Source organism: Symsagittifera roscoffensis, chromosome 7 (genome assembly GCF_963678635.1).
Source record: "Symsagittifera roscoffensis chromosome 7, txSymRosc1.1, whole genome shotgun sequence".
Classification (NCBI taxonomy): domain Eukaryota; kingdom Metazoa; phylum Xenacoelomorpha; order Acoela; family Convolutidae; genus Symsagittifera; species Symsagittifera roscoffensis.
In genome coordinates this window covers 29888496-30029757 of record NC_087068.1, presented here as the reverse complement: position 1 = coordinate 30029757, position 141262 = coordinate 29888496, and the positions used below count along the sequence as shown (strand labels likewise).

Here is a 141262-nt window from a genome sequence, read left to right as displayed (position 1 = left end):
GTCTCAAGGCGCTCACCGTACCCCTTGTGCTATACTCACCTGTATTAAGATGGTTATATTACCAATTTGAATCAGTTTGACGGAATTTATATCCATTCTTGTCAAAATCCGATATTTTCCCCACGTCCGTAGAGATTACCTTTTGACTTCTTTAACAAACTATGCATTTGCTTTTCGGCTTCTCCCCCATAAATCATAAAATCAATTTTATGCTGTAATTAGTAGTTTTACAAGGCTCGCTATGAGAACCAAATATGGTGAGATTTTGATACGGTAAACTTGCCAAATTTTGTCTCATTCGGACTGCACAAGTGAAAGATTTCTATTGGGCCCCCAGCAAATTCTAAGGCTTTTTTTCGGGTCTTTCCCATAATAGTCCCACCCCCCCCCCCCCCCCCCTCATTGAATTATAGACCCGCAAAATATAATTTCGTTTCATCTGTTTCGAGGACTGTAATTTGTTTATTTTACTAGGGTGGGCGGTATAATCCCCCTCCCACCTGCGAATTCTTACGTAAGTGAAAAGAGTCAATCTTAGCCTGCCCGGTAACAGTCAAATCCTGGACAAGTTTAGCTATAGATTTTGTGAATCAGCTGTGGGGGCAAAATTGTCACAGCTGAGGATAGAAAAAAACCAGTTTCGCTTACTTGATGTTATCGAATGTGATGAGTGATGGTTCGTTGAACTTCCTCTGACAGAGTGAGAGTATGTTTTGCATGGTGGGATTTAGAACATACAGGTGCCTCTTCAAGTGTTCCTTTGCTTCATTCATCCGCCCACGCACGTCTTTCATCGATTCACTAGCACATAAAAAATATTTAATCTAACACTGAGTAAAAAAGCATCTTTTTGCGGTGCAACGAGTGGTCGTAAAAGTTTGAGTACTAAGACCAAGTCTATCAGAACAGCCTCCGGTTGCTAAATTTTATACTTTGGGGACAAAAAAAATCAAAAAATGCTGGACAAAGGGCTCTTTTTCTTTTCCCCCACCACCACGCACTACATCTAGTTTATGTGCTTTTACAAGGTTAGGTATGAATATCAATAACGTTTGTCGAAGTTGTAAAACTGAAATTTTTTAGGTTGGGAAGAATATTTTTAGGTTCTTTAGTCAGTTCCAATTAGCACAGGGGTTTCACCTCTTTTCCACCACCTCGGAGAAACGCGGAGAAACTTTGCATGTAAAAAAATTTGAGAGTTTCTCATTATAGCGCTTCCCCCAAGTCTAGAAAAAAATTCAAAATGCAGTTATATATTATCAGGTATTTTTCCTTCCCCCTCACCATATCGCATGAATATCGCATGAGTGGTTTTTCCCACCCCAGCTTTAAAAAGCTACCTTAACATGTCATAATGCAATGAAACTTTACATAAGGAACAAAATGAATTTTGAACAAATTTGTTATCGTAGTTTTCATCGGAACATTACCCGTTCAGCCATAATTACACGTTCAACAATTACAAGGCCAAATTGTGCATTTTGTGATTTTAAGTGGATTCCGCAACAGGCCAAAATCTGTTCTGTCGCGTAATCCGCATTATTGTTACTTTTCTTCGATCTTCTGTGCTGTTTTGGATTCCACAAAGAAATAGATAAAACACTGTGCTGCTCAAAATAAGCCCAAAAATAGGCGAAACTGCGGAATCCGCAGTAGTATTGCCGACTAATGAGCCGGCAAATTTTACGTTACAGGAAATTTTGTAGGTGCAACACACTTACATTTTTAAACATGTTTAAGGATTTCCCGGGCTGACAAACTGACAAAATCAAATTAAATTTTTTTTTACAGTTATTATACTGTACGAAAATCGATTTACGATAGACATTTAGGTACGTAAATCGGTTTAGAATGGTTGAAAAGTATCTCTAGGGTAGAAAAAAAACAAATTTTTTTCCTAAAAAATCGATTTAATTAGTGTACATGGCTTTTGCAAGGCAGTGAAATCCATCAGAATCTCAACAAAATAAATCTAATGTAACTATTTTTTGTTTTGAAACTGGAACAATTTTTGGTACTCAAGAAAAACTCAATCGGAACTACAGAGAGCAAGAGCCCCTCGAAGAGAGTTTTTACCGGAAACTATTTTGATGAACAGAACTCTTTTGAGTTGTTCAATTCGACGGGCTCCCGCAGTATGAAGGGTAAACTTTTTTTCAAACCTCATTTTTTTCATCACTGATCTAGGTGCAATTATGTTAGACAATTGACGTATAATTGAAAAACTTTTTTAAGAACACTACATTTTTGGTTCAGAAAGATTATACAATAGTTATACTCAGAATTTCTATCAGTTCAAATCTCAAAACGAAAATCAATTGAAAGTTATACCATTTTACTACCATTTTACTACCATTTTATTTTTTAAAAACCGACAAAATCTGAGTTTAAATTGTATATATTATTAGAAAATGAGTATCCAAAACATGGACAAAATTGATTTGAATCGATTTAAATCAATTCTGTTTCTACTCAAAAGGAATTTGAAAAAGAAAGAAGAGAAAAATAATAAAAATTGATATAAATCGATTAAAAGTTTATTGAAATGAAATTTTAAGCTACAGATTTGTATCAAACTAATTTAACTTTTAACTCGACGTAACACAATTTTCTAAGTCTTTGCTACATTATCTGTATAAAATCGATTGCAATCCGTTTCTTGCCAGTACGGGTTGTCTCTGGATTCCAGGAACATACAGACACTAAATTGTGCGCTTACCCAGTGCACAGTTTGTTCTCGTAGTGAACTATCAGCATCGAAAAGCCGGGGAAAATGGATGAGCGGCCATAAAATGCATGTCATAATTTGTAACAATCGGACAATAGGAGCAATTCCTTCATATCAAAAATTTGCTAGTAGGAGAAAGGAAAAAGAGTCATTTTTAGCACGAACCTTAAATTTGCAATCATTAAAATTCAATTGATACTTATTCCAAGCTTGCCAACCATAAGCCGTGAATTCAAACCGGAAACTACCCGACACGTGATTCTATGGACAATAATCAATTATGATAGATTATCAAGGTCTGCCTCCATGAAACTCTAAGATTATCGATACAAACACTGGAATCAACAAATTGAGTTTTAAATTTGGCTTACGAATATTCTTGTTTTTTTTTTAGAATTTTTATCTCATTATTTTTTGATTTGGATTATGGCCGTCCATCGCCCACTTACCGCACACATATGCCTACCTCCAACTACTTCCTCAAATTACCACCCCTCCCATTATTACACCTTTCACTTTTACCCCACCCCCATCATGCCACCTATTCCATTTACCCCTTCCCCAACCCCCAAACCTCCAACACTGGGTTGGGTAAGCTTGAGAGTTCGGGGTGGTGGGGTGGTATTTGAGTGGGGGAAGTAAGTAAGTTCGGGGATGATAAGGTGGGGGAGATGGGGGGTCAAAAATTGGGGTATTTCATACGGAAGGACGTCGAAAGTCGAAAGTGGTAGATATCGTTTTATAAAAAAAAGTTGAATAGATATGAGCAAGTTTAAAAATCCAGTAGGTTTGTTTAGCTAGCGGCATCAACTAGATGACCATTTTTGTCTCTCCAACTTCCGTGCATTTGAAAAATCACTTGTCAGTGATTTCGGATGATTAAAAATACTATTCAAAAGAACTTTGGGCAATAATGAACAAGATTATGATTTTTGGCACTGTTGTACTTGGGCACCCCAATATAAACAGCCTTCCTGTGTAAATTATCATTTCAATTAAAAATAAGTCCAGTTTAATCCTGTTAAATTCAGTTTTCAAAAACAAAGATCCGAAAACTTAATTCATGACTAAAGAAAATGGATGTAGAGTGAGTGTTTTTTGTGAAAACTTTCGAATGCTATCCAATAATCCACTACGCCACGCTTAATGGGAACGGCCTGAGTATTCAACATTGAGAACATGTTTTTTCATGCTTCACATCGTAACATCGCGTATTTAGTAACGAAAACACGAACGGAAAACTTTAAAAACAAAAATCAGAAAGAGACGTAAGCAAGTAATTTTTTAAGCCTTCAAGACGTCAACCATTAGTTTTTGTTCGGTTGATTTGATCGATTCTTTGAACTCAAGTTAAATGGGTTAACAAACAATTCTAATCATACCTTTATGTACAACTAGCTACATACCCGCATCCAGTTCCAAGCGTTAATAATCGATTATATTACGATTTTAGTACCAGTCTTACTAAAATTGCGAAACAATCGATTTTAATCAATTAATAATCAATTATAATCTCTCTTTTAAAAATCCAAATATAATTAATTATAATCCATTATAATCGATTATAATCGATTATTTATTCGTCTATTTTTCGACACAATTATAATCGATTATAATTGATTATAATCCATTTTTTTATTCAAATTTCTATTTCATTAGTTTTGCACAAAAATCCATTATAATCGATTATAATCGATTATAATCCCTTTTGTTTGTCCATTTTTGTCTTCGAAGTTGCATCTAAATTGTTTATATTTTATGCTTTTTGTGGACGTTGGTCCCAAAGAAAAATGAGAAAAATATTTTTAAAGTTTTCCAAGTAATTCAAATTTATAAGTTTTTTTTTCATTTCTTCCCCAATAGAGTTGTTTTGCGATGCATATTTTAAGCTTTTTTGAACACCAAAACATCAGCAAATTGATTTAGTTTCATGATTGATTCGGAAAATTTATTTTTCATCTACCGTGAGAACCTTTCCACTCATATGAAAGGATCTCTCTGAAACTTTTGTTTCGTGGTAAAACTTTGTGTTCAGATGAACCAAAGTGTTCAAGAGATCTCTCTTTTAGAGATTTTCTTATTGACACAAAAATAATAATATTCCATAGGATATAATTCAAAAAAAGAAAAATTTTGGCAAATTAAGAGATTGTAATCGATTATAATCGATTATAATTGATTTTTAGTAAGAACTATAATCAATTATAATCAATTATAATCGATTATAAAAGATTATAGTCTCTTGGAAAATATCACGATTATAATCAATTATAAATCCCTTAAGGACCTAATTTTGGTAATTATAATCGATTATAATTGTCAAAAAATCATCATAATAATCCGTTATAATCGATTATTTACGCCTAAACTTGGATGCGGGTAGCCATTTGAGGCTCAGTACTCAATTTCATTTAAGAACACTAGATTTTTTTTTCCTTTTATTTTTTTCTATTGCGTCGTTTTCTGAAGCGTAATGACACACGATGGAGTTTTAATTGAAACTTGTTCGGAATATTTGGGTCTAATTAGTCGGAATATATACATTGTGTCGGAATGTTAACGAAGCGATGTTACAAAAAGCTTCAAGCAAAAAACATTAAAATACATCTACTAGTTATAGGAGTAACTGATGGTTGGCTAAAATGCTAACAACTAGGTAGGAAAGCGCTACTAGTTCGAAGCACAGGCTCGTTGAAAAAACACTTTCCCCCTTTTGGATTTTTTCTGTAGTTTTTTTGTTTTATGTTGGCAGAAGGCGTAAAGTAATGAATTAAAAAGTGGAAAACAATTTAGCTCACATTCATTCGCTTACTCCATAGTGATAAAATTAGAACAAACTTGTTTAAAATCAGAATTTAAATGAAGGGGAAAAGAAAGTTTTCACTGAGTAACAAATCACAAAAAATGAAAAATTAAAATTTATTTATTAATTTTTTGGCATTCTTTTTTAGGAAGTTAGGCGCAACTGAAAAACCACATAAGCATGCGGATACTAGCACTACTTGTATTAATATGTACAGGCAGAAAAATCACAAAAATAGACATCTAAAAATAGTACAAAGAGGGACCGTTTTTGTCGGCAGCGGGTCGAATTCCTGAAATGATAGAAGGCGTCCAGTCCCTCCCGCCCTCAACTCCCCCCTAAATCCGCCCCTGCGACCATTTGAAAAATGGGGAGGAACTTTGTATTCGGATGTGTTTTAGTTTTTTTTTCTTTTTGTTTTCCTGGCAAAATCAGGTACCACAAATACTCATCTGAAGGGGTCGAGTGATATATCAATTTAAGGCCATTTTAATCGTGATTCAAACGATTTTGAAAAATTTTAAAATTTTTTTCACAGAGTTGTGAAAAACCGGTTTGAAATTTTTATTTTTTGGTCTAATTTCGAACTAATATCGTGTGAGCGTGTGGGCTTACAATAGCTTATCTAAGCTTACTTTAAGCCATGAAACCTTAGTTGTGCTAAAAAAAGTAATTTTGGAGTTTTGAGCGCAAATATGTAAATAAATATTAAAAATTCCAAAAATATCTGCAAAAAATTTTGAAAGATTTTCAAAAAATTTTAAAATTTTTTTTACAATTCTTTTTCCTTTTTCTAGTCAATTTTTTTCAAATGGCATCTTTACTATGATTGTCAAATATGCCTAAATTTTCTTTTGTTGTTCAGATCTTTTTATCACGCCATGCGAAAAAAAACGACACAAATTTGAAAAATAAATGTTTTAAAAATTTTCTAAGACTGTGGTCGGAACATTGACTCTTTTACCGTTCCCCCAGCAGCAGATGTGGCAAATTGTTCTTAGAATCTTTTCAACGACAACTGGAATTAGAAACGCTAGAAAAAGTTGCATAGACTTTTCAAAACTGAAAAAAATCATAAGGTGAAACTGGAAATTAGCCTGGTTAAATCGGTCACACGCCAGTTTTCAACAACTAGACCACTTGTACACTTGAACAGTATGAAAAAATTTTTCAGAGCAAACGGTAGAAAAGCCAGCATTTCCTACGTCTAAAAAAATGTATAAAATTTTTTTTAAAGTGTTTTTCAGAAAATGCTATGGTTCTTTTAACATGGAGTTTCATTGTTATCTTTATTCATGAAACAAACGTATAGTTGCGTTTCCTTTTTTCAACAGTTGGTGGTCCTCTTAACTGTAATTTTTTCCCTTGATATATATATTATCCAGTTCGAAAATTTTGCCAGTAATAGGAAGTTCGATATTTCAAAAACAGTTAGCACGAGATAGCAGCCATTTACAGATATTTTTTGGAACATGTACTCGGCTAGATCCTAAATACTATCTGTACTTATGGATTGTGATCAATTGCGTTAATTTTCTGAAAGTTTTTTTGCAAGCTCAGATAAATAAGGACAAGGAAACCGTAGGAAAACCTTCATTGAAAACTAAATTATTAATGCTAGTTATGCAGTTTCTATCGATGAAAAAAAATGATGGACTTTTCATGGCAAACCATGGACTTTTCATACATAGTCATACAAAATTGTTTTACTTATCTGTCAGCAAACAAAAACAAAATGTGTAAGATTTACTCACTCGTCATCGTATCTGAAGATAGTGCTGGCGTCCCACACCAGCCTGAAAATAAATACTCGCAGTAGTTAATTAAGTGTTTGCTCTTAAATATGAAGGAGTAAGTGAACCTTACCCTTGCAGCTCGTGCTTTGCTTGCAGGCATGTTGGCTCCCTCAAAATTGTCGAAACTGAAAAAAAAAGCCTTAAATTGAAACTTGAAATTTTTTCAAAAACATAAATAGAAAAAATTTTTCGATGAATCTTATGATAACTCGGTATTCCTTTTCAAAGTGAGGCAAAGCGAACCATTGGTTTTCTTCATGCTTTCTTCATACTGCACAGTGACTTCATCAAACAGACGTTTGATCAAAAATTTATGCTCCTTTTTTGTCCAGTATTTCCTATTTATTTTCTTCTGAATCGCATCCAGAACATGAGGCTGAATCGGAACTATCGGTGCTTCATTCACAAACATTCGTAGCCGTTCGAATGTCATGATTTTTTTTCGGTTGTGGCTGACCATTGTCGAGGGTAACTCCGGTTCGGGTTCTGTCGGAGGTTCCGAGTCGGCTTGCTGGTTAGTCTTGTCGAATGCACCGAGAGCGCGACGGAAAATGAGTTTCTTCATTAATTCTGTTTCCTCTTTGGAGCGTCTGAAAAAAAAGTAAAATTTTGGGTCAATTTTTTGTCTGTCAGCTATTATTTTTTTAGTAACAATCAGTGGCGGATCTAGGATTTTCTTGAGAGGAGGGGGGGGGGGGGGGGGGCGGATTTTCAAAATTTTTATGAAAATTTGTCGATTTTTTTTAGGTCGACCAAATTGATTTCCCGAGCACTCCCAAAGTACTAAAAAATTCCTGTTTTGGCCAACAATTTTTACGCCGCAGGCAGTTTTTTTAAAAAAAAAACGCCAAAAAGGCGTTTTTGTGTTTTTTTTTTAGAAAATTTTTACCAAAAAATCGCGTTTTTTCGGCGCGCGATCTCCCTTAAAATTAGGATATATTGGCGCCAAAGGCGCCTTTAGAAAAATGTTAGGGTCCGTCAGCCGAAAATGGATGTCTCAAATTAGTTCAAAGGGGGCACCCATTGGGTCAGCAGGAGGTCGCATTCCTGAGGGGGAGGGGGAGGGCGTCCGTTTCTCGCCCTCCCCCTAAATCCGTCCCTGGTAATAAAAATGCTAGTGCTGGTGCTCGAGAAGTTTTGTTCCTATTTGACTGTGCATTCTAGCTTAGACCCAAGAAAACATTCCCCAATTATCATCTTGAAAAGAATGGTAACTTCTAGAATTGATTGAACAGGGTTTTCGTAGATTATTGGGAGATCTCAAAAAATTAACTTTGTCGATCTTAGTAAGTCCCTGTCCCTGATTTTATAAGTGACTATAATGAAAATTTTTTTCAATTTTAGTTGACATCATGAGTAACAGAACGGAAGTTTTTTTGATCAAATTTCCTGAAACATTTTTTTGTTCCCTAATGAAGTATTACAAAACTTGAACTCAATGATTATAAAAATGCTTACGTCCGAACTCCCTAATCGATCTCTGCCAGATATCAGATTTTTTTAGATAAGCAATGCAAACCTAGATTTCAACAACTTAGTCTGTTTTTCCGTCAAAGGAGCCCCCTTTGTATCAACTGCATCCCATGACTGCCCCACAGACCCAATCGAGGGCAGTTTGGAGAAGGGGGAAGGCCAACTGGAGGTCAAGTTAGTGGGAGATGCATTCCTCTGACGTCTTTTGCTGTTGTGCTTGTCGTGACCGTGTTTGTCCAGGTCAAATTCGACACCTCGTTTTCGTCTTTGAAGGGACACTTTGGGAACCTACGAACAAATTAATGCACCTCGGAATAATTCTAGTGATTAAGACTCAATGGCCAATAAACATGGTTCTTTGTAACCGGCAGAACCGGCTCAATTTTTCGGATAAAGTCCTACCCTCTGTTGGCAAGCTCGCAACATGTTTTCGCGACTGCAGCGGTGATCATAAGGCGAGTTGTCTTTTAATGCGAGTTGTCTTTTGTTGCGAGTTATCGCATTACACGTTAATAGCGCTTTAAGTTAGATTAGAAGAGTATATTATTCGGAAACAAAACTATAACACAGAGAAAAACGTCGCATACACAAACCCGATGCAGCAGATCACTGAAAAAAAAACGAGATAAAGAGCTGCATTTTTTCAAGTGTCATCCAGCGTCAAAATTGAAAACCGCAAATAACAAAATAAAATAAATAATCCAACAGCCCCAATTTGATAAACACAGTCGGACCTTTTTTGCTTTGCGAACATCAAACCAGGAACGGGTTCAGAAAGGGTATTTCTGGCACTTTTTTTTCAAAAAAAATGCCTGCTGCTCAACTATTGCATAAAATACATTCTTTTACAGTTTCGTGAGAGCTCCAAACTCATCTGAAGCGTTAATTAAGCGGTGAACTCACCAAGTGATACATAGTGTTTTCATGACTGAAATCCGTTTGACTCTGAGCTCCCGAGTTCGATCCCCGGTATCTCCTATTGTAATTCTCAAAATTGAATTTCCTTCCCTCACTCGCCTCTGTAAAATTTACCCCCAATGACTTTCTCGTGGATATTGTAGTCGTGTTTCCCTGAAGCGACTCGGAGTTTAAGTCGTGGGTGTTCGTAAATTTGTCTTGAGATCTATCCATTGTTTATTCACATGGTTGGAATTGTACAAAAAGGTATGGTACAATTCACTTCAAATTGTGCTGAAATTCCGAAACGTTTTTTAAAAAGAATTAAAGAGCGTTACTTGGTTGGTTTATTCCAACTAATAATGTCATAAAAATCAGTAATTGTAGAAATAACAATTAACTTGATAGTGGGCTATAAAATGCCTCGTTGATTTTGAATCCTTCGCGCCTATTCTCTGCTTCTTTTTGTTTTTTGAGCATCTGTCACATCAAAACACTCTGACATGTGTTTCATGGAATGGATAGAAGATTTAGCGTTAATGATAAGGGCACCTAGTCCATATGATAAACAAATGATACGAACAAAAAAGTGAAAATAAAGTTTTTAAAAAAAGTTAAAATAAAGTTGATCAAATTATCACCAATCTCAAGGTCTTATACCATGCAGAATGCTCTACGCAAAAATCGATGGGTAAGAGAGTACTGAAAATGAAACCAGCTTTTTTACCATACCTGTGATTTTTGAAAATGCCCAATTGTCTTGAAACATGGCATTTGTGGTAAACATATAATTTAAAGCACAATTAGTCTTCAAACAAAAAGCTTTCAAATTTCTTCATGAGCAAAATCCGTTTTTTGTTGCTTGAACGCGTAGGGTTGAAAACCAAGAAACCTAAAGATAAAAGATACTAGTATTTCCTGCCAAAACAGAAATGAGCATTTAAATGAAATGTCCGAAGTCGCAAAATGAAATGAACTGCTGGAATGAAATTAACACATTCCTTTTAAAACAAAAGCTATAAGTAGAACCTACGAGTGATCATACAAAAAAATCAAAGAAAAAACTGCAAAATGACAACGTTAAGCTGCAGATCTCTGTGAGTATCTGCAATTTAACATACAGAGATCTGCAATTATTAGGAAAAGAACCTGAAAAACCACCTGGCTATCCATAAGCCTAGAGTAAAAGGCCTAAAATGAAAGTGAGGTCACTCACCAACTAAAAAGGTTTCTAGAAAAACATAACTTGTTAATAGCACTAAATCATAGAGACTGAGCTGCATCGTGTAATAATTATTTGAGCAAAATCACCTTGAGTTCAAGGCAGTGGAATTAGATAACTAGGATATTGGACCTTCAGATTTATAAGTACACTTTCACTGGGGTTTCGTCGATTATTATCAATTATATTGCATTTTTATAGTCTGTCTCTTTGAAATTCAAAAACAACCGATTATAAATTGAATCAAAATCGATTATAATGATATAATTTTTCACTGCAAAAAAAAACAACCTTAAGCAGAAATAATCGATTATTTTCACCATTTTTCAAACGTCTCCTAAGAAATATAATTCATTTCAATCAGGGGCGGATCTAGGATTTTCTCGAGGGGGGCGAATTTTCAAAAAAAAATCTAAACTTTTGTCGACCCTTTTTTAGGCCAAACAAATTGATTTTTCGAGCTGCCCAAAAGCACTAAAAAGACCCTGTTTTGGCCAGCAAGCAAAATTTTAAAAATCAGGCCAAAATAGCCTTTTTAGGCGCTTTTTTAAAATCGCGTTGACAAGTATTTAAACATGTTTCAAAATATAAGTGGATTACACAAACAAAAATTTGTAGAATTTCCGCGTACAAATAATTGTAACGTAAGCTTTGTAGTCATATTCATTTTGTTGCAGAATCCGCAACGAGCGAATATAGTTGTTCCGCATTCCGCAAATGTAAGTGGATTCCGCAAATGCAAGTGGGTTCCGCAAATTTATGCGGATTCCTCTCACAGTTTGCGGACTCCGCTCACAGTTTGCGGATTTCACATACAGTTGTGGATTCCATGACAACTTGAGTTTACTAAACATATCTATTATGATTTGTTTATGGTTTCACAAACTGTTCCGGATTCCGCAAATTTTGTTGCAAGTTTTACGAATTTTGTTGCGGGTTCCGCAAAGTTGCCTTTTTTGGCGAAATTTTGAGCAATACAGTGTTTTAGCTGTTTGTCCGTGGAATTCAAAACAGCAAAGATCAAAGAAAAAAGCAAGGTTGCGAAATCCGCAACAATTCTTTTTTTTGCTTGTTTTTAGAAATTCGAACAAATGCACAGTTCGGCCCCGTAATGGGTATGCACCGTTATCTCTACGCAAAATAGTCCGCATATTTTATGATTTCGGTTTTGATTACACTATTACGATTGCTTTTGTCACTAAGTCAAACTTTCAGATGTCAGAAAATGCAGTTCTAAATCGCGGTGTCAAAACAAAAAATTCCCGAGATGAAACAACATAGGAAACGTTCTCGAAAATGAAAAAATCCAAATTATTTTTCCTATTTAAAACCTAATACACCAGACTTAAATTTCTAAGCAAGTTTCCAAATGACTTCCACTTTGATGAAAAAGAAGATGATTTTGATTTTTTCATAGTTAATTTGACGTTTGCATTAAACAAAGTAAAGTTGTACCAATACATGTTTATGGAACAGATCTGTTTTAATAAGTTTTAGCGAAAAATTGGGCATAAAAATGAAGATTATTGCTGTCTTACATACTACAAAGGAAGAAATAAAACTTTCTGAAAATATCTCAAAAAAAAATTTTTTTCAATGAAAGGTTAAATTTATTATATATCCCTACACAAAACCTTATTTCATCAAAATATCCCAACAACAATGGTTTTTCAATCACTCTAACAAAGACTTAAAAAATTCAAAATTTTTTCTGATAAATTTGGAAATAACGTACAAAAAATAGTATCAAAGTTTTTCCTAATAATTAAAAAATTGAATAAATGCCTTTTTAATAATCCGTTTCTCTTAAAATAAATTCAAAACAATTTTCGATTGATTAGAATAAACAGAAAATTTTAACATTCAATTCAAAAAAGTGAACATTTAGAAGAAAAAATTAACATGATTAGTCTAGAAAAAAATGAAGGTCAAGTTTTTTTTATTTGACCTAATCATGTTATCACTTGTAGGAAAGTGACTTAAGATTTCCTGCAGGGGTATTTGTGTATAGTTTTTGTACCAAAAACAGCTTCAGGAGCAAAAGACTTTTTACTGTAAAAGAAAAGATACTATGATTTACACATGAAAGATGGAGTAACTTCTCAGAACTAAAGGTTCTTCTGAAAGAAAAGGTTGACATTGAAACTTTATTTGATGAGAAAATTAAATTTGACTGGCTATGAGCCTACACTTTTTTGGAAAGATCCACTCTGATTGGTAAATCTGTAAATTTGACTGGTAGTTACTACTAAATCTGAGCTAAAAAGTCCTTTCTTTCTGTTCAGCTACCGTCAACTACTACTAACCACAGTAAATTTATGCTACTTAACATGTCTAGCTAGGCAATATTGTGTTCCTTATCTAAGTCGTTAAATAAATTATTAAAAATTGTGGATTTTTTTCCCAAGTGTATCAGAAACCAAGTGCGAGAAAAAAACTCCGGTCTTTTTCTACTCAGTCGGATAGACCTCCTAAACCATGTCTTGGCATAAGGACAGAACAAAGAAGAAGCACTTCAACGAAAATTAAATGATGCAACTACCAATCACTGGGAAGCACTTTGCGTCAATGCAGATGATGGGAGAAGTAACTGGCCATGTTGGAATGAACTATCCCGATATTCCATTTCCAAACAGTTATGCCCAACCAGCCGACGCCACCCTATTTTTTTGAGATGAAATGGGATTGGTTATAAAATCCATCACGTCTGAGAAGGTTGATGAGTTTCTAGATACTGTCACGCGAGTGAAGGAACAACCTAAAGAATCCTCTGCAGTGGTGTCTAGAAACCTTATTCTGCTCGACAAATCTGCGATTGAAACTTTTGAAAAAAAAATTCGGGTGATTTATTTTTAAATGGCCGAAACTAAAATTATTTTGCTCAGACAGAAATCTAAATTTCGCACTAATTTTAGAAAAAGTGGCGCTCATTTCGCAAATTTAAACAAAATGGCAAAAATTTTAATTTGTAAAAAAAAACATAACAGTGTTTTGCATTTCATCAAAAAACTGAATAATCTAGAGCAATTGGTTGAAAACATTAAACTAATTTTTGGAAATTGTTCAACACAAGTAAAAAACCCCCAGTAAAAAACCACCCAGTAAAAAACCAAATAAAAGCTTATTTGTAAGAAGGTCTTGAGATGAAGGCGGGAACAGGCGCCAAAAAGTGTTCAAAACTTTTTCAAATAATTGTCTCCGTCTTAAAATTTTGTCAAAAATAAGATCCTTACACCGTGTCAGGGGCTACGTTTAGCCAATCCATTACAAAAAGTCGATGGAATTGTCAATACTTAAAAGCACATTTTTTTCCGATCATGCAATTTTTCTATCCTGAGGGTCTATAAAATACTCGGAATGCGAGGCGAGGTGCATACAAAATTTTCAGCGATTAATTTTTGGCGTGGATCTAAATGAAGTTTTTGACTATTGGAACAAAAAATTTTGGTTATCCAGGAACAAAAGAAAACTTTATCGGGAACGACATTGAGTTTTGGCTTTTTAGGATCGAACTGTTTTTCGGCTATCTGGGTATTCGGCTCAGTAACTCGCCCACTTGTAATTGTTGTAAGCTTTATAAAGCTTGATTTTAATTTGATGATTTGGACTGTAAGTAGGTTAGTATAGAGGCGTGAAAGCAAACCCCGGATAGCTGAAAAATACATTTGATCCCGAAGAGCCAAAACATATACTCGTTCCCGGATAGCCGAAAATGTTTTTTGTTTTCGATAGCCAAAATAATAGTTTTGATCCACGTCAAATAACTAATTGTTGAAAATTCGAATTATGTTCATATAGAACATACTATAGCCCCTCGCCTCCCATCTCGACGATTTTATAGACCCTCATTATAGAAAAAAAATGACTGGGATAAGATTGCTTCGAAACATTGAAAATTCAATTGACCTTTTTGATTAGATCGTCGAAACTTAGCTATCCCGAAGCGCTGTAACTAATTTTTATACCTTGCGACAGATATATTCTACATGTGCACAGATATTTTCTATATCGCTGACATGAAATTCAAAACTAATAAAAAAGCTGAAGTGTCGTTTATAGTCATTAGTTCTTGTCTGAGTGCCAAAAATTAGTTTCAATGCCGACTATTCTGTTGATCTTGACAACTTATTAGCAAATTATGAAAAAAGATTTCAACTTATTTTTGCAGGTGCACCTGAAATAGTGATTGCGTCAATGATATTCGCTTCAGTTGACCTGTCGGGTAAAGTCATTTCTTATCCAACTCATGTGAACTTGAACTTATCATGGATTGACAACCAAATCGAAACAGCGTAATTTCGTGTAATCGAAAGTTGAATCCAGACTTTGATTCAAAATAATTTATAGTTATGGATATTGGCATGCGTTATTCTCCTCTATTTTTTCAAAATCTTGAGCAAAAAAAAACCTTTGAATTTTTTTAAAACGCAGCCGTTATGTGTCAAGCTTTTTCAAGCTTTGATTCAAATTGTAAAAAAATTCTTTCTTAATCATTTTTTAAAATTTTTACGAGAATCATTTAGTGACAGCAAGTTTTTGTGTGTCAGTACATATTTCAATTTGATCCTTGGCAAACTTTCAGTTCCATATAATACTAATTGTATCATATTTTATCTTTTTTTTTGCAATTGGGTGCAAAACTCAAAACTTGGGTGAACTTCTCTACACTGTGCAAAAACACCTATCATTTCAAGGTTAACTCAATAATGGCTTCATAGCATTGTTCGTCATAAACTACAACAAATCATGGCATCAGAGATGAATGATATTACTGAAAACAATACTTTTGCGTAAGAAAATCAAACAGCTTGACTACAACCTCAACAGCAATCTGCATGTACCCAAAATTTTAAGTCGGCATAATTCAAATGAAAATTGAAAATTCCTGTTTCAAGGCATGAAATTAATTTTTTGAAAATTTTAAACTGTAACATTGATAACCATGGTTTTGTACATAGAGATCATGCTGATTATTTGAAAAAAAAAACACAACAAGGATTTAATCAACCTGTTTTCTTTTGAACTGAACCTTAAATAATTTTTAAAAATTCAAACTGTTAGCAGGATACAAAAATTGATCAGGTACGGAAACGCTTTTTTGTACAAAAATGAAAGTAGTTTCAATTTTTCAAGGAAATCCAAAAAAGATCGTTTTTTCTCAAGGTTATTCAATTTTTTGAGATGCTCAAAAGTGTTCAATTTTTATACAAATGCCAAATGAGCAACAATTTCTCTGAAATGAGCTCAAGATTTAAAAGGTTATCTGAATAAAACATTTCAAGCTGAGGAGATTTTAAAAACATCACACGACAATTATTGACAAAATTTTTTTTATCAAAGAGCTGTTGAGCAGCAGATTTCTGCTTGACACCACTGCAGAAGATTTTCTAGGTTGTTCACTCGCTCGCGTGAGAGTATCTAGAAACTCATCAACCTTGACACACGTGATGGGGTTTTTAACCATTCCTATTTCTTTTCAAGGAAAAAGGATGACGTCGGCTGATTGGGGACAGAAGTTAAAAATGGAATATCGGGATAGTTCATTTCAATGTGACCAGTTACTTCTCCCATCATCTGCATTGATCCAAAGTGGTACCCACTGACTGGTAGCTGCATCATTTAATGCTCGTTGAAGTGCCTTTTCTTTAATTCTTCCTTATGTCAGTAGGAGAAACCAGAGTTCGATACATTAGGGAAAAAGCTCTATAAATTTTGAGAGGTTGTCAGTCTAAAAAGTGAACACAACAATGCGTAGCTAGAGGTGTAAATTTACAAAAACTTACTGTGATCAGGGGCGGATCTAGGATTTTCTCGAGGGGGGGGGCGGATTTTCGAAAAATTTCCAAAATTTTGACGACCTTTTTTTTTTTTTAGGTCGACCAAATTGATTGAAAATTTTTTTGAAAAAACAGTCAAAAAAGCCGTTTTTGGGCACTTTTTGAAAAAATTTGACCAAAAAATTGCGTTTTTTTGGCGCGCGCTCCCCCTCAAAGTTAGTATATATTGGCGCCCAAGGCGCCATTAAAAAAATTTTAGGGTCGGTCCGCCAAAAATGGATTTCTGAAAAAGTATCAAAGGGGGGACCCTTTGGGTCGGCAGGGGGTCGAATCCCTGAGGAGGGGGGAGCGTCCCCAAACGCCCCCCCACCCCAAATTCGCCCTTGACTGTGATTAAGAGTAGCTGACGGTAGCTGAATAGAAAAAAAAACAAGATTTTTAGCTAAAATTACTGGACTTTTCTTCTACAGTAAAAAAGTTTTCGTTCTTTAAGTTGTGTTTTGTATTGAAGCTTGAACAAAATAACCCTTTGAGAAACTTTTCGTCAATTTTAATTTGGTGAACACCTAATTAAGTCAAATCGAAAATTTAATGATCGATTTTTTTTCTATTATCATTTTTTATTCTTTTTTTTCTTGTGAAAATCCATTTTTGAAAATTGAATGTTCAATGTTTTTAATTTGAATGCTTTTAAAGAAAAACCGATGGCAAAAAAGGCATTTATTCAAGTTTTTAAGTTTTAGGAAAAACTTGTAACGAAAGCGCTTAGTTGAAAATCTTTTTGATACTAACTTAGAGAAAAAGGTGCGTAGCCACAAAGCAGCATTCCTCGATAGCGCAAGAAAACTGATTTTTTAAGAAAGTTTTAAATAACAGAACAACATTTGTCAATAAAGGAAAATTTTTCACAACATTTTGACTACTTCGTTCGAATGATTAAATTTTTTTAATGATTTTTTTTAAGTTTAATCATTAGCAAAAGTTTTTTTTCGGCTATGCGAGAACAAAAAAAATAGCCTAACCTGTACACAGCCAAAAAAGAGGAAAAGAAATCATGAGCCTTGCGAAGGATGCTGGGAGCAGGCGCTGAAAACTTGTTTCGAACATCGACTTTTTGCCATTTCTTAAAAATTTTTACCACTGTCGCAGAAAGTTTTGTTGAAAGTAAGATCTTGACACCTTTTCGGAATACTTCAGGCTTAATCGATCCAATTAAAAAAGTCGATGGTGTGTCCGTTTTTTTAGAAAAAATCCCCCACCACATAATATAATTTTTTTTTTCTGAGTGTCTACAATTTAATTCTGGTGGGGCAATAATGGGAAACGGCCTTTTATTTTTAATTGATAAAATAATAAAACATTTGGCGGTTAAGTTTTGACGTGGAGCAAATCCAATTTTTTGGAAAAAAATTTTTTGGCTATCCGGGAGCGAAATAATTCTTCGGCTATCCGGGAGGGAATTCATTTTTCGTCTATCCGGTAACAAATTTATTTTTCGAATATCAAGGAATGACTTTACTTTTTGGCTATCCAGGTTTTCGGCTCCGTGACACGCTGCTGTGATAACTTAGGTAGAAGAGGTGAAAACTTCTGAAATAAAACTTCTTTTTTCTTATAAAAAAAGCAGGAACCAAATTTGAAGTGTGTTTCACTGATATGCTACTCTGGCAAAACAAACTGTGCCACAAAAAGCGCGCGATAACGCTCAGTAAACTGTTGATACAATTTACTGTTTATCTGATAAAGTTTAATGCAACCCTGAAATAGTTTTGAATAATTTCTTTACTAAAAGCATACAACGGGGAAATTGTCTTTGAACAACATAACTACAAAGCTAGATTCTCATTTGATTGCACCACTAAATGTTCAAAGTCCAAATTAGAAATTAATGAAAAGTATTCAAATACCACTGGTATACTTAATATTAACTCAATTAAAATTAAAAATTAAATTAACTGAAATTAAAAGACTAAAATTGAATGAATTAATAAAAAACAGTTTTTTTCTGAAGAGAATTAAAAAGAGGAGTGAAGTCTAATGGACTTCGAATAGACACAAAAATAACTGATATCTAAAAAAAAGGTCAAATAAAAATAAATAAAATTTAAATCGCGATTTTCCTCATTGCAGGAAAAACGTATATCCGATCTATGAAAGGTAACCAAATCACATACTTACTCCGTTCTCCATTCATGCCACGGGCATCAAAGTTTCAAACAAAAAGAACGAACTTACACTAAAACCACGGAATTTACAAGAGATATACACATTTATAAGGATCAAAATATACACGGCTACATACAATTCAATGCAGATATTTACAAGGTCAAAAAAAGGAATGCAAAATTGGGGTTATGTATAAATAAAATAGAAAAAACATTGGTTGTAACTAATCAAGTAATGTCTAATTCAATAAAATTGCAACTATACCCAACGGGTGATCTATCAAAAAAAAATCAGAGAATTGTGATGTATCAAAAAAAAGCAAATTAAATTAAGTACCAAAAGAAGATCCAAAAAAATGAATGGTTTGTGGGTGTACAGAGTTTGATCAGGTTGCGTTAAAATTTTTGTGAAATAATCGGCCTCATTTCTCGTTTCTATGTCGATGACCGAAGATATGTCGCTATCGTCAGTTGGGATTTGTTGGATCCGAAGCTCTGTAGTAAATGACCCTGCCACGACTAAGTGTGCGTCCATCGACAATAATGGGGTTGTGCAGTATTCAGTGGTCTCGTCCACTAATGTTGGATTGGCTCCAACGTGAGCCAGAGAGGTCAGTATTGCTGAGGGGGTGTCATTTTCGAACAAGCTATGTTCGGCGTTCCTGGGGGTCTTGAGCGAGACACTGTTGAGATTGGAGAGATTTCTCCTATTCTTCCAACAAGTCAACTGTCATCATTGATGACTTTTTGTCCACGAACTTCCTTGCTCTTAGGAGGGCCAGGTTTTCGTCTGGGTCTGGAGTAGCTGCCCAAAGGTAAGACCGGAGTTGATTCTACAGTTTTTTCCAGTGAACTGCCGATGAAAATCGGGCTCTCGCTCCTGCCCATCGAAGGAGTGATATGAGTGCCAGTGGATGTGTGGTCGTCGGTGACTGGTAGTCTTGAAGAATCAGTAGAACTTTCTTAAATGAAAGATTTGGAATTCGACTGGTCTAAATCTGATGAAGCATCAGTTTCAAAAAAAAAAAATCTTTGGATGTGGGGACTTAAATTTTCTAGAAGACGACGGTTCTGAGATACTGGAGTCTAATCTCTTAGACGGTGAGTTTTTCTTCCTCTTTCCTGCTAAATGACCAATTTTAGATGAAGTATTCATTTTGCTCATGATTTTTTGGAGCACTAGTTTTTTTTTTCTGAAGGCATGGTCGGATTCTCCGAAGATATGACTGGTTTCGAGGTTTATCGTGTTTCTAGTTACCTAAAACCTTCCCATTAGGTTAAAAATTTCCCAATTTTTTGTTTCCCGACTGTATAAACAGCTTCAATTTGACCATTTCATTGTGAATGTTTTATCGGTCTTTGTTATCTTAGTGTCAAGTTGTCTTAATATCTTTTTATCTTATGTACTTAGCACTTCTGATCAGAGATCAAAACCAAGACCGAAAAAAAAAACAATTCTCTGACATTCAAGACACAGTTTGCAAAAAAAAATTCAATTAGTGGCATCAGCTTAGCAGTAGAATTTAGCAGAATTGGCATCGTTTGGCTCATAAAGCAGAATATTTTATAGAACAACAGGTAGAGCAGAATGTTAATCATCCGGCAGAATACATTCAATTTTCTAAGAAACTCTTTTAAAATCATGATATGACACTAATCGTATAATTTCCATTTTGGTAAATTCTTTATCGTAGAGATTTTATTTAATTTTTAGTACATACCGAGTTGCATCGAAGTTTTTCATTTGTGGCATTGGTATCCGGTTGGCAATGGACATCAGTGTGAACAAGATAGCCGATTCTTATATCATTTCGTGCATGTAAATTTCCTTATGAAATATTTTTAGAAGATATATTTTTTCTAATTTTAACGAGAGAAAATTGAAAAAGATCAGTCAGTATTACTAGCCTTGTTTGAAGTTTTTCTGCGCCTCGTTTTAATTAAACTTTGAAAGATACTGGCTGACATAGATGCTAAAATAGTTTTGTCGACTTGGAGTTTCAATGTCCTCTAATCACAAATCAAAAATCACTCTAATACACAAAAAAATTTCCTAATAGGGAGAATAGTAAAATTTATTCCGCTTTTTTCTTCATTTTGAAAATTAGGGCAGCTTGAGAAAGTTCTGGGACAGTCATGGGACTTTAAAATGATGCTTCATAAAATTCTCCAACGGTAGTTATAAATTACATAACCTACTGAGAAATAAAAACTGCTTATTTTCGATTTGTGAAGAATGAAAGGAACTCAGAATCACCAGCTCTCCCCCATTATTTCATTGGGGTTTCTTCTAACTTCTTATAGAAGTTTTATTTTAATTCGATCGAATAGTTCACTTCTAAGGGTTAAAGATTCTTCTAAAAGAAAACGGCAATTGTAATTGCAACTTCGTTTTGGATCGGACCGAAAGCAAAAAGCAGTTCAAGCCTTGTCCTAGGTCTTGTTATGAACCCATTGGAATAGGAAAAAATTACCCAAATTTGGCTGAGATGTTTCAAATTCCGCGAACGAATAGTGTTCTTTTACCACGAAGGATGGCAAAGAACGAATATGAAACACTTATTCGACTGTTGAATTTGAGTATGGCGGTCTTCGAGCAAAACGCCATCGATTACACGAAAAGCGCTGGTGGACTTGTAGGAGCTTAAGTAATGCACGATTTGTTACCTTGGGACGAAGATATGGATATTATGGTTCATAACAACAGTAAACATAAACTCATTGAACTCTTTAAAGACGACCGAAATAATGGGATCCAAGGTTATTACATGCAAAAAACTTACAGAAAAACGCTGAAATTCTACTTTAATTATTCCAAAAGCGCTGGAAAAAGACCGTGAAAACGGTCATTTTTAGACGTTAAAACATTCGTTGACGAAGGTGAGCAAACTAAGCTGGCACACAGACCAGATTGTAATGTTTCCTGGTCTCGGGACTCCCATTTCCCACTCACCGACGACCATTTGGACCACTCTGGATCGAGGTACCACGCGATCCCATAAAGTACCTGAAAGCACATTATCAAAAACATTTTACATGCCTTTCTCATTTTTGGAACCATAGAGAGGCAACTGGGCAGAAGGTTTCGTAAGCAGACTGTGAACTGTTAAAGACACACTACCCGTTTGTAGAGAGAACTCCTCGCGCGAACATAACAAAAGAAACTGTAGTCTTAAACGGAACTGCTTCATACAGGGTCTATATTGATGAACCGTTCAGTAAAAATCAATTCAAATGTGGGTGGTTGTGATCCTAATAAAATTGTTTAAAATTGTTTAAAAACTGTAAAGATTTTTTTTATTAAAGCAATTGCAGATTCTATAGCAGATTCAGCCAGTTTGCCGGTCATTGTCTGCGCGACCGAGCGATCTTTTTCTGCTATGAAACTTCTCAAAATATACTTGAGATCAACCATGCGGGAAGACCGGCTATCGTCGCTGGCTCTTTTGTATAGCCATAAAAAAGAAACTCTTGACGTAGATGAAATCATCAAACGAATCGGCTTCTAAAACCGACGCTTACAATTTCTATAAATTGTTGTTTGCAATACATTTTCAAAAATCATGACTTGATATTTTCTGTCACGAGTTTGTGTAGCTATATTTTGTTGAACGAAATTTTAGCTTGAACTTGTTTTCGTTTCTTTAAAATTGAAACCCCCACCCCCCTCCCCTCGAAAAATTTCTGCACACTCCACTGAACAGATTTTTTGCAACGAGTAGAAAAAATGAAGATATTCACGGGAAATGCTAGCTTTTTGATTTAGAATTCGTTTTTGCAACAAATCTCTGGTGCTAATTTAAGTTCAAAACAGCTCAAAAAGAACCAAAAAACATTTATAAAAAAAATAAATACACTATATACATTAGATGATTACGAGCTATTTATGAGAAAAACGGACAAAAACCAAGTCTGAAGCGTCCCTCTATCAAACTAGGTCTAGATGACTGCACGGGATGACTGCACGGCAAGCAGCCATTGGACAGGAGCAGCAGCTTTGTGGAATTTGCAAGATAAAACTACCTACCTCGCTTCAAGGTTTCACTACGCGAGACTTACGTGTTCTCGCAACCAATCAATGAAATTTCTTCACTTTTCTTAACTTTTCTTCACCGATTCATGATACAGAATTAAAATTGCGATGGGTTTTATAGTTTATTATAAAGAAAATCAAACGTATATGACGCAACCTAAGCATATTCGAAGTTTCTATCCAGAAACCTGATTTTTTCAGTTTTTACTAGACATAGTTTTAGATACAGTACCATCTCGGGTGAGAATTGCCTTATAGATGGTGCTCTAATTCGATGGCTTTTTGCTGACAAGTCATTCCGTGCAGTCATCTAGACCTGATATGACAGACGGACGCAACAGATTTCGTCAACTTTTCAGTTTTTTGATTTTCTAATTTTTTCTTTTGCGATTCGTGGAATAATATGTATAATCAGGACTGTAAGATAAGTTTTCTTTCCTTTTTGTGTTTTTATTAGTTTTTTGTAGAATTTTTTTGTTAGTTTTTTGAATAAAAAAAGTTGCTTTCTTAATTTTACTCTTGGAAAAAACATTTGATTGCTTAGACGAGTCATTTTTGTGCAGTTCATGAGGCCGGCTTTCGTGGAAATGCTCAAGGTGTTCTTTAAAAGCGTGTCAGTCCTTTTTGAGTCTACTTTTGGGGGTACTAAACGTGTCTCATCCTCAAAATTCTCAACCTTTCCTTTCCGTTTCGTTTTGTTTTATTCCATTGATGTAAAATTTATGTCATTTTTAGTTTCCCTAGTTTTCTAGTTTGATTAATTATGGTTTATCTGTAAAAATTGAAGATATAAATGCGAAAGACATCAATTAAGCAGGTAAAAATAGAAATGTGAACAAAAATTCCAGTGGTATCTAAGAAGCTGAGTTGTTCCTTATTATCTCTATTCAATCAGATTACCTTTTTGATACATTTGGACAGAAAACTATTAGAACAGCTGCCAGAATTGTTCTGAGAAAACCGAGGTTGTACCCCAGAGAGCAGATTCAGATGAGCACACATCTGAATCTGTTTGCCACACTATCTTGTTTTGGCCAGATATATTCGTGCAGATACTAAGTCTAATACTGGTCTGTGAGCAAATTTTTATTTTCGTGCCTTAATAGATCTATAGAAATACTGGTAAGGTGTGTATTACTTGTAAGAGTGCTGGGAGATCAATTGTTTTCTATTTAATTCAACATTGGTCTACTTGCCCCTAGATGTTTACAGAAGGCATCCTGAGATAAGTTATGGAGTATGATTGGTATGTGATCAAAACCAAAAGCAAGAAGCACAAATATAATGAAACTCGGAACAGGTTGCCAAAAAAATGTAGAAAAATTATCTGTTCTGACGCAGCAAGTTAATAATGGTAACACTGAAGAGCCAAATATCTTTCTCTGCGATGACAATTAGTTGTAATAAGGGATGCGGAAAAAACTAAAACTAAAATGTTAATCAAAATGTTTGTACCACCTAATGAGCTCAGGAATCTTTAAATGTATAAAATTCAAACGAAAACATTGCTCAAAGAGTGAACAGCCAGATAAAAAATAGTTTATAACAAGACTTTTCGTATATCAGAGCAAAGCCTTAAAGGTACCGACTGCCTTTTAAGCCACATCGAATCTGAGGGAGAAAAATATTGAAAAACTTTAAGTTTTGGACAATATGAAAGATCAAGTGTAAAAATTTGAAGATTACAAAATTAATACAACCAATTAGCTAGCCTCAATTCAATTTGGAACGATTTTCTTGTGCGGGATAATTCGTCACGCATAAATAATTTGCTTTACGTTTTCATCTTTATGACAAAAAATCTACAAAGCGCGCAAGAATTAACTCTGAGCATGGCCAGATTGCCAACTTTCCAACTCCCAAAAATTTGCAAAAATGATCGAAGGAAACAATATCTTTTTATGATTGACTTCAGGTTGTAGATATCTTCAATGCGGTTTTTTAATCTTTGTTCCGACTCTCGAAGAAAACGAAAGAATTTTTTTGTTAGCTCCTAAAACAAAAAAGTAAAATCAACTGATGAATTGAAAATTGAAAATAATTCGCTTTACGTTTTCATCTTTATGACAAAAAATCTACAAAGCGCGCAAGAATTAACTCTGAGCATGGCCAGATTGCCAACTTTCCAACTCCCAAAAATTTGCAAAAATGATCGAAGGAAACAATATCTTTTTATGATTGACTTCAGGTTGTAGATATCTTCAATGCGGTTTTTTAATCTTTGTTCCGACTCTCGAAGAAAACGGAATATTTATTCTCGGTGTGGTTTTTTTTATTCAGTCAGCTTTCGTCGATCGAAATAATAATTTTCAACAAAAACTTTTTATGCCCCATTGAAGATATTGTTTTCCTAAATTAAAATTTAAAAAGATTTTACTCCGATAATTTTTTGTTAAGTTTTGGGGGCTTGAATTTTGCCAAATTGGCTATGCTCTGGTTTTAATTATGCGCGCTTTGAAGAGATTCATCATAATGCTGAGAACGTAACGCGAATTAATTATGCATGGCAAATTATACCGCAGAACAAAATCGATCCAAATTGAATTGCCGCGAGCTAATTGGTCGTAATACTTCCGTACGACTCAAAACTTTACACTTTGATATTGGCCAAAAAAATATAGTTTTTTAGCATTTTTTCCCAAAAGCTATGCGATATGAATTAAAGTACAGTCGGAACATTCAGGGCTTTGCCCTGGTATACGAGCAGTCTTGTTTGTGTTTAAAACTATTATTTCGATCGCAGAAAACTGACCTAGTGAGAAAAGCACACGAAGCATAAATATTCCGTTTTCTTTGAAAGTCGGAACAATCATTGAGACAAGGCTATCCAGCCTGTTTGAGCATAGTCCGTTTCTCTTATTTCCCCTCATTCCAAACTGAGTTATTTTATTAGCGAAGCTCTTTTTCCGCTGCTCAGGTTCATATGAGCGACTGATGTCGTAAAAAGTTGGCTTGCTCCTAAAACAAAAAAGTAAAATCAACTGATGAATTGAAAATTGAAAATCAGCCCTTGAAAATTGTTTTATATCAGTATAATTCCATGATGGTTCAAATTTTTTATTAATTTTTTAACCAACGCGACTAATTTTTGACCGCCGCGACTAATTTTTCGACCGCCGAGACTAATTGTTTGAACATACCGCGACTAATTTTTTGACCGCCGCGACTTATTTTTCGACCATGCCGCGACTAATTTTTGGCCACCGCGACTTATTTTCCGACCATCGCGACCTAGATACGGTAATTCCAGAATTTTTCCGCGAATTAAAACCCTGACTAGACAATGGATTTCTGGTCGCGGAATCAACCTTTCCACGACCGACAAAGTCGGAAAATTAGTCGCAAAGCTCGACCCGGGCACATTTGTCAACAAAATTTCAAGCTCTACATTGTATAAACTGGTTGAAAAATCATTGCTAGTTGCAAGGTTAATCACTTTGGGCAATAGAGAGAGGGAACTAAGTACTGAACTTGAGCTAGGCAATCTGTTCTGCTCTAATTTTTGTAACTATTTGAACAAACTACCACGTCCTATTCAAGCTCTTTTGATTCCACTAAAACTTTTTGATTGGGTTTTAATTGGTTTTCAATATTACTATCTATAATATTTTAGTCTTAGTAAAACTACCAAAATGAAACTTTTACACCTGCGCGGTTTCCTAACATTAAATCCGCTGTTGAAACTTAAACTTAAAAGTAAAATTGTTTTTCCAGTTTCGCTTCCAAAACTTGTTCTTCCAATTATTGAAAATTTTAAGTGCTCTTCCAAGATGGGATTCTTACGATTAAGTTTTGTAAATTAGAAATAAATTCTGATCAACCGTACAATCCCAAAATTGAATTAGGTGGAAGAATATAGATTTTTATAAGACAAACTTGAGTATAGTCTAGATGCGCTGAAAATTAACCATATTGGCAAAAAAATTAATTATAACATTAAATTGTGTAATTAACAGCACACAAATAATTTTTAATTGCGCGTTTGTATCAAATGAATATTTTATACACCAATTTTATTAGCTCGTTTGTATGAAATGCAGATTCTATACATAAAATTTTTTCATAACTAGTACATTCTTAGGCAGGGCATTCTACGGTAGATCACTTAGGGAGGGGGAGGATATTGTACGGTTGATCCATAAATTCTTTCTTTCTTGAAAAGGATTTTACTGTTGTTATCGGAGAGCTTGGAGAACTCTTCTTGAAAAATGAACTCAAAATGGTATTTAAGTAAAACGTGGCTAAATAGAACAAGGCTGCTCAAGGCAACGCACTGAATGTTAAGAATTACCCTTAACTAGTCTCAAATAGTTTTTTCAAAACTTTTCGATGTAAACGGCAATATTTGTACTGCCATTATTAGGGCAAATGCTAACAATACGAGTAGAATTAAAGTAATCAATTGTAGTTGGCCTTCGATTATCAGTGCGGATAATTTTCCACGGATAAACAATTAGTGTATTGAAATTATCAAGCATTAAAAGAGCAGCTACGCCACCAGCAATAAATCCATTGCAAGCTTACTCGATTGGCAATCACAAGAATTACGGATCGACACCCCCCATATGCAGTCAACGTTCTTTGTTAAAACGCTCTAGATACTTAAACAAGACCGCTAGTATCATTGGAAAGCCTTCAATGTTCCGACCTCCCGTTAAATGGTCTCGAAATGTTGTTGGTAAATGAAAAATTGAAAAACTACAAATTTTGTTTGATACTATCAGAGTGTTAGAATTTGATTTTTTATGGAATTAAAGAGACCAATTAGCCTGCCTCAATTCAATTTGAAACAATTATGAAAGAGGATAATTTGCCACGCATAAATAATTTGCGAATTGAAACAAACTATCAATGTGTGATTCCAGCAGCAAAGCCACACCTCAGCCAAATGCAAGCATTTTTGCGTGGCAACCAGAACAAATTCGGATCGATAATACGCAGTCAACTTTTCTAAAATTGGTCAGAATCAAAAAAACTACACCGCCGGTTATATATAGTACTCACTTTTTTCGAAAGTCGGAACAAAAAAACTTACCACAAGTATATATGGTCCTCACTTTCTTTCGCAAATCGGAACAAAAGTGAGCATGGCGCACAAGAAAAGGGAAAATGAGTAGTTATTGTTCACGAAATGTTACAATCATCGTTACCTTCAGGATATTCTGGCTGGTCATAACCGACAGCAAATCATCGACTGCGGTTTGCGATACTCGTTCTGTAGCTTCTGCCTCAGGTGTGACTATGATCAACACCTGAATGTCCTCATGAACTGCTTTTTTCAGGAGTAATCGGTTTCACTCGACGAGTTACTGGAACGAAAACTCCAGAGCCTGTAGCTATTCTGTGTAATAAATCCGGACCTGTCTTATCTATCGCTTTGCGCTTACGCTGTTTTCCGCACAAGTTTTTTTGCAATCCAAATCCTTCCACCGTGGTCCCCTGTGCATCAGTAATTAAAGGTACACCTTGTATGGTTCACGATGTATGTTTCACAATTTTTCTCAATTTTTCCAGAACATCTAAAAAGTGTCTCGAAACTTCTTCTTCTAAGGCCTGGATATCAGCCTGGAGATAGTCTGCCCCTAGAGGAAACGACACATTCCTCGATCAAACTACGTATCTGTGGCGTTTCGTTTCTGTGGACTTGGATTTTTCTTCGGGCTCATTGAAGTTTAGCGCGGTCTCCGATATGCACTCCTCCCCTGAATCGCCTAACTGTCCGCAATTTCGATGGTCCTGGGGCCGCTTGCGGCAATTCATTTTGTTCATCTTTTGAGATTTCTTTTATCGTTATCAGATTCACTGATTCATTTCTGAGGATATTGCACTCATAAAAAAACCGACCGCCCACGAACTTTGGCGACCTGCGTTCACTGAGAGGCATTGTGTTATGTCGCAAAGTTGTCTTTGCCGTTCCCGCTAGCTGGTTACTTTCTTGCAGTTCTTCAGAAATAGTCCTCGGTGGAGAATTTTTACTCCATTTTAAATGCCTCGGGTGTGGTTGAAAGCTCGTCCTCCTCCTTTCGAGAATTATGTCCCTCATGCAGATCCATATCCTTTGAGCCTTTCTGGCACGGCGTTTCTTTGTTTTCGTCCGCCTCTTCTGCTGATGTTAACACCACTGGTTTGCTATGTATATTCTGAGATCCGATAGCACTCTTGACCTCACTGTCATCCTCTAGCTTAAGTAGGGCATCTTTCAACCGATTTTAGGGTTCAAGTTAATCTTTTCCTCTGACCTCGCCGGCTGTGCATTTGGTGATATTGGTCTCTTTGTCATTGCATACCCGGTCCGGACAATTACTGGGCTCTCTGTCAGCATCAATCCATCCGATGACCTTGCAACGCAGCTTCCTTGCGAGCGTCTATGGCCGCCACTTTTAAAAATCACATTTCCCGATGCCAATGTAACCGTTTATTTTGTTTTGTTTACAACTTTTCCTTAAACAAAGCATGGGCATGGTTCTGATTTTAAGCGACCCTAATTTTGGCAAAGTGTAAGGTAAATTTTTTACGCGCTCAAAACTGGTACTCTGAAGTTTTACGACTAATCCTTCTTCTGGTTTGATTTGGGCAACTTTGTGGCCTTTAACCAGTGGATGCTCTATCCTTTCATAAGTCACCATCGTTGTTTCACTGTCAGGCAGTGTGTAATCATGCATGACTCGTGCAGACAGCACCGCCTTGTTTTCATTTATCTAGCATGTAAACTTTTTCTAGGACGCGTTGTTAGATGACGCATTTCTGGTATCCGTATGCCAAGCTGTTTTTAGTTTTCTTCCGAAAAGTGCCTCAAACGGTGAACATCCCATTGATTGGTGTTTGGTGTGTTGTTGACCGTATGTTGAACATGACTTTTTGAACCAGTTTTTAATGCAGGCTTCGTTTTTGCTTTGAGTACGCCATTAAACGTATTCTAATAGTGCGAATACATTTCTCTCTAATACTCCTGTAGCACAATGATTTCTCACTAGTGCGCACTTTAGTAGGATATTGATCCTTCTTCCAAACTCGCCGATGGATTTTGTTGTCAAGCCAGGCCTTTGGTCAGTCCTAATTGCCCTGGGTGTAGCATGTAGAGCAATATAGTTTTTTTAAGAAATCTTTAATCACGCAGGCGGTCTTTCGCGTCGTGATTTGAATTGACAAAATTTTTGAAAATCAATCTACGCACACCCGATTTTTTTTTGCGCCCGATGCCACTGACAACGGCCCAAGAAAACCAAACTGCATTTTTTAATTTGATTTCTCCAGTCTCTATAGTTTTGTAGCGTCAACTTCAACAAGTGGTTTCAAATTTTACAGGTTGTCTTGCATTCCTTGCTACTCGCTGCACTCAGTTGAATCTGACGGTTCATATGCGGCCACCAAAACGAATAGATTGCCACGTCCTTAATCGTGAATAACCCCGAGTGACCCTTGTGTAGTCGGCACTCGCAAATGTGTGGCATCACAATTCGGTCTTGAAGACGTGTATTTGTTAGGTAAAAAGTAATGCCCAAAGTAAGGGTCTAAGTTTCTTATGCGATCGGAAATTTTATCTTGTATCGCTTCAAGAACCAAAATTAAATTTTCGCCCGTTTTTGAACTGATAGCAAAAAAATGCGTGAGTAAGTTCCGGGCAATCGAACGAATGTTTGGGATCATTTTTGTTGGGACTACTAATGAATCAGCCGTACGTCAATTTACCAGTCCCTTGTTTCAATGTCAGCTGGCAGAAGATTGAAGGACCAATGGCTAGCGAATGTAAATTTTCCAGAACTCGGGTTCAATGACAGCGTTAGCTGACGGTTTTATTAACCAGTCACATTATTAATTTCGCAATAACTAACGTATTTTCTAGTTCTGATATTTTTGGAGCCACCCTTACCTGCCTAGATAAATTTCAATCAATCCCATGTTTTTCCACTGATGTGTTCTATCTCATAATCAAAAAGCAGCAATCGGTCTACCCGCCGTACTAGACGTGTTTGTTTTTGGGTTCTCTTACTCCGATAAATATGACAAGAGAGTTTTATGACCTGTTAGGATCGTTAGGGATCGATAAAAAATCTAGCGGTTTAAGGTTGTTTTTTAGTTCTGCCTTGTTCAAAATCTAGATGAATGAGAAATTGGTTACCAGCCGTCGGTATCGAAACATTCAAGCGACGCCTGTACGCTTTGTTTCGATGCATCGCTCTTCAATCTATTTTGTTTGCTCACATCAAAATGCCAATTCTGAACAAAATCACCCACCATTGACTTCATTTTAGCAAACTCTGAATCATGATTAGTGTAAATCGAATGAGCAGACTCAATATGTGATCTAAAATTCGTCAAACATGCAGAATATTTCATCTTCACCGTTGAATCAATTTTCCTTTCGGCAGGTACCGTGACCTTATTCGAAAGCTGATATCCATCCAATATATTTCTTTTGCAAAGTATGTACATTTGATTAGTTCGGCAGCCGCGTTATTTTCCTCCAACACTTTCAATACATTACGAAATTGACGCCAGTGGCGTTGTTCGAGCCATCTTGTTGCTATCAGAATTACGTCTAAGTAGATGAGCACCCCTGTTCTAACATAGCGTCAATCACCCAATGTAATTCATTGGGCATGTCTCCATTGACCGCTGGCAGCTGATAATACCTAAACGCTGAAAATAACGCAGGGTTTTGCAAGGAGACAATTGCGAAAACAGATATTTTGTGTTTATCTTCGAAAACTAGATCAGATATAATGCTTTTCTGCATCTGATACCGACTCCGGTATATCTGTTTCTTCATCAATTTTGAAATTAATGCTAATTTTATCGACCCGTCTCGTTTTTAGGTCAAAACCGTAGGCAGGATAAAACAAACTTCCGTACTTTTTTCAAGTTTAACTTAGTGTCCTAATTTCAACAATCTTTTGACGGTTTCCCCTATATTTCGTAGAATATAACAGGAACTCGCTTACCTCTTTTTTGAATCGTACGTAAAAGTTCATGAAAGTTTGTCCTATTTTCACAAATTTGGAGCATCCCTTTCAATTCAAACTATATTTTGAAGTCTTTTAAAATACGCTTTATGCAATTACGTCGTACGAACGTATACTGATTTTACAGATCGCTTTTGTTTCCATATGGTTCATTCACTGCTCTCGATACTCGATTCTGTCTCATTTCAATGCCCGTCGATGACAAATTTTTACTTTCAATAATACCTCTCTGCCCACATTCGGTAGAAAAACTCAGCGCCTTTGGCGATCCAGATTTCGGATTCATGATCTACAGATATATATCCGAGCATCTTGATAGTTTCATCTGCTGCGCTGTAAAAGATGTTAAAAATCTCATACGGTACTGATCGTACTGCCGAGAATTTATCTTGTATCTTCAAGTAATAAAAATTATCCTGCAATTTGAATGAAATTGCATGCGCAGTCTGTTTGGAAAGCAGTTCGCCATCGGTTCTTACCCATCCGGAATTCCAGCACTTTCCGGTTTTTATTTTTTGCTTTGTCCCACGCGGTACTTAAAGCAAAAACCACGAATTCTGTTTCTTCTTCCTCCTCTCTGATCTTCCGAATAACATTCGTCTCATATCTGTTAAATTCTTAAGAACACTGTGCTTGATTTTCTCTCGCTTTCTTGCATTGTGTGGCAAAGTTATGGCAATTGTCTGGTCTTTGTCCCTTAATATCAATCAGCGGCTCTCTGTTGGTGTAGCCTTTTTAGTGGCTGACGCCCGGATTAAATCTTTTCCGACCAAATTCGGGAATGCTGCTGCTCACCCGTTTTTAGTTCATTTCAACTTTTCCTCTGAACACTGCAAACTGAAGCACCTCTGCTGGGCTTAACGTCTCCATACTTAATTGCTTACAAATTTCCTTATTCAATTCAATGAAAAAATATATCTCCCTGATTATCGATTCTTCTTTTGTCATAGAGCCGCTTTCCCGTGTGATATCACTCAACGCGCCAAAAAATGTGCCATAACCTCAATATGTCGTTGTTGTCTTCAAAAAATGTGAACTCTTGGATAGTAACGTTTGGTTTTTGCTTAAAAAGCATCCACTGTTAGCTTCCACAATTCTACGAAATTTATGTCCACGTCTTTCTTAGAGGGTACTTCTGATAGAATTACCTCCGGCGCTGTTTTCCCACCAATAAAAATATTTTTGGTTTGAGCTTCAAACGATTCTCGTCTGCTTAAAACGGGTGCTCAATTTGAATAAAAGTTCTTTTTCTTCTTTCCGACAGATCTCTTCTTCTCTTCACATTTTGTTCACTGTGTTGTTTCGACCTATTATTTCGCTCCTGGCCGTCGCATCCACAATTTCAACAGTTTCTTTCAAAGTAGGGTATCTGTGCTCTGGTTGCTAAAAGATCCTCGATGTCTATTTCTTCCTTAGCGATAACTACTAATTAAAATTTCTGCGTTACCAGGGTACCTGAGGCTCTTGTAAGGGGAGAAGCCATCCCAAAATACGTCCAGACGGCGGTAGTTCGATTCCGTTTGTGACTGCGCCATTTAAAAGTAACCTCAAGACTGACAATTACGTTGACCTTGTTAGTAATCATTTTTATGTATTACACAATCATGTAAAAATATGTCTTGGTTCAATAACAGTATCCTCTACAGTTTTGACATTGTTGTTTACAAAAAGCCAGCACCACACTATTTTTTTGTTATTGAAGTACAGCTTTCATTTTTTATACCAGAAGCGACAATGAAAAAATAAACCGACATGATTACTCATAGATTATTTCCAAATTCATCCAAATCAAATGTAGTTTTCATCATTTTTATGATTTGAAATTGACAAGAATAAACAGACATTTGAATCAATATATTACCGCGAAAATTTTTTTTACAAATTTCTAGCCATACAACATATTCATATTGACAGCATTTACTTTTTTGAAGTTTTCGAAGCAACATTTTTTTGCTCAGTTTTCCGACCATTTGAAAAATGTGGAGGAACTTTGTATTCTGGTGTGGTTTATTTTGATTTTTTTTTTTGCTTTCCACGCAAAATCAGGAACCACAAATTATTATTGGAACGGGTCGAGTGCTATAGCAAATTGAAGCACTTTCAGTCGTGATTCGAACGAAATTTTAAAAATTTATAAACAGTTTCGCAGTCTCAAGAAAAAACCGGTTTAAAGTTTTGATTTTTAGAGCAGGCTTACAACAGCCTAAGTATGCTTTATTGAAGCCCTAAAATTTTTGTTTTTAGCAAATAAAATCATTTTTCGGAGTTTTTAGTTTTTTTTTGAAATTTTATGAAATTTTTTCTTCCTTTTTTGAATCTTTTAGTCATTTTTCTACAAAAATTTCCGTCCATTTTGCCTATATATTAATATGATTTTTGAGTATGCCTCAGATCTTTTTATCAAACCACGGTAACCGGCTATCTTTGTTATTGATTCATATATGTTTTCTTTTCGGATTGGTTTTCATTGCCATGATGAGTTAGGACCGATGTGGTTAACTCATAGAGTAATTTCGGATAGGGTACACCGTCTGCTCGTCACGCTATCTTATTTTCGGCCGGATAGATTCGTGCAACTTCTTAGTCTAATACCGATCCTAATCTTACTCTTATACTATCTAGTCTCAGGGTGTTTAACTAGTCTCTGCTAGGCTCAATAGATCTAGGGTATACTGGTTTATTGCGGCTGCTGAAGTCTTCTTGGAGAGTCAACTAATTTCTAAGTTAAATTCAAATCTCTCTGGTGCTGAAATTACAAGTAATTTCAGCACTTACAAATAAGTGGGTTGTTAGTTAGATGGATCATGATTGGTTAATATTAAATACTTTACAGTGGTAAAATATCTAATTTATCCAATCATAAAATGTAGTGTGGATCAGGTTCCAATGAGGTTGAATCAACTAAGTTTGCATTGTTGAATTTTGAGGCTTAAAAAATTGTCATCATCCTAATTAAATTAATTTTTTGGCTATTTGACTTGAATATATCAAAAAAAATCTTACCGTAGTGATTAGACTGATTTACTGCGACATTTATTTTCAATGCACATTTTTTTGATCATTTAAGCCGTGGTTCATAAGTTTTATCAGCAAAAAAGTCTTGTTCCTTCATCATTTTGCAGCTGAAGGTTGTTTTGATTGCGTTTTTCAATTTTGCAGCTGAAGGAAAAGAAGTCTTGATTAGGTTTTTCAACGCAAAATTAGATAACACGCCAAAACGTCTATCGAAGCTAACTGATATATCACCTCAAAGCATTTGTAGTTCTGATTTGTGTCGAGGAAAAACAGAGCGCTTTCACTTACAAAAGCCGCTTGACTCAATATAAGGTCACTCAATCTTTGTTGTAATTGATAGCAAAACATTCTTGCGGAAGCTTTCAAATTTTAAGTTAGTTTCCAGAGGTACTTTGAACCCCATTATACCAATAAAAGTCAACAGCAAAAACTTCACCACTTAAAAATTTATCAATTTAGAGCAAATCATATCAAGACAGCGCATGTTTTCACATAAATTTTCGGCCAAATTTATCATTTTATCTGTTTTTTGCGAAAAAAAATAACACAAAAAATTGCCTGGCTCCAAAGTTTTTCCCATTTCAATCAAATTAAAAACAGAAAAAGTGAAGCGCAAACTCAAATTTACCTCACACATTTTTCTTGCTTATTTTACTCGATCTGAAGTTCTCAGAGAAAACGCCTTCACTTTATGCTAAGTGTATCTCAGCCCTAAAAGTTAATCTAATCTATTTGTTCAAAATACCAGAACAATGTGCTAGTCTTAAGCTAGTTTGAATTTTGTTCCAGAGATTATTCTCATACGACTTAGTTTTTTTACTACATTCCCGCTTTAATTGTGGTGGCCTTATTATGGCTGGTATTCTGAGTTGACTCCTGCTAAAAAGCTGTCTTCGGGCAAGGATAGTTTTTGGACATCAACGGCGCTTCTCGGCTTGTGTTTATTTGTTGTTGCGCATGGACCGGCAGTATGGACTTTCAAAATGGCTGACAAATTTTACCTTATCAATGGCTTCTACGTGGCTTTTAACTGAAGTTTAATACAATTACGTTGTTTTTTTACTCGACTCATTTCAAAAATTCAATTAGCTTATCCTGGAAGGTAGCAAGCAAGTAACTATTGGAAGGGCTAAGAAACTGGATTTCGTTTGCAGAATAGTATTTTCGATTTCATATTTCCATTTTGTGGTTCTTAATTGAGCTATGAGAATTCGTGATTTTGATCAGCAGAGGAGCAAAAACTCAAATGTCATTATTGTTTTCAAACGTCATGTATGCAGCTAAAAGAATAACAAGGCATACTAGAATAGTAAAAAATGATCTAATCTGTGACAGTATTATAAACTGCGACTGAAAACCAACATATTTGTAGCTAAAAAACGATTAATTTAAGAGAGACTGAACGAGTTTCGAAAACATGAACCAAAAAGAGGCGAAGCACAGCATCGCACCACTTGCGATTTAACACAAACATAGAAAAAAAAAGAAGTAAAAAAAGTTTGATGTTGAAAACAACTAGGTGAACCAAAGTTTTCATATGTCTCGATAAAAAACAACTAGGGGCCCAGCTAAAGCTGGATGGAGTACGTGGTTGTGTTAAAATCGATTGATTTTGCTTTACGGAAAAGGCAGGAAAACTGTGGTTTCGAAAATTGGACTTTGCCCAAAACTTTAGTTGTTTCTCCACTGAATTAAGTGAGCAGATTGAAAACTTTTGAGAAATCGCCGCTTCTGTAGAAAAAATCTCGCAGCCGGTTCTTTCGACTGAAACAGTCAAAAGTTCAACAACTTGACTTTTGCAAAATCAATAAGAAACTTTCTACAAAAACAAGGCCGTGACTGCTTGAGCAAAGAAAACTCTGAAGCCTGTGTTTCTCGATTGAACACCTAACCTACAAAATGGCACGGTAGTTTCCGAGAAAAGTCAAAAAAAAAATCCATGAAACGATCACTAAATCAAAAGTTTGTGTTTTCTCAGAACCAGAACAAATTATTGAGAACATTTGGGCGTAGCTACTTTTGCAGAAAAGCTTCATACAGCAAGATAGTTCGATTAAACCAGTAATTTCAAATTTGGGATATTAGTTTTTATGAAAAACCAAAAAAATCGAAACAGTCAAAAAATCAAAAAATTGACTTTTCTGATAATCATCTTTGGTGCAAAAACTTTGAGCGTAGCCGGTTTTGCAGAAAAAAAAAATTAAAAAACAAGTTGTTTCGACTAAACCCAAAATTTCAGGTTTGGGATGGTAGATTTCGGGAAAATTTCAAAATTTTTCAAAAAACGTTCAAATAATTTACAAAGTTGACTTTTGCGAGGGCCATATCTTTGTATGAAAAACATTACGAGTAGTCGCATGTGCAAGAGAGCTTCTCAAAAACTGTTTTTGGAATTTTACCAAAAATTTCACATTTGAGCGGGTAGTTTTCAAGTTAAAAAGAATCAAAAAAGGTCAAAAATCGAATACTCCGTAACTCCGATGGCAAAAACTTTTTGCTTAAAATAATGGGGCGTAGCCGTTTATTCAGAGAAAGTTCCCACAACCCGTTCTATCCCTTGAACCCAAAATCTCATTTTTTGGTATATTTTTACCAAAAAATTATATGTCATTTTGTGGGTGATTTTTCTCCCACAAACTTTAACGAAATTAAAAACAGACTAGAGGGTTATGCAGGCACGCAGGGGATTAAAAATGTTTCCATTGGAATCTTTTCATGAAATCATTGGAGTAGTGTTTGAGAAAACAAAAACTTTTGCAGTTTTTAAAGAATTTTCGAAATCCCATACATTTTCATGATATCTGTTTTCTTCAAAAAGGAATAATAGTTTCACATGCTTAGCAAGACATTTGAGTTTTTTAAGTAGCACTCGAATAAAATTACGAAGCGGAAACAAAACTGACAATCTTTGGCCAGGTACCACTTGAGCCAAAAAAAACAATTGATTTTTTTAAAAATTTTTAACGATGTTTAGTCTTCCTAATTTTAAAAATCCGTGATTCGAGAAAAATTTGTGATACGACACTTAAACCGACAAAATATAAGTAGACAAACAAAAGACCAATAAATCAATTTTTTACCGGTTTTTTTTTTCATGTTCATACATACTGAGAAAAGTAAGGTCCTGTTGGATTTCGGACCCCAATTTCTAAGCTGCATGCAAACAAGTTACCTCCAGGCTTAGCAGAGAAGCATTTGGAATTTTTTAGGGTTCAATAATAAAGTGAGGTCAACTTCTTTGCTGAGAAAATTTGTTGACGGGAAAAAACCGATTACGTTACCGATTACAGGACACCTGCTCTCTCATGTTAAGATAAAAAATCTAGTTTGCGAGCAGGCTGCAATTCACTTTGTTTGTTTTATGCGATTGGAGCTAAACGGGTTGCAGTTAGCATGTCTGCCTATTAGCATGTAATAATTTCTTTCATTGGGTGTTTAAAACTTGGCTAAATCCATATTGATAAAAATTGTAATTTTGAGTGTTTTGAACTTGAAATAAAGAGACTTCAGTCTATGTTCTTTTACATGGGCATGCTAATCGACAAACACGAAGATAGGCCGGTCTCCGTGCTAAGCGTCCACGTCCATTGCTTCGGCATTTTTAGTGACACTTACTAAGTCACTAAATCGTTTCTTAACGCTCTTAAAAGTTTTGTTTAGATCGTATGTGTGAAATGGCTCAAATATAATTTGAAACCAACTTTCGAAGGAGCTGACCTACTATTTGAGCTAGAGATGTTTTTCGAAAAAAAAGTTGACTGTTTTATCACCCCTTTTGACGTTATTTTTATACGGAGGCGAAAAGATACAACACAAACATAGAAGAAGCTTAAATCAAAACAAAAATTTAGTTGTTGAGAAAAACTACCTGAACCAAAATGTTCGTTATGTCTCAATAAAAACAATTAGGGGCCCAGCTAAAGCTGGAGGTAAGTATTTGTGTTTGATATCGAATAAATTTGCTATGCTGATGCGGCACGAAAAGTGTGATTTCAAAAATTAGACATTGCGTAAAACCTTAGTTGTTTCTCCTCTATAAATAAGTGATAGTGTATAAAATTTTTAGACAATCAATTTTCACAAAGAGATAACATCTATCTTATCAAAAATACAGGATTCGCCGCTTCTGCGGAATCAATAACGGCAATCGCTTCATTTGAACTTTTCTTCTCAGATTTGATTGTGTAGTTAAAAAAAATACAAAAATTTTCTAAAAAACGGTTAAAAGTTGTAAAAAACGGTCAAAGACTTTCCAAAATTTCGAGACATTCAAAAACTATTTAGAAAAACGGTCAAAAAACTTAAAAATTTTTTTTCCAAAAGCCAAAAAATTTGGTGTCAAAAACATTTGGGCGTAGTCGCACAAACAACCGAGCTTCCAACAACCCGTTCTGAGAATTGAACCCAAAATCTCAAATATGGCATGGTAGTTGTCGAGAACACTCAAAAAGTTTTTAAAAACTGTTTAAAAATAAAAAAACTCGTCGGGCGATAACTTTTAGCGTAAAAACTGAGTGTCTGCTAAGGCAGAGGAGTTTTCCGCTCCCCTATATCTCTATTGAACCCACAATATCAGATTTGAGAGGTTAGTTTTCGAGAAAAATCGAAAATATTCACATAACGATCGAAAATCAAATTTAACTATTCCGAGAGCTATTATTTTGTTTAAAAAATAGGCGTAGCCACTGATGCAGGAGAGCTTTTCAAAATAGTTCTCATCAAAACCAAAAATTCATACTTGACCGGGTTAGTTTTCAAGAAAACGGAAAAAAAATCAAAATATTCCACCAGACTTTTTCGAAGGCCGTAGACAGAATGGTCAAGTAGAAAAAGACTTATGAGGAGTATGCAGGCACACAGGGGAGTGGGTCTTTCAATTGATACTCTTTTTTTTAAAATTAGAGGAAGTTTGAGAAGCACATAACAAGTTTTTGCAAAATGTGAAACAAAAATTTCCGAAAACGAAAAAAAACATGAAATTTCAAAACAGTTTGGCAAACATACAATCAAATTGAATAGTGCAGAGGGGTTGTATGGTAAATATACAACCAACTTGAGAAGTTCGGAGGGTAGTGTTAAAATTGTGTTTCCTTTAAAATGACCTGAAACTAGGTCATTAAGCCGATGAAAAATTGGCCGAAATAATTTGGGCGGACAAATTATAGCGAAACAAAAAAAAACAAAGGAAATACGAGGTCAAGGTAAGTAAAAACCAGGATAATTATCCAAAATCTATTCATGTGATTTTTTGTAATGTTTTGGATACTTAGCGCGCAATAGATTTTATGCTATCAACGCTTCAGCACTTTTAATCCATCATAGAAATTGTCCAAAATCGTGTTGAGGCATGCTACTTTTTAAACAGAGACGAAGTTATAATTGGCAAACAAGCAAAAATCGGCTATAGAGCTAGGAAAAACAAAACAAAAAATTCAAGTCGAAACAAAATTGTAAGAAAAAGTATCGAAAACTTGGTCTACCAAAAATTTCAACGTTTATCTCGAACAAAAAAACGCAAATACAATTGGGTAGACACCTGATGAGCCGAAACAAAATCTTTATCATAATAAACTTTGAACCACAAAAAAATCAAAACACGAAATTTCAAGATTCAGATAACGAAATAACATATAGCTGACCAAAATAAGCAGCAAAAATTTGTTCATCAACCTTAACATTTCACACAAAAACACTCTAAAAAGATTTATATTCAAACAAATATTTTGAAATGACCTGAAATCTCTGAATGTAAAAAATAAAATTTAAAAAGGTTTATAGAAAATTCATAATTTTTCTAATTTTCAGGCAGTACCAAAAATTAACTTTAGCAGTTAGTTCAATTTATAAGTCAAAAAAAGTTGATATATCGATAAGGTGACTTAATGAATGTGAATATCGGCAAGTTTAGCCCTCTTCCGGTCGGCTTTTTTTCAATATTTTTTTAAACTTTATTTAAAAACAATTTGATAGTTTAACTAATGCTAAAGGATAAATCAGTTTTAAATTGTTGGATTTGCCGATAACGTGAGACTTATTTTAAAATTTTGCCAAAAAGTTAAAGTATGCCACTTGCATGAGTATGAGGTTTGACGACTTCACATTAAGCGGGTCAATACACAAATGCTGCTCTGATAACTTTTCTTCTGATAGATGCTTACATAACACAAACTGATAATTTGTGTATAACTTGTATAGCGGAGCCGAATTTCAAACAGAGGCGAAGTTGCTCTTCGCACATTTAAAATCGACTTTCGAACCGAACGAGGAAGCTAAAATCCGAAGATAGGCGGTAGCGAAAGCTTAAATAATAGAGTAAATTTAGTCCTAAGGTAGGTCTCTAACTTAGCACACTCACGAACCGATCTGAAGTTAAATTACGGTACTTGACTTTGGGTGATAAACCAAACCTAGGCCGTATGTCTCACTTATTGAGTGTCTCATTCGTGGAGAACTGCAGAAAACTTTCAATATCTTAATCCGTAACTAAGAAATGAGAGTGAAGGAACGTTTTGAGGGTATTTTCTATTATACGGTCCAAAACTGATCTTTCAGTTATTTTGAAAATTGCATCATTATTCTCAAATCTGATTGGTTGAAATTACTAACAACAGTTAACATCAAAAAAATCAGGGTTTTCATTAACAACAAAGCTCAATGTGGCATTTTGGTTCGTTAACAGAAAAGAATCTATTTTGACTCAACAATGAGGTCAATCGCGCTCATGAGTCAAAAGGTGACAACAAAATCATGATTATTGTACACGTGAAGTAACGGTTTTCTACATAGCTGCTTGTTGTTGTTAGCTGCTTGATTTATGTACGCTTTATTAAAAGCGTGATTCTGAGCAAACTAAACTTATCATCAACCACAAGTAAGACAATAAATTTAAGAATTTTATTGCAAACTTTTTTTTATTATAAACATTAGTTAAGTCAGATATGTTCAAAATATAGAAGTTAAAATCATTATACAGAATAAATTGTTCGAAAATCTTTCGTTTTTTGTTCCTTCAATTTAAACAGTTTGGGCAACCGGTGGAGGCTTGCTTGGCATGTCCCATACATTAGGCGGACACATAACTCTCGCCCAATTTCGATAGAAGCCTCGATTGTACCTGCTGAGCCATCTGTACGACAAAGGTTCTGTTCCATTCATTCTTGCCATCATTTTAGACTTGAAATACTTCTGCAGCCGCACCAATGATGTGTTGGTCGAAATGGAGTAGAACATTCTCAATAAAGGGTAGAATTGATAGATAGAGACTAACAAGCCGTACAGGGTTGTGCAGAAAACGTAGCGCATTCTGAAACAAAACAAAAACATTTCAAAGCAAACTGATGACCTGCTAAGGTGAAGACAGAGGCATCAATCCGTAAACACCCGCATGGTAACAAAAGTACACTTTTTACTATATTAACTTAGGCCAAAATTCCTCTTATGTGCCTCTTTACACACTCCTTTCAAATCCTTTCAATTATTGTCCAAAACGTTCATTGTCCAAAACGAGAAAAAAATTAGAAACATTTATAGCCTATAGCTGCCGAAACAGAACTAGCTGAAAGATATAACACCTTCGCACGTTAGATACCATTACTCTACGATATCATGGAAATGTCTTCACTTCTTGTTGTTTGTCCAGGATATTTATTTCAGTGTAGGTATTTAAGTTTATCGACCACCATGATTCAGATGATTTTAGATCCCATAATTTAAAGCCCACAAATATCTATTGTATTTCATTCATACTCGTCTGGCTGTTTGAATATTCCCTGGCAGTACCAACTCTCAGTGGGACAGATGGTGCTGAACACCATAAATGTATTGAACATGTTTCCAGACACCAATGCAATCAGTAGCAGTAGAAACCACCGCTTGTTCTTCAGACCCACACAGCAGTCCAGCCTAAATTCAAATTGAACAGGGATACACAATGCAAACAATAAATCATTTCTATAATTAAAACAGAGGCGAAATTGCACTTCGCATACACAAGCAAAATATGACCAATAACGCTACTGGGAAAAACTGAATGAGAAAAACTTTGAGTCTACGAATATTCATAAGTGACGCACGCCAATTATGAGTCTACATAATTGCTCGGTAACGCAAACCAATTATGAAGCATTAGCTGTACCAGCCAATTTGAAAAAAAAAATGCCTCAATTTATAGAGCTGACGCATTTTAGCTAGTATACGAAAAAGTTCATTTAAAAACATCCGATCCTGCCCAGGTTCGAACCCTCTTATTTTGTTGCTTGTCTCCTTCCCTACCTCTACGCTACAGATCCATGATACCTTGAAGCTTAAGTGCTATTTGTAATATAATAGTCTGTGTTAATATCCTAAGCATTGGCTGTACTTTATAGCTGGTTATTGATCAAAATGAACACATTTTGCCGCAACAATATTTGCGGCTTAGGTTGGAAAAAAAAGATAGTTCATTCTATAACACAAGCTTTGCTTGTGTAATGAGTGTTTTAAACGCTAAAAAATTTTAAATCACTAAAAACACAATAGGGATAGCCGGTTACTGTGCAGGGAGCATAGAATGTTCCTACCAGTAAAAAAAAATTAGAGTCGTTTTTTTCTCCCTCGTTTGATAAAAGTATATGAACGAATAACTGGAACTTAGGAATACTCCACAGTCATAAAAAATAGGCAAAAATTGTAGAAAAAAAAGACAAAGAAAACAAAATATTTCAAAAAAAAATCAAAAAATTTTTCTATTTATTTTTGCCGAATTTTTTTTTGAAATTTGGAAGTTTTTAATTTACAAATGGCGCTAAAAACTCCAAAAACAACTTAACTTGAGTAAAACTAAGTTTTCATGCCCGAAAGTAACCAAAAATAAGCTATTAATAGCCTGCTCGCTCGCATATTTTTGCTCTAAACTAGGCTAAATATTAAAAATTTTAAACCTGTTTTTATCGATAATGTGACAACTTTTTGGAAATTTTGAATCACGACTGAAATAACTTCAATTTTATATATCACTCAACTCTTTTTGATGATTTTTATTGGTAGCTGATTTTGCGTGCAAAACAAAAAAACACCCGAATACAAAGTTCTTCCCCATTTTTCAAATGGTCGGAACAACAAGCAGCGGATTTAGGGGCGTAATTATACTTGAGAACGTAGTCTTTCCCAAGTTCGCCCTAAAATACTACCAAATCCAACTTTGGCTAAACAACTTACACAGAGGTGGAGCGGAGCTTGCAACACTTGCGATACAATGCGAGTATATATCATTGCAAGCTGTCGAATAAAAATAATATGGCGGCATAAAACATCAGCAAGTCAAAAAGATGCCAATAAATACACAAAATTCAGACGTTGGTTTCGACTATGTTCAATTTCATGAAAACAGTTGCAAAGCACAATCACCGGCGTTAATTAAGTAATCTTTTAGTTTCGCTTACCAAGCGAGAACTAAGACAAGAAAACTTGGGAAACGACCGTTCAGCCAACACCAAAAAATGCTTTTAAGTTTCAAAACTCGAAGTTTTACACCCCACACCACCTAAACACATAAATTTACTTTTCGCCTTCAAACGACGCAAAATAGGGTGACTTAACTAATATAATGTAATCCGATACCATTTAGGCGGAGATGATAATTCAAACTAGCTGAGCTAGACTATAATTTCTTGTCTTAGGATTGGCTTCCAAGACGATATGAACATTTGCCACAACACTTGAGTTGCTTTTTGTCCGATAAAAAAATGTTTACAAACCCCGAGTAAACTTTTTCAATTCCCAGGGTAATCATATTGCCGTATTGACGATCCCTGGTTTTGGTAGGAGTTGTCAGAATTAGACAACATTTTGGAAAAAAAATTCGATTTTGAACGAAACGTGAAATCACTTCATATGACTCGTTTCATGTTCCAACTTATATTACCTGTCCACAAATGCGTAAAACAATTAATGAGTTTGAAAACTTTCAATGGTTGACCGCTTTCTTATATTTTTTTCGGCTTTTCATCTTTTTATGTGATTACACGCTCACTGAAACTTAAGCACGGAGCCGAGACGTGAATACTTTCATTGATGATTAGTTTCTGCAGTGTTTATCATGTTTAGCTGAACAACTCATTTTTACACTATTTAATATCTTGCTAATAACAGTTGCACTTCCAAAAGCACACATTGATTCAGCTCGTCCTAGTTTAAAAACAGCTGACAATCAACAGTCGATGTTAAAGTTCGAAAAAAATAAATTTGATACGCTTAACAACTGAGCAAAAACTCATCAAGTTGAGCATAGCTCTAAGGCAAGCCAAAACGTGAATTGTATCAACTGAGTAATTATGCGAAGAATGAGTATGGTATTTGAGAGCCAAAATCTAGTATATTATACCGCAGCGCCAAGCATTAGTGGCTTTGAAAACTAGAAGAACCGCGTCCAAAACAAACGTGCTAGCTTCAAAGACTATTTAAAAATTGGTAACCAACTACTTGAAATAGCACATTGATTTTAATCAAATCAAGCGACTTACAAGTTTTAGCGTGCGATCTTTAATTAACTCAGCTTTTTTTAGTAACTTGCACCACAAAGTATTACAGCATCAGAAACACCAGAACTATAAAGTTTCTACCAACTCATGGATAATAACGACGAAAACAACATAGCACTGGAGCCCCAGTCAGAAGCGCCAGCACAAAACAACTCTGAGGAGCAGGTAAGTGTTGAAACTCCTGTGGATGAAACACCAAATCCAGCTCTAGACATAGATAACAGCCCGGATCCCGATCTACCGGTAGAGCCAGCAGAACCTGGCAACAACGAAGAAGATACTGCACAAGTTGAGGCGACCGAATACGAACAGGAGCCAAGTCCTCCCGAGAAGATCACAGCAGTTGTCGCTCACGCGGAATCAACGCCGCCACCAGACTACAATGAACCGAATGTAGAACGAAGCTCCAAAGGCATCTCAATTTCAGAAGCTCCAAAGGCAGCTCAAAAACCAACTGAAGCTCCAAAGGCATCTAAAAAGCCAAAAAAGGCACACGAAGAGTCAAAACCAAAGGAGCCACACTCGGATCCTCCAAGTTTTGGATACACTAACAAAGGATACGCGGATGATAACCAAGCTGGGTCGAGCTCCGGTTCGAAAAGTGAGGAAGGTCCTTCATCTTCGTCGTCGTATCCGCAGAAGCTTCTAGACAAGACTAAGAATGTGTTCAAGAGCAAGGATGAAGAACCGACAGGAGGAAAGACCATAGTCGACATGTCGGAGGCTGCCGAGGCTCGAGAGCCTCGAGAGCAATATGACAATTTATTCCAGTACCTTTTGGCTTGCATTGGATTTGCTGTCGGCTTGGGTAAGTTTCATTATAATTTACTTAAGTATACTTTCAGAACTCGAAACTCGCCTATACTATACTAGGAACAAGAATCAACTTACTGCGTCATAACTTTTGTTTATCAGATCATCATTTTAGCAGCTTCTCAATTTCAGAAAAAAAACTTCCGGGACAGACTTTGTTAACAGCGGTTTTTAACTATTTCCATGTGTAGGAAACGTATGGCGATTCCCCAAAGTTGCCCTTGAAAATGGAGGTGGAGCCTTCATCATCCCTTGGATTATCGTCATCATAATCCAGGGAATCCCTCTGATGATGGTGGAACTGGTGGTTGGTCAGAGGTTTCGAGGTGGTCCCATGCACAGTTACGGACGCATGAACAAGTTCTGCTGGGGAATAGGACTGTCTATGGGTTTGGGCTCTCTCTACGTCTCACTATTCTACAACTCGATTCTCTCGTACGCCTTCATGTACTTTTTCAACTCATTCTCTAAAGACCTGCCTTGGCTGTCCTGTCCCACGAACAATTCTGATTGTACAAGCAACCCAGCTCAGTTCTACTTTGAAAATTCAATCGTCAACTCAGCACCAGATCTTGAGACCGGCAGCGGAGTTGTCTGGCCTCTTTACTTCGCTACTGTCGTCGCATGGTTTGTCGTATTTCTCGCCATGTTGGTCGGAGTCCAATCTGTCGGCAAGGTCATCTACTTCACCGCTTTGTATCCCTACCTCATGTTGACTATCCTATTCTTCATTGGTGTAACATCTGACGGTGCCGAGCATGGCCTCGAGTACCTGTTTGAGCCTGACTGGAGTAAACTCGGGGACTTCACTGTTTGGCAGGCCGCTAGTGAACAGGTCTTTTTCTCGGCTTCACTCGGCTTTGGAGGTCTGATTGCGATGGCATCCTACATGCCCGTGAAGAACAACACCTTCCGCGATTCGATTGTGATCATTGTGGTCAACAGCTTGACGTCTCTCTACGCAGCACTCGGCATCTTCTCAATCAAGGGTAAGGAGCTGTTCGACACATCTCATTGGAATAAAACAAAATATAACCAATCGAAGATAGGAAAAGAGTAATGAACGCAAGTAAACATTAAAAAAATCTCAACTTTCTAATTTCATAGAAAAAAAATAGATGCCCTTTAAGCTCTTTGATTTCCTAGAACGATTTATGATTGGCGCTTTTCGATAACATTATCCCAACTTGAGAAAACTGGATCAACAGGCAAAGTTTTTATTCCGCTGGAAATCTAAAAAGTAAACTATATTTTCGAAACTAGAAAACGTTCACGTTTATTTTGCGCCATTTCCACGTTCGTATTTGGAGAGTGCTTTTTAGGTCACTTTCAGCAGATGATTTTCAATTGAACTCAAAAAGTGCATTTATACCTAAGTCCATTCATTAATGCATCAATATGTATGAATGCTTATCTGTAGTTATTAGAGACTTTGAGGACTTTTTCCTGAAAAAAAAACGGGAAAAAAACAGCAATACCTACATAAGCGTTCATTACTCGTAATAGAATTTAGTCACAGGGCAGAACAAAAAACAAACTCTTAAGTCTTAAAAGAACGGACAAACTTTCATGTATAGCTCACAAGTGACTTTTTCGATGTGAACTAGTTTCAATTCTCGGCTTTATTCAGGTCACATGGCTAAGGACGAGTGGACCAAATGTCATAGCAACGAAACACCCAATTGCGACCCTAGTCTTACCATCCGCGATTACGTGAAACAAGACGATGCCTCTGCTGGCCTAGTATTCATCGCCATGGCCAAAGCTCTTGATCTGATCGACAACACTGAATACGGAGCCTCTGTTCTGTCTATGATGTTTTACCTCATGATCATTACTCTTGGCTTGGACTCTGCTTTCGGATCCCTAGAAGGATACCTGTCGATTCTTAAAGACTTAGGTGTAACCAAGAAATTCGGCTACAAATTGACTTTGTTTGCTTGCTGTTTCGCATCAGGACTGTTCGCAATGCTCTTCTCTTCCGTTCACGGCTCCTTCTTTATTGATATTTTTGACAAATACGGCAGTGTGTTGGTGTTGGTATTCATGGGTCTATTCGAATTCATTGCCGCCGGTTGGATCTACGGTTTCAACAACTTTGCTCGAGACTTCAAACTCCTAACCGACATGAAACTCCCTTGGCCTTTCATGATCCTTATCAAGTTCATTGGACCCTTGTCCATTCTAATAACACTCATCGGCCAATTTGTACTGGAGATTAAGGATGACAAGTTCCTCACATACCTCGATGACAATACCCCATATCCTTGGTGGGCGCAAATTATTGCCTTGCTGCTTTTCTTCAGTGCCGTCATTTGGTTCCCACTAGGAATCCTGATCACTTGCTATATCAACCGAGTGCGAAAGACATTTGGGTGGGGCGAAGTCGATTTCGACTATGAGGAGCTGATAAAAGATATCAAACCAAGCAAGAATCCACGCTGGCAGCAGATCATCTTTTCCCTCGACGAATACGACTACCCGGAAAACTTGGAGCTGCTATCAGACAACCCAAAACTCGTACGACGCTTCCCGAACAATGCAGCAGCTCTCGATATTAATACTGACACCAAATTTTAATTGTAAATATGCATTGGCAAAAATACAGCTACCAAAAAGGACATGAATGACTCAGACGCTCACCTAAATTTTATGACTACACTCGTTGTCTATTAACTCTAGTAAAAAAATTTCCATTATGAATAGAAAGTAACTTTCTCCGAGTTTTTCAACGCACGCATCAGTTATCAAATATATGGCAGATCTTCGGTAGAGAAATCAAAACATGCGATTGATTAACAGTTAAACGCTATACTGGAACCTGATCTAAACTCCTTTTTATTATTGGATAAATTAGATATTTTACCACTGTAAAATATTTAATATTAACCAATCATAATCCATCTAACTAACAACCCACTTATTTGTAAGTGCTGAAATTACTTGTAATTTCAGCACCAGAGAGATTTGAATTTAACTTAGAAAATAGTTACCTCTCCAAAAGAACTAAAGCAGTTGCAATAAGCTAGTATACTCTAGATCTATTGAGCCTAGCAGAGACTAGTTAAACACCCTGAGACTAGTAGATATAAGAGTAAGATTAGGATCGGTATTAGACTAAGAAGTTGCACGAATCTATCCGGCCGAAAATAAGATAGCGTGACGAGCAGACGGTGTACCCTATCCGAAATTACTCTATGAGTTAACCTCAAGGACCTAACTCAATACGTATCAGATTGATAGATTATGATGCAGCTCTAGATGCTAATAAATTGCCCATGCTATGTAGCAAAAATTCCAGCAAATATAAAGAAATCTTGTGCTAAGTTCGGCTTTAAACCTCCGACCAGTAGCTAAGGAGTCTTACGTCCTACTATCTGCGCCACCGTCGCTTAACAATAGCAAACACTAGTCCACAAAACATAAAACAGATGTTAAGAAATTTCCAATGCTACAGCTCGTGATTATAGCAATAGTGCCACCAAATGAGCGCTTTTATTTGCGAGTTAAGTTGGACAAAAAACAGTCATACTAATACACTACACTCGCTAGCTAGTATAATCAAATTGTAGCCCTTCCAGTCCTTCTTCTTCCAATTCAAAAAAATATATTTCACCACAGAGGCGAAGCTATACTCCGCAAGCACAAAAGACAAAACAGCAAGAAGTAGCTTCTCTTCGAAGTAGCGAAGAAAAAAAGAGAAAAAGCCAAGAACTCAAAAACATTTATAAGTTTTGAAAAACAAATACCCTCTACAGAAACTGAACCACAGACTCGACAATGTAACTCAACAGTCCTACGCAATTGTGCTACTGGAACTGTGTCACGTGAATTTCAGTTGAACGCTATTTAAAAATATATAATATTAGGCAAAAAAGTGGATGTTGAACTTGAGTAATTTTTCAACAAAGCAGGTACTCGTACCAGAAACAATGATGGTCTAGTTCGTACACACATCTGTCGCATGTTCTACAGTGCACAGACAGAGGAGGCACTAGCATCTTACACACTGTACAGTAGAACCAATCACACTTCAGCACGGGCCAGTACACCCCACAGCCAGTCTCTAGGTCATCTGCCTCCATTTCAGGTACCTCGGCCATGGAGCTAGGGTCCACTTTCTGGGATCCAGGAGGCAGTTTGGAAGTAGTTGAGGAGTCGTTTTCAGCTAAGAACTGCGGATTCAACCTTGAATAAAAGCACAATGAGTTATGACCGTAAGTAGTAATTATCTCTGAATAGTTAAGTTTCAGATAAATTACATCGTCTGTTTGTCACGCTATCTTTTTTATGCCGGATTGCTTGGTTTCAAATTAACTTCCAATTTACCAGTTTTTCCTGCAGATCTATTTGGACCAGGAAGTCAAGGAGATGTCACCCGACAGATCGAAAGATCTCACAAATTGGTGCTTCATCAAATTATAAATAAATCGATCTTTGATTGCAACATACCGATTTGAAATAAATAATAATGATTATTATTCCCAGGAGTAAGATCAAAATTAGCCTAATTCTGATCTTAACCCTACTCTTCGTTTCCTGATCTCAATAGACATGCAGGAAACCCTGGTAAAAGCGAAGTTAGGTTTTAAACCAATTTTGAATCAAAATTATTCACTAACAATAATTAGGGTGTACTTATGGATCAAGATTGATTAGTATTTATATTTTATAGTTCAACATCTAAATATCAATTATACAAGTCAGAAGCTAAGTAAAAAAGAGAGAACGAATCAAATCTCAATGCTTTTTGAAGTTGTTCATATTGTCTGATTTTTTAATGATTATATTTCATCAAACAGCCAAATGTGAAACAGATGACTTTGAACATAGATGTTGTTTTCTCCGAATATGGATGATTCAGAATTGCTCAGGGACGGATCTAGGATTCTCTCGAGTGGTGGGGTGGACAGATTTTCAAAACATCTCGAAAACTTGTCAACCTTTTTTTAGGTCGACCAAATTGATTTTCCGAGCTTTCCCCAAGCACTTAAGAGACCCTGCTTTGGCCAAAATTTTTGTGCTACGAGCAAATTAAAAAACAGGCCAAAAAATCTGTTTTAACTTCCGTTTTAACCAAAAATCGCGTTTTTTCGTCGTGCTCACCCGAAGCTTAGGCGCCGAATCTGCGCTTCACAACACTTACGAACAAATTTCTACGTAACATTGGAACAGTAACGGAAAACTGCTCGAACTAAACACATATTGACAGACCTGCTCGATAAGTATCGAAAAAAGTGCCACATCCGCGTAAATCGAAGACTTAGCCAACTGATAGTTGGAAAAGAGTAATGAACGCATGGAATAGAAAAAAAAATTGAATTGTCTTTAAAAAAATTCAACTTCCGAACTTAAAAGAAAAAACATGTGCCCTTAAAACTCTTTGAATTCCACTAAAAATTTGATCCAAATTTGAGAAAACTGGAGCAATAGGTAAATTCTTATTTTGTTGGGAAATCTGATAAATAAATTCCATTGGAAGTCAATCACGTTTATCGCGACTTTTAATTTTTTGCTGTTCAACAGTGGAGTTTGCCCTACTTTCAACAAAAGAAATGAACTGAGCTTCAGAAATCAAAAATCAAGCCGCGAAAAATCAAAATTAAGTGTGAACAAGACTTTTTCCTGAAAAAAAAAACAGAAAAAAAAATCACCAAGACAAGACCTATCTACGAGTACTCACTACTTTCATTACTCATGAAAAAGTAACAAATTATAACAACAAGGAACGACAATATATCGGGGAAAACTTAAGAACTACAAAGCAATAAAATCATCGAAAAAATATCAGCCCATGTGAAACTTAACACAACTAGCAATATTGCACAAAAGCGACAACTCTGTGTAACCATGATCCTATCGTATTACAACACTCGTGCCAATTTGGGTCATAGACCAAATTCGTATTTTTATAAAACAATTTTCTTATTTCAAAAAAGTGACTAATTTTCATGTTTAAATTTTCTTAATTTGTTATGAAGGGCTTAAGAGAGTGATTCAGACTCGCAAAAATCTCTCGTTTGGTCGTTATATTAATAACAAGAATTAATATAATAAAACTATTGACAAACTAAGCCGACGGAATTGAAGCCGACCGATCTCGGTATGCCAAACTATATACTAATAAGCAAGGTTTGTGCTAAACAAATAAACCGAAAAAAAACTATTAGCTGAAAAAACTACTTCAGGCTTGGTTGGTCTTTGTTTTACAAATGAAATGGCTAAATGAAAAAAACAATGGGTTAGAATCTGATGAGAAAAAAATCAAACATCAAATAAAGAAAAAAGCTTGGTTGGTCTTTGTTTTTCAAATGAAATGGCTAAATGAAAAAATTACTGGGTTAGAATCTGACGAGAAAAAAAATCAAACATCAAATATAGAAAAACTCAAAAAAAATGACCAAAAAAATCTAAAATAACTAATGAAATATTTAATCTGCCTCAAAAAGAATACCTAAAGTACAGCCGATCGTAGAATCAAAAACAACAAAGGTTTGACCCAATTTTGTTACTTGAACCGAGAAAAACAACAAAAATTACAAAAAAAAATCATTTTTTTTCACAATTTAAAAAGTCTAAGAGGTTGATTGAAACTTTCAACAATTTCTTTTAAAGACTTCAATTACTCTCATATAAAACCATAGAAAGTTATTCTAAAAAAAGCTTTGAGAAAATTCCGACAGAATTGAAGCTATGAATCAAGTACAAAAACGTATCAACCAAATTAATCATGTACAAAAACTTCAAGAATATTGAAACTTCGCGTCACTAAGAATAGGAGTAAATTCATTGTGAAAAAAAATACCAGATTCTTCACAAATAAGGAAAATTTCGATACCAATAATTTTTTTGTTCATCTGGCAAAAACCCAATTAAACCAAATTAGCGTCTATAAAGAACTCTTACGCTACGTCCTCAAAAAAATGTAATAGAGCGGTCTATCAATTTTAACGATCTATTATATAATTAAATGCGGGCTTCACTATCTTGCCATGTTTAAACTTTTTTAACGTAATATTTTTGCATGTTTAACGAAAGAATTTTTTCACGTTTAAGATATATCGTACATTGCAATGGTTAAGAATTTTTTTTGTTTTTCAAGTTTGATGTCAAGGATTATTTCATCAATTTTGAAATTAGCAACCCAATGGTGCGATGAAATAATGATTCCCCAGGGGTTGCGAATTGGGCCTCCATATAAGAATAACCAAATCCTTTTAGTTTGCGATATACGGCAATTTTCGAGATTTTTCAAAAATATCTAGAAAACTTGAACTGTTAAAATTTCACAAAATTTGAAAATCTCAACCCAGTAGTTGGAAGCTCACAGGGTACTCTCAGGATTGCGCATCTTGCTCCCGAATCTGACTTCTCAAATCCTTGTAGTTTTCAAGATTTGACGTTTTTTATGATTTTTCTTCAAAAACTTTCAAAATACTTAGATTTAAAAGTATTCAAAAATTTTGATGGTCTCCATCCCGTAGTTGAAAGCTCTTAGGGTACCCCGAGGGGTTGTGAGTCTTGCGTGCTCAAATCCAAATAGTTTTCGAGATATGAAATTTTCGAGATATGAAATAGTTTTCGAGATATGAAATCCAAATAGTTTTCGAGATATGAAGTTTTCGAGATATGAAATTTCCAACATTTGAAGAGACGCTCTTTCAGGGTAGTACCAGATGTTGCGAGTTTTGCCTTTGAATATGACTGCTCAAATCCTTGCTGTTTTGGAGAAATGACGTTTTTGAGATTTTATCAAAAACAATTTAAATTTTTTTCTTCAAAATTTGAGACGCCCATTTTTGTAGTCGGGGCTGTCAGAGTAATCTCAGGGTTTCAGTGGTTGCGAATCTTGCCTCCAAATATGACTGCTCAAATCCTTGTAGTTTCGAAGATATGACGTGTTTTATGATTTCTTTAATTCTTCGGAAAACTTCTTCAGACTTTAAAAATTCAAAAACTTGAAATTCTCAACATTGTAGTTTCGTACTTGGAAGGCGCTCTCACGAGCTGCAAGTTGCAAATCTTGCGTCTAAATTCGACTGCTCAAGTACTCTTACTTTCCGAGATGTGACGTTTGTTATGTCTTTCTTGTAAATTGTTCAAAGAACTAAGTTCACATCTCTATATTGAGGCTCTTCAATTGAACTTCCAGGAGTTGCTACTTTTGCCTCTAAAAATTCGGCACATATCCTTGTAGTTTTCGAGACATGACGTTTTTTATGGTTTTTCAAAAATTAAGTAAAAAAACTTAAATAAAAATTTTTACAAAATTTGAAATTACTATTCCTGTAATTGGGTGCTGTCAGTACACTCAAAGGATGCAGATCTCATTTCCAATGTATGCGATTTTTTATAATTTTTTAAGAACTCGAAGCACCGGAGGTGCGCTACACGCTAGTTTGAACATTAAGTTCTCGGGTATCGTTTTACAGCTGTTTTCTTTGTGAAGTTATGTTGATGAATTTAATCACCAAATTCAAGCCTTGAGGGATATTTCCAAAAAAAATACAACAAAAATAAAACTTATGACCGTTGGTAAAGATTCGATGTACGCAAGGAAACAGTAAAGAAAAATTGACCTATTTTTTAAACAAATTCAATTTTAAAAATTAAATGACGTTTAGCTCATCGAAGTTGAAATAGACTTTATTACTGAGTAATTTATTATTGACATTTTTGATTAAATTAAAGCAAATTGAGAAAACGCGATCAATAGGTGAAGTTTTTATTCAATTGGAAAATCTGAAAATTAAATTCCACTTTCGAAAATTGAAGTCGATCACGTGTTCCGTGAACTGTACCTTTCGTAATTGGAAAGCGCAACTTACCTTTTCGCAGATGAAACTGAATTGAACTCAAAAAAGGGAAACATAACTAAAAGCATTCATAAATGCATTAATATGCATGAATGCACTTCTGTAAAACTTTAAAGAATTTTAAGCCTTTTCCTGAAAAAAAAAACAGGAAACCATCTACGTTCATTGTCTCACGTCCTCAAATCTTAATCAAGAAAACTAAATCGACTGTTAATCAAGAAGACTTTTCAAGGAAAACTTCGGTCAACTATGTCGACAAAATTTTGGCACACAATTCTTTAGCCAAAAAAAAGTATTGCAAAAAAGGCCTCTTTGGCTCCCCGAAATTTTAAATTTCATTGAGGTTTCACATGTTACGACCCCTGAAATCATGATCTTCCAAAACGCCTCAAATTGGCTCCAAAAATGAAATAAGTTAAAGAAAAAGTAAAAACAATCTTTAAAAACAAAATATATGCCAAGAACCGAAACCAAACCCCCAAACTGGAGATTACGAGTCTGACGTCATCACATCTCAAATTTAACAAAAAAAAACTAGCCACCAGTAAGGTGAATAATTATATGCTATTAGTTTGTCCAAGCTGTGTAGCAACTAGCATCAAAATTAGCTTTATTTTATGCGAGTTACACCTTGGGAAAACTGTAAGCCCGTAAAATAACATAAGACTCGCAAACTCGTTTGGGTAAATTCACAATAGCAATAGTTAATTTGTTCACCAATCAAAGTTTCGCTGCAATGTAAAAATTCCATAATAGTTTTTCAAAAACGAAATTTAATATTTTAGGGGAGGCGAGTGCAGAAGAGCTATAATAATTGTAAAATCATCCATAAACGCTTACCAGCTCTAGTAGTAATTCTTGTACTCTCTACATCAATAAAATTGGAGCAGTAATTCAGTCACGTGCCGAAATAAAACATAGCCAATAGACAGTTGAAAAGAGACAACGAACACAAGGAAATAGAAAAAAAACACTGATTATTTTTATTGTAAAAATTTCAAAAATATGTATGACTTTGAAGCTTGTTGACTTTCAAATATAAGTTATGGTCGAAAATTTTAAATATAAACTTGACCCAAAATGAAAAAAGGGTCAAAGCCAGATTTTCTATTCCGCTTAGAAATCTGAAAACAAGACGTTCGAAACTAGAAGTCGATCACGTTTTTCGTGACTTTTACAGTTTTCTGTTTGATAGTGGAGTTTGCCTTTTTTTAACAAAAGAAATGAACGTACTTTAACAAAAAATCCAAAATCAAAGCGCGAAAAATCAAATCTAGGCGTGAACAATTTCTTAGACTTTATAAAAAACCACCAAGACCTATATGTCTTCACTGCGTTCATTGTCTCTTAACAAGCGCTTATAAAGATAAGTTGTTCATTGGACAAAAGGTCGACGACCGATTTCACGACCCTCGTCTATCGTAAATGTAAAAAAAAAGAAACTTCTGAAAGATGGAGTGCAGAAAAATGATCGACAAGTGTATTTTTGTCACTATTTTTACTGAAGAAAACTTACTTGTAGAACTCTTTCATAGGCTGAATCTCTTCAGTGGCTCCTGTCACTTCATCCACTTTAATGTAAGTGTCCTCCGCCTGTAATTCACTGCCGTTGATCTGCACCTCACACTGATTAATGTAGGTGATCTTCTCCTGTTCTTCCCCACTGCGGATGGGAACGAAACCAGGACCTGTTCAATACAGAACAGAACAGAGTTATAGGCCAATTATTTGCATTGCTTTCTAAGCCCTCCACTTTATGCTTGGACGAAAACTCGTAACACGCCGCAATTCTTCGCGGCTAAAACTAGTGATTCTTAACAAGGCATTGGCAAGTAGTCACAAGCCTCTGCGTTCACATTCGGCAAGCATGAATCACTGTTAGCCACTTAATTCATTGTTAAGAAGCGTCGTCTGTTATGAGTTATCACCTTTTAAGAAATGTCGTCTCACGTTTTCTAATTAAACGACTGCGGTACAATTAGAGAATTGGATCTCATACATAAAAAAGCAAGTAAGAAAAGTTTGTCCAGCGAATTTAGAGAAAAGATCGAAAGCAAACATTTTAGGGATCCACACCAACCATCAAACAAATCGCACATACCCGGGTTGACCTCCATAGACCTAAATTGCTAATCATACAAATCCATAAACAGTCTATGAAAAAATACTAGTCATAAGAATTTTTTTTCGTTTTGCTAAAATAGTGTCATCGAATTTTCAGGAACTTTTTTCTTGTTTTGGCATAAAAGTTGGTATATCGTCATAAATCAGGGGCGGATTTAGAGGAAGGGGCGGACGCCCATCTTCCGACCCAAAAGGTCCCCTTTGTACTATTTTTGAGATATCCATTTTTGGCTAACGGACCCTAATAATTTTCAAAATTGAATAAGTTTGAGGGGAAAGCGTGCGCTGAAAAAACGCGATTTTTTTTGTTAACCTCTTCTAAAAAGTGCCTAAAAACGCTTTTTTGGACTGTTTTTTTCTTTTAAATTATGCCTACGGCGTAGCAAATTTGGCCGAAACATGGTCGTTGTAGTGCTTTGGGAGAGCTGGGAAAAGTTGGACGACCTATAAAAAATTTATAGATCCGCCCCTGTCACCCCACCCCCCTCGAGAAAATCCTAGATCCGCCCCTGTCACAAATAAAAAAGAAAAAAATGGAGAACTATGGAAACTGTATGACTAGCATTTTTTTGATGAGGTAGTTTCGAAGCAGTACCCCCCAAAAAAAATCAACAGCAAATTGAATCTTTCTACTAAAACAAAACTTTTTTTGTATTCAAAATTTAATTTGTTTTGTATGCATAACAGTCCTGGAAATACACAAAAGTTAGATTTTTCCGTTTCTCTGAATAGCTTTTTCAAAAACGCTTAAAACGCCTATTTTTTCTGTATATAATATTTATGTATGCCTTGATCAATGCCCGATTAATTTTAAATTCAAATTTTAAAAAAGATCGTCTTAAAAATTTTTGCCTAAATTTTAAAGTTTGATACTTTCATTATATGATTTGTCTAAAATAATTCGATTCAGATATTTTGAAAACACAAACCATAAATGGAAAAATAAACAAAAAAACTTTTTTCATGTCAAAGAAAGTGATAAAAACAGCGAAAAAGGACAAAAAATATACCTGGAAAAAAATTGTCTAAAATAATTCAATTCAGATATTTTCCAATGCATTGTAAATGCAAGATGATCAAAAATTTGGTGAATATTCTTTTGAGTAGTCTTTGGTGAAAGTCTTTGTCACTTGTCTTCGGTTACGAACAAAACCACAAAAACTTGAATAACTTAACTTTTTAGAATGCTAGTCATACAATTTTCATAATTGAAAATCACTAATCATTGACCTTTCATGCAAATTTTCTGTACTTCTGAAATTGCATGAAAAGAGTATGATTGGCCTTTTTCCATATATGAAAATGGTATGACTAGCAGTTTTGGTCAACCCGGGTTGCTCTCAACAAATATCTTTATCTCAATGTTTTCTCTCTGCCTGCTTCCATCGTTACCAACCGATATTGTTTTACATAAAATTTGCGAATGTGTCACATCATAGATTGTTCCTCCACATTAATCGCTCCCAGATAAATTGATACTGTTTTGGTGACACAGTGTGCTAATTAAGTCTACTACAAGGCAGTGTTAATCACTGAAGGCATTTATGGTAATTTACATAAGTTATGGTTGCCCGAGTATAATTTGAATTTTCGTTTGCCAGCTCTACAAAACAAATGAAGTTTCATGAAATGCTATACCAGATTGAAGGTGAAAAAACCTTCGTGCAAAACCTTCGCGTTAAGTAGTTCATAGCGTGGATATGTTGGAAGCGAAGATGCAGAGCTGCATACTTTCCATAAGAAAGGAGCAGACTTCAAGAGTGAACAGAACAGAATAACTGTACTTACGAACTGCAAATTAAAAAAAAGTATCAACCAGATGAAAATGGTCAAAAGTATACCTGAAACATTTCGGATAGACAAAAAACTCGTCAAACGTTATTTAGCCAGGGCTGCCATATTGTTAATCAAAACGTTTTTAACGTGTTAATTAGATGAAAAAAAAACACATTAAAAACAAAATTGAGTTTTAAAATCACTCAGTGAGTTGTTTAAAGAGAAACCCTAGCTTTCCAGCCTTCTCGACACCCAAAAAACTTTTCCATAGGTGAGTCTAAGAATTGAGGAACACCGCTCTAATCTAGCTCTGGAGGAAATAGCAAAGGCCTAGTCGCCTAATTTTTTCGATGAAATATGAAAAAACGACTGCATTTGAATTGAAAGCTAGAATTTTTTAAAACGTTGTGTTAATAATATGTTAAATTTAGGTCTGTTAGAAACACCTTGTTATTAACATGACAACCCTGTACTTAGCCCAAAAAAATCTCAAAATGCAAGCAACAATCAATTGTCAGTTCGTTATTTCCAAATAAGAATGTATTTTAACAACTTACTCATGATAAAACTTACTATTCAAACCAGGTTTGGCTACACACTTTCTACGACTACTGCCCTTTTGTTTTATCAAGTCAACAGGAAACACACTTCTCTAACCTGCGAGAGTTAGTACATATGAGAGTATGAAGAAGCAAATGGAAACGTGTTGAATTGCCAGCCATGTCTGAGGAATGTTGTGCATAGGGTAGAGATACCAGAGGTACAGCAAATAAGTGTACACTAAGTATGCCCAGATGAAACAACCCACGACTGTGTTCTTCTGCTTGCGCGAGAACATAAACTGCGAGTAGAGAGCGATCCTGGAAAAAAGTAGATTTTACATAACTTCTTAGATTCTAAAACGTGGAAGAAACTGTTGTAACTCTTATGATCGCCATCCATGTCAATAAATAGTTCGCTTATTTCTATTGATGGTTGGGTTCCTTACACTACTACGCAGAGAAAATATCAATAAAAAGCCTTCTGGAACATATTTTGGTCACTCAGAACATTATCAAGCAATTTAAAATAAAAAAATTCATAAAGCAAGACACCAATGATAATTATCTCAGTTTTGTCTCATTTTAGTACTGTGTACTGAAAATTCACCCGTAGAGAAGAACTAGGAAGCTGAAGGCGCAGATGAAGGCACCGTATGAACCACAGTAGACCAGGAGGGGATAGACCACAAAGGGCAGAGCATGTCTCCACGTGAGCCTGACAGCCCCTCCTGGCGAAGGAATCCGCATGCGGTCCAGCATCACTGCGGATAACTTGTAGAACCGACTCACTGGAATTGTCTCACATCTTAGACACCTGAACAAACAATTTCACTACTTCTAAGACTACTAAATGATCTATTGTACGCTTTTCACACCAAAAAGTTATAACATCAAGCTAATTCCGTAAAAGGGCATTTTTTTGAAGTTGAAAATATAACATCCTGATTTTGAACTTCAAAAAGAGACTAATGTGAATAAACACAATTTTTGTCAAACCATTCAAAAAGAGAGGAATAGTTAATACTGAACAGCGTAATGCGATTAGTTTAACCGTGGCAAATTATCCCTCACAAAAAATTGAATGAAACTAATCGGTCGTATTAATTTAAAACAATTCACATGCAAAACTTTTCATTACCTTGACTTTGTCTAATTGACCTTGCCTGTTCATTTGAACGAAATATTGTAATGTTTTGAAATGTTTGTGTTTATGTGTTCAGAAAAATGGGCAAAAGCTGACAACCGCGATCGATCAGACATGCTAGTTTTGTTGAGGTTCGGTCAAAACAAATCATTTAGTCCCGGAAAATTATGTCGCTATGATTTCAAATAATTCACACATCACAGAGGTCACAGATAGAAAACAACCACCTTCTAATACTTTTTTGAAATTTTCATCAGTTAAACTTGATGAAAAAAGTTCTAAACAACAAAAAACAGCCTTTTAACGAATTTTTTCTTGTTTTGAAAAACATTGCGATAGTGAAGGAAAATTCCATAAACTCAAATAATCTAACACTGCTTACAAAAACTATTGAAAAGCACCAAAATCGATAAAAAAATTTTTAAAAATTTAAAAAAAAAAACTAGTTTGAAGACTCAATAACACACAATTTCAAAACGGCAAATATTCTAAGCTGCAAACTTACAAGACAAGGCTATTTCGTTGACAAAAAAATTTTTTAAACAAAAAAAAACACAATATTACACCTAAAAAAACTATCCTTTATTCTTTTCAATTTTCTTTCCGATTTATTAGTGAAATTTCATGTAAAACGTCATTAGCCAATCTTAATGCTAGAACACCACCACGTCAATCGAATCTTCCAGTATAAGTTTTTAAAGACGGCTGCAAGGAAATATATCCACACTCAATTTTCTAGATAAATAAATACATAGAACAAAATATGTTTCCGATGAAACTCGAAAAAGGCTTGGTTACTCCAATATACAAAAAAACTCAGAACTAGCAAAACTAAAACTAATTCCAAAAACAGGCGCATTATCAAATGTTTTTAAAACACTTGAACAAATAAATGAAAATCTGTTTAACAATAACTAACTAAGCAATACACACTAGGGTTTTAGATTGTCATACTCTGCTATGCAATACTTAACTGTACTGAATTTTTCCGAAAATGTATGGATGAAAGCAGATAGGTGGCCTTAGCCTTCTCAGAGCTTTCATAAGTTTTTGACTCAACCAATGACGAATTTCTTCAAACTAAATAAAGAGTCTCGGTTTATCAGATTCGGCTATTGAGATTACTTTTGACTTCAGCAACAGTCAAAAGACTAAAATGAACAATTCAGAGTCAGACTTGGTCTCACTCCAGCAAGGTGTGCATCAAGCTACAGTCTCAGGAACTTTATTTTTCAACATAAAAGCTCTAAAAGAACAATTACCCAAAAATTTCAAAGCAGTTCAATCTGCAGATGATACTTTAAATTTCTGCGATCATCAAAAAATTTTACTCAACAGCATCTGCTAGAATTTTGTCAAAAACTTTCGCATTATTCTACACACAGGCGGAGCCGAGCTTCGCATCACTTGTGATACAAAAAAAAATATGACTATGATTAGCAGCAAATGAAAACACAAACCATAAATGGAAAAATAAACAAAAAAAAACTTTTTTCATGTCAAAGAAAGTAATAAAAACAGCGAAAAAGGACAAAAAATATACCTGGAAAAAAATTACCTGCACCAGTAGACAATAACAAAGAGCTTTTGAAAAAGCTAAGAAGAAACCACACTAGATTTTCAGTTTCAAAAAAGAAAACGTCCCGCCTGAAATCGAATTCCGGGATTTTTAGTCTTGAGCATAAGTGTTACCACTGCAATAAATGCACAGAACACTCTTGAAATTAATACAGAAAATAACTTCCAAAAAACTGTAAGGAAAAGGATAAAAAAAAGAGCAGCTTTTCTTAGAGCTCAATTTTTTGCACCAACCCGGAACAAATATGTGTTTTAAAAGTTGAGCGGACAAAGAAAGCAGACTAAAAGAAATCCCCTAAAGAATTTTTTGTTGAGCGGACAATTTTTCGCTTACAAAAAATCAGGATCTAGCCAGATTCGAACCCATGACTTTTGACTTCATAGGCATGTGCGTCACCTCTTCACCGCATGCGCGAAATAACGTCTAACTTTCGATTTCAAGTGAACCAAAGGTAAAACGATTCAAGTGATTCTGTTAATCTAACTTTTAACCCGAAAACAAGTATAATCCAGTTCGCTACAAGAAATCACCTAAAATTAAAAACCGACAAATTGAGCTGATAATTCTAGCAGGAAGCAATGCAGAAGTGAAAATACTAAACCAAATGTACAACTAGATGAAATAATTTCCATCTTACGTTCCAGGGCGAAGAGAAAAACATATTGGTAATTAGCCATCTTCAAAGCCATCAAAAGTCATCAGCCGAATAACAAAACATATAATAGTATCACTCGAAAAGCAGCTTAGCTGGGCAATAAGACCTGCTGCAATAGAAAGAAACCCGATTTTTCGTCTGATCCAAAATTTAATACCATATCACGTCCAGTATCGTTCTTCCTCGTTTGGAAAATTGTACGTTTTCTCCGGAGACAAAAACACAATCTTCTTCCAGCTTCTACAAGGATCAAATACCAAAACAGTTATAGTCAAGAGAACAAAACCAAAAGAGTTGTATTTCCAGGAACCATTTTACAATCACTACATCGAAAACTGCAAATGGAATCAAAATCAAGACCATCACCCTTCAACTTTTTTTTCGTGAAAAAAAATCAATTAGGAAAATAGAAAACAGCATAAACCCCACACAACTGAGCGTCCTCTGCCAAATGAGAAGAGGCATTCCATCGGGGCGATTGCCATTACTTCTGGAGAGGCCGGGAGGTTCGAGGATAGCGGGAATGTTGACGGAGCCGAGGGTCTGTTTCATAATTTCATTTAGTGCGGAGTGACGAGCGAATCTGCCAGCGCTTTTCCGGCAAGATAAATAGTGCTGACCGAAGGAATCTACAGCCTGTCCGCATACGCACTGATGAGGTTCACATAAGCGACTTCCTAGTCTACATCCAATTGTGGTACAGACTTGAGCGTTCGTGAGCTTCAGACCCAAATTCGCGGAAGGAAGGGCTCCTAGCCAAGCAGCCGGGAATTTGCCTTTCTACGATGAGAACCTTCGTTTACCGCTAATGTCTAGAGAATAAAAATTTCTAGAGAATCAAAATTCTTCAATTAGCAATTGCTTGACATTTAAAACAATAAAAAGTAAAACTAAAACCTACACCTTATCTGGTTACGTAGCAGTATTTAGACAACCACGTATTCAGACTCGTCAGTAAGCAGACAAACACGGTATTAACCAATAAGGATCGAGACAAGGAAGAAATGAATTATCAATAATTATTTATTTTGTAAATTTGCTTTCTCCTCTCGATTCTGATTATTTAATATAGTATTTGTCTGCTTACTGACGAGTATGAATACGTGGTTGTCTAAATACAGACCTCACTCCACCTTATATATTTTGAAGGAAGATTCATTAACCGCAACCTATAGAAAACTCTCTTGGAAGTAATTTATACTAGGATTTGAGAAGTGAGATTTGGTGAAAAAAATTTGGCTCGAAAAATTCCTATCTCATAAACTAAAAAGATTTGACAAAAACTGGAAAACGCTGACAACATCCAACTATTGGGTTGCTAGTTACAATCTTGATGAAATAAACACTGAATTTAAACTGGAAAATCGGAAAAAAACCTCAACTATTGTTTAACCTGCAAAAAATACGTTGCAAAAAGCTTGAACATGGCGAGATAGTAAAGCCCGCATTATAATATATAAAACAGATAATAGATTTGATAGATGAAAGTTTAAAAAAAATAGGAGACGGGTAGACAGACATAATCAAAATAATTTTGAAAAGCAGGTATACAAACAGACTTAATTTGGCCTCGTTAAAAATTACTGAAAAATTAATGAACTTGCGGAAAACTAATTTAAAAATTTTCTTAAGCATTGCAATATATGATATAGCTTAAACATGAAAAAACTCTTTCCTTAAACATGTTAAACTATTATGCTTTAACATGGGAGATAGCTGTCACTAGCATTTAATTATAGTATAGATAGATATAGATAGATTTATCGAGTATTATCAAATATATGAACAAAGCTCCCAATATTTTTATTCAAATATCCATATTATTACTAAAAATCAACATCAGCACACTAACAAAATGATTTTTGCTCTCAATTGGCAATTTAAACGCTTATTTTTTTAAATACAGAAACGTTTAGCTATGGTGACAACTCCTTAGAACGTATATATAGATATAAAAGAATTAATTTGATAAAAGCATTGAATTTAAATCGAAAGGATATCTATAAACTGTAAAAAGACATCGCTGCACTGCTTTGATCGGAAACGGTTATTCATACCTTTCGCAGACTTCGTCAATGAGAACGCAGTCACAGCAGAACTGCAGTAGATGTCTTTTTCTTTTTTCTTCGAAACTCAAGTATTCACAGCAACAAAGCGGTTCATCGTCCTCGAAATAAGTGGGTCTATTTTGCATTAATATTCATTCACACAGCTACTTGCATAAATCTAAAAAATAAAACTTTCGTAAAATCTCTGAAAGCTGAGCTAATAAACATTTAACAAAAAACAATAAGAACCTGAATTTGTACTCATAAATCAGTAGGTGAGAAATTATCATTTTACATGCCCAAATAACAGAACATCTTGACAAATTTCAAATAATGACACCATTTCAATTCGGAATTCGCAAAAACATTTCAACACAAGATGCTCTTGTTTATGTGACAGAAAGTATTCGAAATCAATTAGATTCAAAAAAAATCGTACATGCAGCTTTATTAGATCTGTCCAAGGCTTTTGATTCTATTTCGCATGAAGTTTTAATTGAAAAAATGCTTTCTCTCGGTTTTTCAAATGGAGCAAATGCTTTAATTGCTAGCTTCCTAAACAAACGTATTCAAAGAGTAAACGTCAATGGAATTTTTTCAGACTGGATTGAAATAAAACGAGGTGTCCCACAACGAACGGTACCTGGTCCGTTGTTGTTCAATTTAAATGTTAATGACATACAAGAGCGATTAAATGAAGGTTGTACTTTAGTTCAATATGCTGACGACTGTATGGTTTTTTCCTCTTCTATAATTTCTGAGGATGCTTTGAATCGATTGCAAAAATCACTCAATAATCTAACGGAATTTTTTGCAGAGAACCAATTGAATCTGAATGCATCTAAATCGGAATTTATAACATTTTGTCAAAAAAATGATAGCAAAAATGTGGATACCGATAAACTAGTAATTAGTGGGCATTATGTAGCCAAAAAATCAGAATGCAAATATTTAGGCATAATTCTTGATTCAACAAGTTTATCTTTTCATGCTCAAATCAACACAATTCTCCAAAAAATGGCCCAAGGATTTAAAACTATAGATACAATTGGACAACAACTGCCGACATTATCATTGATTGCCTTGCTTCATTGTCTTGTTTTATCACATTTAGATTACTCAGTAATATTTTTACAACAAATTAATGCTACTTTGATGCTATCTCTAGAGAAACAGTTGAACTGGGCGTTAAAAAGAACATATTTCAGATCGAAATTTAAATCTTCTTCCCTTCTTCGCATTAGCAAATCGTTCATTGGAATCGAAAAAAGAATTGAATTAAAATGTATAACATACTTATACCAATATCTTACAAACAAAAAGAAGGCTTTTCAAAATACATTGAGACTACCGACTGCCAATTATAGGCTCATTAAAAGAACGAAATCTAACGGAATTTTTTGCAGAGAACCAATTGAATCTGAATGCATCTAAATCGGAATTTATAACATTTTGTCAAAAAAATGATAGCAAAAATGTGGATACCGATAAACTAGTAATTAGTGGGCATTATGTAGCCAAAAAATCAGAATGCAAATATTTAGGCATAATTCTTGATTCAACAAGTTTATCTTTTCATGCTCAAATCAAAACAATTCTCCAAAAAATGGCCCAAGGGATTAAAACTATTGAAGAAATTTTTGCTAAAAAGTAAATTTCAAACGTTTTCGCAACTATGTGCATCGTCAGGATTTTTACAATAAACTACTCTAAATGACGATAAAACATCAATTTACAAATGTTATTTACAATAAATCACATACAATTTGGTTCTAAACCATCATGATAAAAAATTAGCCAATCACAGTTGACCTCTAAATTACTATTAAGATTAAAATACTTTTAACCTCTAAAATTAATTAAACATTTTAAAATTAAGTTGTCTGGAAGTTTCTGAGTCATAATTTCGATTTAGACATGTACGTTTTGAATAAAAAAACCAAAAATATTTTGGGACTAAATTTTCAATGTTAACTCCCTGCTCCTAAACTCATCGCGCGTGTTCAAGCCCGGTTTCTCTTTCCTGATATGTATTGCCTCTAGTGTTAGCAATTTTGTTTGGTTGTTTGACCTATCTATAATTTCCCAACTAAGATCTGCGCTATTTCCCTCAAGTTGGCATTGCTGAAGGTGGAGGCCTACCGGTGAGTCTGCTTTCTTATGTTCCTCAATTCTAGTGGTCAAAGGTCGAACAGTTTGTCCGACATAGGTGGAAGTGCATCCACTACATGACAGTTTATAAACCACTCTTGACTTGAGGTCATTAGAAAATGCTGACTTCAGTGATGGTAAACATGATTGTAGTTTTCTTGTGGTGAAAACCACTTGAACGTTTGTTAATTTTCGTAACCTGTTAGCAAAATATTGGCTCTGGTTACCTCTATATTGCACCATCAGCATTGGGGGCTTTTCATCCTTTGGTGATTGAACTGACAAACCCCTGTCACTATCCAGGGGCTTGCCTTTACCCTCGATGATCTTGCACAAGGCGTCTGAAGCCACCTTTGCGGACCAATTTTCAGGGTACTGATTTGTCAGCCATTGCGCCCTATTAGTTTCCATAGCCTTATCAAATTGCTCCCAGCTAGATGTACTCCTAAAAACCCTGTGTACAGTGCCTTGGATAACACTACGCTTATACTGAGTTGGGGCGCAGCTTCTATAGTTCAGTATAGTCCCTGTATCTGTTGGTTTTTGATACCAACTGCAAGTTACACGCCTATCCTGCGATATATTTATGTTCAAATCCAGGAACGGCAAATTCCCCTCCGAATTAGTTTTCTCTAGAGTGAACTGCAAGTTTGGATGAAGAGAATTGGCGGCATCGAGAAGACAACTCGGCTCCCCTCTGACTGTTCTAACAATGTCATCCACATACCTGAGGAACAATTTCACCTGGGGAGTATCCTTCTCCTTGTTCTTAGCTCGGCAGCAGCTTTCACAGTACCAGACTATCTCGGTTTTTGATGCGTATACGTCATCGGATATTTTTCCGCATGTTAGATGATACCAGTTTCGGCAACTCTCGCATTCAACCCCCTTTGATCTATATGTGACTTTCCTGCTGCAACATGGGCACAAGCCGTTTTTGTCATTAATTTGCTGTACCCCCGTTCCCACCGGTATTTGTTGTCGTAGAGCAAATTCGTATTCTTTCAGCCATAAGTTTGCCAGAATTACAGCGAGGGACGCGCCCATTGCTAAACCATCAACTTGTACATACCATGAATCATTACACTTGAAATATGCTTTGCTGACCGCCATATTCAAAAGCCTTTTCATGGTTGCTCTTTGAATTTCAGGAGGAGACTCCTGGCTGTACAGCTTCTGTAAAGCAATTTCAATTGCTTCCTTCAGTGGAACGTTGGTGTACAAACTTTTCACATCAAGAGTTATTATGGTTTCATCCGGATCTAGAGCAATGTTTTCTATTTTTTCTCTAGCCTCTTTAGTATTGGTTTCTATATTTGCTCCATTGATGTTGTCAAAAAACTTCGCAAGCATTTTGTTAAGATTCTCATACGAGCTGCCGGGAAGTGATAGTACAGGTCGTAGGGGTGTCTCATCCTTGTGTACCTTAGCTAAACCGTACAAACGGGCGGGTTGCCCCCCTGTTGATCGTATCTTAGAATATAACTGATCACTTATCTCGTCTCTTTTGTTCATGGCTAGTAACTCTTTGTTAAATTCTTTCTCAATTTTCAGTATCACCTCATCAGTGGTTGCATCTTTTTTCACAAACTGAGCAGATTGCAACAAGGATTCCAGCTTTGATTCATATGTTTGTTTCCTCATTATGCAAAAACCAACCCCCTTATCAAAAGGCACAGCCAGCAACCCATTATCTTTGAGATATTTCCTCGTTTTTTCAACGGCTTTGTCTCTCTTGGGGTTTGCCGTACGTTTTTTGCATATGCCTTTGCCGCGGCTTCTATTTCACATAACGTTTCACCAGATGTTTTTTGATTTTTCAATTGTGAGCGGAAAATGTCGATATCCGCCAAAAAATGTGTTTCGTTAAATTTGTCTCTAATTGGATGCTTGGGGCCCATTGATAGCACTTCATATACCCATTCAGGCAGTTCAATATTATCAAGTACCTTAACTGATCGCTCATTTCTCCCCCCAAGAGGTTTATCTTGTCTCTCGGACAGTTTTTCTAACTTTTTTCTATGGTTTTCTGATGTTGTCTTTAAGCTTGCCTCAACTTGCCGCCTCACGAATCGGAAAATGGATGCCCACCACTGTTTGTCAATTTCTTTTTGCACCAGTGATCTTGCTTTCCTTAGCATCTCCTCGTACCTTTTCCTATCCTCATTTGCCCTAGAAGTTTCAGTCCTTAGTAGTTTCAATTGAAAATTATGCACAGCTTGGTCCGAAAAAAACCCGTTCTCGGGGACCCTAAACTTCAAAAAGTCCGGTATTAGATCGTTTTTCAGACATTTTCTCAGAAACTTCAGTCTATGTACAGATACTTTAACTTTTTTAAAGAATTTTAAATAGTCTAACACAATTTTCCAAGTTAGTTTCCTTTTCAAAATTTGTCTGAGCCAAACAGCAGGCAAAAGTACTGTGGTCATTGTTTTGCAGGCCACAAGTAATGAAACTCACAAGGCACAAAGCAAAACAAATCACACTCTTCTCACCCCTGTCTTTGAAGCGCAGACACTTCCTCTGCCCTCAGCTTCTGCTCACGTCTTGCTTTCGCCTTCCTCCTTGTCTGTGATGGTCTCTGTTGTTTGCCCCTGATATTGCCAATCAGCTCTGACAGCCTTTCTTTGTGTGCCACTACCAATCGCAGAGATTTCAGCTCCAAATCAGCACTCTGGTGCAGCTTCAAATATTCCTTGAGCTGCTCCGGATTGTTTTGCTTGCTCTTGGAGAGTAGTCGTTTTGTAGCTGGAATAATGAGCACCCCTGTGCCGAGAAGCTGACTAAACAAGTCGGGCGTTCCTTCCCTTCTGCAATAAACGATCGCCAATATCTGCTGCTTCTTCGTCTTCAAATAGTTTGTCAGCTCCTCGACACCAGCTGGGCGATAGTTGTTTGTTCTGTGGCTGCTAATGGTGTTGTTCACCACGTCGTGCCACACAACCACTTTTTTCTCCTTCAGTGGACTGTCTTCGAGTAGTCGTCGGAGGTTCTTTCCTTGGTTCAGCAAGTTGTTATTAAGGGATAGGCCAGGAATTGCTGTAACAAGGCTCTCGTATTGCTTTTTTTCTCCTGTGTTTAGGATGTTGATGCTGTGGAACAGGGAGCTAGCTGCTACAATATGAAACATTTCGGTAACTCAAATGAAAATCGGCCATTTTTCACGTACCGATAAAAAAAAACACTAAAAAAAATTCTCACTACATTGATGAAAATCATTAAAACTTTTTATACTGGCCCTTTAATGGGAAAACAGTTGGAATTTCAAGCTCTTCGCTTTTTGGTTTATCACGAATTTACAAGTAAAATTGAAGAAATTTTTGCTAAAAAGTAAATTTCAAACGTTTTTGCAACTATGTGCATCGTCAGGATTTTTACAATAAACTACTCTAAATGACGATAAAACATCAATTTACAAATGTTATTTACAATAAATCACATACAATTTGGTTCTAAACCATCGTGATAAAAAATTAGCCAATCACAGTTGACCTCTAAATTACTATTAAGATTAAAATACTTTTAACCTCTAAAATTAATTAAACATTTTAAAATTAATTTGTCTGGAAGTTTCTGAATCACAATTTCGATTTAGACATGTACGTTTTGAATAAAAAAACCAAAAATATTTTGGGACTAAATTTTCAATGTTAACTCCCTGCTCCTAAACTCATCGCGCGTGTTCAAGCCCGTTTTCTCTTTCCTGATATGTATTGCCTCTAGTGTTAGCAATTTTGTTTAGCAATTATCAATAGTTAAACCATCATGATAAAACTATTGATACAATTGGACAACAACTGCCGACATTATCATTAGTTGCCTTGCTTCATTGTCTTGTTTTATCACATTTAGATTATTCAGCAATTTTTTTACAACAAACTAATGCTACTTTGATGCTATCTCTAGAGAAACAGTTGAATTGGGCGCTAAAAAGAACATTTTTCAGATCAAAATTTAAATCTTCTTCCCTTCTTCGCATTAGCAAATCGTTCATTGGAATCGAGAAAAGAATTGAGTTAAAGTGTATAACATACTTATACCAATATCTTACAAACAAAAAGAAGGCTTTTGAAAATACACTGAGACTACCGACTGCCAAATATAGGCTCAACGAAAGAACGAAACAAATTATTTTTGACAAACATTGTTCGACTGCTTCTCTACAAAAATCATTTTTTCATTTGACTTCTAAAAAATGGAATTCACTGCCCATAATTTTGCGCAATTTAGAAAAATCGAAAACAGAATTCAAGAAAAAATTGAAAGAATTTTACGTGAGTGAATTGAGAAACAATTCTATATGTACTAATACAAATACGTGGCGTGATTTCCGTTTTTGCTAGTTCTATATGTTTTAATTCAGTTTAATTTTTCACACATTGCTTGAAAGAGAAACTGTATATACTCTGTATATACGCTGTATAATTGGACTATCTGTAAAATTGTTTGTAAAGTTTTATTACCAGCTTGTTCCTAATTCTTAAATTTTTATTTTTCTATAGTATCCGAAACTTCATATACTTTAATCAACCAATTTCCGAACTGTAACCGATTTTGTTTTTTTGTTTTGTTTATTGCTTGTTTTCTGATGTTTTGTTTTTGTTTGATGTAACCAATGAATTTGTAATCAGTTTTATTATTTACACTTTGCTACACTGATGCCTCGGCTCTTTATTGTATAGTAATTCAAGTGTTCTTTCTTCTTCTTCTTCTCATAAGAAATTTAAAATGTTAAATTTCTTCAAAAATTCAAACGTTTTCGCACATTTTGTGCATCATCAGGATTAAAAGTTTTTCACATTATTTACTGTTATTATTTACACTTTGCTACACTGATGCCTCGGCTCTTTATTGTATAGTAATTCAAGTGTTCTTTCTTCTTCTTCTTCTCATAAGAAATTTAAAATGTTAAATTTCTTCAAAAACTCAAACGTTTTCGCACATTTTGTGCATCATCAGGATTAAAAGTTTTTCACAATATTTACTGTTATTATTTACACTTTGCTACACTGATGCCTCGGCTCTTTATTGTATAGTAATTCAAGTGTTCTTTCTTCTTCTTCTTCTCATAAGAAATTTAAAATATTAAATTTCTTCAAAAATTCAAACGTTTTCGCACATTTTGTGCATCATCAGGATTAAAAGTTTTTCACAATATTTACAAAACGATCAAAGATCTGAAAAATGAGAAACATGTCTAAAAAGAGCTCTAAAACTTTTTAACCAATCAAATTTAAATAACTTGATTGGTTAAAACTTGCTTGTTTTCTGATGTTTTGTTTTTGTTTGATGTAACCAATGAATTTGTAACCAGTTTTATTATTTACACTTTGCTACACTGATGCCTCGGCTCTTTATTGTATAGTAATTCAAGTGTTTTTTCTTCTTCTTCTTCTCATAAGAAATTTAAAATGTTAAATTTCTTCAAAAATTCAAACGTTTTCGCACATTTTGTGCATCATCAGGATTAAAAGTTTTTCACAATATTTACAAAACGATCAAAGATCTGAAAAATGAGAAACATGTCTAAAAAGGGCTCTAAAACTTTTTAACCAATCAAATTTAAATAACTTGATTGGTTAAAAAGCGACAATATGGATGGTTGATTCCCATCCATATCTGAGAAAGATTCTACCCCGAAGTTTGCATTTATTTGGGTTGAAATTATTTTTGCCTCATGTGGGTGTATCCACCCTTTGCACAGGGAAGGGCCTGTGTAAGGTCGAAAGATTGACCACATGCACATCTGAGTGGAATGTTGGTTGGTTCCCATCCATATCTGAGATAAATTCCATCCCGGAATTGGGATTTAATCAGGGTAAAATTATATCTGCTAAGAAGCAGTGCATTTAACCACTTTGAGACTGCTTTTTGGAAGCTAGTTCAAGTGCGTATTTTTCATTGTCGCTCAAGTTGTTCAAAATGTTAGTTTTCTTTTGGTTTGTTCTTTTAGTTTTTAGTGTTTTAAAATTTGAGTAGATTTTTTCTTGATCAGATTTAGCTGTTAATGGGTCGTATGTGTCTGGGACTGACGATGTTTTAATTGTTGATTCTAAAAAATTTCTCATAGTCAGAAGGTAGCTTGATATTTAGACCACCCATTCTCAGTGGCAAAGAAGCGATGTCTCTGAGTTGATGGCTGATATTATAATTACCAATTATATTTGGAATGAGATTTTCACGCAGTATCTTCTCCCAAGCCTGCATGTTTTCTGTGGTATTTGGGGTAGTTCTAGCTATAACAATATTTTTTGTACCCCTTTGTAGTGATGTTTTCGCAATCTTGCAAAGTTTTTTCAGTATTGTGTTGTTCTTCTAACTAAGTTTCTAAGAAAGTTTTACATTCAGTATCGAATCTTATGGCAGAACCAAGTACTCTGGCCCCTTTCTTCATTTCAATTTCGGTATTTTTGAATACTTTCATCGCTTCATTGTATTTTTCATCTTTTACAATGAGCTGGCATTTCAATGCCTTTACATGATATCTAAAATACTTTCCGTGTTTGATAAAGTTGTCAAGAATTCTTTGCAGTCTTTTCAAATTACGGACTGCTTTCCCATCGTCTGCATACCAATTGTGTGTTAGGCTGTTATCGTTGACTAGTTTTATTAAAAGTAAAGTGGCTAGCCCGTACATTGCCATTGCTAATGGGTCTCCTTGTGTGGTTTTCTTCTCTAGATAGGATTACTTTTTTATTACGAAGGGTTTGGATGGATTAGAGTATGAGTTCTATGTGGCTGGTAGTATCGAAGGGTAATATATTTGCAATGTTTTTGAAAGCCAGGTTCCGGTTTAGGGAGTTAAATGCATTTTCCGCGTCTATCAGTAATATTGAATCAGAACCTGTTTTCTCGTATTGCTTACTAAGCGTATGAATTGCATATTCGATGCCACATTTTTGGCCAAGGCATATTTGGTAATTCGATCCGAGTACCATAAGTTAGCTTTTTAAGCACTTTGTGATCGTTTTTCCTATTATTCTGAGGATGACTTCGCCTATGCCAATTGGCCTAGCTCCTGGGTTTTTATCAAGTGGAATTAGGCAACAGGCACTATATGGTTCAAGAAGCTCATGACTTAGTATTTCTATCGATATTTTTTGTGCGATTTTGGCTAGTGTTTTTGATATTTCAACTGACTGTTGGCCAAAGTGCGTTAGTATGCGTCTCCACTCATTTGCATCCAGACCTGAGGGTCCATAAGAACCATGTGTTGTCATTGCTGCCTTCCTAATTTTCTGGTCGTTTTTGTGGTCGAATGCGGATGAGTGGAAAGGGATTATATCTGGGATCATGATGTTATATAATTGCTGTTTACTGGCTCCGCGGGAGGGTGTTTCTCGTTGAGGATTTACCCAATAGTTTGATCTTTGACGGTTTTCTCGAGTGAGAGAACTCGCTTGGGGTATCACTTAATTTAGCAATAGCACTCGACATTTTTCCCTGTGCTCATTAACTTTTTTAAGTTGCGGTGCTTTAGTTTCTACCTCTTCTTCTTACTCTTTGCATTTGCAGCGGTTTTCCTTCTTGCTATAGGTTTGGAGTTCGAACCATCACTCTCCGATTTGGTCTTACATAGCATGAGGTGAGGGAACATCATTGTTGCGTGCATTGCGTATGTGTTTTCTTTTATTTAATTATTGAGTAAAGCGTTCTATTTAGAGTTTCTTTGAAGTTAAACCCAATTCTGTTTTTTGGGAGGATCATGAAGACTGGTTGCCAGTGGACTACTTGGCTGTAGATTTTTCTTATTTTATCTTTTAGTTCAGGTGTGGGTTTGGCTGTTTGGCTGTTTTGGTTTCGTTGATGTTTGCAAATGCAGGATTTTCAACATTAGTCAACTTGTTGAGCTTGAGTTGGAGGGGCTTGAATGTTAGTTGTAGTGTTGTCTGTAATCATGGAGGTGCAGCGAATGCAGCTGAAATTTTCGTCGTGGTCGCTGGCTCGGTTAAGGCCGCTGCATTTTACATGCATACAGGCTCCGCATGTTGTGCACCACATTCCACAGCCGCGTAGAAGGTTGTTACATATGGCACAATGTGCTTGATCGGGAATTGTTTCAGGAGGAACGGTATCGTCAGATTATCGAGAGAATTTATAAATAATATAGGCAAGAAAACTTGTAAAGAATTCATTACCAAAAAACGAGAAGTAGATGCCGTCTCGGCAAAACATTTGAGGGGTTAAATTTAAGTTAAGATTGGGCAAAAAAATGAGCGTGTGTGGATGAACATGTTTAGAAATTTAAATAAACAGCACATCGTTATGAATGTAGAGTTTGTGATTGACATCATTGTTATTGGAGCTTTGGGTTATTTTGGGGATAATTTGGGTTTTGGGCTAAAACTTTTTTGTGTTAGGTTACCAAGTTTTTCCACTTTTGCTCATTTTCTCGTGTATGCAGCCTATTGTCATTAAGCCCGGCGATAATGGTAACTGTAATAAGGCGCTTTGGTCTGTATTGTAAAAATATTTCATACAGATCTTTGAGTGTGGCGCCGCGGTAAGAGTGAATTGAAGATTTTACTACAGCTGGTTTGATATATTTTGTCTTTGATGTGCTAATTACAAGCTTCTGTGAAAAGTCAGGGATGCGTCTTGCCTGAAATTGGGGCACACAATTGAAACACAGACAGAGAAGGCAACGGAGAAGCTCTTACCTAGAAAGTTAGGGGAATTTTTGACCAATGAGTCAAAGAGTTTAATTAAAATCTGAGTTTTTTTTATAAAAAAAAACGAAAAATTGTTAGGTAGGAACGGTACAACCTGTGGTGTTGTTGAAGGGTAGTTGCACCTGCCCACTCCTTCTTGCGTCTAGATACGCCAGGGAAATTTCACGCGCCTACGGCTGGGACGGGGAGATCTCGTTAGATAATCACAAGAGGAATGCCCAGCGCCCAAATGATATGAAAGCACACAAGCAGTAAAATTGAACAAAGATATTTAATAAATTTATCACAACAATTAGGAAAGTATTTAAAAGATTTTTGCTAAAAAGTAAATTTCAATTTTTTTTACAACTACGTGCACCGTCAGAATTTTTACAATAAACTAATCTAAATGTCAATTAAACATCAATATACAAATGTTATTTACAATAATTCACTTACATTTTGGTTCTAAACCATCATGTTGAAAAATTAGCCAATCACAGTTCACCTCTAAATTACTATTAGGATTAAAATACTTTTAACCTCTAAAATTAATTAAATATTTTAAAATTAATTTGTGTGGAAGTTTCTGAGTCATAATTTCGATTTTGACATGTACGTTTTAATTAAAAAACCAAAAATAATATAGGAAAAAATAGCAGTGTTAATTCCCTGCTCCTAAACTCATCGCGCATGTTCAAGCACGGTTTCTTTTTCCTGATATGTATTGCCTCAAGACTGAACAAATTTGTTTGGTTGTTTGACATATCCATAATTTCCCAACTCAGATCTGCGCTATTTCCCTCAAGTTGGCATTACTGAACATGAAGGCCTACCGGTGAGTCTCCTTTCTTATGTTCTTCAATTCTAGTGGTCAAATTTTGAACAGTTTGTCCGACATAGGTGGAAATGCAACCACCACATAACAGTTTATGAATTGACTTTGGTTACCGATATATTGCACAATCAGCATTGGGGGCTTCACATCCTTTGGTGATTGAATTGGCAAACTCCTCTCACTATCCAGAGACTTGCCCTCACCCTTGAGGATTTTGCACAAGGCGTCTGTCGGAACCTTTGCGGACCAATTTTCAGGGTACTGATTTGTCAGCTATTGCGCCATATTAGTTTCCACAGCCTTATCCAATTGCTCCCAGCTAGATGTACTCCTAAAAACTCTATGTACAGTGCCTTGGATAACACTACGCTTATACTGAGTTGGGGCGCAGCTTCAATAGTCCAGTATAGTCCCAGTATCTGTTGGTTTTTTAAACCAACTGCAAGTTACACCCTTATACTGCGATACATTTATGTTCAAATCCAGGAACAGCAAACTCCCTTCCGAATTAGTTTCCTCTAGAATGAACTGCAGATTTGGATGAAGAGAATTGGCGGCATCGAGAATACAGCTCGGCTCCTATCTGTCTGTTCTAACAATGTCATGCACATACCTGAGGAACAATTACACCTGGGGAGTATTCTTCTGCTTGTTCTTAACGCCGCAGCACCTTTCACAGTACCCGACTATTTCGGTTATTGATGCGTATACATCATCGGATATTTTTCCGCATTTTAGATGTTACCAGTTTCGGCAACTCTCGCATTCAACCCCATTTGATCTATATGTGAATTTCTTGCTGGAACATGGGCCCAAACCGTTTTTGTCAATAATTTGCTGTACCTCAGTTCCCACCGGTATTTTTTGACTTGGAGCAAACTCGTACTCTTTAAGTCATTAGTTTGCCAGAATTACAGCGAGGGACGCGCCCATTGCTACACCATCAACTTGTACATACCATGAATCATTACACTTGAAATATACCTTGCTGACGGCCATATTCTAAAGCCTTTTCATGCTTGCTCTTTGAATTTCAGGAGGAGACTCCTGGCTGTATAACTTCTGTAAAGCAATTTCAATTGCCTCCTTCAGGGGAACGTTGGTGTACAAACTTTTCACATCAAGGGATATTATGGTTTCATCCGGATCAGAGCAACGTTTTCAATTATTTCACTGGCATCTTTAGTATTGATTTCTATACTGGCTCCATCGATGCAGTCAAAAAAATTTGCAAGCTTTTTATTGAGGCTCTCATACGAGCTGCCTGGAAATGATAGTACTGGTCGTACGGATGTCTCAGCCTTGTGTACCTTAGCTAAACCGTACAAATGGGCGGATTGCCCCCCTGTTGACCTCATCTTAGAATATAACTGACCACTTATCTCGTCTCTTTTGTTAATGGCAAGTAATTCTTTGTTAATTTCCTTCTCAACTTTCGGTAAAACCTCATCAGTGGTTGCATTTTTTTGACAAACTGAGCAGATTGCAACAAGGAATCCAGCTTTGATTCATACTTTTGTTTTCTCGTTTTGCAAAAACCAACTTCCTTATCAAAAGGGACAGCCAGCAACCCATTATCTTTGAACATTTTCCTCGTTTTTTCGCCAGATATTTTTCGATTTTTCAATTGTGAGAGGAAAATGTCGATATCAGCCAAAAAGGGCGTTTTGTTAAATTTGTCTCTTATGGGATGCTTCGAGCCCATTGACAGCACTTCATGTACCCATCCAGGCAGTTCAGTGTCATCAGAAACCTTAACCGAGTGCTCATTTCTCCCCCCAAGAGGTTTATCTTGTCTCTCGGACAGTTTTTCTAACTTTTTTCTATGGTTTTTTGATGTTGTTTTTAAGCTTGCCTCAACTTGACGCTTCACGAAGCGGAAAAAGGATGCCCACCATTGTTCGTCGATTTTTTTTTGCACCAGTGATCTAGCTTTCATTAGCATCTCCTCGTAACTTTTTCTGTCCTCACTTTCCGTAGAAATTTTATTCCTTAGTAGTTTTAGTTGAAAATTATGCACCACTTGGTCCGGAAAAAAACCGTTCATTGGGACCCTAAACTTCAAAAGTCCGGTATTAGATCGTTTTTCAGACATGTTCTCAGAAACTACAGTCTATGTACAGAAACCTGAAATTTTTTAAAGAATTTTAAATAGTCTAACGCAATTTTCCAATTTAATTTTCTTCTTAAAAATTGTCTGACCCAAACAGCAGGCAAAAGTACTGTGGTCATTGTTTTGCATGCCACGACTAATGAAACTCACAAGGCACAAAGCAAAAAAAATCACACCCTTCTCACCGTTGTCTTTGAAGCGCAGACTCTTCCTCTGCCTTCAGCTTCTGCTCACGTATTGCTTTCACCTTCCTCTTTGTCTGTGTTTGCCCCTGATATTTCCAATCAGATCTGACAGTCTTTCTTCGTGTGCCACAACCAACCGCAGAGATTTCAGCTCCAATTCTGCACTCTTTTGCAGCTTCAAGTATTCATTGAGCTGCTGTGGGTCGTTTTGCTTGCTCTTGGAGAGTAGCCGTTTTGTTGCAGGAATAATGAGTAATCCTGTACCGAAAGCTGACTAAACAAGTCGGGCGTTCCTTCACTTCTGCAATAGACAATCGCCAATATCTGTTGCTTCTTTGACTTCAAGCAGTTTGTCAGCTCCTCGACGCCGGCTGGGTGATAATTGTTTGTTCTCTGGCTGCAAATGGTGTTGTTCACCACGTCGTGCCACACAACCACTTTTTTCCTCTTCAATGGACTAACCTCCAGTAATCATCGGGGGTTCTTTCCTTGGTTCAGCAAGTTGTTATTGAGGGATAGGCCAAGAATTGCTGTAACAAGGCTCTCGTAACGCTTTTTCTAGAGCTTGTTGCGAGTGTTGATGCTGTGGAACAGGGAGCTAGTTGCTACAATATGAAAAATTTCGGTAACTCAAACAAAAATTGACCAATTTCTACGAAACGATTAAAAAAACACTACAAAAATTACCTATACAGTAATGAAAATCAATTAAAAATTTTTATACTGGCCTTTTAATGGAAAACAAATGGAATTTTGATCTCTTTGCAACATTACAATTAAAATTGAAGAGATTTTTGCTAAAATGTAAAATTTCAAACGTTTTCGCATCTACGTGCATCGTCAGGATTCTTACTAGAAACTAATCTAAATGACAATAAAACATCAATTTACAAATGTTATTCAAAATAATTCACATAAATTTTGGTTCTAAACCATCATATTAGAAAATTAGCCAATCACAGTTGACCTCTAAATTACTATTAGGATTAAAATACTTTTCACGTCTAAAATTAACTAAACATTTTAAAATTAATTTCTGAGTCATATTTTCGATTTAGACATGTACGTTTTAATTAAAAAACGAAAAATATTTTGGGACTAAATTTTCAGTCTGAAAAGTATTAAATTAACATCTGAAAATAACATCAGATATACTAAAAATAAGAAACTGTGATGTAACTGTGATGGAATTTCAATTAAAACTAGAATCCGAAATTTCACTCCGGTCAAATGGTTCGTAGCAATTTGTGAGCCAAGTTGTAGAACCGTAATAATAGCGCTTATATTCCGAGATCTCTCAGAGATTCAAGTTTTTTTGAACGGTAAGCCAAATTACCTAGTTTAGAGTTTCAGTTTCTAGTATTTCCTCAAAAGTCTGTCAGGAAACTTAGATCCATACACAATTTTGACTGCGGTTTTTTTAACCTTTCGGAACAGTAATCGCGCCTATGGGGCAATATGTCATATAGTTGATGCTTCGAACCAGTTTTAGTGATATTATTAAGAAGTCTCGCGTCTTTGACTTTAATGCGTTGTTCGATTTGAACAAATTCTTTTATAATTCCCATACGAACGTTTTTGAACAGAGTCCACTTTTCTAGGAACTGTTTTCGCAGCGCCGCGCCATACTTCCAAGCCGTATGTTAAGACTGATAGAACGAGTGACTGATATAGCAAATAAAGGTCATCTGCACGATATCCCAATTGCTTTAGTTTGAGAAGCAGGAACAGGTTTGAGAAGGCTCTACTGGTTTTCTTGGATACATCTTGTAGAAAAATTAACCTGCTGTCTATATTAATTCTTAAAACGTTCATATTTTCAACCAACGGTATGCTTTTGATATCTGAGCAGATGAAGGGTACCTTTTTCTTGAAATTGAACCTCATTTCTTTGGATTTAAGGGTGTTGACAATAAAATTATGATCCATACACCACTTGAAGATTCCTTCAATAATGTTTCGACTAGGATCGTCGAGTCCTCAAACGCCGATTACCGGATTGTTGTCGTCTGCAAACTTAACTAGACAAGCTTTTTCGTGAAGTCACTTTAAGTCGTCGAACGACATAATGAAGGACGGTGGTCCAAGTAACGTCCCCTGAGGTACACCTTAGTTGATTGACAATTCGTTCTGAAATGATACAATCTGCACTCGGTCTGATAGGAAACTTTTCAGCCAATTCACTACATGTGTACTGTATTGACTCCTGGGTTCATCTGTTTGATCTGACTAATTATAAAATGATGGGGCACTCTGTCGAACTGCAGTTTTTTTGAGTTTCTCAGAATGTGATAAATTGCGGGAAGAGTCAAGGCTGGGTAAGCGTCGTTGGGACTTTCAATATTTTCTGGTTCTACATAGTTGTCTGTATGGCAAATATTAGCAAAATATTCGTGATATCATCAGGAGTAAAGTCAAGTGTCACCGAACTTGACTTGGGGTGTCCCGTGGTCTGGTTCACAACACGCCACCAGTGTTTCGAACCCTTACGATTCGTTAATCTCAGATTATCGCGTTATCAATAATTCTATTTTGGCTTCCAAATCAGCAGCTTTCGGATATTATTTTTGGAGAGTACGCTCTGTTGTTCTGCTTGGAAAGAAATTTTATCAGTGGGGTGATATGAAAAGGGTCTGTGGTGCTCATTTTTGCTTTCTTTAGCGGACAGTAGTGGCCAAGTTCAACCATCAAAACCCGAATAAGTTGATCCATTGCATTGTCAAAATTAGTGTACTCCAGAATATAGTCGAAATTTTGATTATCCAAGGGAAGATTGAAAAGTTATCGATTCCTATCCCGCTGGTCACAAAAAATACTGATTTTCGGAGGTTTTCTGGTCTGTTTGAAGGAGAACAAATAACAGCTAGATGATCAGTTGGCACGGTGAGACTACTCACTTGAACATCTTGGAATGGTGATCGAAATGACGTGAGAATTCGGTCAAGCTGAGTGCGTCCTCGAGTAAATACTTTAAGATCCTGCTTGAAACCGGATAACAAAAATATGTCAAAATAATTAAAATCTCCGCCCAGAAAAGTCCCTGATCAAGACAATGATCTGAATGAATAATCAGCAACGTGTAGATAGATAAGTCAACTTCATTGGTAGCATCTGAGGGGTGATACAACAGTGCAGAAATGCACACTCTGCGGCTCAGAATAAACGGGAACCAAAAACTTCACAACCAAAGGGAAAAACTGGCATACTCTGAATCCATCTCGGTAATATACAACTACGCAACCACCAATTTGCTTGTTAGAATTTCTTGCCCTCCTGTCAGACCGCAAAACACTGTAGCCATCGATTTTGATAAAACGGTTGTGTACTTCTGAATTGAGCCATGTTTCAGTAACAAAACACATTACGATATCCTTTGCTTTTATATCAGCAGCTAAGCGCTCAACGCAGTGTGGTTTCTTGAGTGATCTAATATTTATTAGCTTTATTTTTGGAGCTAATCAAAGGTTTGATATAACTGTTCCATCTCTTTGAAATTAACAATTTCCAGCGTGGATTTGTCAACACCACTTTTAATCAGTGCATATCTCTGTTTCGGTGCCTGTTTTTCTAGATTTTATTTGTCTGTTGTCAAGTCTTTGCTTAGGAATACCCTTGATGTGTTCTAGAGTTTGAAACCAATAGCTTGAGGAGAACTAACTTGGCGTCCCAGTTGCAATTCAATTCAACAATAATTGCCCTTTTTCTGTCAGCGCTATATCGTCCCAACCTTGTTATTTTCTCAACAGGCACCGTGAAGCTCATCCATTTGTCTTTGAAAAGGCTTTTTGCTTGTGCTTCCAGTGACACCTTTAAAACGCAATCGTTTGCAAACAAAGTCAAGCGATGGCGCGGCTCTTTGACCTGTTGATCCGATATCTTGATTGGTATGTGAAAAACCTTTGATGTCAGGCGCGTTAGCAACAACGGCTTGCTTTATTTCTTGAATCTCCTCAAGAATTTTCTTTTGATCCAGCAGATTACTTTGTTTAGTTTCAACAGCAGGTAGGCTTGTCAGACAGTGCCATTTACAGGCAGGTATTTTGATATAATATCCAATTCTGTTTGCGTCAGGTTGACGCATACCGGATGCCACCATTAATTGCAAGAGTCGCAACCAGTAGATATTCCACCAGTAATTGTTTTCTCGCACTTCGGACAGTTATCCTGAGATTCATTGCATTCTTCTGCTTGGCTCGGTTGCCTCCCATATCAAATCTTTTTAATAAGTTCATCACAACAATCAGGCTATTTTTTAAATATATCTAAAAAATAAAACTACCTTAAAAACACTGAAAGCTGAGCTAATAAACATTCAACAAAAAAATGAAAAGAACCTTAAATTGTACTCATTAACCAGTAGGTGAGAAATTATCATGGTAACCGAAAAAACTACACCAGTCCTCTTCATTTTACAAGGGAAAAAAATGAACACTTAAATCATATAAGAAATTTAAATTCTTAATTTAAACGTTTTTGCACATTTTGTGCATCATCAGGAAAATACAGTATTTTTTTACAGTATTTACAAAACGATCAAAGATCTGAAAATTGAGAAACATGTTTAAACAGATTCTAAATTTTTTTAACCAAGCAAATTTGAACAACTGTATTTTCATAAAAAATTACGTAACCATGAATAACATTTTCACCTAAATTTCTGAGATTTTTTAGTATTTCGTTCTTTCATGGTTATTAAATTTTGATTTGGGAAAATTTTTGTTTCTGTCATGTCAGTTTTTTAATTTTAAGGCATGTTATACGTAAATTTTAGTGTTGATTCTCGGCTCCTGAATTCATCGCGTGTGTTAATCCTCGGCCTCTCCCTCCAAATATGCAAAACCTCTAGTGTCAGTAGCTTATGAGTGTTGGCTATTTGGTCTACAATCTCTGACTTCAGCTCAGCAGTACCGCCTACCTCCTTATTACAATCTAACAAGTGTTGCCCTACTGGGGAGTCCCCTTTGCGGTGTTCATCGACCCTCGTGGCTAAATGTCGGACTGTGTGGCCGACATAGATGGAGTTACATCCACTACTTGTAAGCTTATACACCACATTGGATCTGAGTTCACGAGGAAAGGAAGTTTTGAGGTATGGCAAGTATGTTTTCATTTTTCTTGTTGTAAAACTTATTTGTGCCCGGGATATTAGCCGAACCTTTGCAGCTAACAGTTGAGATGAATTACCTCAATTTTGCATTGTAAGAAGGGGGGTGAGTCTTTCAACCATTTATCATGTCTCGGTTCTAATGCCTTCACCTCTAAATGGTATCTGGCAGTGCCGTTTGATATGGGGGTTAGGATTTGTGTAATGAAAAAGGAGACATATGAGATAAAACTGAAAGATTTATTACAAGCAGAACAATTTAGTGAGAGGTAGACTCTGACAGACAGCGTGATTATGAAAGTTGAAAAAGACATAATCAAAGAATTACTCGCCATGAAAAAGAAGGTTGAGATTAGCGAAGCGCTGTATACTAGGTTGAGATCAACGTGAGCGCAACCGGCCAGGCTGTATGGATTAGCAAAAGTACACAAACAAGGCACACCACTTCGTCCCGTCCTTTCTTTAACTGGTAGCTCATATGACAACCTAAAAAAACATTGGCAAAATATGGTGATGAAATTGAGGGGCAAACATTGAAACGAACACTCAAATGGCCAGGGAGATCTTGGAGAAAACTGAGTTGGACTCTGATGAGAGTATAATCTCCTTCAATGTAAAGAGTTTGTACACTAATGTTGCGCTCAAGGAAGCGGTTGAAATAGCCCTGAGGAAATTACATGAGCCAGTCAACCCACCGGAAACATTTCGCAAGACTATGGAAAAACTACTGACTTTTCTAGTGAGTTGGGTACACTTTACATGCAATGGTTTGTGGTATGTACAAAAAGACGGTTTAGCAATGGGCGCCCCCCTTCTTGCAGTAATGTTGGCCAAGTTGTGGCTCAAAGAATACGAACCTGCATTAAAGAAATAATTACCAAAATTGACTGTGATAAATGAGGGTAAGAAGGAAGTGTATCCTGGATGTCAGCAAAATGTGACATATCGAATAAAAGGGTAGAACGCGAAGCTTGTTTGAATTAGTACCACTTAGGGTGTGGTAACCTATCGGAATCCGAATAAACAGACATCGCTGAAACAATATGGTATTGCATGACTTGCGAAAAACAACAGGAAGCAGATCGGACTGTGAATGGTGATAAAGTGTTTCTAAGATATGTGGACGAGATGGTTAGAACTGTCAAGGGCGATCCTGGGGTAGTTCTCGAGGCTGCCAGTAAGTTGCATCCAAACTTGCAGTTCACCATAGAAGAACTCGATAAAAACGGTAATTTGGCCTTTTTAGACTTAAATATCAACGTGGATTCAGGAAAAAAGGTCACATGTGGTTGGTACCTAAAACCCACTGATACCGGCACCATTCTAAATTTCATAGGCTGCGCACCTTTGCATTACAAACGAAACGTTTTTGAAGGGAGGGTTCATAGGGTTTTCAGACGTACCTCAACATCGGAAAACTTTGACCAGGCATTGGAAAAAAAATCGGAAACAATGGATTGAAAATCAACATGCGAAAAATTGGCCGGACAGGGTAGTGTTTGAAAATCTTAAAAAGACCATTGAGGGAAAGAAAAGTTTAGAGGTGAAGGCATCAGAACGGAGAAATGGTAAATGGTTAAAAGAATCACCCCCTTCTTGCATAGCAATATCGAGGCAATCCATCTCAACTGTTAGCTGAAAAAGTTCGACTAATATCCAGGGCACAAATATATTTACAACAAGAAAATTGAAAACATGATTGCCATCCCTCAAAATTTACTTTGCTCGTAAACTGAGATTTAAAATGGTGTATAAGCTTACATGTAGTGGATGTAACTACACCCATGTCGGCCAGACAGTCCGAAATTCAGCCAATAGGGTCGATGAACACCGCAAAGGGGACTCCCCAGTAGAGCAACACTTGTTAGAATGTAATGAGGAGGTAGGAAGTACTGCATGAAATGCCAGTTGCAAAGGTTGATAACGCTGTTCACGTCATGCGGTGAGACGTGAACAGCATTATCAACCTTTGCAACTGGCATTTCATGATCAATGAATGTCGATATAACGAAGAGACATTGATGTGTGTTCCATGGAATTTGTAGTTTATCTGCTATTTCATTAACAATGAAGCTAAATTGGCTCCCGTGGCCAATTAATGCATAAGTAGTTGTGCTTGTTTCACCATGGCAGAATGAGACCGGCGTTAGTTGTAGTTGGTCAAACCATTGAGGTTGTTCTGAACAAAAACTCGAAAACTCACAGGCAGTGAACCCTCCCTGATTTTCTGCGCATGCTGCGTCTTTACTTTGTTGCGATGACATCTCTGTTTTTGATAGCTGATGTTCTGATTTGTTAGAGTGCTGGGCAACATAGCGGCTTAGGTCTGGTTGGTTTGGAAACCTTCTCTTTTTAGGTTTGTACTCTTTGCTTTTTTGGTTAAAATCTGCAGACTGGTGATTAAAGTTTCGGATTTCCTGGGGGGCGGGTTTACAAAAATTGTCGGAACCCCAAACTGGTTCCTGTAAGGTTGGGTGCATAGTATTGTGAAACAAGTCATGATGGGCGTTGACAACGAAAGTTGATTTTTTAAACTTGTTTGGGTCGTGAAGGCTTGTGTGATGAAATCCGTTGCACTCTTGACAACGGTTGTTTGAGACAAGTAGTTCGGAGGTGATGAGGGCTTAAGCAGTTGACACAAAGTTCTAGTTGTTTTACCATGTTGTAGCGTTGAGGTGGCGTAGAAGAACTGTACTGTGGGCATTGCATGATGTTATGTTCGTTCTTACAAGAAGGGCATTGCTTGCGCTTTGTTCTGTATTGGTTGAAATTCTCAGGTCCTGTGTTTTGGAAGCCTGTGGATTGCTTGATATAACGTTTGAGGAACAGGGCGCTACGGAATTGCTGCTAAATGTTGACGGTTCTGCATTGTTGAAGGATGGATATTGATTGTGAAGTTTGTCGTAGGTTATCGCATGCACTTCTAGCCAATTTTTCAAGTGTTGAACATCTGTGTCCTGTATGTCATTTCGCACGGTGTATTCCGTCCATTTAGGAAACAAATCTTGTGGGACTTTACTTTTGACAAGCTTTGTCAAAGTAGAAGAATTCAAATCTGCATTAAAATTGAGATTTTTGAAGGTTTGCACCATTTGTTTCAGGAAGGAGACAAAAGAAACAAAAAAATGTCTGCTTTTGGTGGCTGCTGGCCAGTTTTCTAATTGTTTTATATACGCGTTGACGACAATAAATGTATCGCCAAAACGTGATTTAAGATCCTCTAGCGCTGGTTTATAGAAGACTGGGTTGCATGAGTAGCCTTTGATTAGCTCTTTCGCCTTACCAGTCACGGCGTTTTGTAGGCAGGTAATTCGGTGTGTATCACTGGTGGTTGTGTTGCTATCAACAGTGGTAATGAACATGTTCAACCAGTCATGGAAAGCCAGAGGATTACCATCAAATGATGGAATTTGAATTGGTGGTAACTTGACTGTGATTTTGAAGTCAATTTTGTCTCTGTTATCTCGATTTATGTCAAAATAGGTGGTCAGTTGAGGAAAATTGCTGACTTGCCCTTTAAACTCTGGTAATGTTGTTTGTGGCGAAATGGTTCGAATCAAAGATATTTGGAGAAAATAGTTTGAAGATTGGTGAGGGTTGCTTCTTTGCTCTCTATGATCTGGTAGAAAAGCGTTATTACAACTTGGTCCAGAAGCTATCGACGCGGCGTTGATCCTTGTGTGTTGATGCATGCTGTATGTTGGTTGCATATAAGGATGCAGTTTGGGTTGTGGGAAAGTTGATGCCTCCGGTACTAAAAAAACGGATTCATATGAACCATTGGTTGCCATGAAGGTTTGCACTATACAAGAGGATGCCGCTTTATGTTTTTCTGAATGAAAATCTTTTATAGTTTGGTTGTTGGGGTTGTAAGGCCTGTAGAAACCTTGATCTGTGTAAGAGTTTGTTTGTTCTCCAGTTTGCTGTTTCTGGCTCGGTAACTTATGGTGTGAAGATTGTTCAGTTGAACGTATCTGCTGATGAGATTGGAAAATTTGTTCTCGTGGAAAACTGAAGGTGCTTGTTGTGAAATGGGTTCTGAGATCGATATTGTCGCTAGACTGCTCGTGTAGTCCCGGTTGCATTAGGTGATGAGGTTGCGGAATAGTAAATGCAAACGATGGGCTTTGCAACCCTGCTGTTTGCTGTATTGGGCTGCTATTGGTTGTAGACTACAGTTTCCGAACTTACATCGTCGTCGATCTCGATTGTTGTATCCGTACTCAGCTGAGCACCTGCATCTCCAAAGTTATTGACAATCATTGTTTTGTATTGCTGGCATTGAGAAAAAGCGTTGTTGTTTGCAAACGACGGGGGATGAGGGCTGCTGTCATAAATTCTTGTCTCTGTGACAACATCTTGTCTGTTTGTCGGATGTTCGTTGCTTTCGGAATAGTTTTGGGTTATTGCCGAGCTCATATTAGGTTGAGAATGTCTTGGACGATGATGTAAGTTGTTGTATCCGCAGTTTGGGTTGTAAAATTGTAACTGTTGGCTTGTTTCTGCTCGCCGATCGTCTGGAAGTGAATAGCTTGTTTCTGCTCGATAATTGTTTGTAATTGATGATGGGGACATGTCGGCGTGTGCGTTGTCTGCTGATTCCGTGTTTCTTCTCTCGAAGTCGTGGATAAATTGCGCGTTGTATTGAGCTAGTGAACCGTTATCGTTGATGTCACTCTGTAGTTGTAAGAGGCGTACTGCAATTTCTGTAGCTGTTGCCGTGACAAACCTAGTTTGTTCGGGCGATCCGGTATCCATGATTTCCGCTGACAATTGATTCAGTTCCTGCAGTCTTGATTCTGCTGCTGCCACTAACTAACTCAAAGAACGAGTTGATTTTACTGAGCAGAGTTTTTTCTCCAAGAAGTCGAGAGATCCATTGAGCTGCATTTGGCAAATGCGAAATCTGTTCCACGCTGACATCGTTTTTTTTGTTGCTATTGAAGTTGATCGTCGAAAATCCTGTCGTATGTAGATTGTGAGAACGGCTCTAAAAAACCGAGGCGATGCGCAAAAGAGTTAGAAAAAAGGAAAGTTTAAAAAACCCAGGAATCGATTATGATTTAGAAAACGTTTTTTTTTTTGAAATGTCTGTCTAAGGGTTTTATATTCTTTTTTTATTATGTTTTACATTTAAGGCATGCGCAATTAATGTCAATCAAAACTTGAAAAAACATTTTCGAAATTATAATCGATTCCTGAGTTTGTTTAATTTTCCTTTTTTCTAACACCCAGGAGCGCCAAAACATGTAGTTGACTTGTCACTTTAGGTCAAAACATGACTCCAAGAGTCAACTTTCCTAGTTCTGGTTTGTTTCGAGAGTGTTTATATCACAGAGATTACAAATGCTTGGTCACAGTGACTTTTGATTTATAAAGACTGGGAAAATATAGTTGCTTCGGCAAGACAGGAGTAAGTTAACAACTTCAACGAAAACTTTTATAGCACAAGAAAGATCAAAACTCATGATCTGGTAATTAAGCTGAATAAACAGCAGAAAAACTAAGATTCCCGAAAAAAAAATTTCATACATACTGAAAAAACCAAGGCACGGTCCGGCCTCGAAGATTAGACTCTAGGGTGCAAAAGCTAACAGATTACCTCTGAACCAATGGGAACGAGCCTGTAAGCCCGTAATATTCAAAAAGCTATTTTAATTTCTGGCAGATTTGAATGATAAGTTAGAACGGACTGAAATTTTGAATCAAATTTCAATTTTAATTTATAACTGACCTTGAGACAGACTTGTCTGAACTTGCTTTCTGTCTGAACAGTAAGCTTCTGCTCAGGAAAAACTGTTAGCTCTACTCAATGTTAGTTAAGAGAACGTTTTCGTTTGATTAGAATCATCATCAGTCTATAAAAGGAAAAATTAGCTTCTGCATGCAAAAACGGTGTGGAACAGGCCATTTTCTCTTATTAACTGACTTTGTCTGTTTCTAATTAATTGCAAGTCTCTAAAGTAAGTGTTTACGAAAATAAAAATCAACTAGATGTCTGCAAGACACCTGCTCACGTGTCAAAGCAAACAGTGCTATTAAGTTGCTATGATGTATTAATCCGGTTTTACACAGAAAGCAGAGGTAAAAAAACTTCTCATGACGGGCTCTAAGAAGCCATAAGCGGATTCAAATAATATAGAAACTAGGGAGGATTTTGTTCTTTTCCATATTCTGTTATTTTAAATTATTCTCACCCGATGAGTGAGAAAAGGCGACCCATTTAGTTACTACGGCCTCTGCGTTGCAAGAAAAACTATCACAAACTCGTAGCAATTCACTTAATATTTCATTCGAAGCTTCCAGACCAAAAATGTCTAACTCCTCCACCAATTGATCAGACGTTACAAAAACCATGTCTTTCTGGAAGAAATCACGAGCTACAAAACATCAAAATATGACAGAAACTAGATAGGGCCCACACCAGCATTTTATAAATGCATCAATAATATATATTGCAGGAATTAAGTTGTTGCAGCAATATTGCAGGAATTAAGAATAATTAATGCGTTGTCAAGAAAAGTATTTACTTCAACCGTCGCTTCTCTATAATAGCATTTATTGAAGTGTCTTGAATTGCCTCTTACGCAGTAATTTGCACCCCATATACAAAGGATAGCTGGTGAATCGAGTGAGCTGGTAAATCGACCTCCAAATCGACGTCAGGTTGTACCACTCCTTTCTTTTTTTATCGCCTTTGCCTCAGCAATTTCAAACCCTCAGTGAAAGTATTCATAAATCACCCCCAAAGAGCTTCCTTTCTCGCCCCAGTTGCCTGTGTTTCAGGTTGATGCCGCAACTCCAGGCCAGACGCATCCCTGAGTTCTCACCGAAACTAGTTATCGGGACTTCAAGGACCAAATATATCAAACCAGCTCTAGTAAAGTCGACAATTCACTCCTACCGCGGCGCAACGCTTCATGATCTGTTTGAAGTAGTTTTACAATGCAAACCAAAGCGCCTAAAAACAGTAACAATAGTTGCTGGATACAATGACAACAGAAGAATCCACAAAAATTAGAACAGCAGTAGAAAAAGTTGATTAACCTCGTCACTAACAACTTTCAGCCCAAGACACTGATCATCCCCATTCAGAACTGTAATAATTCCGAAGTAATCCGCGAAATTTATATCATAATCATGTGCCTTTTAATTTGATAAATAGATTTGTACACCCCCATGCACTTATTGTTTCGCCTAACCTCAACCTAAATCCAAACCCTCAAATGTTCTGCCATGATGGCATCCACTTCGCGTTCTACGGTAATGACTTTTTTATAAATTTTCTTGCAAATTTAATCTATAAATTCTCTCGCTAACTTGACACCGCCGTCCTTCCTAAAATGGCTACTCAAACACACTGCCTTATTTGTAAAAGCAGCCTGCGAGGCAGAGGTGTTTGGTGCTTCACATGCCCAGGCTACATGCATGTAAAATGCAGCGGCCTAGCCCGCAGCAGTGATCACTATGACGATTTCAGTTGTCATCGCTGCACCTCCCAATTTCATTCAGCTAACGACAAGCATGAATGCAATCTCCCAATCCTAGCTACAACCACGCTCCCCCAAATGCACCCTCACCCTTCCACTGCCCCGCACTCACAAAACTCAGGAGAGTCTTCCACTATAGAATCTAGAACAATACAAGAACCATGGTCAAACCCCTGTCCAGAACTCATAGAAACCACCAGGAAAATATACACCGAAGTGGTCCACTGGCAACCGGTCTTTATGATCTTGTCAAAAAATAAAGTTGGTTATCACTTCATTGAAACCCTCAATAGATCTTTGAACAGCCTAATAGAAAACAACGAAAATACCTTCGCAATGCACGCAGCAACAATTTTTCCACACTTATTACTGTGCAAAACAAAGTCCGAAGTTGATGGATCTTTATCCAAAACAATAGCAAGGCGACTTAAGCAATGGCAAGACGGAGATCTGGATGGACTATATAACGAAGGAAAGGCGCTGCAAATGCGCTTGTTGAAAGGAAGTAGAAGAAAAACTGAAACTGAAGCACAACATTTCTACAAACTAATGAGTACTGGGAAAATATCAAGCGCAATTGCAAAACTAACAGACACATCCAAAGGCGTTCTTACCTTCGACGAGATTGTCAAAGGTAAGACAGTAGAACAGACTCTCATAGAGAAACACCCACCATCTAAACCAATTGATAAGAACTATATTACACCAGTCTCAAACGAAACAATTCCTTTCCATCCATCGATATTTGATCAGATAAACAATCAACATATCAAGAAGGCAGCCATGAGAACGCACGGTTCGCATGGACCATCTGGCCTCGATGCAAATGAATGGAGACGTATTTTCGGGCAACAACCAGTTGAAATTTAAAAAAAAGTTGCTAAAATTGCCAAAAAATTGGCCACAGAAGAACTAAATCCAGAACTAATGGAGCCATATAACGCATGCAGATTAAAACCCTTAGATAAGAATCCAGTGGCCCAAGACTCATAGGCATAGGAGAAATTATGCGTAGGATAATAGGGCGAACAATAATTAAATGCCTAAAAAACAATTTCATGTCGCTCGGTTCAAACTACTTACTCTGCCTAGGACAAAAATGTGGCATTGAATATGCGATCCACACGCTAAGAGATCAAAACAGCAAATTTTCCGCCGATGCTGTTTTACTGATAGAGGCCGAAAACGCTTTCAACTCGCTGAGCCGAAAGCTGACATTAAAAAACATCGAAAATACCTGCCCTTCCTTTTTAACAGCGATTAAGAACTCCTACTCCAATCCATCTAAACTATTCGTTACCAAAAAAACAATCTACTCTCAAGAAGGAACAACCCAGGGGGATCCACTAGCAATGGTCATATACTGTCTAGCCACAATACCCCTCTTAAAACTTTAATCAGTAGACGATGTAACCCAGAAATGGTACGCAGACGACGGAAACGCAGTCGGTAAATTAAGCAATCTACGAACGGTACTCGATAAAATTGTACCACTGGGTAAACTTTTCGGCTACCACGTGAAAGCATCCAAATGCCAATTCATTGTCAAGGATGAAAAACTCGGTGAAGCTCAGAAAACCTTCGCAAATAAAGAAATCACTATAAAGGCAGGAGCCCGAGTGCTTGGTTCAGTTATAGGAACAGAATCTGAATGTAAAAAGTTCCTCGAATTTCAACAGAATGAGCAAATCAAAATTTTGAAAAAACTAACGAAAATCGTTTAACCTCCCCTCAAAACGTTGATGCCTGCTATACTAAAGGAGTTCAAGAAAAGATCTCATTTATGCCAGGACAACGCCTAACACTATGGAAAACTTAGAAATATGTGAAAATATTATCAAAGAACAATTATTACCCCCAGATACTTTAAACCCCTAGTTCCGTGAGATATCTTCCTTACCCCTTTATGACTTCATTGCTGATATATATGCATTTTTATATCGCTGGTATGGCCCTACGAGCTTGTGCACTTACCGTAGCTTTTTTTGGTGGTCTTTCTAACATCGGGCCGACAAAAACGTTACTGTTCTCCGACTTCGACTAGAACGCTCAAATTAACTTAATTACATGCAAAATAGTGAGCTCATGGCCGGGTCTCAGTATCCCCAGACCACGAGGTCACTCCTAAAAAGAGGGCTACTACTATTTGTTATATTATCATTGTTTTTGTTCAGTAGATAAAAATCATCATCTCCATCAAAGATGGATCAACCCTTTCCCTTAACTCCTAAGTTCTCATCGTCGGGAAATGAATTCAGATGGTAAATAAATTCAATTCAGGACATAATCGGGATGCAAAAAATTGATATAAAAGGATTTCAGTTCAATTCCCGAGACCCCTCCGGATTCCTGAAACCGGGGATATAACACCCTTATCTTCTTTCCAGAAGGCTGTTTTTCTACCCTTCACCGTTGTTGTGAACGGCTTTGCATCGATTGTAGCGACACAATCGTTGCAACTTGGAGCGGTCTCTGCTAATTCTGCTATTCGTTGTTGCTCGTGTATCGCAATTTTCGTTGTTGTCGTCGTTGCATCTATTGTTGTTGTGTCTCAATTCTGGATTTCTTCCAAAATGGCCAATTTTGACGTTTCTCAGAAATATGACGTCATCATTCGAAATTTTAAAATTTTGAAAAACCAGAATAATCTAGCCTTCACAGTTTGACCAATCGTTCCAATAACACTGTTAAAAACTGCCAATTCGGAAGGTAAGCGGCTAATAATTCGAAATTGCCGAATCTGCATTTTCTTTCATTCTGGTCGAATGTCACATACTCCCCGGACAGCCCGGTCAATGTCCCCATTGAATCTCGCAATGTTCGTAAAATTGGTACAGTGTCATCCAACAGAATTTACAAAATGCACGAAATTATTCTTATCCACGTCATATCGACTCACTGCAAAATATAAATGGCATCATACTACACTACTATAGCCTTCCAAATTCTTTCACTAATCTGCACTTTCGAGGATATGACGTAAGATAAAACATTTTTTTTGACTTCCAATGTCAACGCCCTGATTTAAAATTTTTTCTCCTGTTGTGTTAGTTTGCAGGACAGTGCTGCCTACCAACAGGCTAAAATTATCCTACTATGCTTCTTCTTCCCTTTGGAAATTTTAGTTGTTATTGGTCCTCAATATTAAAACTAAGGAACTCTTTGGTTAGAAAGAACAATGAAACAATCTCCCTCTTCGAGAGATTACCCAAGCCTTTCATGTCACCACGAAGTGATCAGTTGTCCTAGTTGATTAAAAACAAATATGCAGGCTAGAATAATTAAATATATTCTTTGCTCAAGCCTTTCTAAATAAATAGTAAGTGTCTCTAAAGCCACTAACTAAAATCAAAATACAAATTTAAAAATGCAACAAATGCTTTATTCGTCATTTCTCGATCCATCTGGAAATTTTGGTTTAACTAATCTGCCAGCTGACTGATCTTATTCTCCTCCGTGCATTAACTTGACTTCCTCGCAGCTCATCAAAATCATTGAGGCCTCCTGTAAGTCTGCCTTTCCTCTCATTACTATGGGAGCCAGGTCAAATTTCTTTCATTCCTCTTCAAATCGTCCGGCTTTGGAGTGGCTGCGTTATTCATCCGCCTCCTCGTTGTCTCATCCGTGTAGACAAACTGCTTACACTGCAGCACGGCAACGTTTCTGCCAATGAAACACGGATCCTTCATTTCAGAGAATTTAGCCATTCTCCATTCGTTAGTCCTAAAGGCCCCATCCTGGGGGTTTGCACTGCGGAGACTCCTCCGAGCGTTTTCCTTCAAGGGAAATTCAGGGGTTTCTTCCGGCAGTTTCTTGTAGTCACCCCAGCATTTCGTCTCTTCTCTCACCTTAGAATACGCGGCCATTAAAAGAGGAATTCTCGTGATCTCGCCATTCATTTTATCATGCGGCCCTAACTTCTAGAGTTTCGGGAACACCTCGATGTGTCCTCTGTCCACTTCTCCCATACGATCACGAAAGTTATCTTCAAAGTTTATGACCGTCATCGCTGGCTCCGAAATCTTTGCAAACAATAGGTCTTCGCTCATGAGCTCTCGCAGTACATGCTGTTCATACCACTTCAGCGCACTTCCGTCCACTGCTGATATGAGGTTCAGGTGCAGCACCGACCTCCTGTAGACTTCCACCTTGACATCAGCGAACGCAAACGTGACCGCAGGTCCATATATGACCGTCACGAACTCCGTGGCTCCTCTGATCAGCGCTAAGGTCCTCATAGCCAGGCTCAAGTCAGTTAACAGGGGGATGCCCCCTGCATGGCCTCGCAGATGCTCTTCTTTTTCAATTATCTCATCTTCTCCTGTCCCGAAGCGATTCTGCTGCAGTATAAACCGGATAAGAGTGTGTCCCAAGTCTCTTATCTTGGTCCAGCAACCCGTAGATCATTTCATATCAAATTTTTTCACATTTTCTCTCATTTGCTCCGGGTAGCGAGTCAAGTTCATTATTCCTCCTTAGTTGCCGTGTGTTATTGCTATCAACGTTAGGAGTCCATCAAGCCGTAGATTCTGTTTTCCCTCAGTCAGCAGCACCACTGGTCCTTTTACAATTTTCTCTGCTCCAAACGTCAGGAAGATGGCTAATAATTCCACGACCGAAAACTTCTTGACAGCCTTGAAGAACTTCCCAATCAAGTATCGGGAGAGCAAAGGGTAGACATTTGCCAGGAAGGACGCGGTCCATCCTGCTCGCAACCCTTCCAGCATCGTATCCGTCTTATCAAATCCTTCTTCTCCCTGTACATTCTGTGTCCAGAAAAATTTCAAGGTAACTTGGCACATCTTGTTCGCAAATTCGCTGATTTCTCTTCTGCATTTTCAGCCAGGTTCACTTCTTTCAGGAGTTAGGCATAAGTTTTCCTGATCATTGATGGACCTCGCTCGAAAGCGTCGGCGCCCATTGCAGCTATCCGAGGAGTCATGTGCAGCTACTTGTTGGCCTCTGGCTTTGTACGCCAAACCATTGCTTCCATGTGAGCTCTTGTCTCTCTGGATTCCTGTCTCCTTTCTCCTTGTTCCTTTACTTCCATTCGTTGGAACCACAAGTCGTTGGACATAACCACAATCACTCGGTGGTCATCGCCTACTCCTGGTTTTAACTTGAGTTGTCGGCTGAAGTTGGACAGTTCCAACCCCAGTACTTCATCTTGCATCAACATTTGTAGTGAATGATCCTTAAATCCCGCATTGCATTGGAGATGTCTGATCACACTGCCGGCAATTCTGCCCTTAGTAGTCTCAGGTTTTCCACTTCTAATTCATGATTAGGGGCAGATATGATCACATCATACATTCCTTCCGAGAGCAACGCCACCTTTGCATACACGAATTTCAATCCATCCGGGAGATGCGCGTACCCCGGAGATAGTGCAAATACAGCCTTTGGTGTAATTTTTGGGAATGTGCCTTCTTTTAGTGTATCAATTATCTCAACCATCGATTCGAGGATATCCTTTATAGCTGGCCATACCGCGTCTTTCGCCGTTGTAGGTTCTCTGAGTCTGCTCAGGAAACCTCCTATGTGCAAGAGATCGTTTATGCCGGCAAACACGATCGTAATTGGGTTTATCTCTGTTTATCGTTGCACTCCAATCGCCATTGACATTGATTGCATCAAGTCCAGGTCGATTGCCGCCAGCTTTATCACATCGGACCAAAACAGGGATTCGGATGTATGCGAGAAGTCCGAACTCGCAACCACCAGGATCTTCGCTTTCTTCATCTCCGCTTTGTCGTATGCCGAGAAGATGGCTTCGTCTTTTCCGAATTTCATCCCACCATATCTCTCGATGTCGCCGTCTTGAATGGCCTGCTTCGGATAGGCCCTTTCTTTCACCTGAGATGGGGTTGCTCTTATCTGTTTGAACATCTTCACATAATGTCCAATTTGTGCCCTCGTTGTCAGAAATCTTCCTGGTCTTTCTTCCCGATTTCCTTCATTGTGCTTCAACTTCACGTCCTGTAAAGGTCTCGCATTTACTGGACCCATTGTGTTACTAGAGGGCAGTCCTTCCAAATCAGCAAATCATATGGCGGCTGTGGAACTGGAGTTAAAGTCTGCGGCTATCAAGCAGTCCACACCTGCAATCGTGTATAGCCCGCTCACTGTGAGTCTTGGTCCATTTGTCATCCTCACGGCATCAGCCGCAAACTTTACTGTCTGAAGATTTAACTTCATTAGGTCTTGTTTCCAGACTTGCCAAGGTGAAGGTATGGGCATCGACCACATCAGAGAGCTTCTGCTTGGTCGTCGTTTTTCTTGTTTGGTACTCGTAGTTTCTGATCTTGAGGTGCCTGAGGTGTCCGTTGTCGAGTTGATCGTTCCCCGTCTTCTATGTGGGCGAATCGTTCTTCTCATTGGCGCCCCCCCAGTCTGTCCATTACGTCTGTTCATCGCCCTGACTCGCTGGAGCCTTGCGGCCGCTGTGTCACGGCTGGGACTGATCTCAAACGTGCTTCCAGGCTAGGGGGTACCAAGGTCGGTAGTGCAGGCTCGTTTGTGGTCTCTTCTCTCTTCATTACTCCCGTGTCAAAGAGCTCGACTTCCAAACCATCCAGTAGCTCCTCGAAGACTCGATTCAACCAGCCTTGTCCCTATATGCTATCAAAATAAATTCCGTCGGTGGTGAGTCTGGCCTGATTCATTGCTCTGAGCTCATGCTTGAGAGTATTGAGAATCATGCGTCCAGCATTGCGACTAGCCAGATTTCTTACTATGTTGTTTCAACTAATGACCCTTTCGTTGTGCCTCCTTCCCGCCGGTGTCATTGTTCTCGTGCTCATTGATACGGTGCAGACGGTCAGTACCGCGCACTTGAAATTCTGCCAGAGAGCAGTGAAAAGGCACACCATCATCGACTCCCATTGTGCCTCCTCTTCATCTGAACCTCTAGACACATTGTTTGTCCCACTATTATCATCACATTAGGAATTCTTCATGGGTTCGTTAACTCCACCATCCGGTACAGCTGGGCTATCGTGGCACCTCCAAAGGCCATCACCGTGGTGATCCAGGAGGTCCTCAAGTTCTGGAGTACTCGCACCAAGCTGTCACCCAAAATCAGATCTGACGTCCCAAGTGGCGGTTGCTGCAGGTTTTCTGCTGGGCTCCAAGTCGATCGATTGAACAGACTCGCGGATCCGTATCCGGAATTCCTTTGAAGTTGTTCTTCACCTGGTTTTTCTTCTGTACATCAATCAATCGGGACACTTTCTTCATTGGCATTTCTCTTATTTTCCTGTCTGGGACTTTAGAGCTCTTTGATGGTAATGTCGTATTACTAGCTCCCGTTCTCGCCATGGTCTCTTGGGAGAGCTGTACACTACTTGAATCGTCTATCGTTCTATAGGGTGCAGTCACCCCGGAGTTTGGTGCATTACTGTTGGTGACAATTCGTCCAGCTGTTTCTATCAGCTTCTTCACTGTCTGTTCCACGACTGGGTCACATAGGGTGTCACTCGGGTTCGGGATTTTCCCACGACCACTTGTCAGTGGGAGTCGCGTCTCCGTTGTTTGACTTAGCTCGCGAGCCGTCAAAAGCTCCATCGGGGACTGCCCACGAGGAATGTTCCTAACAGGTATCGCTCTTTTTACGGCTGTACTTTGAGCGCTCTATTTCTTCACCCTGCTTTTAATTGCAGCCTTGAAACAACCTTTTGCGCATGTCCCTGTCCTCTTACACACTGAGCATGGTCTTGGTCATATCATCTAGTTCTTTCCTCGTCTTTTCTAGCTCTCGCACCGTTCGTTCAGATCCTGCATGGTCTCACTCATCTGAACCTCCTCCTCTACTCTCGCCCTCTTTGGTGGCACAGCCACTCTCAGTTGCGAATTAGACGAGGCAGCCTCGCTGTTCATTTCCTGATGCATCCTTCTCAATCCAGGCCTAGGCTTGGTGGGCAAAGGCATCTCAATGGTTTGGTAGGTCCTTGAATTTCCCAATCCAGGCTCGTTCGCCAAGTCACTCCCTGGGAGGACCCCGTTTCTCCACCTCATCACGGTCATAATCGGGCGGTCTAGTACCCCTCCTTCTCCGTATGCTGATATCAACAAGAATTCCGTGTTCCGTGGGGCGGTCCCCACGGTTGTCATGCCCCAAGATATTGATTAAGGCTACCAGCAACATGACCACCTCTGGGTCCTCCAGATCGAAGTCTCGATCTGTTAGCCGACAATAGATCGCATCTACCATCGGTCCTGTATATGCCTCTGCCAGGTCTATCAATTCGTTCATATTGAAGTTGTCCATTTTCTCTCAGATTCGATTCTATTATCAGTTTGATCAATTGAAATCAAGTGAGAGATTTAAATGATCAATCACGATCTAGAAAAAAGGTTACGAAATCACACCTATCAACTTCACTCCAGTTCTGCTTTAAAATCAATTTAAAACAGTCAAATAAAAGAATTTCGGTATTTAAAACTTTTTAAAATCAATCTATTGCTAAGAATCTAGAAATTTTGATCTAAGAGTGGACAGTCCAAACTTTGGTTCTATTCCTATAACTTTCGTTCATTCATGATCACTAACCCTTCAATACCCAAGGTCTTAATAACAGAACACATAAAACATAACACGTAAGTAACCTGCATAACACATAACCTAAATAACAAAACACCTCTCACACACAGCCTAGGCTCAGCCTATACTCAAATAATATTTCTTGTGTAAGTATACCTGCATGATCGTGTCAGCAAAGATTACATGTATCAGTGCATACAGCTCCCTCGGATTCAGTCGTCCTCGGTTAGGATCGTGTACGGGGAGCGAGAGTTCACTCACCTCCCTCTTCAGACGGATGTCTCTCAGCAAGTCCTCGGGGTCTACAGGCAGCCTCTCCGTCGCCCTCGTCACCAAGAAGCATAAATTTTTACCTGGTATCTGAGAAGCCGCAGGAGGCAAGGCAGCTACACCTCCTACGCCTGGTCTCTGCTTCCACGGAAATTCTATGTTTCTATACTCTCTTTTAAAATCAGCTGCTAATGATGTTCTAAATCTCTAGTCCGCTGTGATGGCTATCGCACATGTTCTATCCGTTAGTAAAAAATCACTGTCTGTTACTATTATGCTACTTGAGTATTGATTCGGCAGGTTAAAAAATGACTGCACTACTCTCCCTATGTCTGGATTCTTAAAATGCTCGCTTCTTTCTGCTACTAGATGGCCTGTCTCTCTTGCTACTCTTATTTTTTTTATTAATAATTTTTCAGTGTGGTTAAGTCATACCCCCACTCCCCGGACAAAAATATCAATCGACGTCCCCGTCGATCGCATACCGGAGATTAAGTCGAGGTTAGACGCCGGAATGAGTAGTTGCCATTCCTGGCAGCCCAGGTAGGATCATCCCTCAGGGTCTTAACGTATTTCATGCTCTCCCGGTCTATGTCTTGAATCGTGACACTGGTCTCTTTTGGGTCCGACGTCATTTCGCTCAACCATTCCAACACACGAAGATTTGTCAAATCTTGCTCGTATGATTGCTGTTGCTCGTCGTCGAATTCTACCTCAGGTCTTAACCGGTCCTCGATCCATTCCTTGTCGTGGTCGTCGACTATGTCTATGTCCTGTGACACAGTTATTTTTTCTAGACCCACTAATTTCTCTACCATCTTCTTGAGATCTATTCTGGCCACTACGAAGTCGTCTCCGTAAGGGTTGTATTTCTTTGTGACTCTTGACCTGTCACTCTGTCGTGTCTGTATAGAAAACGGTAGGTGTGGTTCCAAGTTTTTGGGAACCTCTTTTTGTTCAGGGTCATGCCAGTACTCTTCTGCGTAGGGTAAGGTTTCTTCATTCGCTTCGATCACCTCATTGGAATACAGGTCCAGTGGTGGAGATGATCCTTCTTCTAGGGTTTCATTCTTATCATTCTTTCCCCTGGTGCCCTTCTCATTGACCTCGCAGGCTGAGTCCATCATCAAATAATCCCCTTCTTCCATGTCTGCAGGTATACCCCAGTCTTCCGTAGATGGGTTGTGTGGCTTATAATTTTCAAAGTGAGCGGCTCGACCGGTACTCAGTCTATAGAAACGTCCCTCCTGGTGCACTTCCGTTATCATGAAGGATCCTCTCCACTTCCTCAGGAGCTTTTTTGTTCCTTTACGAGGTATAACATTCTGGAATACCCATACGTAGTCTCCTACTGATTAGGTTTTTGCGCCCGCTCCTTTTTTATTGAACCTTTTTTTCTACCCTGCCTGTGCCTGCTGAGTGTTCCGTCTGCACAAGTCGTTTTGTTCCTGTTTACGTCTAATCACATCCCTTACATAGACCTGTTGTGGTGTTTTCTTTCCCTCATACTCTGAGTAGAAGAAAACTAAGGGCAGAGACTTCTCGTGTCCAGTCAACATCATTTGTTCATTAACTCCAGTGGTGGAATGTTGCGTGTTTTTGTAGGCTTTCATCACCTCTGGGAGGTACTTGTCCCAATTGGTCATGTACCTGGAGCATTTTACACTCAGCATCGACACCAGCGTCCATTTTTGGCTCTCTACCAAGCCATTAATGTGGGGATGGTATGTCATGGAATGAGCTTGAGCCACTTGAGAGCGTCTCATGAGCTCTTCAGTAAGCTCTCCTACAAAAGCTCTGTTCCGTTGTCCGATTGGAACGTCATCGGACAACCGTGTCTCGCTATCTACGTGTATTGATCAGGTGATTGCACTTCTCTTCTGCTGAGGCAGTTATGCAGGGCACGGCCTCTGCATACTTATTGAAGTGATCTATCATAACCAAGACATGATTGTAACCACTGTCTGTCATACCTTTCTTTTGGTGATCAATCTGCACCACCTCGTTGAATTCAGATGATTCGATCGACTGTAGTGGAAATCTCAGTTTCCTTGGGTCTTTGACCTTTTGACGTGACAGACATGCCGTCACCCACTTTTCACAAGCCTTCTTCATTCCAGGCCATTCAAAGCGCTTCAGAATCCTTTGGTACACCTTATTAATTCCCTGGTGCCCCAACTGATCATGCGACCTAAATAAAAGTTCTAACTAATAGAGTTGCTTTTTCGATCCACCTTTTCAGGTTGCTCGTCATGCGGTCATTTCTCTGCGCTCTTAATAGGTCCGAGAGTCCGTAACTTGCTTTCAAAAACGTCTTTATGACCCTCATTTGACTATTCAGCTCATTAGGCTGATGCGTGTCATCTTCCATCTTGACGCACCAAATCTTCGCCAATGGCTGAATTTCCTGCCTGAACGGTTGAAGATCAGTCCTGACTACCTCTTTTTGTGGCATCAAACTTATCGAACGTTTCGATACCGCTTTTGTTTCCAGATCATCTGCCGCGTTATCAAAGACTCTTTCACCTGGTATGAGGTAGCGATCACTGTCAGGGTCTTGATATACCTCCTGGTCCAGGTCTCTTGCTCGAGTCTCCAATAGTAGTGTGTGGATCGCTAGCTCTGACAGTTCCGACCTTGAGCTCGAATTTCTGTCTGAGTAGGTGTCGATTCCTGAGTTCCGGGTCCTCCAGGTCCTTCAGGTCCTGTTCCTCATCAGGATTATTTTCCTCTATTTCAGAATCCCCGGACAAATTTTCTTGTCCCGGGTCTTGATCCTGACTTCGCCTGCTCTCCTCAGCGTTCGTCTCCCTGGACAAATAATCTTGCTCGAGGTTTCGTTCAACCTCTTCGCCTTCCTTATCCTGTTCTTCAAAGGTAACGGTTTTCTTTTGTGTACCGTTGCCCATGTATGAAGTACTTGTTAAAACGTCTTGGGGTATCGAGGACACTAGTTGCTGAACTATTGTCCTACAATCCCTCTCATTTTCTTGTGTTGTCGTCTTAACGGGATCATCTTTACCTTCTCACTGACTGTCAGTGATGCCATGGCTGCTGCCCACTCGGGGTTAACTCTGGTCACTTGCGGTTTGATGCCTTTCAGTGATGCCATGGCTGCTGCCCACTCGGGGTTAACTTTGGTCACTTGCGTCACTTGCGGGGTGACCTGCACCGTTTTATCCAATAATGGGAGGCTGTTTATGTTCATGTGAGAGAGTTCCTACTGGACCAGATTTGAGCGCAGCAACAGATCCAAGGGCAACGGGTCCTTCTTGGATAAAATCTTTATCTCGGCTGCTTTCTCTACAGGATGTCCTGGAATTGGATGTCCAGACCTTTCTAAACATCTCGTCAAGGGAAGTGCTTCATAAGTTTCTTTGTCTAGAAAGGGAAACCCTTCCTTGATTTCTGCCTGATTGGCTTGCTTCTGTTCCAATCTTTCATAGAACTCGGTCTTCTTGCTGAGGCTATCAGCATTCCGGTGTTAATCACGCATCCTGTTTTTCTCTATTCTACTTCCTTAGAGGGACCTGCCAGAAGGGCGAGCCCAAGTCCACTGTGGTGAAGATCTTGGCGACGCCAAGTTTCCAGAGACTCTCGTTTATCCGCGGTATCGGATAGGCATCTTATATTGTTATTGCGTTTAGGTAACGAAACTCGCCACAAAACCTAAGCTGCCCCCTTCTTTTTTGCAATCCCAAGGCGACTTCGAGAGTTCTATCATGTCGTATTCGAGCAACGTTTCTAATTCCACTCGGCACGCTCCCAATTTAAGTGGCGTCATTCGTCTTGCGCCTTCCCTATGGGGAACGGCGTCTTCCTCCAGTCGGATTTCGTGTTCGACGATGTTACAACAACCGATATCCTCCTTATGTTTCAAAAGTACATCCGCGTTCCGATTTAAAACCGCCCGCAATGATTCAAAATCTCCCTCGCCTATTTTCCCATTTAAGTGTTCTATCTCCGGCAAAACAAGTTTTTCGGATTCTAGTTCATATGAAGAGGGGCGTTTAGGAAAATTTGAGCAGCTCGACAAGCCGTCGTCTGTTTCGGATTTCATTGAAAACAGTTTATTAATAGAGTTAAATTCATTATTACTTTTTAAAGTTATATCTCTATTGGCATGACAAGGGCAGTCCTTCACGTCATATCTCTTCAAGTTTTGTGTCTCCTCATAGTCGGTCCTCATCGGCAAAGCGTAACCAAGTTTCTTTCCACGCTGGAACCTTGACTAAAATCACTGAACAAGCTCCGGCCTAAAATCACTGAACCTTGATTTTTTGGGTTCGGTACTAGACAAACCTGTTTCCTATCAATTAATGAGTTCAAATCTATCTAGAAAAACTGGCATTTTGTTTTCATCCGTTATTATCCTGTTAATTGGTCGCTTAACATACGTCCGTTCCGGGTTTCTGATACTTTTTAAGCCGTTATTCAAGTCAATCATAACGTTGAAACTCCTGAAAAAATCCCTGACCAAGTTGAACTGGTCGGAGTCGTCTTAATTCTCTACCACCAGGATGCTCATCCAAAGATACCGTCCTCCCATGTGGAGGACCGTTTTTGGTGTTTTTCCGGCTACGTAAATCGCTCCTCGAATGGCTGCCGCCGGAAGTCCATTCGTCGGAATTAGGTCTTCCCTCATGAAGCCCATTCTTTCCCAAGTTTTTATCGGCATCACACTCACTGCCGCTCCTGTGTCCAGAATCCCTGTGACTCCGATTTTCGTTCCGTTGGTGTCGATCAGCTGTGCGGTCACATCTGCTTCATACCCAATGTGTACTGCATCTTGTTCCATCATGGCGTCATGGCTATCCTGCGGACTTTGAGTTCCTCCTCACCCAAACAGATCTGCCCCATTTGGTCATCATCTGTTGTTACATAAGTCCTAGTGTAGATACTGATTTCATCCACGTTCAGCATCACTTGATACGGCCCATAGACCTCTAGGTAGCGTCCATGAAGTTTCTTCATGCGAGGGTCACCCGTTGTTAGTAGCGCTCGCACAGCTCTTGACTCAGTCGTGGCTCCACCTGTCTCAGATAATCTGCATATGTATGCAAATGCATCAGAGTGGATTCTGATGGTTCACTCAGATTTCTGATTACCTGGTGTCCCGCTACCGAGATTATCGATTGTATTTTACTTCCCTGTGGCACCATACCGAACATCTGCCCGGAGATAACCTTTAGTTTTATGCTCAAACTGCTTGGTGCTTTCGTTTCATCTGCCTCTGTTGCTTCAAAGACGTTCAGCTTCCCCTGTGTTTTCTCATTTTCCAGTTCAAGCTTAGCTTTTTGTTCGATCTCCTTCGTTACCAACTCCTGCTGGACTTTGCTTAAGGCATCTATTGCCGCTGCCTTGTAGTCGATTTTGAAATCATCCGCTGCAGTCACTAGTTCCGGTTAACTTGTTTCTTTTGTTACAGCCTGCATTTTTTTTCGTCAGCTCTTGCGGCTTCTCTTTCCTGCGCGCCTCTGATTTCCTCACTCAACAGGCATGCCTTGCTTGCTTTCACGCCCGACAAAGCTTCCTCATGCCTTGGATGCTTGATGTCTGCCACCGCATCCCGAAATTTTGGACAATCCGATTTAAAATGACCCTCCAAGTTACAAAAGAACCGCCGAACTTGGCAGTTACTCCTCATGAAATCTTCATCATCGACTTCTGACACATCTTCATCTAGAGGCTAAAGCCTATTGCCTCCATGCCCTGTTTATAGGTTGCGCATGCTGCAGTTTACACAAGAGCGTCTCCTGTCCATATCACCCCTTGGTTTGAACCAGTTGTTACCTTGGTTTGCTGGTCCATTGTTAAAATTGCCATAATTGTTCTTGTTAACCAGATCTCAATGGAGGCTTTAGTCAGAGAAAGTCCTTTGATTTGAGTCTCAACTCTTCTGGTGAAAGCGCATTGGTTGATAGTGGTGTGTAATATGTCGCCAACATCGTTCGAAGATCGTCGTTCTTTACGCCGTCGACAAATTTTGAGGCTACCGCTAGATTCATCCTGCTGTTTGACTCATCTGGTTGACTATGCCTTCTAAGCATCCTCGAATCATCTAAAAACTTGTCTATCGCCTCGTCTTCACGTTGCCTCCGTTTCTCGAAGCGCATCATCGCTTAGTGTCCATGTACTCCGGAGCTGAATCGATTTAACAAGATTTCAAAGATTTTCTCAGCTGTGTCTCGCTGGTATTGCTTCTTGGCCATCACGCAGTTTAGGGCTTTCCCTTCCAAGTTGCTGGTGAGCGCACTGCCTTCTTGTCTTTCTGTCAATTATTCCTCTTCAAAATGCAGTTTCATGACTTCTATCCAGGTACCAATACAGCCGTCAAAGTGGTCCTTGTATCATCTTGGTTTCTTAAACACTCTTCTTGACTTTTCACTCTGTTCACTGGTTCTAGCTAACCTCGTCAGGACAGTTTTCAAGGACCTGTTCACAGGTTCAAAGGCCCTGGCCGTTGATGTTGCATCCCTTGAAATTCCCACCTGAGCGTCATTGACCCCTGATGAAGGCGCTTGGTCCTCCCTTCCGTTCGAATTGCTGGGATGATTTCTTCTTCGATTCCCATGATTCCATTTCGAGGAATCATGTCTCCCAGTAGCGCGTTCACGTTGTGTCGGTCGTGTGAGGTTGGTCCATTGCCAGTTGAACTTCCTCTGAAGTTTTGGCCGCGCGGCCTATTATCGCCTGAGGTATAGCTAGATGAACTCCCCTTACCTGTCGTGGATCCATATGTCGTTCTTCTGTTAGGTTGTTCATTGAAGATCACTCTGGGCTCCCTACTTGGTTCCTTCAGTTCGCTTTTTCATTTCTAGATTCACTCCTGTTTCCTATTAGACCATCCAGCCTATCTATTATAGCCTGAGTACGTCTCTCCATAATCGCGTCTATTCTGGTGTCAAGAGTCCCAAGAGTCTGCTCTTGTTGAGTTCTCAACTTCTCCATGTCATCTCTCAATCGTGTCTCTCTTTGCTCAGCTTCCTTTGTCATTCGTGACAAGTTTTTGGCCCAGTGTTCGTCCTTCCTTTCCTTCAAGCGTTTTTCGCTTCTGCTGACTTCTTGTCTACTGCGGTTAATCTCCTCCCGCAGGCTTTCTCTCTCGACGTGGACTGTTCTTTCTAGTTCACTCATTCTTTAAGACATCTGTTCATTCTGTTCTCCTAGGCTGCTCACTATGTTGACCAAGGCTTCTCCGAGTTATGCTTCACCCTTTCATTTCGAGGTAGCTTGATGCTGGTCGAGACTGGAGCCTTGCTTCGCTGCCTCAAAGTTTCCTCGTTTTTCGCTTCTGGATCCACTGGTGGGTCACTTGGCCTTGCATTTGTGTTTTTGCCAGGCTGCACTTCCCAATTCGTCCCGGCCAAAAAATCTCTTGACTGGTTCATCTCATTTGCCGACTTGCTTATTGTCCTGACGATACAAAAACGGTCAGTTGAGCTAGTTCCTCCATTGGTGTATGCATTATTTTCCTGGGTCAAACAATTGAGTCTTACTTGAGATCCGATGTCATCTTGTTGACCATTGTCCTCCTCTTCTTCCTGGGTTTCTGCTTCATCGCCTGTACCCGCTCCCATGGTAAATGGAAAGAAGGTTCCCAAAGTGTTTTTCACTCGTTCCAAAAACGAGGAGGACGTTGCCGGTTTCTCCGTCTACCATGCATCGTGGTGTTATCAGTCGGTGGTCTTGTAGTCGCCACGTTTTCAGTAGAGATGTCGGAGAGTTCCGAATTTTCCTCTCAATCTAGAGTCCAGGTGGAAGTTGCAAAATCTTGGCCTTGTTCTACCGGGTCAGATCCACTTGCCAATTTTCTGTTCTCAATCCCTTCCTTTCCACATCCTGCTCCATTGTCATCCAAAGCAGGGTCCGGATGGATCTCTACTTCTAGCGTTGCCTTTTGTCCTTCTGAGGACTTTTGACTCCTAGTTTCAACCATTCTGCCTGAAAGTTTCTTCCCTTTGCTGGTCCGGGTGCGTGCGACCCTTTCCACAAAAGGGGGTCGTTCATCGACTTTCTTTCTTTGGGATAAATCTCCTAGAGTTATCACTTAGTTCAGGTATCTTTGACTTGTCTAGACTCATTCTCTATTTCACTTCTTATCGCTTCTCTACTCAATTCGATTACCAAAGTTTATATTGTTTGACTACTACTAAAAATAACACAACACAATAAATTCCCCAAATGTTACTTAAATAGTGACCACGAATCTTTGAAGGTTATCACAGTACTGCGTGTGAGGATTTTATTCGCAACAGTTGAGTATTAGTTATTCGATATGAAACTAGCACAAAATGATGACATCAATATATTTAAATGATAGTGTACTCACTACCCAGCCAAGAACAATTATTTTTAATTTAAAACCAAAATGAAAGAAAATAGAAAAAAAAATTTCAAAAAAATGTATGTGCATTTGTATGTTGAACTTGTTTCTGAGGAAAGAGCTTTCCCTGATCAGTGCCGCTCTGAACAGACAAAACTTAAAGGCAATTTTGTTTTCTAGTGGGCGTCTCTTGCACCCACCGAGTCCTGTGTTACCTATCTGCCTTCGGATTGCCCGAGCTAGACCTACTAAAATCCTCAAGGCAATCACTCTTCCAAAAAAATAATTTGGGTTTTAGTCCACATGAGTCAGTGTCGAAATCTGTTTTCAGTTAGAATTAGCGTTGCGAATCTCCAAGCTTAAACTTTTTCAGTTTTTAAAATGACTCTTTCAATTTTTCTTGCAAGGCAAGTCATTAGTGCAGTCACTTGTTTCTAGCCTGATTCTTGATATTCTATAATTTTTACTATGTATATCACTCCTACTACGTACGTTTTGCAATCCTTAGAATCACGTGCTTTCCAGGTTTAAAAAAAAAACGTCTAACTCCGGGTTAACAAAATAGAACGCTTCCGTGTAGGGACCTTTCCGGATTAGCAAAGTTAGGACCCTTTCGGATGGGTGAAAATTGGATCCTTCCGGATTGGTGAAATTGGGACCCTTCCGGATTGTTGAAAATGGGACCCTTCCGGATAGGGACCCTTCCGGATTAGCCAAATTAGGACCCTTCCGGATTGGTGAAAATGGGACCCTTCCAGATTGGTGAAATTGGGACCCTTCCGGTTTGGTGAAAGTGGGACCCTTTCTGATTGAGACCCTTTCGGATTGGTGAAAAAGGGACCCTTCCGGATTGGTGAAAATGGGACCCTTCCGGATTTGGACACCTAAGGATTGGTGAAATATGGGACCCTTCCGGATGGGTGAAAATTGGACCCTTCCGGATTGGAAACCCTTCGGATTGGTGCAAATGGGACCCTTCCTGATTGAGAACCCTCAGGTTTTGTAAAATAGCTTTTCTGGATCGATTAAAATTTGCACACGAGACCCTTCAGGATTCGCTCTCCGATGCTATAATGCTGTGGGGACTAACTCGGAAGGGTGTAACTCCCGTCCCTAGACCCTTCCGGATTGAGCTTAAGCATCATATTTGTCAATTCACCTTAACTGTGAAGGGTCTTACTCAATTATGGTTTCCCGGTTACTTTAGCCTCCTTTTTCTCGAGAATAGCGAATAATAGCCATATTTAACCGTTAGTATCTTTTGGTAGGGGTAATAAGAGCTTTTCAAAAATTTTTTAAAAAAGGTGAAGGGTCACTTTTTTGATCTTATTAATCGGTCTTTTTACTATGTTTCTTACTGAAAAACGGTATAGGAGTGTTAATACAGGTAATATACATGATATTCCCCTCCTGGTTTGTTCAATATCCGAATTAATGTGCTTAACTCGGAAATTCGCAACTCGGTGAAGGGTAATTCGTGTCCCCCCCACTGATTGACTTTTGTAACAAAGGGGATACAGAACTTGTTAACAATACCCAATAGTCGATTGTTGTTGTCCTTGAGCCCGTTCTTTTGGTGGTTTTCCTAACATCGGGTCGACAAAAACGTTACTGCTTTCCGGCTTCGAACAGAACGCTCAAATTAACTTAGTTACATGTAAAAATAGTGAGCTCATGGCTGGGTCTCAGTATCCGCAGACCACGAGGTCACTCCTAAAAACAGGGCTACTACTTGAGAAAGGGTCCCACTTTCACTTGAGATCCGATGTCATCTTGTTGACCATTGTCTTCCTCTTCTTCCTGGGTTTCTGCTTCATCGCCTGTACCCGCTCCCATGGTAAATGGAAAGAAGGTTCCCAAAGTGTTTTTCACTCCTTCCAAAAACGAGGAGGACGTTGCCGGTTTCTCCGTCTACCATGCATCGTGGTGTTATCAGTCGGTGGTCTTGTAGTCGCCACGTTTTCAGTAGAGATGTCGGAGAGTTCCGAATTTTCCTCTCAATCTAGAGTCCAGGTGGAAGTTGCAAAATCTTGGCCTTGTTCTACCGGGTCAGATCCACTTGCCAATTTTCTGTTCTCAATCCCTTCCTTTCCACATCCTGCTCCATTGTCATCCAAAGCAGGGTCCGGATGGATCTCTACTTCTAGCGTTGCCTTTTGTCCTTCTGAGGACTTTTGACTCCTAGTTTCAACCATTCTGCCTGAAAGTTTCTTCCCTTTGCTGGTCCGGGTGCGTGCGATCCTTTCCACAAAAGGGGGTCGTTCATCGACTTTCTTTCTTTGGGATAAATCTCCTAGAGCTATCACTTAGTTCAGGTATCTTTGACTTGTCTAGACTCATTCTCTATTTCACTTCTTATCGCTTCTCTACTCAATTCGATTACCAAAGTTTATATTGTTTGACTACTACTAAAAATAACACAACACAATAAATTCCCCAAATGTTACTTAAATAGTGACCACGAATCTTTGAAGGTTATCACAGTACTGCGTGTGAGGATTTTATTCGCAACAGTTGAGTATTAGTTATTCGATATGAAACTAGCACAAAATGATGACATCAATATATTTAAATGATAGTGTACTCACTACCCAGCCAAGAACAATTATTTTTAATTTAAAACCAAAATGAAAGAAAATAGAAAAAAAAATTTCAAAAAAATGTATGTGCATTTGTATGTTGAACTTGTTTCTGAGGAAAGAGCTTTCCCTGATCAGTGCCGCTCTGAACAGACAAAACTTAAAGGCAATTTTGTTTTCTAGTGGGCGTCTCTTGCACCCACCGAGTCCTGTGTTACCTATCTGCCTTCGGATTGCCCGAGCTAGACCTACTAAAATCCTCAAGGCAATCACTCTTCCAAAAAAATAATTTGGGTTTTAGTCCACATGAGTCAGTGTCGAAATCTGTTTTCAGTTAGAATTAGCGTTGCGAATCTCCAAGCTTAAACTTTTTCAGTTTTTAAAATGACTCTTTCAAGTTTTCTTGCAAGGCAAGTCATTAGTGCAGTCACTTGTTTCTAGCCTGATTCTTGATATTCTATAATTTTTACTATGTATATCACTCCTACTACGTACGTTTTGCAATCCTTAGAATCACGTGCTTTCCAGGTTTAAAAAAAAAACGTCTAACTCCGGGTTAACAAAATAGAACGCTTCCGTGTAGGGACCTTTCCGGATTAGCAAAGTTAGGACCCTTTCGGATGGGTGAAAATTGGATCCTTCCGGATTGGTGAAATTGGGACCCTTCCGGATTGTTGAAAATGGGACCCTTCCGGATAGGGACCCTTCCGGATTAGCCAAATTAGGACCCTTCCGGATTGGTGAAAATGGGACCCTTCCAGATTGGTGAAATTGGGACCCTTCCGGTTTGGTGAAAGTGGGACCCTTTCTGATTGAGACCCTTTCGGATTGGTGAAAAAGGGACCCTTCCGGATTGGTGAAAATGGGACCCTTCCGGATTTGGACACCTAAGGATTGGTGAAATATGGGACCCTTCCGGATGGGTGAAAATTGGACCCTTCCGGATTGGAAACCCTTCGGATTGGTGCAAATGGGACCCTTCCTGATTGAGAACCCTCAGGTTTTGTAAAATAGCTTTTCTGGATCGATTAAAATTTGCACACGAGACCCTTCAGGATTCGCTCTCCGATGCTATAATGCTGTGGGGACTAACTCGGAAGGGTGTAACTCCCGTCCCTAGACCCTTCCAGATTGAGCTTAAGCATCATATTTGTCAATTCACCTTAACTGTGAAGGGTCTTACTCAATTATGGTTTCCCGGTTACTTTAGCCTCCTTTTTCTCGAGAATAGCGAATAATAGCCATATTTAACCGTTAGTATCTTTTGGTAGGGGTAATAAGAGCTTTTCAAAAATTTTTTAAAAAAGGTGAAGGGTCACTTTTTTGATCTTATTAATCGGTCTTTTTACTATGTTTCTTACTGAAAAACGGTATAGGAGTGTTAATACAGGTAATATACATGATATTCCCCTCCTGGTTTGTTCAATATCCGAATTAATGTGCTTAACTCGGAAATTCGCAACTCGGTGAAGGGTAATTCGTGTCCCCCCCACTGATTGACTTTTGTAACAAAGGGGATACAGAACTTGTTAACAAAACCCAATAGTCGATTGTTGTTGTCCCTGAGCCCGTTCTTTTGGTGGTTTTCCTAACATCGGGTCGACAAAAACGTTACTGCTTTCCGGCTTCGAACAGAACGCTCAAATTAACTTAGTTACATGTAAAAATAGTGAGCTCATGGCTGGGTCTCACTATCCGCAGACCACGAGGTCACTCCTAAAAACAGGGCTACTACTACTTATTAACTGACTTGCTAATTTTTACAATTTCGATCTGGACGTGAAACGACACGTAACTTTTTTATATTTCGCAAACACTAAAATGGCGAAATCAGAACAACAGAATTCGTAGAGAACAACAAAAGTCGCAGTGGAAACAACAACAAAAAAATGGCAGCAGATTGAAATTGTAGTTGGAGGTTGTCAGGAACCATTCCGAGTTGTAGCGATTGTGCTGCTACAATCGTTACAACGTAAAACCCGAGAAAAAGGAAAGGTGTTGGGACGGCGTGTCCAGCCTTCCGGAAAGAAATAAGGACCTTATTTCCCCGGATTCCAGAATCCAGAGGGGGTCTCGGGCTCAGATTTTAAACTGTTTTACATAACTTTTAGCTTCCTGGTCATGCCCTGAGTTGAATCTAATTAACATGCAGATTCATTTTCAGAGAATGAGAAGCTAGGAGTAGAGGGAAGAGGTTGATCCATCTTCGACGGAGATGTTGATTTTTATCTACTGAACAAAAACAATAATAAGTAGTAGTAGCCCTGTTTTTATGAGTGACCTCGTGGTCTGCGGATACTGAGACCCAGCCATGAGCTCACTATTTTTACATGTAACTAAGTTAATTTCAGCGTTCTGGTCGAAACCGGAAAGCAGTAACGTTTTTGTCGACCCGATGTTAGGAAAACCACCGAAAGAACGGGCTCAAGGACAACAACTATCGACTGTTGGGTATTGTTAACAAGTTCTGTATCCCCTTTGGTACAAAAGTCAATCAGTGGGGGGGGGGGTACGAATTACCCTTCACCGAGTTGCGAATTTCCGAGTTATCACATTAATTCGGATATTGAACAAACCAGGAGGGGAATATCATGTATATTACCTGTATTAACACTCCTATACCGTTTTTCAGTAAGAAACATAGTAAAAAGACCGATTATTAAGATCAAAAAAATGAATCTTCACCTTTTTAAAAAAAATTTTGAAAAGCCCATATTACCCCTACCAAAAGATACTAACGGTTAAATAAGGCTATTATTCGCTTTTCTCGGCAAAAAAGGAGGGCTAAAGTACCCGGGAAACCATAATTGAGTTGAAACTAGAACACTTCTAAGACCCTTCACAGTTAAGGTGAAGTGACAAATCAGATGCTTAAGCTCAATTCTGATAGTTCACTCAGATTTCTGATTACCTGGTGTCCCGCTACCGAGATTATCGATTGTATTTTACTTCCCTGTGGCACCATACCGAACATCTGCCCGGAGATAACATTTAGTTTCATGCTCAAACTGCTTGGTGCTTTCGTTTCCTCTGCCTCTGTTGCTTCAAAGACGTTCAGCTTCCCCTGTGTTTTCTCATTTTCCAGTTCAAGCTTAGCTTTTTGTTCGATCTGATCAGGGACTGATCAGGGAAAGCTCTTTCCTCAGAAACAAGTTCAACATACAAGTGCACATACATCTTTTTTGAAAAAATCTTTTCTATTTTCTTTCATTTTGGTTTTAAATTAAAAATAATTGTTTTTGGCTGGGTAGTGAGTACACTATCATTTAAATATATTAATATCATCATTTTGTGCTAGTTTCATATCGAATAACTAATACTCAACTGTTGCGAATAAAATCCTTACACGCAGTACTGTGATAACCTTCAAAGATTCGTGGTCACTATTTAAGTAACATTTGGGGAATTTATTGTGTTGTGTTATTATTATTAGTAGTCAAACAATATAAGGGTCTCGTGTGCAAAATTTAATCGATCCGGAAAAGCTATTTTACAAAACCTGAGGGTTGTCAATCCGGAAGGGTCCCAATTGCACCAATCCGAAGGGGTTCCAATCCGGAAGGGTCCAATTTTCACCAATCCGGAAGGGTCCCATATTTCACCAATCCTTAGGTGTCCAAATCCGGAAGGGTCCTTTTTTCACCATTCCGGAGGGGTCCCTTTTTCACCAATCCGAAAGAATCTCAATCAGGAAGGGTCCCATTTTCACCAATCCGGAAGGGTCCCAATTTCACTAATCTGGAAGGGTTCCATTTTCACCAATCCGGAAGGGTCCTAATTTGGCTAATCCGGAAGGGTCCCTATCCGGAAGGGTCCCATTTTCAACAATCCGGAAGGGTCCCAATTTCACCAATCCGGAAGGATCCAATTTTCACCCATCCGAAAGGGTCCTAACTTTGCTAATCCGGAAAGGTCCCTACACGGAAGGGTCCTATTTTGTTAACCCGGAGTTACACGTTTTTTTTAACCTGTAAAGCACGTGATTCTATGGATTGCAAAACGTACGTAGTAGGAGTGATATACATAGTAAAAATTATAGAATATCAAGAATCAGGCTAGAAACAAGTGACTGAAAAAGTTTAAGCCCGGAGATTCGCAACGCTAATTCTAACTGAAAACAGAGTTCGATACTGACTCATGTGGACTAAAATCCAAATTGTTTTTTTGGAAGAGTGATTGCCTTGAGGATTTTAGTAGGTCTAGCTCGGGCAATCCGAAGGCAGATAGGTAACACAGGACTCGGTGGGTGCAAGAGACGCCCACTAGAAAAAAATTGCCTTTAAGTTTTGTCTGTTCAGAGCGGCACTGATCAGGGAAAGCTCTTTCCTCAGAAACAAGTTCAACATACAATTGCACATACATCTTTTTTGAAAAAATCTTTTCTATTTTCTTTAATTTTGGTTTTAAATTAAAAATAATTGTTCTTGGCTGGGTAGTGAGTACACTATCATTTAAATATATTGATATCATCATTTTGTGCTAGTTTCATGTCGAATAACTAATACTCAACTGTTGCGAATAAAATCCTTACACGCAGTACTGTGATAACCTTCAAAGATTCGTGGTCACTATTTAAGTAACATTTGGGGAATTTATTGTGTTGTGTTATTATTAGTAGTAGTCAAACAATATAAACTTTGAATTGAGTGTAGAAGCGATAAGAAGTGAAATAGAGAATGAGTCTAGACAAGTCAAAGATACCTGAACTAAGTGATAGCTCTAGGAGATTTATCCCAAAGAAGAAAGTCGATGAACGACCCTTTTTTGGAAAGGATCGCACGCACCCGGACCAGCAAAGGGAAGAAACTTTCAGGTAGATTGGTTGAAACTAGGAGTCAAAAGTCCTCAGAAGGACAAAAGGCAACGCTAGAAGTAGAGATCCACCCGGACCCTGCTTTGGAAGACAATGGAACAGGACGTGGAAAGGAAGGGATTGAGAACAGAAAATTGGCAAGTGAATCTGACCCGGTAGAACAAGGCCAAGATTTTGCAACTTCCACCTGGACTCTAGATCGAGAGGAAAATTCGGAACTCTCCGACGTCTCTACTGAAAACGTGGCGACTACAAGACCACCGACTGATAACACCACGATGCATGGTAGACGGAGAAACCGGCAACGTCCTCCTCGTTTTTGGAACGAGTGAAAAACACTTTGAGAACCTTCTTTCCATTTACCATGGCAGCGGGTACAGGCGATGAAGCAGAAACCCAGGAAGAAGAGGAGGACAATGGTGAACAAGATGACATCAGATCTCAAGTAAGCCTCAATAACTTGACCCAGGAAAATAATGCATACACCAATTGAGGAACTAGCTCAACTGACCGTTTTTGTATCGTCAGGACAATAAGCAAGTCGGCAAATGAGATGAACCAGTCAAGAGATTTTTTGGCCGGGACGAATTGGGAAGTGCAGCCTGGCAAAAACACAAATGCAAGGCCAAGTGACCCACCAGTGGATCCAGAAGCGAAAAACGAGGAAACTTTGAGGCAGCGAAGCAAGGCTCCAGTCTCGACCAGCATCAAGCTACCTCGAAATGAAAGGGTGAAGCATAACTCGGAGAAGCCTTGGCCAACATAGTGAGCAGCCTAGGAGAACAGAATGAACAGATGTCTTAAAGAATGAGTGAACTAGAAAGAACAGTCCACGTCGAGAGAGAAAGCCTGCGGGAGGAGATTAACCGCAGTAGACAAGAAGTCAGCAGAAGCGAAAAACGCTTGAAGGAAAGGAAGGACGAACACTGGGCCAAAAACTTGTCACGAATGACAAAGGAAGCTGAGCAAAGAGAGACACGATTGAGAGATGACATGGAGAAGTTGAGAACTCAACAAGAGCAGACTCTTGGGACTCTTGACACCAGAATAGACGCGATTATGGAGAGGCGTACTCAGGCTATAATAGATAGGCTGGATGGTCTAATAGGAAACAGGAGTGAATCTAGAAATGAAAAAGCGAACTCAAGGAACCAAGTAGGGAGCCCAGAGTGATCTTCAATGAACAACCTAACAGAAGAACGACATATGGATCCACGACAGGTAAGGGGAGTTCATCTAGCTATACCTCAGGCGATAATAGGCCGCGCGGCCAAAACTTCAGGGGAAGTTCAACTGGCAATGGACCAACCTCACACGACCGATACAACGTGAACGCGCTACTGGGAGACATGATCGAATAACTAATACTCAACTGTTGCGAATAAAATCCTTACACGCAGTACTGTGATAACCTTCAAAGATTCGTGGTCACTATTTAAGTAACATTTGGGGAATTTATTGTGTTGTGTTATTATTATTAGTAGTCAAACAATATAAGGGTCTCGTGTGCAAAATTTAATCGATCCGGAAAAGCTATTTTACAAAACCTGAGGGTTGTCAATCCGGAAGGGTCCCAATTGCACCAATCCGAAGGGGTTCCAATCCGGAAGGGTCCAATTTTCACCAATCCGGAAGGGTCCCATATTTCACCAATCCTTAGGTGTCCAAATCCGGAAGGGTCCCTTTTTCACCATTCCGGAGGGGTCCCTTTTTCACCAATCCGAAAGAATCTCAATCAGGAAGGGTCCCATTTTCACCAATCCGGAAGGGTCCCAATTTCACTAATCTGGAAGGGTTCCATTTTCACCAATCCGGAAGGGTCCTAATTTGGCTAATCCGGAAGGGTCCCTATCCGGAAGGGTCCCATTTTCAACAATCCGGAAGGGTCCCAATTTCACCAATCCGGAAGGATCCAATTTTCACCCATCCGAAAGGGTCCTAACTTTGCTAATCCGGAAAGGTCCCTACACGGAAGGGTCCTATTTTGTTAACCCGGAGTTACACGTTTTTTTTAACCTGTAAAGCACGTGATTCTATGGATTGCAAAACGTACGTAGTAGGAGTGATATACATAGTAAAAATTATAGAATATCAAGAATCAGGCTAGAAACAATTGACTGAAAAAGTTTAAGCCCGGAGATTCGCAACGCTAATTCTAACTGAAAACAGAGTTCGATACTGACTCATGTGGACTAAAATCCAAATTGTTTTTTTGGAAGAGTGATTGCCTTGAGGATTTTAGTAGGTCTAGCTCGGGCAATCCGAAGGCAGATAGGTAACACAGGACTCGGTGGGTGCAAGAGACGCCCACTAGAAAAAAATTGCCTTTAAGTTTTGTCTGTTCAGAGCGGCACTGATCAGGGAAAGCTCTTTCCTCAGAAACAAGTTCAACATACAATTGCACATACATCTTTTTTGAAAAAATCTTTTCTATTTTCTTTAATTTTGGTTTTAAATTAAAAATAATTGTTCTTGGCTGGGTAGTGAGTACACTATCATTTAAATATATTGATATCATCATTTTGTGCTAGTTTCATGTCGAATAACTAATACTCAACTGTTGCGAATAAAATCCTTACACGCAGTACTGTGATAACCTTCAAAGATTCGTGGTCACTATTTAAGTAACATTTGGGGAATTTATTGTGTTGTGTTATTATTAGTAGTAGTCAAACAATATAAACTTTGAATTGAGTGTAGAAGCGATAAGAAGTGAAATAGAGAATGAGTCTAGACAAGTCAAAGATACCTGAACTAAGTGATAGCTCTAGGAGATTTATCCCAAAGAAGAAAGTCGATGAACGACCCTTTTTTGGAAAAGATCGCACGCACCCGGACCAGCAAAGGGAAGAAACTTTCAGGCAGATTGGTTGAAACTAGGAGTCAAAAGTCCTCAGAAGGACAAAAGGCAACGCTAGAAGTAGAGATCCACCCGGACCCTGCTTTGGAAGACAATGGAGCAGGACGTGGAAAGGAAGGGATTGAGAACAGAAAATTGGCAAGTGAATCTGACCCGGTAGAACAAGGCCAAGATTTTGCAACTTCCACCTGGACTCTAGATCGAGAGGAAAATTCGGAACTCTCCGACGTCTCTACTGAAAACGTGGCGACTACAAGACCACCGACTGATAACACCACGATGCATGGTAGACGGAGAAACCGGCAACGTCCTCCTCGTTTTTGGAACGAGTGAAAAACACTTTGAGAACCTTCTTTCCATTTACCATGGCAGCGGGTACAGGCGATGAAGCAGAAACCCAGGAAGAAGAGGAGGACAATGGTGAACAAGATGACATCAGATCTCAAGTAAGCCTCAATAACTTGACCCAGGAAAATAATGCATACACCAATTGAGGAACTAGCTCAACTGACCGTTTTTGTATCGTCAGGACAATAAGCAAGTCGGCAAATGAGATGAACCAGTCAAGAGATTTTTTGGCCGGGACGAATTGGGAAGTGCAGCCTGGCAAAAACACAAATGCAAGGCCAAGTGACCCACCAGTGGATCCAGAAGCGAAAAACTAGGAAACTTTGAGGCAGCGAAGCAAGGCTCCAGTCTCGACCAGCATCAAGCTACCTCGAAATGAAAGTGTGAAGCATAACTCGAAGAAGCCTTGACCAACATAGTGAGCAGCCTAGGAGAACAGAATGAACAGATGTCTTAAAGAATGAGTGAACTAGAAAGAACAGTCCACGTCGAGAGAGAAAGCCTGCGGGAGGAGATTAACCGCAGTAGACAAGAAGTCAGCAGAAGCGAAAAACGCTTGAAGGAAAGGAAGGACGAACACTGGGCCAAAAACTTGTCACGAATGACAAAGGAAGCTGAGCAAAGAGAGACACGATTGAGAGATGACATGGAGAAGTTGAGAACTCAACAAGAGCAGACTCTTGGGACTCTTGACACCAGAATAGACGCGATTATGGAGAGGCGTACTCAGGCTATAATAGATAGGCTGGATGGTCTAATAGGAAACAGGAGTGAATCTAGAAATGAAAAAGCGAACTCAAGGAACCAAATAGGGAGCCCAGAGTGATCTTCAATGAACAACCTAACAGAAGAACGACATATGGATCCACGACAGGTAAGGGGAGTTCATCTAGCTATACCTCAGGCGATAATAGGCCGCGCGGCCAAAACTTCAGAGGAAGTTCAACTGGCAATGGACCAACCTCACACGACCGATACAACGTGAACGCGCTACTGGGAGACATGATTCCTCGAAATGGAATCATGGGAATCGAAGAAGAAATCATCCCAGCGATTCGAACGGAAGGGAGGACCAAGCGCCTTCATCAGGGGTCAATGACGCTCAGGTGGGAATTTCAAGGGATGCAACATCAACGGCCACGGCCTTTGAGCCTGTGAACAGGTCTTTGGAAACTGTCCTGACGAGGTTAGCTAGAACCAGTGAACAGAGTGAAAAGTCAAGAAGAGTGTTTAAGAAACCAAGATGCTACAAGGACCAATTTGACGGCTGTATTGGTACCTGGATAGAAGTCATGAACTGCATTTTGAAGAGGAATAATTGACAGAAAGACAAGAAGGCAGTGCGCTCACCAGCAACTTGGAAGGGAAAGCCCTAAACTGCGTGATGGCCAAGAAGCAATACCAGCGAGACACAGCTGAGAAAATCTTTGAAATCTTGTTAAATCGATTCAGCTCCGGAGTAAATGGACACTAAGCGATGATGCGCTTCAAGAAACGGAGGTAACGTGAAGACGAGACGATAGACAAGTTTTTAGATGATTCGAGGATGCTTAGAAGGCGTAGTCAACCAGATGAGTCAAACAGCAGGATGAATCTAGCGGTAGCCTCAAAATTTATCGACGGTGTAAAGAACGACGATCTTCGAACGATGTTGGCGACACATTACACACCACTATCAACCAATGCGCCTTCACCAGAAGAGTTGAGACTCAAATCAAAGGACTTTCTCTGACTAAAGCCTCCATCGAGAAGAACAATTATGGCAATTTTAACAATGGACCAGCAAACCAAGGTAACAACTGGTTCAAACCAAGGGGTGATATGGACAGGAGACGCTCTTGTGTAAACTGCAGCCCGACAGACCATCATATATCAGCATGCGCAACCTATCAACAGGGCATGGAGGCAATAGGCTTTAGCCTCTAGATGAAGATGAGTCAGAAGTCGATGATGAAGATTTCATGAGGAGTAACTGCCAAGTTCGGCGGTTCTTTTGTAACTTGGAGGGTCATTTTAAATCGGGTTGTCCAAAAATTCGGGATGCGGTGGCAGACATCAAGCATCCAAGGCATGCGGAAGCTTTGTCGGGCGTGAAAGCAAGGAAGGCATGCCTGTTGAGTGAGGAAAGCAGAGGCGTGCAGGAAAGAGAAGCCGCAAGAGCTGACGAAAAAAAAATGCAGGCTGTAACAAAAGAAACAAGTTAACCGGAACTAGTGACTGCAGCGGAGGATTTCAAAATCGACTACAAGGCAGCGGCAATAGATGCCTTAAACAAAGTCCAGCAGGAGTTGGTAACGAAGGAGATCGAACAAAAAGCTAAGCTTGAACTGGAAAATGAGAAAACACAGGGGAAGCTGAATGTCTTTGAAGCAACAGAGGCAGAGGAAACGAAAGCACCAAGCAGTTTGAGCATGAAACTAAATGTTATCTCCGGGCAGATGTTCGGTATGGTGCCACAGGGAAGTAAAATACAATCGATAATCTCGGTAGCGGCACACCAGGTAATCAGAAATCTGAGTGAACCATCAGAATCCACTTTGATGCATTTGGATACATAGGCAGATTATCTGAGACAGGTGGAGCCACGCACTGAGTCAAGAGCTGTGCGAGCGCTACTAACAACGGGTGACCCTCGCATGAAGAAACTTCATGGACGCTACCTAGAGGTCTATGGGCCGTATCAAGTGATGCTGAACGTGGACGGAATCAGTATCTACACTAGGACTTATGTAACAACAGATAATGATCAAATGGGGCAGATCTATTTGGGTGAGGAGGAACTCAAAGTCCGCAGGATAGGCCATGACGCCATGATGGAACAAGATGCAGTACACATTGGGTATGAAGCAGATGTGACCGCACATCTGCTCGACACCAACGGAACGAAAATCGGAGTCACAGGGCTTCTGGACACAGGAGCGGCAGTGAGTGTGATGCCGATAAAAACTTGGGAAAGAATGGGCTTCATGAGGGAAGACCTAATTCCGACGAATGGGCTTCCGGCGGCAGCCATTCGAGGAGCGATTTACGTAGCCGGAAAAACACCAAAAACGGTCCTCCACATGGGAGGACGGTATCTTTGGATGAGCTTCCTGGTGGTAGAGAATTAAGACTTCGTCGTAGAGAATATGAATAAAGAAAGTTCGCGGGCGCTACGTGGTAGTCTATGGACCGTATCAAGTGATGTTGATCGTGGACGGGATCAGTATCTACACTAGGACGTACGTGACGACAGACAGTGATCAAATGGGGCAAATATACTTGGGTGAAGAAGAACTTAAAGTCCGTAAGATAGGCCACGACGCCATGATGGATTAAGTCGCGGTGCACATAGGATACGAAGAAGAATCTGCTCGACACCAACGGGGAAGAAAATCGGAGTCACGGGGCTTCTGGACACAAGAAACAGTAGTAAGCGTGATGCCGATGAAAACTTGGGAAAGAAAGGGCTTCATGAGGAAAGACCTAATTCCGACGAATGGGCTTCCGGCGGCAGCCATTCGAGGAGCGATTTACGTAGCCGGAGAAACACCAAAAACGGTCCTCCACATGGGAGGACGGTATCTTTGGATGAGCTTCCTGGTGGTAGAGAATTAAGACAACTCCGACCAGTTCATCTTGGTCAGAGATTTTGTCAGGAGTTTCGACGTTATGATTGACTTGAATAACGGCTTAAAAAGTATCAGAAACCCGGAACGGAAGTATCTTAAGCGACCAATTAAATAAAAAGGATAATAACGGATGAAAACAAAATGCCAATTTTTCTAGATAGAAAAGTTAGACTACAGCCGCGCCAAGCTGTGGTAGCTATTTTTAGGATGAGAAATTTGAACTCGTTAAGTGATAGGAAACAGGTTTGTCTAGTACCGAACCCAAATAGTAAAGGTTCAGTGATTTTAGGCCGGAGCTTCTCTGTAACTCGAAACGGACTGTGTGTCAGTGTGTTATTGAGCACACACGTCACCACGGTTTCATCCAGCGTGGAAAGAAACTTGGTTACGCTTTGCCGATGAGGACCGACTATGAGGAGACACAAAACTTGAAGAGATATGACGTGAAGGACTGCCCTTGTCATGCCAATAGAGATATAACTTTAAAAATTAATAATGAATTTAACTCTAATAATAAACTGTTTTCAATGAAATCCGAAACAGACGACGGCTTGTCGAGCTGCTCAAATTTTCCGGAACGCCCCTCTTCATATGAACTAGAATCCAAAAAATTTGTTTTGCCGAAGATAGAACACTTGAATGGGAAAATAGGCGAGGGAGATTTTGAATCATTGCGGGCGGTTTTAAATCGGAACGCGGATGTACTTTTGAAACATAAGGCGGATATCGGTTGTTGTAACTTCGTCGAACACGAAATCCGACTGGAGGAAGACGCCGTTCCCCATAGGGAAGGCGCAAGACGAATGACGCCACATAAATCGGGAGCGTGCCGAGCGGAATTAGAAACGTTGCTCGAATACGACATGATAGAACTCTCGAAGTCGCCTTGGGCTTGCGGGGTAGTCATGGCAAAAAAGAAGGGGGCAGCTTAGGTTTTGTGGCGAGTTTCGTTACCTAAACGCAATAACAATATAAGATGCCTATCCGATACCGCGGATAAGCGAGAGTCTCTGGAAACTTGGCGACGCCAAGATCTTCACCGCATTGGATTTGGGCTCGCACTTCTGGCAGGTCCCTCTAAGGAAGTAGAATAGAGAAAAAAACGGGATTCGCATGTAATTTGGATTTGTACCAGTAAAAGCGGATGCCCTTCGGCTTGTGCAACTCAACAGCAACTTTTCAAAGGCTGATGGCTCAGGCTTTGACGAAAGTCACGAAGAAGTACGGAAATCTTGTGATGTGCTACGTAGATGACGTGGTCATTGCAATACCAACGTTAGCAGACCACATAGATGAACTCTTCAATTGCATGAAAACAGCGGGCTTGAAATGCAAGCCATCAAAATGCGAGATCCTTAGGAACTCAATTAAGTACCTGGGAAGAATGGTAGACATGCATGGCGTGCGGTCGGACCCGGAAGCAGTGGAAGCAGTGTTAACATGGAAGGCACCCAGGACAGACACACAGTTCATGAGTTTCCTTGTATTTGCCAACTACTACAGAGAGTTCATTAAGGGATATGCAGACAAGGTGTACCCCATTCAGTATTTGATGCGCAATAAACGAAAAAAAGTTCGAATGGAACGAGAAAGCTCAATCCGCCTTTGAGAACATAAAGCGCGAACTGTGCGAAGCGCCAGTGCTAGGCATGCCCACGTAAAAGGGCATGTACGTTCTTGACAGTGACGCATCGGTAGTAGCTATCTCAGGAATACTACATCAGGAGCAAGAATGGAATGGGAGAACTGTTCTCCGTCCCATTGCTTGCGGCAGCAAGGTGCTAAGTGAAACATGGTGCACCGAAAGCAGAAATGTTTGCAGTAGTCGCATTCTTGGGGAGCGCGACCTTCAAGTTACGCTTGGACAACAAAGCGTTATCCTGGTTGAAGACATATTTGATGGACCAGAGATATATTGGTAGATGGATAGAAAGATTAGATGATTACCACATGATAATCGAGCACAGGATGCGTGATTAACACCGGAATGCTGACAACCTCAGCAAGAAGACCGAGTTCTATGAAAGATTGGAACAGAAGCAAGCCAATCAGGCAGAAATCAAGGAAGGGTTTCCCTTTCTAGACAAAGAAACTTATGAAGCGCTTCCCTTGACGAGATGTTTAGAAAGGTCTGGACATCCAATTCCAGGACATCCTGTAGAGAAAGCAGCCGAGATAAAGATTCTATCCAAGAAGGACCCGGTGCCCTTGGATCTGTTGCTGCGCTCAAACCTGGTCCAGCAGGAACTCTCTCACATGAACATAAGCAGCCTCTCATTATTGGTTAAAACGGTGCAGGTCACACCGCAAGTGACGCGGATGCTGGGTGGATTGTTGGAGAGAAAAGTGACCAGAGTTAACCCCGAGTGGGCAGCAGCCATGGCATCACTGACAGTCAGTGCGAAGGTACAGATCATCCCGTTAAGACGACAACACAAGGAAAATGAGAGGGATTGTAGGACAATAGTTCAGCAACTAGTGTCCTCGAAACCCCAAGACGTTTTAACAAGTACTTCATACATGGGGAACGGTACACAAAAGAAAACCGTTACCTTTGAAGAACAGGATAAGGAAGGCGAAGAGGTTGAACGAAACCTCGAGCAACATTATTTGTCCGGGGAGACGAACGCTGAGGAGAGCAGGCGAATTCAGGATCAAGACCCGGGACAAGAAAAATTGTCCGGGGATTCTGAAACAGAGGAAAATGATCCTGATGAGGAACAGGACCTGGAGGACCTGGAGGACAACTACCGGAAATCAGGAATCGACACCTACTCAGACAGGAACTCGAGCTCAAGGTCGGAACTGTCAGAGCTAGCGATCCACACACTACTAGTGGAGACTCGAGCAAGAGACCTGGACCGGGAGGTATATCAAGACCCTGACAGTAATCGCTACCTCATACCAGGTGAAAGAGTCTTTGACAACGCGGCAGATGATCTGGAAACAAAAGCGTATCGAAACGTTCGATAAGTTTGATGCCACAAAAAGAGGTAGTCAGGACTGATCTTCAACCGTTCAGGCAGGAAATTCAGCCATTGGCGAAGATTTGGTGCGTCAAGATGGAAGATGACACGCATCAGCCTAATGAGCTGAATAGTCAAATGAGGGTCATAAAGACGTTTTTGAAAGCAAGATACGGACTCTCGGACCTATTAAGAGCGCAGAAAAATGACCGCATGACGAGCAACCTGAAAAGGTGGATCGAAAAAGCAAATCTATTACTTAGAACTTTTATTTAGGTCGCATGATCAGATAGGGCACTAGGAAATTAATAAGATGTACAAAAGGATTCTGAAGCGCTTTGAATGGCCTGGAATGAAGAAGGCTTGTGAAAAGTGGGTGACGGCATGTCTGTCATGTCAAAAGATCAAAGACCCAAGGAAACTGATATTTCCACTACATTTGAATTCAACGAGGTGGTGCAGATTGATCACCAAAAGAAAGGTATGACAGACAGTGGTTACAATCAAGTCTTGGTTATGATAGATCACTTCACAAAGTATGCAGAGGCCGTGCCCTGCATAACTGCCTCAGCAGAAGAGAAGTGCAATCACCTGATCAATACACGTAGATAGCGAGACACGGTTGTCCGATGACGTTCCAATCGGACAACGGAACAGAGCTTTTGTAGGAGAGCTTACTAAAGAGCTCATGAGACGCTCTCAAGTGGCTCAAGCTCATTCCATGACATACCATCCCCACATTAATGGCTTGGTAGAGAGCCAAAAATGGACGCTGGTGTCGATGCTGAGTGTAAGCTGCTCCAGGTACATGACTGATTGGGACAAGTACCTCCCACAGGCGATGAAAGCCTACAGTAACACATAACATTCCACCACTGGAGTTAGTGAACACATGATGTTGACTGGACACGAGAAGTCTCTGCCCTTAGTTTTCTTCTACTCAGAGTATGAGGGAAAGAAAACACCACAACAGGTCTATGTAAGGGATGTGATTAGACGTAAACAGGAACAAAACGACTTGTGCAGACGGAACACTCAGCAGGCACAGGCAGGGTAGAAAAAAAGGTTCGATAAAAAAGCAGCGGGCGCAAAAACCTAATCAGTAGGGGACTACGTATGGGTATTCCAGAATGTTATACCTCGTAAAGGAACAAAAAAGCTCCTGAGGAAGTGGAGAGGATCCTTCATGATAACGGAAGTGCACCAGGAGGGACGTTTCTATAGACTGAGTACCGGTCGAGCCGCTCACTTTGAAAATTATAAGCCACACAACCCATCTACGGAAGACTGGGGTATACCTGCAGACATGGAAGAAGGGGATTATTTGATGATGGACTCAGCCTGCGAGGTCAATGAGAAGGGCACCAGGGGAAAGAATGATAAGAATGAAACCCTAGAAGAAGGATCATCTCCACCACTGGACCTGTATTCCAATGAGGTGATCGAAGCGAATGAAGAAACCTTACCCTACGCAGAAGAGTACTGGCATGACCCTGAACAAAAAGAGGTTCCCAAAAACTTGGAACCACACCTACCGTTTGCTATACAGACACGACAGAGTGACAGGTCAAGGGTCACAAAGAAATACAACCCTTACAGAGACGACTTCGTAGTGGCCAGAATAGATCTCAAGAAGATGGTAGAGAAATTAGTGGGTCTAGAAAAAATAACTGTGTCACAGGACATAGACATAGTCGACGACCACGACAAGGAATGGATCGAGGACCGGTTAAGACCTGAGGTAGAATTCGACGACGAGCAACAGCAATCATACGAGCAAGATTTGACAAATCTTCGTGTGTTGGAATGGTTGAGCGAAATGACGTCGGACCCAAAAGAGACCAGTGTCACGATTCAAGACGTAGACCGGGAGAGCATGAAATATGTTAAGACCCTGAGGGATGATCCTACCTGGGCTGCCAGGAAGGGCAGGGCAACTACTCATTCCGGCGTCTAACCTCGACTTAATCTCCGGTATGCGATCGACGGGGACGTCGGTTGATATTTTTGTCCGGGGAGTGGGGGTATGACTTACCCACACTGAAAAATTATTAATCAAAAAAATAAGAGTAGCAAGAGAGACAGGCCATCTAGTAGCAGAAAGAAGCGAGCATTTTAAGAATCCAGACATAGGGAGAGTAGTGCAGTCATTTTTTAACCTGCCGAATCAATACTCAAGTAGCATAATAGTAACAGACAGTGATTTTTTACTAACGGATAGAACATGTGCGATAGCCATCACAGCGGACATGAGTTTTAGAACATCATTAGCAGCTGATTTTAAAAGAGAGTATAGAAACATAGAATTTCTGTGGAAGCAGAGACCAGGCGTAGGAGGTGTAGCTGCCTTGCCTCCTGCGGCTTCTCAGATACCAGGTAAAAATTTATGCTTCTTGGTGACGAGGGCGACGGAGAGGCTGCCTGTAGACCCCGAGGACTTGCTGAGAGACATCCGTCTGAAGAGTGAGGTGAGTGAACTCTCGCTCCCCGTACACGATCCTAACCAAGGACGACTGAATCCGAGGTAGCTGTATGCACTGATACATGTAATCTTTGCTGACACGATCATGCAGGTATACTTACACAAGAAATATTGTTTGAGTATAGGCTGAGCCTAGGCTGTGTGTGAGAGATGTTTTGTTATTTAGGTTATGTGTTATGCAGGTTACTTACGTGTTATGTTTTATGTGTTCTGTTATTAAGACCTTGGGTATTGAAGGGTTAGTGATCATGAATGAACGAAAGTTATAGGAATAGACCCAATGTTTGGACTGTCCACTCTTAGATCAAAATTTCTAGACTCTTAGCAATAGATTGATTTTAAAAAATTTTAAATACCAAATTTCTTTTATTTGACTGTTTTAAATTGATTTTAAAGCAGAACTGGAGTGAAGTTGACAGGTGTGATATTCGTAACCTTTTTCTAGATCGTGATTGTTCGTTTAAATCTCTCACTTGATTTCAATTGATCAAACTGATAATAGAATCGAATCTGAGAGAAAATGAACAACTTCAATATGAACGAATTGATGGACCTGGCAGAGGCATATACAGGACCGATGGTAGATGCGATCTATTGTCGGCTAACAGATCGAGACTTCGCTCTGGAGGACCCAGAGGTGGTCATGTTGCTGGTAGCCTTAATCAATATCTTGGGGCATGACAACCGTGGGGACCGCCCCACGGAATTCTTGTTGATATCAGCATACGGAGAAGAAGGGGTGCTAGACCGCCCGATTATGACCGTGATGAGGTGGAGAAACGGGGTTCTCCCAGGGAGTGACTTGGTGAACGAGCCTGGATTGGGAAGTTCAAGGACCTACCAAACAGGTGAGATGCCTTTGCCCTTCAAGCATAGGCCTGGATTGGGAAGGATGCATCAGGAAATGAACAGCGAGGCTGCCTCGTCTAGTTCGCAACTGAGAGTGGCTGTGCCACCAAAGAGGGCGAGACTAGAGGAGGAGGCTCAGATGAGTGAGACCATGCAGGATCTGAACGAACGGTGCGAGAGATAGAAAAGACGAGGAAAGAACTAGATGATATGGCCAAGACCATGCTCAGGGACATGCGCAAAAGGTTGTTTGAAGACTGCAATAAAAAGCAGGGTGAAGAAATAGAGCGCTCAAAGTAGAGCCGTAGAAAGAGCGATACCTGCGAGGAAGATTCCTCGTGAGCAGTCCCCGATGGAGCTTTTGACGGCTCGCGAGCTAAGCCAAACAACGGAGACGCGACTCCCAGCGACAAGTGGTCGTTTAAAAATATCGAACCCGAGTGACATCCTATCTGACCCAGTCGTGGAACAGACAGTGCAGAAGCTGATAGAAACAGCTGGACGAATTGTCACCAGCAGGAATGCACCAGGTTCCGGGGTGACTGCACCCTATAGAACGATAGACGATACGGGTAGTGTACAGCTCTCCCAAGAGATGATGGCGAGAACGGGAGCTAGTAATACGACATTACCATCAAAGAGCTCTAAAGTCCCAGACAGGAAAATAAGAGAAATGCCAATGAAGAAAGTGTCCCGAAGGCTTGAGCAAAAAAGCTATTTAAATATTCTAGCCTGCATATTGTTTTTAATCAACTAGGACAACTGATCACTTCGTGGTGACATGAAAGCCTTGGGTAATCTCTCAAAGAGGGAAATTGTTTCATTGTTCTTTCTAACCAAAGAGTTCCTTAGTTTTAATATTCAGGACCAATAACAACTAAAATTTCCGAAGGGAAGAAGAAGCATAGTAGGATAATTTTAGCTTGTTGGTTGGCAGCACTGTCCTGCAAACTAACACCGTTTGAAACCTAGGAGAAAAAATTTTAAATCAGGGCGTTGACATTGGAAGTCAGAAAAAATGTTTTATCTTAAGTCATATCCTCGAAAGTGCAGATTAGTGAAAGAATTTGGAAGGCTATAGTAGTGTAGTATGATGCCATTCATATTTTGCAGTGAGTCGATATGACGTGGATAAGAGTAATTTCGTGCATTTTGTAAATTCTGTTGGATGACACTGTACCAATTTTACGAACATTGCGAGATTCAATGGGGACATTAACCGGGCTGTCCGGGGAGTATGTGAAATTCGACCAGAATGAAAGAAATTGTAGATTCGGCAATTTCGACTTATTAGCCGCTTACCTTCCGAATTGGCAGTTTTTAACAGTTTTATTGGAACGATTGGTCAAACTGTGAAGGCTAGATTATTCTGGTTTTTCAAGTTTTTAAAATTTCGAACGATGACGTCATATTTCTGACAAACGTCAAAATTGGCCATTTTGGAAGAAATCCAGAATTAAGACACAACAGCAATAGATGCAACGACGACAACAACGAAACTTGCGATACAAGAGCAACAACGAATAGCAGAATTAGCAGAGATCGCTCCAAATTGCAACGATTGTGTCGCTACAATCGTTGCAAAGCCGTTCACAACAACGGTGAAGGGTAGAAAAACTGCCTTCCGGAAAGAAGATAAGGGTGTTATATCCCCGGATTCAGGAATCCGGAGGGGTCTCGGGACTTGAACTGAAATCCTTTTATATCAATTTTTAGCTTCCCGATTATGTCCTGAATTGAATTTATTTAACATCTGAATTCATTTCCCGACGATGAGAACCTAGGAGTTAAGGGAAAGGGTTGATCCATCTTTGATGGAGATGATGATTTTTATCTACTGAACAAAAACAATGATAATATAACAAATAGTAGTAGCCCTCTTTTTAGGAGTGACCTCGTGGTCTGGGGATACTGAGACCCGGCCATGAGCTCACTATTTTGCATGTAATTAAGTTAATTTGAGCGTTCTAGTCGAAGTCGGAGAACAGTAACGTTTTTGTCGGCCCGATGTTAGAAAGAGCACCAAAAAATCTGGCTTTGGTAGAGACGGTGAAAAGCATGTAGAGCTCTGTTTAGACGTTGGCCAGTCGTCTTAGAACCCAGCTTTATTTTCGGTCGATATGTACTTCCGGGCGAATGTTACCCTGATTTATCAAATGTTCATGCCTCTAGCTCAAATCATTTTAAAACACAGGGTTTGAACAAAGGAAAAGGACATCTATTTAATAAGTTTAACACAACTATTTTTTAAGTATATCACAATGAAATAGTAATCCTGGTACGGCTGCCGCTGAAGCGGAAAAGCAAAAAAAATGACAAGTATAAAGATGTTGTAGATGATGGATATCTTTTCAACCGCTAGCTTTTGAAATTCAGGGCGCGGCCAGCCCCATCACAGAAAGTTTTTTGACAAGCTTTGTAAAAATTTTAGCATGTGCACTGAGGAACCCAGAGCAGGCAGCTTTTTAAAACAGAGAATCTCCCTGGCAATACAGATTGCGAACGCCGCTTGCGTACTCGGAACAATAAATGACAAAATAATTTTCAACAAAATTTTTTATTTGTAACACTTGTATAATATTCTTTCTCGTGTCGAGTTGCGTGTTCTTATTGAAGAAACGTAACCCATATCGATTGTAATTGAAAAGGACTTAAACACTTGCCATCTTCTTTTATCATTGTTACTTCCACATCTAGAAAATCTAGTATATCACAACAATAAAAAAAACTAAATTACAAAAAGGGCCCTTCCGTTTAGCTACGGTAAGTGCACAAGCTCGATAGGGCCATACCAGCGATATGAAAATGCATATATATCAGCAATGAAGTCATAAATCAGCATTAAATGCATCGTCGTAATGTTAATTTATCTTAGCCGTCCTTCCTCTACATTAGCGTTTATGGAGTTGTCGATAAATAGAACTTTGCGTAGCGATCTGCACCCCCTTATACAAAGTATAGAGCTCCTCAGGAGCGCGAAGCTTATTTTAGTTCTTATGTAGTTTTTAGATTCTGGATAGCTTTCTTGTCTTTTTTTACTTAGTTTTTCGGCCAATCGCCGCATCGTCCGCGTGGCTGTTGGAGCAGCGCCACCGGTGCATCCAAAAATTAGCGGGTAGAAGCTACTCTGCTCTACGTTTAAAGTTCTTTGCTGATATTTGGAGTTCTTCAGCGTTTCGTGGTATTTGTATGCATCCTTATGCAGTTTTCGCGATGTTGTGGCATGGGGGTTGAAAGTTTTCACATCAAAAAAAAAAACGCGGCTGAATCGTGACCCCCAGAGTCCGTTTGCCTTAATGTCGAGTCGTGCCTCATCTTCAGTTGTAGTTGAATTGTTGACAAAGCTTTCGCCTTGCAACGGCTGAAGTTACGGCTCAATCTCGACGTCATGGCAAACCTCGTTCATGAGGTTGGCGAATGTGTCTCTAATTTCATTGTGTCTTATGTGTGTGTAACCACCCTTTGCACATTGAAGCGCATGTGTCAAGTTAAAATCAGCACCACATGCACATGTGAGTGGGGTTTTGGTTGGTTTCCATCCGTATCTTAATAGAATACCATCTCTGAACTCTGATTTATTCAGGTTTAAGTTGTATCTGCTGAGTGGTGGAGCATTGAGCCAGTTAGAGGCTCCCTTTTCAGAGGCCAAGTCGATTGCGTATTCAACCTGGCCTCAGGTCCTGTTTCATTTAAGGAGTTAATGAGGTTTGTTTTTTTTTCGATTTGTTCTATCAGTTTTCAATTTTTTGATTTTCGTACATATTTTTTCTTGCTGTGTTACTGCTGTAATAGGATCTTGAGATTCCAGTACTAGTGATGTTTCCTTAGACCATTCTAGGTAGCTTTCATGATTAGATGGCAGCTTGATGTTAAGTCCGCCCATTTTAAGGGGTAAGGAAGATATCTCACGGAACTGGGGGTTTAAAGTGTCTTTACCGACTAGGTTAGGTAATAATTGTTCTTTTATAATATTTTCACATATTTCTAAATTTTCCATAGTGTTAGGCGTTGTCCTGGCATAAATGAAATCTTTTCTTGAACTCCTTTAGTATAGCAGGCATCAACGTTAAGAGGGGAGGTTAAGCGATTTTCGTTAGTTTTTTCAAAATTTTGATTTGCTCATTCTGTTGAAAGTCGAGGAATTTTTTACATTCAGATTCTGTTCCTATAACTGAACCAAGCACTCGGGCTCCTGCCTTTATAGTGATTTCTGTATTTGCGAAGATTTTCTGAGCTTCACCGAGTTTTTCATCCTTGACAATGAATTGGCATTTGGATGCTTTCAGGTGGTAGCCGAAAAGTTTACCCAGTGGTACAATTTTATCGAGTACGGTTCGTAGATTGCTTAATTTACCGACTGCGTTTCCGTCGTCTGCGTACCATTTCTGGGTTACATCGTCTACTGATTAAAGTTTCAAGAGGGGTTTGTGGCTAGACAGTATATGACCATTGCTAGTGGATCCCCCTGGGTTGTTCCTTCTTGAGAGTGGATTGTTTTTTTTTGGTAACGAATAGTTTAGATGGTTTGGAGTAGGAGTTCTTAATCGCTGTTAAAAATGAAGGTTAGGTATTTTTGATGTTTTTAATGTCAGCTTTCGGCTCAGCGAGTTGAAAGCGTTTTCGGCCTCTATCAGTAAAACAGCATCGGCGGAAAATTTGCTGTTTTGATCTCTTAGCGTGTGGATCGCATATTCAATGCCACATTTTTGTCCTAGGCAGAGTAAGTAATTTGAACCGAGCGACATGAAATCGTTTTTTAGACATTTAATTATTGTTCGCCCTAGTATCCTACGCATAATTTCTCCTATGCCTATGGGTCTTACCCCTGGATTCTTATCTAGGGGTTTTAATCTGCATGCGTTATATGGTTCCATTAGTTCTGGATTTAATTCTTCTGTGGCCAATTTTTTGGCAATTTTAGCAACTGTTTTCGAAATTTCAACTGATTGTTGCCCGAAGTGTGGTAAAATACGTCTCCATTCATTTGCATCTAGACCAGATGGCCCATCGATCTGTGCGTTCTCATGGCTGCCTTCTTGATATGTTGACCGTCATGTTGACTGATCAAATATCGATGGATGGAAAGGAATTGTTTCGTTGGAGACTGGTGTAATATAGTTCTTATCAATTGGTTTAGATGGTGGATGTTTCTCTATGAGAGTCTGTTCTACTGTCTTACCTTTGACAATCTCGTCGAAGGTAAGAACGCCTTTAGATGTGTCTGTTAGTTTTGCAATTAAGCTTGATATTTTTAAAGTATTCATTAGTTTGTAGAACTGTTGTGCTTCAGTTTCAGTTTTTCTTCTGCTTTCATTTCAACAAGCGCATTTGCAGCGACTTTCCTTCGTTATATAGTCCATCCAGGTTTCCGTCTTGCCATTGCTTAAGTCGCCTTGCTATTGTTTTAGATAAAGATCCATCAACTTCGGACTTTGTTTTGCACAGTAATAAGTGTGGAAAAATCATTGCTGCGTGCATTGCGAAGGTATTTTTGTTGTTTTCTATTAGGCTGTTCAAATTTCTATTGAGGGTTTCAATGAAGTGATAACCAACTTTATTTTTTGACAAGATCATAAAGACCGGTTGCCAGTGGACCACTTCGGTGTATATTTTCCTGGTGGTTTCTATGAGTTCTGGACAGGGGTTTGACCATGGTTCTTGTATTGTTCTAGATTCTATAGTGGAAGACTCTCCTGAGTTTTATGAGTGTGGGGCAGTGGAAGGGTGAGGGTTCATTTGGGGGAGCGTGGTTGTAGCTAGGATTGGGAGATTGCATTCATGCTTGTCGTTAGCTGAATGAAATTGGGAGGTGCAGCTATGACAACTGAAATCGTCATAGTGATCACTGCTGCGGGCTAGGCCGCTGCATTTTACATGCATGTAGCCTGGGCATGTGAAGCACCAAACACCTCTGCCTCGCAGGCTGCTTTTACAAATAAGGCAGTGTGTTTGAGTAGCCATTTTAGGAAGGACGGCGGTGTCAAGTTAGCGAGAGAATTTATAGATTAAATTTGCAAGAAAATTTATTAAGAAATCATTACCGTAGAACGCGAAGTCACGGCAGAACATTTGAGGGTTTGGATTTAGGTTGAGGTTAGGCGAAACAATAAGTGCATGGGGGTGTACAAATCTATTTATCAAATTAAAAGGCACATGATTATGATTTAAACTTTGCGGATTACTTCTGAATTACAGTTCTGAATGGGGATGATCAGTCTCTTGGGCTGAAACTTGTTAGTGACGAGGTTAATCGAGTTTTTCCACTGCTGTTCTAATTCTTGTGGATGCAGCCTGTTGTCATTGTATCCAGCAATCTTGTTACTGTTTTTAGGCGCTTTGGTCTGTATTGTAAAACTGTTTCAAACAGATCATGAAGCGTTCCGCCGCGGTAGGAGTGAATTGTTGATTTTACTAGAGCTGGTTTGATATTATTGGTCCTTGAAGTCCCAATAACTAGTTTCGGTGAGAACTCAGTGATGCGTCTTGCCTGGAATCGCGGCATCAACCTGAAACACAGGCAACTGGGGCGAGAAAGGAAGCTCTTTGGTGGTGATTTATGAATACTTTCACTGAGGGTTTAAAATTGCTGAGGCAAAGGCGATCAAAAAAAAGAAAGGAGTGGTAGAACCTGACGTCGATTTGGAGGTCGATTCACCAGCTCACTCCTTCTTGCGTCTAGTTACGTCAGGGAAACTTCACTCGCCTACGGCTGGGACGGCGAGATTTGGTAAGATAACCAGAAGAGAAAAGCCCAGCGCGCATATATTAAGAAAACACACAAGCGGTAAATTTGAACAAATAACTATTTAATAAGTTTATCACAACAATTAGGCTAAGAAAATTTGTAAAGAAATCATTACCGTAGAAAAGAGAAATGGAATTAGGCTGAGAGGCTTCGCGCTGCTCAGGAGCGCTATCATTTGTATATGGGGTGCAAATCACTGCGTAAGAGGCAATTTAAAGACACTTCAGTAAATGCTATTATAGAAAAGAGACGGTTGAAGTAAATACTTTTCTTGACAACGCTTTAATTATCCTTAGTTCCTGCAATATTGCTGCAACAACTTAATTCCTGCAATATTGATTATTGATGCATTTATAAAATGCTGGTGTGGGCCCTATCTAGTTTCTGTCATAATTTGATGTTTTGTAGCTCGTGATTTCTTCCAGAAAGACATGGTTTTTGTAACATCTGATCAATTGGTGGAGGAATTAGACATTTTTGGTCTGGAAGCTTCGGATGAAATATTAAGTGAATTGCGACGAGTTTGTGATAGTTTTTCTTGCAACGCAGAGGCCGTAGAAACTAAATGGGTCGCCTTTTCTCACTCATCGGGTAAGAATAATTTAAAATAACAGAATATGGAAAACAACAAAATCCTCCCTAGTTGCTATATTATTTGAATCCGCTTATGTCTTCTTAGAGCCAGTCATGAGAAGTTTTTTTTACCTCTGCTTTCTGTTTAATACCGGATTAATATATCATAGCAACTTAATATCACTGTTTGCTTTGACACGTGAGCAGGTGTCTTGCAGACATCTAGTTGATTTTTTTTTCGTAAACACTTACTTTAGAGACTTGCAATTAATTAGAAATAGACAAAGTCAGTTAACAAGAGAAAATGGCCTGTTCCACACAGTTTTTGCATGCAGAAGCTAATTTTTCCTTTTATAGACTGATGATGATTAAAATCAAACGAAAACGGTCTCTTAACTAACATTGATAGTTTTTTCTGAGCAGAAGCTAATTGTTCAGACAGAAAGCAAATTCAGACAAGTCTGTCTCAAGGTCAGTTATAAATTAAAATTGAAATTTGATTCAAAATTTCAGTCCGTTCTAACTTATCATTCAAATCTGTCAGAAATTAAAATTGCTTTTTGAATTTTACGGGCTTACAGGCTCGTTCCCATTGGTCCAGAGGTAATCTGTTAGCTTTTGCACCCTAGGGTCTAAACTTCGAGGCCGGACCGTGCCTTGGTTTTTTCAGTATGTTTGAAATTATTTTTTTTCGGGGATTTTAGTTTTTCTGCTGTTCATTCAGCTTAATTACCAGATCATGAGTTTTGATCTTCCTTGTGCTATAAAGGTTTTCAAATAGATCATGAAGCGTTGCGCCGCGGTAGGAGTGAATTGTTGATTTTACTAGAGCTGATTTGATATATTGAGAATGCGTTAAAATTGTAAATTCAAACAAACGTTTTCGCACATTTTGTGCATCTTCAGGTTTTAAAAATTCTAAACTATCTGTACAAAATGATCAAAGATCAAAAAAAGTGTCACACACATCATTAATTCAAAAGTTTAAAAATTCAACCAATCAAAACTTTACAAATATCACTGAAATTATGTAACAACTATTATGTAACATTTTAAAACATTTTGTCACAATTTTCTGAGAGTTTTCATCAATTTTGTTTTCACATTTTTGTTTTGTCGCTAATTTTCATGCTAACATGTAAGTTGTTTCAAAAAATTGTTGTTTTAGCCAGAATTTTTCGATTCTGGAACTATAGCCTTACTGTCAGCTCCCTACTTCTAAACTCGACGCGCGTGTTAATTGCCGGTCTCTCTTTCCTAATGTGCAGCGCCTCTAATGTAAGTAACTTGATGCTGCTGGACGCCTAGTCGATTATTTTCCAATTAAACTCAGACTTACCACACTCACTACCACACTGCCTTATATGCTGTCCAACTGGGGTATCCTCTTTTCGGTGTTCCTCAATCCTTGTGGTGAGATATCGGACCGTCTGACCAACATAGATGGATTTGCACCTACAACATTCAAGTCTGTACACCACTTTTGATTTCAGTTCACTGGAAAAGGAGGATTTTAGAGAGGGCACACAAGTTTTCAATTTCCTCGTCGTGAATATTATCAGCGCATTGGTGATATCGCGCAATTTTTTTTGCTAATGTCTGACTGTGATTCCCCCTATATTGGACCATGGGTTGGGAATCACTGCGATAATCACAGGGCTTCTTTTTCTCAGCCATGTTTTTTTTGTTTTTGCCCTCGCTGATGATCTTTTCAAGGGCATGGGATGCAACCCGCGACGACCAACTTTCCGGATATTGGTTATCCAACCACTGCTCACGGTTGATTTTCATGTTCACTTTATCAAATTCTTACCATGTTGACGTACTGCGGAAAACCCGGTGAACAATTTTTTCAATCACACTTCTCTTGTACTGAAGGGGGGCGCAGCTTCTAAAATTGAGTATGGTACCTGTATCTGTTTGTTTTTGATACCATCCACAGCTAATTTTCCTGCTTTTGTCAATACTAATTTGTAAATCCAAAAATGCCAAAGTTCCGTTTGTGTTTGGTGTCTCTATTGTGAACTGTAAATTTGGATGTAGTAAGTTTGCAGCCCGTAGCACTTTTTCTGGATCACCCTTTACTGTTCTCACTATATCATCAACGTAACGGAGAAACAATTTAGATTGTTGCCCTGACTTATTTTTCTCCATTATTGCGATGCATTTTCTGCAGTACCAGACGGTTTCACTTATATTTCGATACTCATCATCTGATATATCACCGCATTTTACGTGATACCAGTTCAAACAGCATTCACATTCTACACCTTTTGACCTGTACGTGACTTTCTTATTGCACTCGGGACATATTCCGTGAAGATCTTTCTCGGGCAAAAACTTTTCGGGAATATCCCTTGATAGTGCAGTTTCGTACTGCTTCAGCCAAAGATTTGCTAAAATAACGGCAAGAGATGCCCCCATTGCCAAACCATCTTTCTGAACGTACCATGTTTCATTGCACTTGAAATGGGCTTGACCAACTGCCATGTTCAACAGTCTCTTCATGGTTTTCCTAGCAATTGATGGTGGTTCATTTTGCTCATACAGTTTTCTCAGAGCTATGTCTATCGCTTCTTTCAGTGGAACATTTGTGTACAAACTCTTCACATCTAGAGATATCAAGTTTTCATTGGGCTCAAGATTAGTGCTCTCTAAGATTTCTCTCGCATCTAGTGAGTTGGTTTCGATGTTTGCGCCCTCAATTTTCTCAAAAAATTTAGCAAGGACTTTGTTCAAGTTATAATAAGAGCTACCAGGCAAGGAGAGGACCGGTCTTAATGGGGTATTCACTTTATGCACTTTCGCCAACCCATAAAGCCTGGCGAGCTGCCCCCAGTAGACCTCATCCTTGTGTAGAGACTCTCACTTATTTCATCTTTTTTCCTCATAGCCAACAACTCCTTATTGATGTCTCTTTCTATCTTCAAAACAATCGCATCACTTGTTCCTTTACTTTTGCTGAATTGATTTGAATCTAATGTATCCGACAACTTGTTCTCGTAGGTGTCCTTTCTCATTACACAAAAACCCACGCTTTTGTCATACGGTACCGCAACTAAACCATTACTCTTCAGATACTTTCGGGCCTTCTCAGCGCCTTTGTCAGATGGTGTTTGTTTCAACCTCTTAGCATAGGCTTTTGCCACAGCTTCGATCTCACAAAAGGCCTCCCCGGGGACTTTACGATTTTTGAGATCCGATAGAAAGTTGTCAATTTTGGCGAGAAAGTGTGTCTCATTAAATTTATCCCTGACGGGATGCTTTGGCCCTAATGCCAACACTTGTTGTACCCAATTTGGTAAATCAACATCATCAAGAGCTCCTACCGAACACTCACCTTGCTTCCCTAGAGGTCGGTCTTGCCTTTCTGATAGTTTCATTAGCTTCTTCTGATAGGTCTCTTTGACTGTTGCTGTTTGTCTTTGTCCCCTAAGACTTAAACATTTAATTACCGAAGGCCAAAACTTCTCATCAACACTCCTCTGTACTGCGCCTCTCGCCCTTTCTAGTTTGACTTCAACGTTTTTCTCATCTGTCCTTGCCTTGTTTATCTCCGTTCTTAGAAGTTTTGCCTGAAAACTGTGTATCGCTTGGTTCGAAAACACCCCGTTTTCCGGTACCCTGAACCTCAACAAATCAGGTATAATGTCGTTTTCTAGACAAACTCTCAAAAATTTAACACGTTGGTGACAGTTGATAAAGATAACATATTTGGACGCATAATCACGGAATAATTTCCAAATGAGTTTGTTTTTCAAAGTCCAAATCAAGAATGGAGTTGGGAGTACAACTGTGCTCATTGGTTTGCAGGCCACGAGGAATAAACCTCACTTGACACAAAGCAACTCAAATAAGACAAGTTTAACTCACCCTCTCCGTTGAAGCCTCCTCGTCAGTCCGACCAACAGCTGTTTCGTATGTTCACCAGTCTTCTTTTCTCCGCCATCCTTCTCGATTGAGATTTTTTTTTCGTGTTTGAACGAAGCTTGGACAAGACAGCTGGCAGGTCGTCTTGGTGTTCGAACACAATCCTCAAAGACTTTAGCTCCAGCTGGACGTCTTGGTGCAGTGCCTGATATTCTTTGACCAGCTCCGTTCTTCTCTTCCTCTTTGAAATGAGACTTTTTGTAATTGGAATGACAAGAATACCCGAGCTGATCAGCTGGTTCCTGATATCCGGTGTACCGTTTCTCTGACAGTATACAATTGCGCTGATATTTGTCAGTGTCTTCAAGATTTCTGTCAATTCCTCTGCAGTGCAAGCTCTGAAATTGTTTGTGCGGTGGCTGTTTATAGAATTATTGATGATGTCGTGCCACACCACCACTCGACGTTTTTCTGCTAGAGGTGTCCTGCAGAGTAGGCTTGCGAGGTTCTTCTGTAGGTTCGTGGTGTTCGGGCTTAAAGAAAGTCCCGGAATAGCCAAAATTTTGGGTAGTAATTGTTCTTTTTCCGGGTTAATAAGTTGTTCCAGGCTGTGGTAGAGTGAGCTAGCTGCTACAATGTAGACCATTTCAATTCTAACATGGTAAAATATAAAAAGATTTTTCAACTAAAAAGATTTCTCCACTAAAACAAGGGGAAAATAAATTTAAAATTACGTCTCCTTGTAGGAGAGACTGTTATTGAGAATTGGCTCAACGCCATAGGGTTTCAAAATTTTACATCTAAATATTTTGAGAATGCGTTTAAATTGTAAACTCAAACAAACGTTTTCGCACATTTTGTGCATCTTCAGGTTTTAAAAATTCTAAACTATCTGTACAAAATGATCAAAGATCATAAAAAGTGTCACACACATCATTAATTCAAAAGTTTAAAAATTCAACCAATCAAAACTTTACAAATATCACTGAAATTATGTAACAACTATTATG

General features: G+C 38.6%; 3 protein-coding genes across 5 annotated transcripts; 1 reads left to right on the top strand and 2 right to left on the bottom strand.

The window, feature by feature from the left end:
* Window positions 1–7281: 7281 nt before the first annotated feature.
* Window positions 7282–10039, bottom strand: LOC134851984 (uncharacterized). The gene is made up of 5 exons (XM_063868259.1): window positions 9704–10039; window positions 8847–9088; window positions 7571–7917; window positions 7398–7452; window positions 7282–7327 (listed from the first exon to the last, which is right to left on the bottom strand). The coding sequence occupies exons 1-5, from the start codon at window positions 9929–9931 to the stop codon at window positions 7282–7284; spliced, it is 918 nt and encodes a 305-aa protein (XP_063724329.1). The 5' UTR covers window positions 9932–10039.
* A 31713-nt stretch (window positions 10040–41752) lies between these two features.
* On the bottom strand, window positions 41753–135896 carry LOC134852167 (palmitoyltransferase ZDHHC23-B-like). Of its 3 annotated transcripts, none has more exons than XM_063868476.1 (8): window positions 135870–135896; window positions 64896–65067; window positions 60068–60274; window positions 59576–59778; window positions 56535–56706; window positions 50127–50390; window positions 42619–42774; window positions 41753–42175 (listed from the first exon to the last, which is right to left on the bottom strand). In XM_063868476.1, exons 2-8 carry the CDS (start codon window positions 65030–65032, stop codon window positions 41887–41889), a joined length of 1428 nt encoding a protein of 475 aa, XP_063724546.1. In that variant the 5' UTR covers window positions 65033–65067; window positions 135870–135896; the 3' UTR covers window positions 41753–41886. The 3 variants fall into 3 exon arrangements, with proteins under 3 accessions (XP_063724546.1, XP_063724547.1, XP_063724548.1); XM_063868477.1 differs by lacking the exon at window positions 135870–135896 and adding an exon at window positions 131286–131300; XM_063868478.1 differs by lacking the exon at window positions 135870–135896 and adding an exon at window positions 83043–83053.
* Window positions 45238–48925, top strand: LOC134852165 (sodium-dependent neutral amino acid transporter B(0)AT3-like). The gene is made up of 3 exons (XM_063868475.1): window positions 45238–46197; window positions 46394–47191; window positions 47833–48925. Exons 1-3 carry the CDS (start codon window positions 45477–45479, stop codon window positions 48780–48782), a joined length of 2469 nt encoding a protein of 822 aa, XP_063724545.1. The 5' UTR covers window positions 45238–45476; the 3' UTR covers window positions 48783–48925.
* Window positions 135897–141262: the final 5366 nt, after the last annotated feature.

Coding starts and splice junctions, on each gene's coding strand:
- LOC134851984 (XM_063868259.1), bottom strand. CDS start 9,931: ATGGATAGATCTCAAGACAAATTTACGAACACCCACGACTTAAACTCC. Junction 7,453..7,570: donor AAGCATGAAGAAAACCAATG/GTTCGCTTTGCC, acceptor TTTTTTTTTCAG/TTTCGACAATTTTGAGGGAG. Junction 7,328..7,397: donor GCAAAGCACGAGCTGCAAGG/GTAAGGTTCACT, acceptor ATTTATTTTCAG/GCTGGTGTGGGACGCCAGCA.
- LOC134852165 (XM_063868475.1), top strand. CDS start 45,477: ATGGATAATAACGACGAAAACAACATAGCACTGGAGCCCCAGTCAGAA. Junction 46,198..46,393: donor TGGATTTGCTGTCGGCTTGG/GTAAGTTTCATT, acceptor TTCCATGTGTAG/GAAACGTATGGCGATTCCCC. Junction 47,192..47,832: donor CGGCATCTTCTCAATCAAGG/GTAAGGAGCTGT, acceptor GGCTTTATTCAG/GTCACATGGCTAAGGACGAG.
- LOC134852167 (XM_063868476.1), bottom strand. CDS start 65,032: ATGCAAAATAGACCCACTTATTTCGAGGACGATGAACCGCTTTGTTGC. Junction 42,775..50,126: donor CTAGACCATCATTGTTTCTG/GTACGAGTACCT, acceptor ATTTGAATTTAG/GCTGGACTGCTGTGTGGGTC. Junction 42,176..42,618: donor ATATTCAAACAGCCAGACGA/GTATGAATGAAA, acceptor GTTTTGTTTCAG/AATGCGCTACGTTTTCTGCA.